At 35.4% G+C, this 144,179-nt stretch overlaps 1 protein-coding gene across 1 annotated transcript; it reads left to right on the top strand.

Annotated features, from left to right (window-relative positions):
• Positions 1–42,125: 42,125 nt before the first annotated feature.
• PRR20E (proline rich 20E) lies at positions 42,126–44,964 on the top strand. The gene is made up of 2 exons (XM_025364098.1): positions 42,126–42,176; positions 44,344–44,964. Exons 1-2 carry the CDS (start codon positions 42,126–42,128, stop codon positions 44,962–44,964), a joined length of 672 nt encoding a protein of 223 aa, XP_025219883.1.
• The last annotated feature ends 99,215 nt before the right edge of the window (positions 44,965–144,179 follow it).

A 144,179-nucleotide genomic window follows, 5' to 3' on the forward strand; every position in this document is an offset into this window, starting at 1 on the left:
GCTCAATCCTTTCCTCACCTGGTGCTCTGGTTCCTTCTGATAAGGTTAGGCCCAGGTATTTTACTTAAGTTTGACAGAGTTGAGCTTTAGATTTTGAGACTCTCTACTCCCTTTCAGCTAAGCAATTGAGGAGAACTTCAGTGCCATCCTAAGACTTCCTTAATTGGGGCACAGAGGACAGTGTAATTTACACACTGTAAAGTTTCACCTTGAGAGTGAAGAAAACTAGAAAGACTTTTAGACAGAGCCTGTTTCAGCAACTTTCTTTAGATATCAGGGACTACCTGAGTAATGAACCTGTTTTTCTATGGAATTGGAGACAGGGAGTTGCATTTTATTAAAGCTTCTCTCAGTCTTTCCAAAAAGGCAGGGAGATTTTCATTTGGTTTCTGGTTCAACAAAAACAGTTTAGAGTAATTAAGAGGTTTGGTTCTGATTCTTTACAATCTTTTTAAAATGCACATCAGAAAGTGATTTATTTTCCACTCGTTTATGGGATCGCCAGGGTTCCAATTACAGTTTTTAAAGGTGCACTGTTTCTCTTTCTATTGGGAATGGGGATCCTGTCTCTCTTTTACCCTTTTTTATCTTTAGATTTTTTTCTTTCAATGATTTTAGATGGCTATAGGAGATACGATGTTTGTCTCCTAATGTTTCTGCTGCCTGTAAGGCTGCCTTGCTTTTCTGTAACAGTTACGGTTTTGCTTAAAAGTAACATAGTATCTCTCCATATTAGATCAAACACTTGGGTTAAATTTTGGAAAGCCTCAGTTATATCTATTAGGGTTATCAAAGAATTGGTCTATGTTTTCCTTTACTTGCCTAAGGTCTTGTAATGAGAAGGGAACATGTACTATAGTCGTGTCCCTTCCATCTGGCATTTCTTTTAGAGGTTGGAGTAAGCTGGGACAGTAGGGAGCTTTGGAGATGGTGTACCTGGAGGAGCTGATGGCACAGTTGGAGAGGGCCCCTGATAAGGGAAACTGGAAGGACTGAGACACTTAGAAGGTGCCTCCAATGGTTCCTCCAAAACTTGCTCCTCTGATTTAGGGGGACTAATCTCCACAGACCTGCCTGATATGATTGCTAAGAGGGCTAAGTTGATTGTGCAACGTTTGCAAAGGTCTGAGTTGTCTCGCAGGGCAAAGAAAGACTGTGCATGTGGAACCTCAGACTATTTGCCCTTACATCTACAGAAATGATCTATTTGTTGGATAAGATTAAAGTCCCTACTGCTGGTCAGGTCTATTCATTTCTGAGACAGTAAGAAGGCCATGACCTTGTGCAAAAGAAAATGAGTTTTGGAGTGAAAAGGGTTCAAAATGCACTCCAGATGACTGCAGACCAAAGATGGTTTGCTACCTATTCTAGGAAAGAGACAAGAAAGAGGCATCCCTAAGTCTCCTTGTTCCTTTAGGTGTGACCTAGGGTGCAGAAGAAAACAGTGGGAGTGTCCCCGCCACCAACTGTTCTCCCTCCTTGGTCTCTGGGTCTTGGCACCATAATGGCCACCCCATGGTTGCAGATGTGACCCTCAAACATGGTACCAGAGGAACTAATCAATGGAGTTAGTCACTCTTACCCATGTGACTTTAGTCCTCTGCCTGGTGATTACCCTTTGACCTCCTAGATTTGTGTGGCCTGCGTGGCTCCTTGAAGGATGGGTCTTGGGACAGATTATGTAACAATTGCATTTGAGCAATGCCCCTTAATGGAAAGAGTATACTGGACTGAGCTTTATACTCTATTATGAACTGGACTAGATAATTTATTCTTAGTTGGTGATTCTGGTTAACTTCCAGACATAAAATCCCCTTTCTATTTAGATGCCATTCTAGTTGTAAGTAGAATAGGTGCCTCAAGAGAACATAAGGGTCAAATGATTGCCTTCCTGCTAATAGAGAGAGTACTGAGACTAAAATTTGGTTTTGGAAGACATTTTTCTCCTCACTGCTGAAAGCAGAGTTATCCTGCTCACAGAAGGGTCATAAAGTTAGGTTTCTAGCAGAGGGATGTTAAAGGGAGAACTGGAAAACTAGAGATTTTTGACAAAGGGCAGATAAGGCTCCCCATTGAGAAGATTCACATATCAGTAGGTGGTGCTGTAAGCTTGGAATACCAGGCAGTAACTTTGCCTCCATACAAATGGAGAGAGAAATCTGACATGGGGCAGGCCATCCCTACAGCATGCCTCTTTGCAGAAGAAAGTTAATTTACTTCATAAAGGGACTATCCAGTCTGATTGGGCAGTTCTGGCTCCTCACATGGGAAAAGAAACAGCCTGTGTGGAGAGAGGGGCATTCACTGGAGGGAGATGTAATGTCCTACCCAACCCCAGAAAGTGCTAACATTAGGAGTTAGTTTTTGAGATCTGGATTATGAAATCCCCCTATCTGTAGAAAGTCACAAAAACAGCATTCCATGTTGCTAAGGTGGTTGCTAAGCCTGCCTAATTGAATTATTTCCCTGGGCTGTTAAAACTCCTGTAGCACTGCATACAGAGAGGGGATGGGAGACATAGTGACAATGTAAAGGAAGGGAGGAGAATCACATTTGCGATACAAAAGCTTGGTGATCCTGTGGTTGACACCCAGTCAGGCAGTCAGAGGCTTGGGTCAGTCCAGGAACCTTTGAATAACACCAGGGTGTAGCCCTGGACAGAAATCCTCAGTTGCTCCAGGATCTCTTCCAACCCCATGCGATGGCAAAGTTCTCCATGAAAGGAAACTGGTTTGGAAAGAGCCAACATTCCCAGCACCTTGAGGGAACTCGGGGATTGACTAAGTCCTCCCCAGCAAGCTTCACATCTGAATTTTTATGACCAGTGGCTAGCCTTTGTGGCTCATTAATCAGCTGATAGATGCCCCATTTTTTTTTTTTTTTTTTTTGGTTGATGTTGTTTTTTATAGTTCTTGGAAACAATAAAAATTGAGATCAAAAAGCCTCTGAAATGCAAGTAGAGAGTCCACTCCTTTACTCACCCCTCCAATGAATTCACCTTCAAGTCCTGGAAGAGCCTCCAAAATGAAGTAGCCTCATTGTTTGGGGAAAATATCAAAGTTCTTGGTCTTAAGGCCAAGGAAATCGAGTCTCTCTCTCTCTCTCTCTCTCTCTCTCTCTCTCTCTCTCTCTCTCTCTCACACACACACACACACACACACACAGAGTGAAATTGGAGCAGAAGTTTAATAACAATCAAGCAGGTTGCAAGGTGGTAGTAAAAATGTCAGGGTTTTTATAAATGAGCTAGTGAGGAAGGGGAGTCTTATCTTCCTAGGGCTTGAAGATTTAGTTGGGATCAGGTGAGCTGCCTGCATACAGCAGAGTTTTTATTAGCCTTTACCCAATTCCCTGATCATCTAAGCAGACTTTTAGGATGTGTTGCTCTGTGTTGCTTTGTTTTGCTTATCAGGGAGGGAGTTTCTGTGTCTGTTTTCAGACATCTTCTTGCAGCTGCAGGCATCACCATCCCCAATCCCCACTCCCCACATCTGCTTCTAGTTTCCCTATCTTACTGTGCCTAAAGGAAAATAAATGTACTTATTAAGGCCCACAGTTTTTACTGGAACCCATTGTATGAGTGAGACATTTGATGACTACACAAGAAACTCACCGCCACCCACATCCTTCTGTGCCCAAGTTGTTTATCTGTATTTTACAATGTAATATTCTTATCTGTTCATGTGCAGCCTGAGTTTTCCCAAGATTGTTTTATTTTCTGCCTGTTGCTGTGACTTTTCAGGCTGGCTGTTTCTGCAAGTCTGTATTTTTCCAGTGATTTTTCCTTTCCTTCTACCTCACATATATGTTAAAACACACACACACACACACACACACACACACATATATATATATATATATATCTCCAATCTAACTGCAATGAATAAAAATAAAAATTAATTCCATGCACAAAACAAGAAAAAGTCATGAGGTTACCCCATATTGAGTCTGGATCTAGGCAGTGGGGCTCAATTATTATGTCCTGTACTGTACACATTAGAACTTTGCTTCTTTTAGGACAGATACTTGAAAGGTACCGGTAGTAGTTCTCAGAATTGGTGAAATAATGTTATTTAAATTAAAAGAACATTTATCATTTATTTTTCTACCTAATATCTTCTGAGTTTCATATTTTTTTTCTCTCTTGGGTTTTATTTTTCTATTGTCCTCTTTCATTTGGATCTCGATTATAGTTACTGCTGTGGGTTAAATTGTGTCACCATAAAATTCTATGTTGAAGTTTTAAGCCCTGGTACCTCAGAATGTGACACTATTTGGAAATAAGTTCTTTACAGAGGAAATTAATTTAAAACTAGGTACTAGGGTAGACCCTAATTCAACAGTGCTTTTTAAGGTGGGAAATTTATTCATAGAGCTGAATAAATTTCAGCATGGAGAGAAGATAATATGAAGACACACAGGAAGAAGACGATATGTTACTGAAGTGATGTTTCTACAGACAGAAAAAAAAAAAATCAAGAATTGTTGGCAAATATCAGAAGTTATGAGGCAAGGAAGAATGTTCTCCTAGAATTTTCATAGCATGGCTCTGACAACACCCTTATTTTGGAGTTGTAGCCCCCAGAACTGTGATATAATACATTTCTGTTGTTGTAAGCCACCCAATTTTTGAGACTTTGTTATGGCGGTGCTAGGAAACAGGTATAATTACTAAGCTCTTTATTACACCTCATATGCTTTAAAAGAAAGATACTTTAACATTAGGTTTTTTAATGGTGATTCCTAAAGAACAGAGGTTTGAAACCTTCAGGAGCCAAATAAGTGTAGACTGTTTTACATGGCAGTATTTGGAAATGTATTAATTTATATCAGATCAAAAACATTTTGTAAATTTGGCTCAGTGCCCACACGTCAAATATTTTTATGTTTGCACTCCAATATTTCCCATTCTCTTTTTCCCTACTTCTATCCCTCAATTCAAGAGTTTCTATTTGAGCTTACCTGTGTTGTAGTACAAGAGAAAATGATGATGACGGTCATTATCCAACTAATAAACTAAAATGATCATAGCCATTATCCAACTGACTTTTCATATTTCCCAATAATTGTTGGAAAAAATCCAAAAAATAATTTTTGGCATGAGAATGCAATATGTGGTTTCTCTTCAGTGATTTTGGCTTGCTGCAATACAAAGAATTTAAAGATTTCCCTCTGGTAATACTACTGAGATTACATTATTGCATGACAGTAGGGATTTCGCAGATGCAAGTAAGGTCCTCAATCAATTAACTTTAAAATGGCAATATTACGAAGACGGACCTTACTTAATCACATGAGTCTTTTAAAAGTAGAGACCATTTTTTTCTGATTGTTAGAATAAGTGGAAGTCACAGAGTTGCAAAAATTGAGAGAGTCAATCAATGTGTGGGAGGTATTCCATTACTGAGCAGGGTCCCACAGTGCACTGACCTAAAGCAGCCTGTAGTTGTTGAGAGTGATCTCTTGCCAACAACCATGAAAAATAGAGGCCTTAGTCTTAGCTCCACAGGAGTTAAAAATTATGTAAACAACTTGAATGAGTTTAGAATCATACCATTTCCCAAAATAGCTTCCATATAAGAATGCAGCCTGACTTACCTTGACTTCTGCATTGTGAGACCATAAGCAGAAAATCAAGTCAAACCCATCTGCATTTCTGGTCTACAGAACTATGAGAGGATAACGATTGCTGTTTTATGGCACTTTATTTGTGGAAATCTGTTGGACAACAGTAGAAAACTAATATACTTATTTATTATTTCATTGAATAAAATTAAATTTCACTTTTTTTTTGGATTGCAAAAATTTATTAAAATTGGAGATACTGTTTTAATCTTCTTGTGCCATGAGACTCCATCAGGCTGTCTACAAAGACCATTGGGAGGCTGAGGATCACTTGAGCCCAGAAATCTGAGGCTGTAGTAAGCCTCAAAGGGCCACTGGACTCCAGCTTGGGTGAGGCAAGACCCTGTCTCAAAAAATAAGACAGACTTTTAGCCACATTTCCAGACTTCAATTAAAATGCTACATGGGAATGCAGAATATCAAATTTCACTTTTAAAATAATTTCTATATGAGTTCGAGATAAGGATTTGTGGGAGAATACACACATGTTCATATATTATTAAAACATTAGATACATACGATAGGAGATTCTAGATGTTATATAATTTTTAACATTTCCTACAGATTGACTACAGTCTCCTGATGTCAAACACATTTTGCCTCTCTCATTTCCACAGTTTATAGAAAGGTAGCTAAGTGAATGTTAAGAATTTACTTGTGATAATGTAAATTTTATTGAGGGCAAAATATGTAAAATATTAATATATACATGTATATAAGTGTCCTTGCCAATGATTGTTTAAGCTTAGGCTAAAATAAAAATTTCTATTTGTATTCAAGTGGCAGCATGCATTGGTAAAGTAATACTGGATTGGAAATTAAGATACAAATAATTAGAATTAACTCTGCAACTAATTTGATTTCTGAAATTAAGGCAAATCATTTAAATGTTTTGGGCTTTTTTTTTTCCGCAGGTAAAATAAAAGCAAATTTAGTTCTATGACTATAATATTAAGGAGTGTAAACAGCTGATCAATCCAAAGAATAGTCAGTTTATAAGAAAAAAGTAAGTTGACATGCAATATGGTTCAGGCAAATACCGATTGGGTTTGTTATATTATGCTAACTGTCATAAAAACTACTTCCCAACATGTATACAAGTTCAAACACAGTAAATATTTTTCTTCATCTACCAGTAAAAGTAAAATGGTTACAAATGTAAAAGTAAAATGTTACAGAATCACATCCCTGTTACTTTGGATGAGGAGATTCAGAAAACTAGGCTACCTCTGTTTTGTAACTCCCTCAACTTCAACATGTGATTGCCAAGATGACATTATTTGTTATCCTCATTGTTTGTGAACTAAGAAAATAGCGAAGTGCAACGGGTAGTTTTTATGGGCCAGGGATGTGCATGGCACATAGCATTTCTGTTTAGTTTTTGTTAGCTAGAACTTAAACACTTGACCACATTTAATAAAAAAGACAGTGAAAATGTAGTCTTAGTTTATAAACAGGAAAAAGAGGAAATTGGATTGTAATGAACAGTAGGCAAGTTGAATCAGGCCACCTATCTATTCACTGAATATCTCCTTTTTTCCTTCTTCTTATCTAAAATACATCTTCATGTTTCTTTCAGAAGGGAGGAAACTCAGTCTCTCATCCAGTTACTGAATCCAAGTAAAAATTTAGAACCACTTGTCAATATGATGTCTTCTTCATCAAGTCACGATACAGCTCCTTTGACTAAAGCAATGACCCTTAGACTAAATCAAAGTTTACTTCCCTTACATTAAATATACATCAAATATACAATGGGGATGAAGAAACAAGAAAACAAGGAAAACTACCAATCAAAAAACAAAAATGGCAAAACCAAAAATAACATCTATTAATTATAAAACTGTTCTAGCAGGCATTGCAAAGGCAGTTACTTTGGCAGTGGAGGAAGATCTTTGTGCAGAATATGATTTTTTTTTCTCTGTAAAAAGACCACGTTCATTGTGTTCTGGGGCCCATAGATCTACCCTCTTGGATGTACTTCCTTATTAATAATCACCCATCAACATGTCTGAAGTGAGAAGTTGGGAGTGTTCTCTCCTTGCAAAAGGGAAGATATTTGTAGCTATTTCCTCACTGCATAAATTAAGTGGTCCAATGATTGATGATCTTACAGTCTTTTCAGTAATACAAATCTGTTCTACGTTGTTACAATCATTACCAAGTACTGGTAAACAGAGTACTTTTCTGGATCGTGTTTACGTCTGCTTTATTCTATTTTTTTTGTTGTTTAGAATTTTGGTAAAATATATATTCTAAATATTTAAATTGTGAAATTAAATAAGTTTTGATATAGGTATACATCCATTATATTATTACAACAATTAATATCATAAATATATTACGATTCCTTCCAAGTTTCTTTGTACTTCTTTATAATCCTCCCTCTTTCTTTCATCTTCACTCCAGCCACATTGCCAAGGAGTCACTGATGTGTTTCTCAAAATAGATTAGTTTTTATTTTATATAATTTTAAACAAATATAGTTATACTGTGCAGACATTTTTGTTTGATTTGTTTCATTCACCGCAATTATTTTGAGATTCATTCAAATGATTGCATATATCCATAGCAGTTCATTCTTTTTTTTATTGCTTAGTAGTATGTCATTGTATATATACAGCAAAAATTGCTTTTCTATTATCCTGTTGGTGGTTATTTAGATGGTTTTCAATTATTTCTTTTTACCAAAAGCTGCTTTAAATAGAGTATGTAGACATTGGTTGTGGACATATGTTTTTATTTCTTTTTTTAACTTTTATTTTATACTGATGGAAGAACCCATCATCACAGTTTGTTTAAAGTTTGTGGTCACATAGTAGGTGTACATATTTATGGGGTATATGAGATATTTTGATACAGGTATACAATGTGTAATAATTACATCAGGTTAAATGAGATAGTCATTCCCTCAAGCATTTATCCTCTGTGTTACAAACAATCCAATTATACTCTTTTAGTATACTTTGAAATGCAAAGATAAATTATTATTAACTGTAATGATTAATAACTTTAATTATTTTGAAATGCAAAGATAAATTATTATTAACTGTAGTCATCTGTTGTGCTATGAAATACTAGATATTATTCATTCTAACTAAATGTATTTTTGTACCCATTAACCATCCCTATTTCTCCAACACCTCACTACACTTCCCAGCCTCTAGTAACCATGATTCTACTCTCTATCTCCATGAGTTCAATTGTTTTAATTTTTAGATCCAACAAATTAGTGAGAACATGTGAAGTTTGTTTTTCCATGTCTGGTTTATTTCACTTATTATGATGACTTCCAGTTCCATCCATGTTGTTGCAAATGACAGGATCTCCATCTTTTGTGTGTGTGGGGGGGTAAATAGTACTCCAGAGTGTATATGTACCACATTTTATTTATCCATTTTTCTGTTGAAGGACACTTTAGGTTGCTTCCAAATCATGACTACTGTAATTCGTGGTGCCATAAATATGGGAGTGCAGACACACTTCAGTATATTGATTTACTGTCTTTGGGGTATATATTTAACAATGGGGTTTCTGGATTATATGAGATTTCTATTTTTAGGATTTTGAGAAAATTTCATACTGTCCTCCCAGTAGTTGTACTAATTTACATTCCCAACAAATGTGTACAAGAGTTCCCTTTCCTTCACATTATTTCCAGCATTCATTTTTTGCCTGTTTTTTTTTTTGAGGGGGAAAAAAGCTATTTAAATTTGGGTGAGATGATATCTCATTGTAATTTTGATTTCCATTTCTCTAATGATCAATGATACACCCATTTGACATACTTGTTTGGCATTTGTATGTCTTCCTTAGAGAAATGTCTTTTGCCCCTGTTTTAAGCGGATTATTACTTTTTTTTTCCTTTGTGTTGTTTGAGCTCCTTATATATTCTGGTTATTAATTCCTTGCTGTTAGACAGATAGTTTGAAAGTATATTGTCTCCCATTCTGTGGGTTGTTTCTACACTTTGTTTATTCCCTTTGCTGCAAAGAAGCATTTTAACTTGATGTTATCCCATTTGTCCATTTTTGCCTTAGTTGCCTGTGTTTGTAGGGTATTACTAAAGAGGTGGTGTTGGCAATTCAAGATGTATTTCCTACTCACTTCAGTGCTTCCTTAGTAATATGAAGTTAAAACCAGGTACTTTGGTCATCTGACTTTTAGTTCTTATGAAGGTAATTTTTGTGTAGGTAGTTGTCAAATTTAGTGTTCCTGTGGGGAGGAAGATAGGTTCAGGCTGCTATTTGGTCATCTTGCTCCACCCCCAATACTGCTTTCATTTCTCTTGTGTAAAATATGAAGAAGGTAATGGTTACAATATATGGTATGTGTGTGTTTAAAAATATTTAAGAATCCTACAGTTTATTTTCCAAAGGTGTTGCATCATTTTGCATCACTTTTTAGAAGTAGATGAAAGTTCTAGTTGCTCTCCATTCTTTACAACAATTAGCAGAGTTGGTCTTTTTGATATTAACCATTCTAATAATGGCATTATGATATTTCATTTTTGTTTAAATTTGTATTTCTCTAATGACAAATGATGTCAAATATGCTCTATTCAATTGTCATTCTTAGTCCTTTTTTTGAAGTGTCAGTGCAAATATTTTGCCCAATTTTGTAGGTTTTTCCATTTTCTTATTGCATTTTGATTTTTAAATAAAATCGTTTTTTTATTTGAGATCTGAATTTCAAATATTTTCATCCATTTTTTTCTATCTGAACTTGTTCTCAAAATGTCCTTTGAAAAACTGAAATTTTAACTTGAAGAAGTTAAAATTATCATTTTCCCCCCATTTTGCAGCATGCATCTTTGGTGTTACATATAAAAATACTACACCTCACCTAGTAAAACAAAGTCAGTTTTGTATGTATTTTCTTCTAGAAGTTGAACACTTGTAATGAAATTATTCTAACTGCTTAAATGCCCATTTTTATTAATTGTATCATTTGTATCATTTCCGGTTTTGTTTCTACTGATTGATTATCTCCTCATAAGGAGTTATATTTTCTTGATTTTCTGCATATCTTACAATCTCTGGTTGGATAAGAGAGATTGTGAATTTCACATTGTTGGGTCCTTGATATTTTCAAATTTTTCTAATTTTTCCAGAGTTTTGTTATGGGACATTGTTAATTTACATGAAAATTGTTTAATACTGGTTAGACTTGTTTTCATTACTTTACAACAGAGCAACTATTAGTCTATGGCAAAATTTATCTCACTATTGAACCAATATTTTTCTGAATACTCTCCCTGAGCCTTGTGAATTACAAGATTTTCCTTTCCGGCTGAAAAAAATAGAAACTATCCCTGGAATTCTGTGGGCACTAGTGGTTGCTGACCTGAAACCTTTGTTTTCCATAGTTGTAGTTTGTTTCTTAACATTTTTATACCCTGATAAAGACTTAGCAGAAGCAGCTGAAGACTCGACTGGGACTTTTTACATTTCTTCAATTCTCTCTCTCTCTCTCTCTCTCTCTCTCTCTATCTCTGTCTCTCTAACAGCTCTTGTCTCTCCAGTACTCTCTTCTGTGAATTCTAGCTCTCCAGTCCTGTCCAATCTTCCATCAGATCTTTTCTTCAACATAGGACTCCAACTGGATTCTGCTACTCGGCACTGAAGCTTGGAATACATCCCCAGACAGTAAAAAGGAAAGAAATAGAATATTCCTCATCTGTTTCTCCTTTTAAAAATAAATCTGAGGTGCTTGATATCCAATATGCAAAAAACATGGTTCTATGTACTTTGTTTATTTCATTTGATTGTTCTATGGAGAAGCTAAATCCAGTACTGGTTACCCCACCTTGGTCAGAAGCGTAAATCTGCTCTTTTTCTTCTTTGACTCTTTCTCTCAACTTGGCAGTATGTACCTTTATTCTATTTAAAACTATTTGTATACCTTCCAAGCTTTCAAAAGTTAAGAGTCTACTAAATGTTTTTTTCAGGGTGCAACAGGAGGTTTCTACTTTCTAGTCTGAATGTTTCCTTGCTTTCCACCATCCACCCGCTAAACTGATATCATCTATTATAGAATATTTTACATTAGCACATTACTTCTTGTACAAATTTCTGTATTAATGAAAATGGGCACTTCGATAAAAATTATATAAAGTCTGATTGAATATTACAAGGTGGCCATTCCTTTTTGGCATGTGCGTTTGTGAAGTGATTTAGAGATACATATTTCTTCAGTTATCAGGCTCTGCTATATTCAGTACATGATTTCCTTCCATGTCTCATCGTCCCAGGTAGCTGGAATGGAAAAATAGATCAGCAGAGCACACATGGCAAGTTTATAAGCATTCAACCTGAACGTACAATATGTGGTTGCTACTTGCTACTCATATTTTATTCTCTTGAACTTACATGTAAATATAAAAATGTCTGGAAGTTATCTTTGTCTATATTTGTGTGACTACTCCATATTCTATATACTCTACTTATAGAGTATATTTAGAGAGTATATAGAATATATAGAATATGTAGAATATAGAGAGTATTTATAGAGTATTCACACAAATATAGACAAAAATAATAATTTTGATCATTTTACTTTCTGATCTGAAGGTCTAACTTTGTGTTTGTAACATATGTGTTTTTGTAACATTATTTTCCAACTTTCTTTTCCAAAACAAAGATTTCTTCATCATATTTATCCTACAAATGGGATTGTATTTTCTAAGCATTCTAGGATATAAGTGTATTCACTAGGTTTCTACAGAGAAGTACAAAATATAGGAGTTAGCTAGACAGGTGGATCTAGATAGAGGATAGATAGATAGATAGATAGATATTTAATGTAAGGAATTGGCTCACACAATTATGAAGGCTGATAAATCCAAAGAACTCCAGTTGGTCAGCTAGAGATCAGGAGAATTAATGGTGTAGTTTTAGTCCAAAGGTCTGAGAACCATGAGAGCTGATAGTGCACTGCCAATCAGGGTGACTGAGTCAGACCAAGGAATAGTCGACATTTATGTTCAAGTGTAGAGGCAGTGAAAAACTGATGTTCCAGCCAAAGGCAGTTAGGCAGGAATACTCAGCTTTTTTATTCTGATTGAATAAGACCCATACACATCAGAAAGGAAGGACCCTATTTTCCTCAGTCTACTAAATCAAATATTGGTCTTATTCAGAAGCACTCTCACAAAAACACCCAGTATAGTGTTTGACCAAATATCTGGTAAACTCACAGCCCCAGTCAAATTGACACATAATGTTAATTACCAGAAGATGTATTATTCCATTATGGTTATGCCGTAAGTTAGTATTTTGTATTCATTAGTAAAATCGAGTTGAACCACCTTCCAGTGAAGTTATACACATTTACTTTTGTTGGGAAAATTATAAAGTGAAATGTGAAGATAAAAACAGTGATCGATATGGCACAAAGCATGTACTATGAATCAATATTTAAAAAAAATATTTTGGCTCAAATTATTGCCAATATTATTATAAACATGTGTAATGTAAATTTGTCCATGCATATGGCTTTTTTTATTCTTTAAAACTGTCACTTATAAGAGTAAGAGTCTTGGAAGAGTCTCTCAGGAAATAAATCTCTCAAAAAAATAGCAAATTATTTATGTCACAACTGTCATGATTCATAAATTCAAGTATTCTCTACTGTATTTCCTGCCCCATTTTCAGAATCAGCCATGTAAAATGATACTTAGCTGTTTGTGAGTGCTGGAGGGTGAGGGAGGGGAAAATAAACTATTGTTTTGTAATTCTACATTGATATTAAACTGAAAAACTGCAACTAAGACACCTAAAATAGATTTAGTAAAGCAATAAATAAATTTTGGATGTCCCTTTCAAAGGATTCAAAATATAACTTACCTAAGAAAAAAATCACAAACATGCATTCCTTCAGAGAAAAAAATACAATATATTATTTTATATAAAGTGTATCAATGGAAAGGTTATTTATACCTACTATTCTCATGGACAGAACATTTGAGTTAAAAACAAAATCAATTTAAAATAATGTTATTTATTTTTGTATTTTTAATTCATTTGATTCACCATTCTGTAACCAGAATATATCACAAGTAAGAGTCACCAGAGAGGAAAACCAAGTAGAAATGCAAGAACATAAACAATATTTCTCAATATATGTTTGATAATCTATTAGCAGGAGTAGAAAGAAGAAAGGATCCAAAACATTAGCTACAATGTTCATGATCAACAATTTTTTTTTACTGGTAGTACAGGGCTATATAAAAATATTTTATATTCTGGTATTGTTTACTACTATTTCTTTCTTTTTTTCATAAATGAAATTAGTTTTTCCTTCTGTTGCTAAATCATGTGAAAATGCCAGTGAAGATTTTCATCGTATTTGGAATACAATTTATAATGATTTCATTTAAAATATAGTTCCAATGTTATAAATAATATTTACTTAGGAAGAGACAGAGGAAATATCCTTTAAGTAATAGGCAGCTTCTCCAAATCAGTTGAAAGTATGTTGCCTGTGAGGATGCCAAATATAGGTTAGAAAAATGTGTGTCATATATATTTTGTAATCCAGAGATAGATAAATCAAATACATTTTCAATATACACACAAAAAATGATAGTCATAATGGTAGAAACCAAAAAGGCCAGGCATTGTTTTCTAACTGAGCATCTTCTCCTTTAGGAACCTCATGCAGGACATTCAAGATTGAGGGGCATCAGGAATTGATTGACGTAGTGATAGATAAAGGTTGTTTAGGGCAGGAAGGCTGGGTATACAATGCCCTAGCCCCAGTAAGTATATCAATCAACTCAATTACCCTAGGCTTATTTTGTGTTTCCCCTGAATTTCTGGACTATTATCTCTTCTTCTGGAAACCCGACAACTTCAATTTAGACTATATTAGGATAGAAGAAAAAAGTCAGCACAGATACATTTTCTTTATTCAAATAGAAAAAAAAAAATGACAAAGGGCAAGACAAAGTGTTATCCCGATGTCAAGTATTTTCCAAAGTAAAATTTCTTCATAAAAAGTAGGAGGTATTTTTTAGCAGAACTGGATCCCTTGTTACTTTTTAAGTTCTATACTCATTCTACTCACATATTAAAACCAGGAGATCGAGATTCTTAAACAATGCCATGTAAATTTAGAAATAATGTTACTGGTTATCAGTCAGTAGCATTTAAATTTTAACTTCGTGAAAATGGCAAAATATTTTTAATGATATGAATATCATAAAATTGATCATGAATCTGTTTCAAAGCTGTAAAATATTTACATTAATAAATAAAGAGGTTAGCATTTTAATGCACATAATTAAAAAGGAACCCTCTTTAGGCCCAGAATTCAGTCTAAAATTCCATACCACTGAGATGCTTCTCTATTTAAAATAAACTCAAGAGTTTGCAAATTATATTCAGGAAATATTCAGGCATTGTATAAATACATAGGGAATAAGAAAGGAAAGTTTCTTCTTCCTGATTTCTTTGAAGAACAAACACAACTTGTTGCAGTCATAATGACATCTTTGTTCTCCCAAGTAATTGAATTTTTTGACGAATTACGCATAAAGTATAACATTATTTTAATATGCTTGCAAATTGAGTAATTTGTCAAATTTTGTATGACACAATGCACTTCTTGTAAAATGTAGGCTTTAAAATGTGTAGTTCAAAGTAATAAATGATGATAGTATTTTTTGTGTATATGAAAGGAAAGAAAGTTTAAAATATTAAACAACATGGAACTTATTCCTGTTGAGACAAGTTGGACTTCCAAAGTGCACACACACACACACATACACACACACGCACACACAAACACACACATAGGAAAAAGAGTAACAAGAAAACTTTGTGCTGTCTTTTACTTTTTTCTTTATTTTGTGTAAAGGATATGAAATATCAAACCATGAAGTCAATAATCTCTCAGGGTTTGTAGAATTCACTATGAATGTATACCTTTATACACTTTTTAATATATTTAGTTTACATTATCAACTCAGAGAAGTAGGTAGAATTTCTGTTCAATTCCTTTAGTGAGCTACAAAAATTCCTATAATATGGATACTTAGTATATAGTACCTGATAAGGAAGATAATGTTCCAATTTAAGATAGGACATAATGCATTCCATTCAGGATTTTCTATTTGCTTTCCTTCTTAATAAAAAGCAGTATTCCCTCACATGCTTTATGTGTATGTACTCAACATACAGAGAGACTGTAGCATATTCTGAATGATAATACAGAAAATCAAAATTATCTGCATAGGATGCAGAATGTTATCAAAGTTAGAAAAATCACTGCCGAGCTGCACTCTGCTCCATATGCTCTATACAGAAACAAAGCATTTATTTTCTTAGAAGCAGCCAAAAATGCCACAGAATTCAAGCAAGAAAACACAATGTCTTTCAGGTACTTTAGAACGGTTCTTTTTCTGCACGTCAGCAGCTCCTGTAGCAAAGAAAGAAGAGAAAGAGTGCATAGCATCCTTCAAATTACATTGAAGTAAAAAAGTAAAATGTTTCAAGGTTGAATTTAGGTATGTCTGATTTTTAGGTGGTAACATTTCCTGTATCTTTTCATGATAGGCTAAATCAAGGTCACAAGAAAATTGGAGTAGATCTTACAGAAGAGTTGTATAATTTCGTCCCTAGATTATTATCTATGGTCAATACTTGAATGATATACCATGCGGCGTAGGCAAAACAAATAGACACTTGTACCAATTACTCAGTATTACATGGATCCTTGGAATAACTTAGTTTACATGGATTTGCATACTTCAATATTTTCACAGAGGACAGTCTGAAAGTGTTTGGACTTTAATTTTTTAGATAAAGTACTTCAACAGTTTTACGTATTTTTCTTTGATACATAAAATTATAAAGTCTTAGAAGATAATTACTAGATTAATATTTTCTAAGTGAAAAGTTTATAGATGTTTAAATGCCATTTCAAATGAAGTGAAATTTACTTTTGTGTTTTAAAAATGTAAGTTAATTTTAATTCAAAATGTATGTGTTCAAAATTCGCAGATAATAAATTATTGATGTACTTTTTATTGCACACAAACGGCAATTTCTTAAAAGTGATAGCACTCTACAAAAGCCTAATAGTTGGTCTTTTATGTTAGATTTAATTAGCAGACTTTCAACTCAGTGATATATAGCCACCAAATCTGTTTTCTCGCTGAATCTCCATGGGCCTCCTGGGTTCTACAGATGTACAGATTGATCTGGAGCCTTCAGGGAGAATTGCATAACAGATTGCCTCATTTCTGGTTAAAAAATACCGTGAAAACTACTGAAGTTTATGTCTTTTGACCTCATTATTGCTTCTGTTGCATTGTTAATATTCTTGATATAAACTCTAAAGCATTACACCTAAAAGAGTTATTGAAATTACTCCAATAACAGGCAGAATCTAGCTTGAAAGTGGGTCTAATAGCCCCAAAACCAAAGAGAGAAAGAAACAAATTCCTTAGTTATGTTTTTCTCACTTTCTTACTATTCATTGTCAGGTAAGAGTTAATGGTAGCTACTGACATCTATTTCTAGCTACTAAAATAATGTCTATCATCAAAGAAAAGTAATTGAATAAACTAGAGACAAAAACTGTTCATTTGAAAATTTTTATTACATAATAGTATATTTGACTTATGTAAACATACAAAGGTTATTACATATACACAAATATATATATATTCACTTTGAAAAAAGGACTAATAAAATTGTGTATTGTTACATTATCATTGAAAATACCTATGTGACTCTTTTTTTATCTATTTATCCTGTCTAACCTTCTGTCCTATAAGTTTTGATTGAATTTCATGATGTTTAACAGTAAAAAATAAGGCCCATTTGTCTCAAAAAAATCTTACAGAAACTGGCTTTCAAAGTCAAGTCTTTTTTTTTTAATTTAGTTTTTAGTTTTAGTTTTTATTAGTTGTTTAGTTTTAGTTTTTAGTTTTATTTAGTTTTATTTTTAAATGAATAGGTTCAAGGGACCCAACAAATTATAATTTACTCAGCTTCTTACACCTTACTGCAAGAGAATAGGAGATACTCTGTGCTATATAAGTGAGGAAAAGAGATGCAGAGCACAGAGGCTGAGGTTAGGGATGGAAGTGGTGAAATGCAAAGTAATTTTTTCTGTTTACACTGCTTTGGCTCAGACTGTCTGGAATTTTAAGCAGTATCAAGTTGTACAAAAATTATCATGGGCAGATAAAATATATGTTAAGTTCTAAAATGACCAACTAATCTGACTGATTTATTCTGGAACCAAGACAGAATTAACAAAAGCTTTTACGATTACTTTACATTTTTCTTAGAATGCATTTTTGAGACATAAAATTTCTTATGAATTACAATTCAAACTGGACATCTTAAGAGTACTTAAAAAAAAAAATCATCATAGAAATGATTTTGGTGACCTGCTGCAGTGGCTCATGCCTGTAATCCCAGAACTTTGCGGGGCCAAGGCGGGAGGATTGCTTTAGTCAGGAATTGGAGACCAGCCTGGGCAACATAGTGAGACCCTCGAAATCTATAACAAGTTAAAATAAAATTAGCTATCCATGATGATATGTGTCCATAGCCCTAGCTACTCAGGAGGCTGAGATCAGTTGAGTACGGTAGTTTGAGGTCACATACTTTATCTCCCCACCACATTCCACCCTGGGAGACAGAGTGAGTCTTTGTCTCTATTAAGAAAAAAAAAAAATGAAATGGTTTTTAAATAATTAAAGGGACATCCTAAGTTCGCCAATATTTGTTATTACTGAAAAGCACACTGTAGAAAACTCCTGTTTTAGTTAAACCTGCTATTTATTCAAATAAATACAACACAGTTTTAAGTTGCGGGATTCTCACAATCTCATTCTCTTGCTTGTACTGGTCCCTTGGTTTGCATGTCTCTTCTTTCTTTTTTAATTAAAATTTACGTTTTCTTCATAGCTCAAATCAATTTCTAATTTTCTTTTAATAGCTTATTCAACCAAAGTTAGACTTTATTCTTCGAGTAACTGCCTTGTTACATTCCTTTTTTTTTTTTTTTTTTTTTTTTGTAGTATAGGACTTATTTTCACATTCAGATTGTAAAACACTGCAGATAATGTCTGTTTTTTAAATTTCTCATTTATCTGGACCTAACATAATTCATGATTCAGCATGTATTAATGTTTGCTGTAGATAATATTAAGTTAGGATGAATCTTTGATTAAACATAAATAACTGCTTTAATTTATTACTAATTATGCTTATTATGGAATTATTAGGCATATTTTGTATGAGGGAAGGGAAAGTGAAAGAGAAAGATATTCAGAGAAAAAGAGAGGAACAGAGAAGACTATTTTTGAAAGTGTAAAAAACTTTTGAAACCAATCTTTTTTAAAAATAATCATCAAAATGAAATGTTCATTTTTTCGTGAAGATGAGATAATCTTATTTAATAATTTAAGCATTATTAACAATTATAAAATGTTTTAAAGATATTTTAAATTTTTCCTGTTATTAAATCTATCTCTCTCTCTTTTCCTGGCTGCGTAAACAAGAACAAATGTTCACCTGTTTTTACATGCACAGATATAATTGAATCGACCTGGGAGCTTTCTATGCACTATTCTCATTTAGCAATGTCTGTTTTAGGTATACTTTGATATCGCAGGTTGAAGACAGGGCTGAAAGTTAGCCAGAAGAAAGTATGAAAGCCACAGGCTTATGTATAACAAACATGAATAAAAACAAAAGATGCTATTGTGGGGATAGTGGAAATAAAGTCAGAGATAAAAGGGAGTTATGGAACGTCCAGGATTAACTTGTTAGTCATGGTATGTAAGAACTTTAGATTTTAGTTTAAGTTGGTAAGAAAACACTGGAGAAATTTTTTTAGCAGAGGAGACTCATGGTTTAATATTTATTTTAAAATAAATGTTGCATATATGTGTGGAGGAGTAGACTAAAGATGTCTTAAAAAGTACTAGAAGAAGTAAACTGCTATACATCTTAATTCATATCTCAGTAATATAAAATTATAAAAATAAAAATAAAGAATTGTCCTTATGATGTCAAACACAAGGTTGTGAAACTATCTATGTTGATTAAAATTAAAATGTCTTTCAAAACTATCTATGTTGGTTAAAATTAAAATGTCTTTCATTCTTAGTAGCTTTCTTCTCTTTTATGCACATATGTATGTAACATTTAGTTGCTTTACTTTTTCTTTTGTTCCTTTTGCCATCTCCATGTCTCTTGGAGTGAAAGACTTCCTGAAAATTTATTCTGCTCTTCATTCAGATTCCTATATTCACACCAGCAGCCTTTCTCAGGCCATGTTTTAATTTATAGACAGTTCTTGTTTTTCTTCCATGAGCCAAATAAATACATTTTCTTTACAATGTATACAATCTATAATAATAATGAGAAGTGCATGGTAAAGGGGAAGGAGAGTGGAGACAATGGGGAAGGCGGTGGAAAGTGGGAATAGAAAACCCAACCCAGCAGTCCCAACTGTAGTCTTTTCAATTTTGCTCCAGTGATTGTTCCACCCACCCTTCTCTATCTTTGGACTCAGAGTCAGGAGCACCACCTGAGTTTTCTCAGAGAGGTGTCATATTTTAAATACTTTAAATTATAACACGTACTCTTTTATTCATATATTTAGTTTCCTTTATTCTACCTAGAATATCTATGGTGAATTTGAATCTGTGTCCCTGCTTTTTCTATTCCATGGAGTTATGGTTTTTTTCAAAGAAGTGTAGTTTTTCTAATTTCAAAAATAACACAAAAGAGACAGGGAACTAATGTGAGTGTTCAGTCCACTGATGCAAGCAGAACACTAGTTCTCATTTGCACCCTGTTTTTAAGTGTGCCTCTATGCAAATAGACTTCTAGAAACAGAATGTGTGGCAGTGGTTGTGAACACAGTTTGTGACATACAGTAGTAACATATAAGAGACAGAGAAGCATTGGAAGGAAAACAAAACAATGATAGACGTATTTCATCATTTTTTAAGGTTGGAATGATCAGATAAAAAGGTTGCTACTGTAATTAATAATTTTGTATGGTTTAATGTCTTTGAATGGCATTTTTCCAGCTTTATTGACAAAAATTTTATATATTTAAGGTATACAACATGATGTTTTGGTACATATATACTTTGTGAAATGAATACAGCAATAAAATATTAACATATTATCACTCACATAGTTATCCCTTTTTTCCTTAATGAAAAGATTTAAGATCTACTCTTAGGAAATTTTAAGTATACAATACACTGTTATTAACTACAACCAAATGCTTTAATGCATCTATTGAGATGATCACAGATTTTCATCATTTATTCTGTTAATGTGGTATATCACATTTATTGATTTGCATATGTTGAACCATCCTTGCATGCCTTGAATAAACCCAGATTTATTGTGGTATATAATCTCTACAATGGGCTATTAAATTTGATTTGTTAGTATTGTCTTAAAATATTTTGTATCTGTATTCATTAGAGATTTGGGCTGCTAATTAAATCTTCTAGTATCTTTCTCTGGTATTGATATCAGGATAGTGCTGGTGTTACAAAATAAGTTTGGAAAAATTCTCTTCTCTCAGTCTTTTGAATTACCATTTACATGGAATATCTTTTTTTTTCTTCAATTTTTTCACTTTTAGTCTATGTGTGGCGTTAAAGATAAAATGAGTCCCTTGTAAAACGCTATTATTAGATCCTGTTTTAAAAAATCCATTCTGCCACTGTTTTTTGATTGGAGAATTTAAATTTACAATAATTTAATTTTAAATTTAATAATTATTTCAAATTTAAATCCATTTAAATTTAAAATAATTATTCATAGGTAAGAACTTGCTATTGTCTTTTTGTTAATTGTTTTGGAACTATTTTGTGGTGTCTTTGTTTCTTTCTCTCCTGCTTTTCTTTTGTGATTTGATTATAATTTGTAGGTATATGCTTTGAATCCTTTCTCTTTATCTTTTATGTACCTACTACATACTTTGTCTTTGTGGTTACCATGAAGACCACGTTAAAAATCTAATAGTTATGGACCAGGCATGGTGGTTCATGGCTGTAATGCCAGCACTTTGGTAGACCAAGGCAGGTGGATCACCTGAGGTCAAGAGATCGAGACCAGCCTGGCCAAAAAATTAGCTGGACATGGTGGTGGGCACCTGTAATCCCAGCTACTCTGGAGGCTGAGGCAGGAAAATCACTTGAATCTGGGAGGCTGAGGTTGCAGCATGTCGAGGTCACGCCATTGCACTCCAGCTTGGGCAACAAGAGTGTCAAACTCCATCTCAAAACAAACAAACAAACAAAAACAAAATTAACCAGGCACAGTGACACATACCTGTAGTCCCAGCTACTCAGGAGGCTGAGGCAGGAGAATGGCTTGAACCAGGAGGCATAGGTTGCAGTGAGTGAGCCAAGATCGCACCACTGCACTCCAGCCTGGCAACAGAGCAAGACTCTGGAACAAACAAAGGAATTGTGGGAGGAGGGTCACTCCTATTTCATATTTTGCCATGTGAGAACACAGAAAGAAAGCCCTCATCAGATGCTGGCCCCTTAATTTTGAACTTCTCAGTCTCAGGAAATGTAAGGAATAAATATCTGTTCTTTACAAATTATATAATTTTATATATCCTGTGATATCAGCGTTAAATTAACTAAGACACTAACTAAAGCATTTATTAAAGTAGTAAATATTTAAATAATCATATACATAAAAGAAAAATAAAATTTAATGTTCTCAGACAAACAAAAATATCATTATAAAGCAAACTAACTATATTTAAGATTGCCATTTAAGAGACATTTTTCAAACTTAATTGTTCAATAACTAAAAGAACCTTTAAAAAATTACTTGATAATTATACTGTTAAGTTTCTTTAGCTTTATTAAGTATTTTTTCTTCTAAAAGAAGATATTTGTCAAATATTAAGGAAAGTAGCCACAATTCCAATAACTGCCCTTTTTGCTTCTATTTTAGTAAACATACAATTTAAGTAGAATAGAACACAATTTCATTGAGATAGACCTAAATACATGAAAATTAAATATAGCTGGGTTGATAATTATAATAGCAGAATTTTTTGTGTAATAAACACCAACAGACTCACAAAATACTATAGTTATGAAAGTTTAGTTATCAAAATTTTTGTATTTTGATATACGTGTGTGTGTGTCTTTAAAACAAAATACATATATTTAAAGCATATCCATATGTGTGTGATCATGTGTGTGTTTGTGCATACACATATACATATATATATACACATTAAACCTCACAACACACATAATGCTGTGAAATTTAATGATCTTTTAAAATGAAAGCATATTTTACATGGATTCCTGTATTGTTACTCATCAGAATATCCATTTTTACTCATTTGGATATGTCCTATATTAAATTAATTTTTAAGAACTGGGGATTAAACTACTAAATTGTTTTTATATAGCCAAAAAGAAATGCAGAAATACGCTGCATAGACTCCTTGATTTACAATACTGTTTACAAATAGAATGTTCCTTTGGAAGAAAGGAATCTGAATAGGGCACTCTGTAATAGATTTTCATTTGGGTGAGTTACAAAATGCCCTAGACCTTAGCAATACATCTTAATGACATAAAGAAAACTTCACATGTGTATTATTGTTATGCACACAATAATAATTCGTTAATAATTGTGTATGAACATCTATAATGCTGATATTTTATGCAACCATGCAAATGTATGCAGTGCTGTCAGAATAACAAAGCTAAATTATACAGGCAGACTACTTAACTACAATGATTAATAAGCAATTTCAGACATTTACGTTGTTTTTAAGTAAATGTTATGCAAATATGCTAGAATCAAGAAGTAAAAGCTAAGCAAACATACTAAACCTTCAAATAGCTGCTAACATAAATGTTAATCTGACACAAATACACTTGTGTTATTTATTTTACTTGTCAGACACTTTGTGACCTATGTTAAACAGAAATCACCAGTGTGCTAGGACATTACAGACAGAATAAATCTACATATTTTAGCTGCCATTATTTAAAAATTAAGAATAAAATGGAATATAATGAAATAAACCATATATTGAAATTATATCTTTCTTCTGAAACTTATTTCTACAGCTCTGAGTTATGTTTGATGTACATTAAATTGTATAATGTAAAAATCTATTGTTTGATATGTTTTAGCATCAATATACATCCATTAATTCAACATCAAAATAGTAAAGAACATATACATCACTCTCAAATTATTCTGCCCTTTGCAATTAATCTGTTCCGCCTCTCCATATACCTTCCACACCCACATTTCCTAAGAAATTGCTGTCTAATGCCACCATAGCTTAATTTGTATTATATAGAATTACAAATCAATGGAATCATACAGGTTGTACTTTATTCTGTTATTTTTCACTCTGCATAATTATTTTGAGATATAAGCATGTTGTTGCGTGCATAAATATTTTATTCCTTTTTTCTTACTGAATAATATGTCATTGTACATACTATTCAAAATTTCTCTCTCTATTCATCTGTTAACAGATATTTGTGCTACTGCAGATTTACAAGCACACATGGTGTAAATAAATTTATAAGTTCTTTGTATGGCCATATGTTTTATTTCCTTCAGGTAAATACCTAGGACTGAAAAAGTATGTTATTGGGTTTCAAATATTTGGTGTTTTTATAGATTTGCAGGGGTTGATTTCTAATTGAATGTCATTGTGATGAAAGAACATACTTTAATAATAATAATTATTATTATTATTTGAGATAGAGTTTCACTCTTCTTGCCCAGCCTGGAGTGCAATGGTGTGATCTCAGCTCACCACAACTTCTGCCTCCCGGGCTCAAGTGATTCTCCTGTCTCAGCCTCCCGAGTAGCTGGGATTACAGGCATGTGCCAGCACACCCAGTTAATTTTATATTTTTAGTAGAGATGGGGTTTCTCCATGTTGGTTAGGTTGGTCTCAAACTCCTGACCTCAGGTGATCCACCCGCATTGGCCTCCAAAGTGCTGGGATTTTAGGTGTGAGCCACTACGCCTGGCCAAGAATTACTTTTTAGGATGTACAAAGTTTTGTTTTGTGGCCCATAATGTGGTCTGTTTTGTAAAATATTCCAAGTACACTTGCCAATAAGGTGTATTTTGATAGTGTTGAGTGGAGTGTTCTATAAATGTCAATTAGATCAAGATGGCTAATAGGACTATTTTGGTACTGCATATCACTACCGATTTCCTATATACTTCTTCTATCTATTAGTAAGAAACTGATGTAAAATTGCCTCTATAATTGAGAATTTATTTACATATGCAGTTCTATTGGTTTTTGCTTCATGTATTTTTAATTTACATTTTTAGAGACAAATCCAATTATCATGCCCTCTTGATTGACATATTTATCATTATTAAATGATCATATTTATCTACATTAATACTCTTTCCTCTGAAATCTATGTTGTCTTATTCTAATATTTTAGCTGCCATTTTTTAAAAATTAAGAATAAAATGTATTTTTAAAAATTATTGTTCATATAACATATCTTATTCCATTACTTTTATTCTATTTTATCTGTATATTTAATGTTTCTTATTTGGTAGCACATAGTTGTATATTGCTTTGTTTCTTATCCACTTGTTAATTTCTGTCATTTAATGGGATCTTTGAATAATTTATATTTAGAATGTTTATTGATATGATTTATTTTAAATTTATAACTTGCTTTTTGTGTTTTTCTCATTTATTCCTTGTTCCTCTTTTCTAATTGGTTTTGGATTAACTGAGAATGTTCAAATATTCTAATATATCTTATTTGTTAACCTATTTGTCATAACTACTTGCTTTTTAAATTTCCTGGTTGCTTTTGAGTTTATAATATACTCATTTACTTTATGATCATCTTGATTCTATATTAAACTCCTTCATGTATAATATAAAATCCTTACAATATTATTTTTGTTTCTCCCCTTCTGGCCTTTGTGTTACTGTGGTTATATATTTTAATTCCACATATTTTGGTCTTCCATACATCATATTATTTATTTTAATTTAAACAGTTGTTTTAAAATACATTTAATTATTTTAAAATTCATTTATATGGTTATTACTTATGGTGGTCTTCATTTATTTTGTAAACACACATTTATATCTGATATTATTTTTCATTCAGCTTTAAGAGATTCTCTTAACAATTTTTAACTGTAATTCTGATGTTAATAAAATGTTTCAGCTTTTGCATGTCTCAATAAATATTTCATCTTTGAATTTGAACAATGCTTTCATTGAGTATGGAATTTTGTATTGGCAGACTTTTCTCTGTTAATTTAAAGGTGTTCTTCTGCAGTCTTTTTGTTTGCATTGTTTCCAATGAACAAATTAATTTATTTAATGTTGTTCCTCTGCATACAACATATCTTTCATCTCTGACTTTTTTAAAACTTTCACTTTGTCACTGATTTTGAGAAATTTGATTATGATGAGCTTTGATGTACTTAATATTTGTTTGTGAAGTATGATGGAGGATTATTACACTTCTTGAATCCATTGGGTATACTATTATCATCATATTTAAAAATACTTTTAGGCATTAATTTTTAAGTTTTCTGCTTCAATGCCTCCTTTTCTGTAGAGATTCAATTAACACATGTGTTAGATCATTTGAAGTTGCTCTAATGGCTCACTGATGATGTGATTTTAAAAAATCTTATTTCTTTTTCTGTTTTATTTCAGATAGCTCATGTTGCTATTTTCATGTTTACTAATCCTAGTAATTTATTCTTCAATTTCATTGTTTATGAAATCAAGTATTTTTTTTAAATCTCAGATATTGTTGTTTTCATTTCAGTAGATTAACTTTGGATCCCTTTCACATTTATTTCTCAACTTAACATATTTCAGTTGTAATAATTGTTTCTATTCCTCTGTTCACTAATTCTAAAAGCTAAATATTCTTGGTGAGTTTTGAATGATTGATCTTCACCTCAGAAGTCTTCCAAGCTCTATCTCGATTTCCTCCTGTCTGTCTGACAGTCTGAAAATTCATTCAATGGAGTAACATGGGGGAAATTGTAGAGCTTACTTATTTATTTTCTATTTATCATTTATTATTCTTTTTCTGATATCTAATTTCTTGAAAACTATTGTTTTTTACATTTTTCATAATCTTTTTAGTTGCTTGATGCAGGAAGATTGAGCTGGTTTCAGTTACTCCACTGTGGCAAAAAAGAAAAGGCATGCCTTTTATGCCAAGTCTTTTATAAATTATTGAATTGAAGAGTCAAGAACAAAATAATTTTATGTAAAAATATTCAACAATATAGTTTTTATTGTTTAAAAATGTATTGATATTTACTATTGGCAACAATTTAACCATTCCTGTTGTTTAACAATGCCAAGGTATTTTTAGAAATGTGAAGATAAATGTTAATCATACTTAATTTGGCTACTTTACATTATAAAAAATCAGAAGGATGAGTAGATATAACATTACTCCAAATACCATTCCACCAATAATATAGTGGCTTAAAACATATAAACAATTCTGTTAAGAGCTAGAGGAAATTTTGCCTAAAATTTAATAAACATCTTTTCCAGGGATATTGAAGTAATTCTAAGGCAGCTACAACTTTAGGGATGAAGATCCTGAAGGAAAGAGAATTGGAGAGAAACAAGACCAACACTGAACTTTTTAGTCTTAGAGCATTTTAAAGCCAAGATTGTTAAAAAATTGAGCAAAACCTGATTGTGAAACTGAACATTTATATTCATCAGACTCACAGTCTTAAGAAACAAAAGTCGCTATAAAAAAATCCAACAAAGAGATGTTTGTGCTAACATCCAAGTTGTTTAGTTGAAATTTCTGCACAATTATACTTAGAATTGGGAGCTGAACCAAGATTGACACTCATCCTTGGGTCAACTAAGTTTCTTACTGGATTTAGGTGATTTTCCCCTAATTTGGCTCTCTGGTATAGAGTTAGGTAAATTCTCATTAAGGGCAGATAACACTATCCTAAAGCTCGATAGTTTTTTACATCAAATAGTTAACATCTAATCAGAAATCTAACAGCCCTTCCAAGAGAGAATACCACAAAAGGAAAAAAGGAGAGAATAGAAATAGTCAGAAATGACATCTATAGTGGAGTTTTCATATATATAATTTAAAATGATGTGATTAATACATTCCAGATGGAGATGACAAGATAGAGAATCTCATCAGAGAGCTGAAATCTATAACTAAGAATCAAATGGCCAATCTATATTTGAAATCAATAATAGTATAATTGGAAACAGCATGAAAAGAGAATTAGTGAGTGAGAAGATAGGTGAATAGAAAATATACAATCTGAAAGACAGAATTTGAGAAACGAAAGTACAGAAAAGGGTATAAGAGATGTGTGGGACATGGTGAAAGGTCTAACTTATGTGTATTTAAACTAGTAGGAGAGGAAGAGTGCAAAAATGGAACATATGCAAACTTTGAAGAGAAAATGGTTAGGAATTTCCCCCATATTTTGAAAGACTTTAAACCACATATTTAAGTAGTTCCACACATAAAAAGAAGGATGAGTAGAACGAAAATCACACCTAGGCACATCAAAACAAAACTACCGAACTCCAAAGATAAAATAAAAATATTGAGAACAGTAGAACAGATGATAGAAGGAAGTCATTATTTTTTAAAAAGCAATAATAAGACAAATTTTTTTTCTTCCCAGAAATGATGTTTCCAGGGAGAAGAAACATAACAGCACACAAATGCATACATGTCATTTTCATATTATTGAGAGAAAATATACTGGGATTTATAATTCTATAACTAGGCAAATATTTTAAACTCTTGAAGTTAAATAAAATATTTCCAGATCATTGGAAGAGAAAGTAGGAAAAAAATCAGAAAGAATTCATCTCAAGAAGAATCATAATATAATGTATTATGGATAGAATGTTTTATCCAGTGCAAATATTCCCAGATAAAACGAGTTAAAGAGTAAATTAAAGGGAAAATATGTAAGTGTATCTAAATAAATATGAGGTACAAAGATAATACTAATGCTCTTTTATGGGACTAAAATATGTAGATAACTTAAAGTCATAACAAAAAAAAACCTCAGAGTACACACAAAAAAAAGTTTATGGAACTTCTGTTCTTATAAGACCCTTGTATTGAATAGAAATGTGGAAAAACTGCTAATAAGTTAGAATTTACACTGTTGCATTAAAATGAACTAATAAAAAGGAGAAGAATGAACAAAAAGAAGCTATGGTAAGGGAAAGTTTGTTATAAAAATGCTTAATCCAAATGTGTTCTAAAGGGGAGCTACAAAATACAGAACAGGGGAGAAAAACAGAAAACACATGCTTAAACTAAAGCTATAAGCCGAAATATTAACAATTACATAAAATGTTCATAGCATTAATTATAAATATTGTCTGGACCAAAATTTAAAGAGACCCCTAGCACATACAACTTATAATAGATACACACATAGAGAACTAGATAAGAAGTTTTAAAGTAAAATCATAGCCGAAGACATATCATCAAAAAGAATCTAACAAAAATAAGTTAATTTAGCTCTATTACCAATATAGCAAGTATAATTTAAGGCAAGAATGGCATACAGGAAAAAATATGCATATATGAAATGATTAAAAGTTTAACCCTACTATCTTATAAAACAATAATAAATCTGCATGTAACTAGCACTATGGTTCCTAAATGTATAAACGGAAACTTGACAGATATTAGAGGAGAAATAAAATTCATAATACCAGCACTCCCAGTCACAGATTAAAAAAAAAAAAAAACTATAAAGTTTAAAAAGATAAAATATTTGAAAAACCCAATTAAGAAAACTTGCATAAATGCCATAAATAAAACTATGCAAAAAATGAGAGAATAGACATTTTTTGCAATACCTCATGGAAAATTTAACAAAACTCATGAAAAGTAGATATAAGGAAAAGTCTCCACAAATTCCAAAAGGACAACATAATAGGAAACATTTCTCTTGACCTCAGTAACATGAGATAACTTTAAAAGTATGTCTATATAATTAGAAAATGCTAAAAAGTTGGCCTAATTACAAATGGAGAATTTATTATAAAACATTTTCAACTATTATAAAAATGAAATTTAACATATTAAAAAGTGTGGAAGGAAGCTAAATCTGTGCTTAAAGAAAAATCCGTAGATTCTAATGAAGGTATTATAAAAGCTGAAAGATAAATACACTTCTCAATATTTAACAATATAGAGTTAGAGAACAGAGAGAGTTAGAGAACAAAGAAAATCAAGGGCAAAAAGTAAACCAAGGAAATGAAAATTCCTATGAGACAAAAAGTATAAAATATTATTCAGACTGGTTAAATATCTAAATATGTGACTTTTAAAAGTTACAGATTTGAGGAAAGCATTTTCAACTGCTCTCATTAGCAAAGGATTTCTACCTAGAATATATTAGGTCAAATTCATTAAATTGTTGATATTTACGCATTTTGAAAAGAAAATACTTTCCTAGACCTCAACCTACTAACATGGCTCTCCTAAAGTCAATATAAACACAAAAACAATAAAAATAGGCAGAATACATGTATAGGAACTTCACAAAAAGCTATATAAAATGATTAAGAAACATACGGAGTGTGTATAACTTTTAGTCATCTGAAAGATACAGGATGCGGAGTAACTAAAGGTCTGAACATTGCTGTTGGGAGTTTAAATTGGGAATGTCACATCGGAAACCCCCACTGAATGTCCTAAAGTTGAACATATACTTAGTGGTTTTGAATCAGAATGCAACATTCTGTGTGAGTGTGTTTGTGTGTGTGTGTGTGTGTGTGTGTGTAAAGACATTCTTAAGAATGTTCTTTCATAGCACCGCAAGACTGGAAGCAATTCAAAGCTTTTGAAAATATATATGGATAAGTAATATATGGTATATTTTAGAACAAAATAATATAAAGCAATGACAATGAACAGACAACTCCTACATAAGACAGCATAAGTAAACTGCTATATATTAAACAAAATAACTCACCCTAAAAATGATATCATGCATAATCTTATTATTATACATTTAAAAACAAGCACAATTAATGAATAGTGCCTTAAATCACATTAAGAGTTAACTTTAAGAAGTAAGAAGTAGAGTGACTGGGAGAAAATATAGAGGAATATTGAGTCCCAGGAATATCTTATTTCTTTAAACTTGTTGATGTTCCAACGTATATTGAATTTGAAATAAATTCATTGAGAATATATTTATAATTTTTCACTTTTTATATGTAAGTTTTATTTAGCATAAAAACTTACTTTAAAAATACTTTTCTCTCTTTTGTGTTTCCTTTTATTATTGACATCAACGTATAGTTCCCTGTCTTCCTATTTCTCTTGCCTTCAATGAAAAGAATGACTTACCGCTATAGCAAACAAATTTAAATGAGTATTAATAGAATAAACCATCAAAACATTTTTCACTGAAAGGAAACAAAGCCTCCATAAAATGCATTTAGATTTGCCTCTGTTATTACATTCTTCTAAAGTGAACATAACAATTGATGGATAAGTGGAAAAGAGAGGAAGAAGGGGAGAAATCAGAAAGGGAGAGATGAAGAAAGGAGGGAATGAAAAACAGCAACTGATATTTAAAAAGTGGAAAAATTAATAGAATTAAGAAAAAAAAACTAAAAAATAGTAAAACCAAAAACTTTTCATTTCTTTTTTTTCACTAATACAAATAATATTTAAAATTGTGATAGTCACATACATGGCTATAATCTCTGTGTTGATTCTTTTTCAATTTTACATGCTGCCATTTGACAATGGCTTTCTTTATCAAATAAATCTTTTTCCTATCTCGTACTCCATTGATAGAAACTGTAGCATTTTTTTCATTTTCCAGGTAAATCTCTCAGCCTACATTTCAAATTAAAATTTTTACTTCTGATAGAGTTTATTGCTTACAGAGTTTTTTATTTTATTTTATTTTATTTTATTTATTTTATTTATTTATTTTTTTGAGACACAGTTTTGTTCTTGTCCCCCAGGCTGGAGTGCAATGGAGCGATTTCTGCTCACTGCAACCTCCACCTCCCAGGTCAAGTGATTCTACTGCCTCAACCTCCAGAGTAGCTGGAACTACAGGAGCCCGCCACTATGCCCGGCTAATTTTTGTCTTTTTAGTAAAGACATAATGTTTTTAGTAAAGACAAAATGTTGGTCAGGCTGGTCTCAAACTCCTGAACCCAGGTGATTCACCTGCCTCCAACTCCCAAAGTGCTGGGATTAGAGGCATGAGTCACCGTGCCCAGCTGCTTACAAAGTTTTAATGACACTTTACTGAAAACTTCTTGTATCAACATGGTTAATATATAGGCTTGTTTCCCCTTCCATTTTAAAGCTGCACATTTTTGAAACTTTTTAGCAGTGTATTATCTTTGGCAATGAGTTGACTATTTCTATGAAGAATTTATATTTATCTAAAAGATTTTCAAAATCCCTAATTTATCTGTATTACTAATTAAATATATTCAAAAAGACATTTTTAGATTTTTTTGAAATATTCATGAGATTTATTGGTATGGATTTGAAAGTATAAAAGGTATATATTTACTACTAGTATATAATACTTAGTAGTCATTATATTCCAATAATGATAATCACCATGATTTTAGTAGAAAAAAATCAATTTAAAAATGAAAGTCATTATAATTACAATTTAGGACAAAACCATTGCATAAAATGTGTTAAATCTTATTCATTCTAAGTCATATTTCATTTACGTTAAGAACCATATTTTGCACATGGTGCTATTTTAAATAGTGGGATGCGTCTGACAATTGTTGTTGCTTTACAATCACTGTAAGACTATTAACAGTTATAACAGAGCTGTCATTACCTGCCATGTATGACCTTGGTCTTAGCTATTCATATTGTAATTACTTCAATTGAATCTTGTATATTGTCGAAACTACACATGTCAAGTTTGATAACATTTAAAATGAATTTTAAAATGTCCAACTCTGTTTTAGCATTGAAACACAAAATGTGATTGTGTATGCAGAGACGCAGAAGCAGAACCCCAGGGCATAAATATGACATTAGTGAAGCAAATATTTACTGGTGAAGGAATGGCTGCAATTTTAAATTTTCTTGAAAACAAAAAGCAATGCCTTTATGGGACATGAAAAAAGAAGACACTTTCAAGTAGAAAAGTTATCCTGTTTTATTACCCTAAAACATGAAAGTGTATTTTCAGACACTGGCCATGGGAAAAAAATGAAGCAAAGAAAATTGTCAAATTCCCAGTAATATTTGAACAAGAGAAAAAAAAATAGAGGCTACTGTAAACAATTTATATATTGTTTAGGTTATCAGTTTGATATCTAGTATGTTATCTGATAACTTCCCAGAGACTGTACTGAACCAGCTTAACTTTCAGAAACAAGTAATTACTTTGAGGAAAATAAACATAGTCAAATAAAATATACTGATGTAATACAAGCATTACAACTTGAAAAAAAAATGAGTTTCATTGACTGCAAGAAAACTTTGGACACAATAATTAAATACATATCTAAAAATTCTAGATAAACAATATTCTTGATAGCACACAATACTATATTGTGTAGAAACAAAAGATTGTTGATTGTGATCGAAAAAATATAGAAGATTTAGACTATGAATGAAAGGGGAGGTTTAGATATTTCTTACCCAGTTTTTCATGTATATTTATTCTGTTTATATGTGCCCCAAATTGGTATTTTTTTAAACTCTAAGAAATTTAAAATAGTTCATTCAATAAGTATAAAATATCCATCCAAATGCATAAGTGAAAAACTACATACACTAAAACTGCTGGTGAAGCATTTATTTGTGAAATTTCACAGACATAGGAGCAGTAGCAGAAATGTAGGCTCTCCATGACCTATTGCATTTTGGAGGAGAACCTACTAATCTCACCAACCTAGTTAGATATCGGAGAGCAGGAAAGACTCAGACATTACAGCTTTCCAGCTGCATAGCTAAGGAAGCATTACTCTCTCTCCCCCAAAATCAGCTCATGAAATTTTATAATATATGATATGGCATAAACATGGCTCCAGTTTTACACAAAAATTCCAGCACTCTTTGTTGAAGAAATACCAGCTTCTCTCCTGCATGATCGTAAGCCTGGCATCTATGTTTTGTGAATTATAGCAGGAAGACATGGCAATCATATCATTGGCTTTCATGAAAGAAAAGAAAGCATTGGAATATAGCTTAATGTAGCTTAATTATTCCTTTCTTAAATTTTAATAAATTTATAAAAAGATGCATTTTATTATTAAATGTATGTTAGATTTGATAAACGTGGTAATTGAAGCAGTGGTCTGTATTGTTTCTCCACTGAAGAAACTTGAGAGTCACATGACTTCTTTATTCAATATTTATTTATCTTAGTAATAAAAGCATTCTAAACTTGCTCTAAAAATAATATTTAAAGAGGAATATACAGCATCCTTTTTCATTTCATATATCACTGCATGTATAAACAAACTGGTACAGGTTGAGCAGTCCTTAAGTATCTTTTGTTTATCTTTGCTTATGATGTTTCACATAAAGTGGGGATAGGGTGCCCTATTCAATAAATGATGCTGGGATAATTGGCAAGCTACATATAGAAGAATGAAACTGGATCCTCATCTCTCACCTTATATAAAAATCAACTCAAGATGGATCAGAGATTTAAACCTAAGACTTGAAACTGTAAAAATTCTAGAAGATAGCATTGGAAAATCTCTTCTAGACGTTGGCTTAAGCGAATATTTCATAACCAAGAAGTTAAAAGAAAATGATACAGAAAAATAAATAAATAAATGACACCTAATGAAACAAAAAGCTTTTGCACAGCAAATGAAATAATCAGCAGAGTAAACAGGCAACCCACAGAGCAGGAGAAAATCTTCACAAACTATGCATCTAACAAATGACTAATATCCCAAGATGGCGCCACTGCACTCCAGCCTGGGCCACTGAGTGACACTCCGTCTCAAAAACAAACGAACAAAGAAAATCAGAAACAAAAAGAAAGATGATGACATTATGATTATTAGATAACAGTTTTAGAGGAAATCAAATAAAAAAATTAAACATTAGCATTTTTCTCCAGGGGAAAATGCATCTCCCATATAAATAATTAGCCTTTCCCAACTGGAGAAATCTCTAGAGATAAAAGCTAATAATTGTAAATTAAATTATAGGTTTTTTAAAAACATTACTTCTCAACACCTAATGTGATCAATAGCTATTAGCAATAGCAGTCATAAACTGGTATTGGCAATTATTTGGATTTGGAGGTTGAGGGATTGGATAGTCATGTGATGTTAAGGTACATTTGGGTAAGAAAAAGAGAAACAATACATGAAGAAGGAATAAAAGTTTTATCATTTTAATCAATTGGCCAATCTCAACCTCGTTTATATTGAGGTGACCAAATGCAATGCGACATTTAATGCAAATTTAAGCAGTAAATATTATGTATAATGCAATTTTACAAAATAAAGTTTAACTTGAATCTAATAAAGTATTTTGTTTTTACCTACCAATTTACAGAAATTACAAGAATTGGGGCAATTTAAACATCATCAAAACAAGGCAGTTGGATACATTTACACACATCAACAAATAAGAATATTACCAACAAAAAGGAATGTTGAAAATTGAACAAGTATGAATGTGTATAACAACCAAATGTGATTGCTCATAAATTAAATCTTCATGTGAGACAATGAGAAACAAAAATCATTTTGGGGGAAAATTGTTAAATAGGAATCGTTAATGTATTATTGTTAAATTAGTCTTACCCTTGACATAATGTAATTTTCACAATATAAGAGGATATCAATGTTCTAAAGAATCATACTGAAATATTGAGGTGGTGAAAATTATATTTTTGAAATTTTAATATTCGTTATAGATATAAATGTCTATAGTTACATATAGGTACAAATTAGTTTTAATTATTCTATTTATTTTTAATTTTTAATTTTTGTGAGTACATAATAAGCATATATATTTATCTGGTACATAAGATGTTTTGATACAGGCATACAATGCATAATAATCACATCATGGAAAATAAGGTGTTCATCCCCTCAAGCATTTATCCTGTGTTTTGCAAACAATCCAATTCTACTCTTTTGGTTGTTTTAGAATGTATAATTAAATTGTTACTGACTACAGTCGCCTTGCTGTGCTATCAACTACTTGGTATAATGGATTCTATCTAATTTTTTTGTACCCATTAACCATCCCTGCCTCCCCCAAACCACCAGCTACCCTTTTCAGCTTCTGGTAACCATTATTCTACTCTCTATCTCCACGAGTTCAATTGTTTTGATTTTTAGAACCCACAAATAAAGTCGAACATGCAATGTTTGTCTTTCTGTGCCTGGCTTATTTCACTTAATATAATGACTTACAATTCCATTCAGGTTATTGCAAATAACAGGATAACATTATTTTTATGGGTAAATGATACTCCATTGTGTATTGGCACCACATTTTCTTTATCCATTCATCTGTTGATGGGCACTTAAGTTGCTTCCAAATCTTAGCTATTGTGAACAGTGCTGCAGTCAGCATGAGGCGGCATGTATCTCTGATACACGGATTTCCTTTATTTTAGGTACATACTCAGCAGTGGATCATATGATAGCTCTATTTTTAGTTTTCTCAGGAACCTCCAAACTATTCTCCATAGTGGTTGTACCAATCTACACACTCACAAAGAGTGTATAAAAATTTCCTTTTCTCCACAACCCAGCCAGCATTTATTATTGTTTGTCTTTTGAATAAAAGTCATTTTAACTAGAGGGAGATGATGTCTCATTATACTTTTGATTTGCATTTCTCTGATGATCAATGATGTTTAGCATCTTTTCATATGCCTGTTTGCTGTTTGTCTTTTTTTGAGAAATGTCTATTCAAAACTTTAGCCCATTTTTGAGTCAGGTTATTAGCTTTTTCCCCCATATCGTTGTTTAGGTTCCTTATATATCCTGATCATTAATCCCTTTTAGATGGATAGTTTGATAATATTTTCTCCCATTCTGTGGGTAATCTCTTCACTTTGTTAATTGTTTCCATTGTGTTACCATTACTATTGCTTTGGTTGCCTGGACATGTGGGGTATTGCTCAAGAAATTTTTGCCCAGTCTTCCAGAGAATTTCCTGAATGTTTTCTTTTGGTAATTTCATAGTTTCAGGTCTTAGATTTAGGCTTTAATTCATTTTGACCTTATTTTTTCATACAGAGAGAGTTAGAGGTCTAGTTTCAGTCTTCTGCATATAGACATCCAGTTTCCTAGTGCCATTTATTGAAGAGTTTGTCTTTTCCCCAGTGTATATTCCTGACACTTTTGTTGAAAATGAATTCACTATATGTGTGTGGATTTGTTTCTGCATTCTCTATTCTCTTCTATTGGTCTATATGTCTATGTTTATGCCAGTACCATTCAGTTTTGGCTGCTATCACTCTGTAGTATAATTTGAAGATTTGAAGTCAGAAAATGTAATTTCTCCAGGATTTTTTTTTTTTTTTTTTTTTTTTTTTTGCTTAAGATGGCTTTGGTTTTGGTTATTCTGATTTTTTTGAGGTCCTATATAAATTTTAGGATTTCTTTTTCTATCCATGAAAAATGTCATTGGTATTTTGATAGGAATTGTATTGAATCTGTAGATTGCTTTGAGTAGAATGGACATTTTAACAATATTGATTCTTTCAGTCTATGAAGATGGAATATATTTCTATTTATTTTATGTCCTCTTAAATTTATTTCATTGGTGCTTTATAGTTTTCCTTATAGAGACCTCCACACTCTTTAGATAAGTTAATTTATATGTATTTAATTTTATGTGTGGCTACTGTAAATGGGATTTCTTTTTTTTTTTTTTTTTTTTTGAGATGGAGTCTCGCTCTGTCACCTAGGCTGGAGTGCAGTGGCCCGATCTGGGCTCACTGCAAGCTCTGCCTCCTGGGTTCACGCCATTCTCCTGCCTCAGTCTCCCGAGTAGCTGGGAATACCAGTACCTGCCACCACGCCCGGCTCATTTTTTGTATTTTTAGTAGAGATGGGGTTTCAACGTGTTAGCCAGGATGGTCTCAATCTCTTGACCTCGTGATCCACCTGCCTCGGCCTCCCAAAGTGCTGGGATTTCTTTCTTTCTTTTTTTTTTTTTTCAAGTTTTTCATTGTATTTAGAAATGCAACTTAATTATGCATATAGATACGGCATCCCGAAACTTTATTGAATGTATTTATCAATTCTAATAGCTTTTTGGTGGAGTCTTTAGGTTTTTCCAAATATGTGATCACATAATCTGCAAACAAGATAGTGACTTCCAAAAAGTACGGTAGAGAAGGAGGTGGGAAAATCACTTTATGGTAGAGAAACCTAATCAACATTGCCCCAGCCAGGTGACCAGGACTAAGCCATGTTGATGGAGTATACTGTAGGGATGGGATGGGAATGGCACTTCCCTCTGCAATCTTCCTTACAAAAACACATAATTCCAGTCAGATCATAAGGAATATATCAGACGAATTTCAGGAGCGGACATCCTACAATATATCTGACCAGTATTCAAGGTGTCAAGGTCATCAAAAACAAGGCAAGTGTGAGAAACTGTCACAGCCAAGAGGAGCCATGACTAATTGTAATTGTAATGTGGTACCCTGGATGGGGTCTTGGGACAGAAAAGGTATGTTAGGGCAGAACCAAGGAAATCGGGACCAAACATAGACTTTAATTAATAATGATGTATTATATTGATTAATGTATCAACAATTATTATTGCCATAATAATTATGACAAATATACCACACTGTAAGATTCTAGGAACAGGGTAAATTTAGGGCAGATGAGAACTTTCTGTGTTTTCTCCAACTTTTCTGTGAGTCTGGAACTACTCTAAAAAAAAAAAAAACGCTTATTTTTAAAAATCTATTAAGCACATCATTAGTCATTAAGGAAAGGCAGATTAGAGCCTCAATGAGACACCACTCCATAGACACCAAAGTGGCTTAGAGAAAATGAATCAACAACACCAAGAGTTGACAGGGAATGTGGAGCACCTAAAACCCTCATACATTTCAGGAAGGAATGTAAAATCTCACAATCAATTTGGAAAGCAATTTGATAACTTTTTAAAAATCTAAAAACAACTCTTGATATCTGACCCAGAAATTTCACTACTTGTAGATACTTACCCAAGTAAAGTGAAAGCATATGTGTATGCAAAGTCTTGTACATGAGTGTTCTTAGCAGTTTTATTCACAATAGCCGCAAACTGGAAACAACCCAATCTATATGTCTGTCAGCTGGTAGTGACTGGATAAACAAACGGTGGTTTATTTGTGGAATGGAACACCACTCAGCAATGAAAATGAATGAATGACTCACGCATTCTGCAACATAGATGGACCTCAACAACATTATGTCAAGCAAGAGAAATCTGGCAGAAAGAGGACATACTGTATGCTTCCATTTATGTGAAACCCTAGAACAGGCAAAAATAATCTGTAGAGACAAGGAGTAGATCAGTGGTTCCCTGGGGCAGAGGATGGGGGAAGGGAGCTGATAGCAAAGGGACACAAGGGAACTGTTCCAGTGATGAAATTATTCTTATTTTAATTGAGGAAGTGGTTACCCATGTCTACATGTTTATCAAAACTCACCAAATTGTGTGCTTCAAATGGATGCATTTTACCATGTGCAAATTGTACCTTAATAAAGTTGAATTTTTTAAAAATCAAAAGCAACAAAAAAAACAAAAAATATTGAGAATCTAACTGGAATTGCATTATTTATACACCTGAGTGTGTGTGTGTGTGTGTGTGTGTGTGTGTGTGTCCCAGACTGGAATGCAGCCGTGCAATCTCGGTTCACTGCAGTCTTGATACCCCAGGCTCAAGCAAGCCTCTCACCTCAGCTTTCCTAGCGACTGAGACCACAGGCAGGCACCAGCACACATGGGTAATTAATATATATATGTAGTGGAGATGGAGTCTTGCTATGTATCCCGGGCTGGTCTCATACTCTTGTGCTGAAGTGACCCTCTCACCTCCATGTCCCAAAGTTCTGGGATTACAGACATGAGCCACCATGCCTGGCCAGAATTTTTTAAACAGCACTATGGGAGCAGGGTGTGGTGGCTTATGCCTGTAATCCCAGTGATTTGGGTGGCCGAGGTGGGAGAATTGCTTGAGGCCAGGAGTTTGAGATTAGCCCGAGCAACATAGCAAAACCTAAACTCCACAAAAAATAAAAACAAAAACAATAATAATTAGCCCGACATGGTGCCTTGCGCCTGTGGTCACAGCAACTCGGGAGGTTGAGCGGGAAGGATCGCTTGAGCTCAGGAGTTCCAGACAAGCCTGGGCACATACCTAAACCTCATCTCTACAAAAAATACAAAAATTATCTCAGTTTGGTGGCGTGTATCTGTAGTCCAGCTACTCGGAAGGCTGAGACAGGAGAATCACTTGAACCGATTCTCCTATCTCAGTCTCCCAAGTAGCCGCAGTGACCTGCGATCACGCCACTGCACTCCAGGCTGGGCTACAGAGAGAGATCCTGTCTCTCTAAAAAACAAGCATGCAAACCAACCAACTGACGCACTGTGGCTTCCCCTCCAGCGTCCTGTTGCGTTTCCTGCTGTCTTCTTTTGCCTGTGTGTGAACCCAGAATAATAAAAGCCAGTGGTGTGTGTCTCACACGCATCTCCAGCCCCATCACCATCTCTCTGAGCTCGACTCTTTTTACAAAAGGCCACTTGACATCCTCACTTGGCAGCTCAAAAGCTCCTTCAACCCAATGTGCACAAGCTCCGTATCTTCCCATTCAGAGCAGGTTCTTGGTCCACCTCTGTCTGAATGAACAAGCTGCCAAGACTGCACTCTCTTCTCCAAGGGCTGTCCACACTGGATCTCGCTTTCTCTTGTAAATTTCTCTCCCACCAGGGAACTTTCTCCTCCTCTGCCTTCCAAAGTCCTAGGCTAATAGGACACTGCGCCCAACCCCCGAGGGATGCAATAGCCTTCTTCCCTCTCCCAAGTTATTCTGTGCACCCGGGGTTGGCTCTCCTTCACAGCCAGGCTGGTCGTTTTGGAAATGTTAACTCACTGCAGGACACCGTTCCATGGTTTTCTGCTGGCTTGGAACAAGACCAGCTCCTGCGCGGCCCCTGCCTCCACCTGACACCACCTCTGGATCTGGCCCTGGCCTCCCCTCCATTTCCAGAATGGGCCGGGCTCCCTTCCAGTCCGGGTCTCAGCACACTTTCTTCACTCCGCTGCCTCTCTCCCTGCTTCTCCCAACCCGGTTCAGGTTGACTAATTTCAAATTTTATATTCCAGATTTCAGCCCAAATTTCCCCCCTTTGGGTGTTTTCCTTGACCATACACAGATCTAATCTAATCACATCTTCGTATTAGCCAGTTTCAGGGCACCACACCTCCCTTTTGCTGGCACTTAAATGTAATTATGCATTGTTTCTCAATGATTAGATTAATCAATTAACCATTGAAGTCTATAAATGGCGGCATATCAGCAGGGCCCCATTTGACAGGCAGGGGACTGGCCCAATGCACCTTCCAAGCCTAGCCAGGCCCGCCCCAGCCGGCCCCCCTCTGACCACGCCTGTCTCTTACGTGATTGCCTTGCTGCCATATAAGAGGGACCCTGCTGGGCCTCCAGCAGTCCACTTTCTTCTGGGTTCCGAGCCAGAGCCCCCTGCGCACTCCCTCCCTCTCCCTCCCTCCCTCCCGCCCCCCCGCCCACCTGCCCGCCTGCCCGCCTGCCTGCCTGCAGGAGGACGACCTCAGAGCCACAGCCCTGAACCTGTGGACAACTCCAGCTCCTTTGGCCTCTCTTCGTCGAAGAGTCTCCAAATTTTCAGATCTCTGGAGCGAGCTGTAGGAAGATCAGGTGTGTGTGTGGGTGTCCCTGAGGGGTGAATAGAGCTTGGATGGGTGCAGTTGGGGACAGAATCTTCATTCCCTAGAAAGGCCACGGCCACTCCCTTGACTTTTCACCCCTGTCTTCCTAAATCCGTTCTCTGTCCTCACCTTCCTTCCCTCTTCCGTTGAGGAGGAAGCATTCCTCCAGGAGGCCTACTTTAGTCTCCCCTCTCCCAGCTTTCCTGTAGGAACAGGGATAAATTGAACCGCCTGTAGGCCAATCCCTGCTGGCTCCTAGCTTCCCCTCGGAAACACTTTACTGTGTGGAAATCTCCCACAGCCACAGCCCCCCACCCAATCCCCACCTTCACACAGTCCTACTGGGTGGCACCGTGAGCTCAGTGGGTGCCCAGGCAGCCAAGTGATCAGAGGATTGCGGGCATTGGAGGCCCTAGAGGAGGGTGTGTGGTGGGGGTCTGTATGGCTGCCTGGAGCTTAGGAAATGAGGCTCTGTTTTAACTCTACTGATGTGTTTTTCTCCCCACCCCCTCCCACAGATTCCTCATGGAGGAACCAAGGCTTTCAAAGCGACTTCGCTCCATGGCCTCTAATCAAGGTACATCAAACGCCTGCAACTCTCTTTTTAAATTTTTCTGGATTTTGACTTTACTTTTGGTATTGACTTATAGAACTTACAGAGGCAAATGTGGCATGCTATGAAATGCAGCAGCTCCTGCTCCTTCTCAGTCTCCACACCTTTGGGAACACCACCTCCATCTGTGTAGCCAATTCTTTCAGCATTCCCTCTCACTCTTTAAATAACATGCCTACACTACTGCTATTTCTTTTTCCTTTTAGAGTTTACTTATGGCCTTCCCTCTAGGATAGAGGAATATTTAGCTGTAGTTTACACATTGCCACCACCACCACCAATCACCCAAGCACCATGCCACACACAGCCCAGGACACACACCCTCTGTTCCTCCCCACTGCCCAGGAGCGGAGAGAATATTAGGAGGATTACTTTCCACTTCTTGCATAACTTGAATTTCCCAGGACTTAATAGTTGCTTTGGGTTTTTATGGGCTTACTGATCACTAGTTCGTTACCCAGTTCTTCCACAATTGTTTAAATTCAAACTCAATCAAGCATTATCTGTTTCACTTTCTCATACCTGCTTCAACCTGGGCTGTTTGCTGTAAGTCAGCTCCCAGCTTCCACATCATCTGGGAAATTACTTTCCCTTTTTATAATTGTATCCCATTACCCAAATCTGGTGTCTTTTTTTTTTTCTTTTTTTTTCTTTTTCTTTTTTTTTTTCCCTTGTTTTACTGTTTCTCTGCAGTGGAGCAAGTCCTCACACTACATCTTCATCTATGATAAATCCGTACTTCCAACTTGTTCTTTTCTGTAGGAATTGGAATTTTACAGCTATTGCCACATTGTTCTCCAAAACATTTGCCTTCATACACTGAGTATCCTAAAACTTTTAATCTTGTCTAGTTTGACAGATGCATAACAATAAAGCATCCATTGAAAGGAAAGTATATAAGATCTTGCTTGTCTGAAACATCTTCATTCTACCCTTTCAGATTCTTAAGTGAAACTTTGGTTGGATATGAAATTTTAGGTGGGAAATCCATTTCCCTTGAAATTTCGAGGACATTTTCTGTTATTTTCTAGATTTAACTGCTGCTTTTGAGACGTCTGATTTTTGAGACATGTTGAATCCTAGCCCTTTCCATGTGATCTTTCCTTTCTTTCTCTTTCTCCCTCTCTTTGGAATCTTTTAGAATATTTTCTTTGTCATCAGCACTCTGAAATTTTATAGTGATATGTCTCACTGACAGTATGCCTCTTATTTTCTTATAGTGTATCCTTCTTTCCACCATTTTTGATTTTTACTTTCTTTTCTGGGAGATCTTCTCAACTTCATTCTCAAATTTCCATAGAGATTTTTGTTTCTTCTTTTATAATTGCAATTTCAAAAAACCCTATTGTCTGTGAGTATTCATTTTTAAAAGTATCCTATAATTGATTTATGGGTAAAATACCTTCTATCTCTCTAGGAATATTAGCTATAGATATTTTTAGAAAATCTCATTTCTGGCATAAACTGTTTTCTCCAAGTTGGCTTATGTCATCTCCTCCAGCAAGACTTTTTGATCATCTCCTTCCCAATACATGTTAAGATGCCTGCTTGATCTAGATACTAATCTAAACATTTCACTTTTAGTAACTCAGTTCCTGTAAGGACCTAGGGGTCGGCATGTTATTATACCAGTTTATGAAAAGGGGAACTGATGCCCAGGTAAATTAAGCTGCCTGGGAATACAGTCCAGGCATTCTGGATCCAGACCCACCTCCCTTGTGACACCCTTCACCTCCTAACTGGTCGCTCATTAGCATCTTTCATTTTTTGGTGTTCTGTTTGTCTCTCCTACTGAAGTTGAACCTCAGTGAGGGCAGGAAGCATGCCATTTTTATTCCAATTCGATCTCTCTAGGGAACTGTAGACTCATTTATTCATTAGCAAAATGGAGATCATAATATTCGACTGACAAGGTTGTTGCAAGGACTTGCAATGGAAAGCTCATGGAAAGCGCTGTAGGCCCCTGGGCAGACAGAACTCCTGAGGGCTCACCTTGCAGGCCTCTGCTGACCCTCATTCTGTTCGCCGGGGTTCCCATGAGCCCTCCCTCAACCCCTCACCTTGTCTCCCTTCCCCGAAGGCTTCCTGGGCAGCCCATATTCAATCTCCTTACACTCTGCTTCTCTTTTTGCCTCAGGTGGGCGTCCTACAGAGCCAGGCTGCTCTATTGTAGACCGTGAAGACTCCGTGGAAGCAGATGGACCCGCAGAGCCAGCCCAACCTGCAAAACAGATTGCTTACGTGAAACCCTTGAGACGGGAGCCCCCAGCTCGCACAGAGTCGGCTCCTCCTGCAGAGAGAGGCCAGAGGCGGGGAGGAAGCCGGCGGGTAGGGCGAGGGCGAGGCCGTGGCAGAGGGAGTGGGCCCCGCAGGGACGCTGGCCAGGGACAGGGGGCAGAACACTTGCTGGGACCAGACATGGACATCCAACTGCACCACCATGGAGAGCCAGGCCACCAGGGGGAACCGGAAATCAGGCAGACCTCAGCCTTCTCTTTTCCTGAAACAGCTCCTGTCCCTGGAACTGTGCAGGAAGGCCCTGACCCTGATGTGGCCCATCCTGAGGTGGGGCGTCAGGAGCCGCCCCCTGCTTCTGAGCCTGAGACTATCAACGGGCAGCCCATGTTGACCCTCTATCCCTGCATTGGGTTTAGGGCTCTGCGTGGCTCAGCTATTTTACAGGTCATTCAAACCCCCAACGGCACTTATGTGCAAGGGATCCCAGTGTTCGTCGCCAACATTGCATGCTGACGTCTATCTGTCACCCACATTGTTCCCAGCCTCCCATTCTTCCACCTGGACTTTCCCCCCAGCCCCAAACTCCAGCCCCATTTCTGCTCCACTCCTCCCTTCCCATCCCAACCGAAGATCTCACCTTGTGTTGTCAGGATGGAACCTCCACACCCTCCTCCCAAGATCCTGACAGTAGTCCATCTGCTTCCAATGCCCCTCTTGTCCCTGCTTTGTACCTTCTGTCAAAGTTACACATGCATGGAGTTCCTCAATGCTTGGTAAAACAGGCCAGCAGCTCCCCTAATCTTACTGTGCTTATATTAAATGCCAGTTAGAGATACTTGGGATGAAAAACAAGGTTGTTGGAATCCAAAGTTATGTTGATGGTTTGAATCACAGAATAGATAGGACTGAGGAACAAATCAGTAAAAATTGGATGTTTAGGCAAGAGAGAGATGGACAGTGAGACAGAACAGTCGTCCTGAGGACCAGAGGTCATCTAACATGGAGCTCTCCCGGGAGAGCCAGAACATTTGTATGGCAGCAAAATACAAGGAAATCATGGCTAATGATTTCCCCCAATGGAAGAAATATATGAATCCTGAGCAGGATACAAGAAGAACACCCATTGAGAGTATGAGGTATGGTGAAGATAACATTGCAAAAGCTGCCTGAGAGCTGAGACCTACAAGGAAAGGAGAATCAGGGTGATGTTAGAGTTTGCCTGGCAGCATGGATGACTATGGAAAGCAATGGTGCAATATCCTCACAGCTTCAAGAGGAAAATCACTCTGAATCTAGTGTTCTATGAGCAATCAAAGAAATTGTTAGGGAGAGAAGGCGCCAGGCGGTGTCAGCTCAAGGGCAAGGCCACGTGAAGGGAGAAATGGTGTACAGAAAAAGGAGGAAAAGGCAGAATCCTACTCAGACTGGACCTGAAGCCTGAGTTTCCCCTGAACTTAGAGTACACAACTTATAATGTGCAAGCTTCTAAACCCCCTTTCTGTATAAGGCCATTTGAATGGAACTGTTATGCACAGTGAAAGTACAAGTCATGTTTTTCAGCCGGGAAAAAACCAAACCAGACAACATGAAGAAGTGGGATGCAACAAGAGTCAGTAAGCAAGGGAATTAGGAAACTCTATTATTAAGTCTAGATAACTATGATTCTGGAAGAAACATGGGTGACCTAGAATTAAAATTTCAGAAGACTTTAACATAGACAGGTGGGGCATGGGAAAATTCAGAAGGAGCTAGAAGTTACTGAAATTCTTTTTTAGCACCTGGAAATGATATAGTGGCTGAATTTATATTCAGCAATGAAATTCTAGACTCTGACACATTTTTAAGTCTCAATGTAGGTACCCATTGGGAACCACTAAATGGATTGGAATAGAATGTAAAATTTCAAACAGATTGAGGAAAAAGGGGATCAAAGAACATTTGATGAATCAAACAAAAGGTGTGTGGTGGTGGGAGAGGCAGGGGGAGTTAATAGAAACAAGGAGAGTGCATGACTCACTGAAAATGCTAAATAAGGAATCAGTAAATTGATGGCAGTGTCCTTGGCTTCCTCCTGGTTTTAATCGGAGTATTTTAAATGTTTCACCATTAACCAAGATGTTTGCTGTGAGTTTCTCATAGATATTTAAGTTGAGTTAGTTCTTATCTTTTCAGAGTTTGATAAAACCTGTATTGTGAATTGGATTTTCTATTTTATTAAGTAAGTTTTTATTAGCTGATTTTCACTCATTTGTAAATGTCCAACTAAAATAAAGATAACTTTTTACATCAAAGATTTTTTTCTTGTATATTCACTCCTTTTAAATAAAACCTTCTGTTAGAGTTATTTTATGCTACAGTTCTTTTACTAAAATTTCATAAATTCCAAATATAAAATGTGTTTACTAAAACCAGAAAATTAAAGTAGAGAAATAATGTCTCATGCCTCTGTTCTCCATTCCTATTGTATCTTTCTCCATAGTCACACACGTCTATACAAACAAACATGTACATTAAGAGCATCATTTGTGCCTTGATTTTACAAACACCTGGCATGCCATCTGCCAAGGGTCATGTTGAAGTGGCTATAGGGTCCACACAGGTAATGCAGGTGTGATTAGGACCAGCACCTCAGTGGAGCTCATGCCTCTCCAGAAAAGGCACAGGCGACTTCGTATTGAAGCACTGCATGGATCACAATGAGCACTGTGCAGTGGGAGCTACTCCTTGGCTTGTCATTGGGGTCTGTCGTCCCCAAGCCGAAGCACCCTAGCAGTCATCATACACACATGTGCCACTATCTTCTTGCTGTATATCTGTCTGAAAAAGGCACAGGCTTTAGGTTGTGCAGGTGATGGTCTGCTGACAGACTGCTTCCAGGATGTTTCTGCCACAAAAATACTTCATTAAACATTTGTACATGGAGTAAGACAGGGTCTCATTCAGTCACCCAGGCTGGAGTGCAGGAGTGCAATCACAGCTCACTGCAGCCTGTACCTCCTGAGCTCCAAGACCCTTTGGCACCAAGACCTTTTGGTAATTTGTCTTGGTTTGTTTGTTTGTTTGTTTGTTTAGAAACAGATTATCACTCTTTCACCCAGGCTGGAGTGCAGTGGCTTCAACTCACTGAAACCTTCGCTCCCCGGGTTGAATGTAATTTTCGTGTCTCAGTCTTCCAAGTAGCTGGGACCAGAGTCCTGTGCCACCATGCCTGGCTAATTTTGTGATTTTAGTAGAAACTAATAACTCCCAACCAGTTTAAAGACATTAGGTTGTACCTTTTTCCTCTAATGCATCTTTTCATACAATGCAGCCTCAGCCAAACCCTTCTTTCAAAATAGTTTTCCCACCAGAATTTCTGTGGAATTGGTATTATTTCTTCAATGAATGTTTGGTAGAATTAACCAGTAAAACCATGCCTGTGGCAGCGTTCTCTTTTGGAAGATTGCTTAATACTATACTACTTCATATATAGTGTAAGGACTACAATGTTATGCTTCCAGTTCCTCTCCCCTTGGGGCTTTGGTTGTTATAGATTTTATTTTTCATGTTCTGAAACCCACTATATTTTACTTACTATTTTTGTTTTAGACAATTATCTTACACACTAACGTTGGGAGGATTGAATGCATGAAGATGTGAAAAGTACTGAAAACAACGCTTAGCACAGGGCAGTGTCCAAGAGATGTCACCTATTGTTAGCTGATACATGTTTCTGATCTATCCTTATCAACTAATTCACCTATTCCCTTGCCAATACCATAAAATTTTGATAGCTGGGAAAGGCTCAACCCACTATTCTTCTTTTTTAATGGCTTTTTTCCTCTAAAACTTAATTCTCCATAAAAAATTTAAAACATTTCACCACTTTCAAGACAGAAAAAAATAAAGCAGCATTCATTTTAACAAATGATGTTAGAACAAATTGGATAATTAAAAATATAAATGTCAACCTTTACTTTGCAATCCACACAAAAATTAACAAAAATGGTTTGTTAACCTATAGGTGAAAGCAAAAACTATAAAACTTCTAGAAGAAAATATCACAAAACTCTTCATGACTTTGGAGTAGGCAAAGATTCCTTAGATGGGACACAAAAAAACATGAATTGTACAAGAAAGCATTGATGCATTTCATGCAACAGGCACTGAGATTTACCACCAGACCCTTCTTCAGAAATAAAAGATTTGTGATCTCAGTTGTGAGAATTGCCACCACTAGACAGCCCTCAGCCCTTGCAGATGGACGCTAAGGGACTACCTTGGCTGAAGACACTCCCCATCCTTACCCACAGGCACACCCATCTGCCAGGAAGCTTGCATCCAGCGATGTTCATTGGGGACATTAAAACCTGGTCCTATTGCCACTACTCAGAACAGCTCTAATAGGTCAGTTTACTGTCAGAACATCCCATGGGGTCCGCTGAGGCAGACCATTGAGACTGTGCGGTCCTGTTTCTTTCCCTCCCACATCCCTAACAGATGCACCTCATATACCTTCTGCACTCTAATTTTTAACTCAGTGTTGGTTTCCAGGGAATTCCAGCTTGAGACCTTGGGCTTTATTAAAATTAAAATCTGTTCTTTGAAAGACTCTGTTAAGAAAATGAAAAGGCAAGCCATAAACAGGGAAAATATATGCACAATACATATATTAATCAAAGACCTGTATCTATAATGCACAAAGAACTCTTACAACTCAATAATAGAAAGTCAACCCAATAAGAGCCAGGCGCGGTGTCTCATGTCTATAATCTCAGTACTTTGGGAGGCCACAGTGGGCAGATTGCCTGAAGTCAGGAGTAGGAGACAAGCCTGATCAACATGGCAAAATCCTGTCTCTAATAAAAATACAAAAATTAGCTAGGCATGGTGGTGGGCCCCTATAGTCCCAGCTACTCAGGAGGCTGAGGCAGGAGAATCATTTGAACTCAGGAGGCGGACGTTGCAGTGAGCCAAGATTGTGCCACTCTCTCCTTGACTGTAATGTTTCCACTGAAAAGTCTGCTTCCAGTCCTATTGGAGCTCCATTGCATGTTATTCGTTTCTTTTCTCTTACTTCCTTGAGGATTCTTTGTTTATCCTTCAATTTTAGGAGTTTGATTATTAAATTCCTCGAGGTACTCTTCTTTGGGTTAAATCTGCTTGGTGGTCTATAACCTTCTTTTAACTAGATATAGCTATCTTTCTATAGGTTTGGGAAATTTTGTGTTATTATCCTTTTGAATAAACTTTCTACCCCTATCTCTTTCTCTACCTCCTCTTTAAGGCCAACAAGTCTGAGATTTACTCTTTTCAGGTTATTTTTCTATATCCTGTAAGTGTGCTTCTTTCTTATTTCTTTTTCTTTTGTCTCCTCTGACAGTATTTTCAAATAGCCTGTCTTCAAGCTCACAATTTTTATTCCTGCCTCATAAATTCTGCTATTAAAAGATTCCGATGTGTCCCTCATTATGACCATTACATTTTCAAATACAAAATTTCTGCTTTATTCTTTTTATAATAGTTATTTCAAACTCTTTGTTAAATTTATCTGGTAGAGTTCTGAGTTCCTTCTCTCTGTTATCTTGAATTTCTTTGCATTTCCTCAAAACAATTATTTTGACTTTTCTGTCTGAAAGGTCACATATCTGTTTCTCTGGGATTGTTCCCTGGTGACATATTTAGTTCAGTTGGTGATGTAATGTTTTCCTTGATGGTCTTGATACTTGTAGATATTCTTCTGTATCTCGACATTGAAAAGTTAGCTATTTATTGTAGATTTTACAGTATGGGCTTGTTTGCACCAGTCCTTTGAGGAAGGCTTTCCAGATATTGAAAAGGACTTAAGAGCTGTAATCTGAGCTGTATCTGTTACATGGGGCACCCTGAGCCCAGGGTAATGCTGTGGTCCCTGAAGACTCATATAGTTACCACCGTGACGGCCTTGGATAAGATCCAGAATTTCTCTATTACCAGGCAGAGACTCTTGCCCTCTTCACTTAATATCTCCCTCTAAAATGAAGTCTCTCTATTCTGAACCACCTGAGGCTGGGAGTAGCTTGATACAAGCACTCTTGTGGTCTCTTTCCTCTCCTCAAGCAAAAGGAAGGGGTCTCCTCTAGGACTGTGCTGGGTCAGACCTGAAGCCAGTACAGCATTGAGTCTCACCCAAGGTCCCCTGTAGCTACTCTCCAGCTACTGCTCATGTTTGCTCAGGGTCCTGGGGCTCCATTATCAGCAGTTAGAAAAGACAGCCAGGCCTGCGTCCTTCCTTCAGGGCAATGAGTTCCACCAGGCCCTAGGCAGGTCTAGAGGTGCTGTCCAGAAGCCAGAGATGATCATAGTAAAAAATCTTAGGCATCAGCTTGGTGTTTTATTGTACTGCAGCTTATCTGGCACTCAAACTAAAAAACATATTTCTTCCCACTCTTCCCTCCTCTTTCCAAAGGCAGAGGAGTCTCAGGGTATGGCCACCATGACAATGAGTTGTCCTGCCAGACTACCACTAATGTTCCACTGAAGTCCTGGAACCGAGGGCCCCAAGAGCCAACTTAGTGCTCCACATCCCTGTGGCTGAGCTAGTACCTGACGTCCAAAACAAAGTCCACTTTACTTGTCCCTCCTGTTTTCTTAAATGGAAGTAGTCTTGCCCCCTAGCAACCACAGATAATAATGTGTAGAGTCTCATCTGAAGCCAGTAAGTCTCAGAGTCTCACTACCTGGGTATCAACTGCTGGCTATTCAGCGCCCAACACCTGTTCAGTTAGCAGGTGGTGAATCTGGCCAGGATTGGTTCTTTCCCTTCAAGGCAGTGGGTTAACTTCTGGCCCATGGTATATCTAAAATTGTTGACCAGGAGATAAGGCCTAGAAAAGAGGCTTCACAACTCTAACTGGTGCCCTGTCTGGCTGTAGTTGAGCTAGTATCCAAGTGCAAGACAAAGTCCTCCCCAGTCTTTCCTCTCCTCTTCTCAAGCAACAGGAAGGGGTCTCTTTTGAAGCCATAAGCTGGACAGCCTGGGGTTAGAGAAGAGGTGATGCCAGAGCTCTCTTAGCCACCCAGTCTGATGTCTCAATTGGTCACATGCTCCCAGTCCACTGGCTCTGGGTCCAGTTCAGCACTAGGACTCACCTAGGAGTTGCAATCCATGTAGCCTAGACTGCAATTCAAGTTTATTTATGGCCCCAGAGCACTTTAACTTCTGGTGGCAAGGCTTGCAGGAACTCAAGTTCCAGCCACTGGGATCAGGAATTCCCCTCCTGCTGAGGCTGGTTTAAATATTCCCTTCATGTGTGGGCATCCCCTGAGTTTGGTCCAGGTTCACTATCTGCTATAACAGGGCAGCACTGAGTTCCAAGACTCCCAGTTGCCGCTCACCCCGTCTCCCCAGCACACAGAATTGCTCTCTGCACCACATCATCACAGCTGGGGCATGTGGGAGGACTGACATTTGTGATTCAAGGCTATTTTTGCACCTCTTCAGTGCCTCTTTCAGTAATACAAAGTAAAAACCAGGTGGTGTTAGTGCTCACCTGATTTTTATTCTTATTTGTGTGCAGATTGTTAACTTAGTGCTCTTGTCAGAGGGATGACCGGTAGAGTCTTCTATTCTGCCATCTTGCTCTGCCCTTAAATTAGTTTTACTATACATCCTTCAGTTGGATCATTTATATTTGAAGAAATCTAAAATACACATACACACACACTCGCACACACACGTGCATATATATACACACACACACACTCGCACACACACGTGCATATATATATATACACACACACACACACACACACACATGGTAGTTATGTTTAGTTAAGATTAAAAGACTTGAATCAGAGATATTTCAGCTGTTATTACTTCTGACCATCAGTATAAGAGTTTCTTAATTTGCATAGTATATATTATACATTTTTAGTCCATTGAAATGGTATTCAAGTTGTGGTTTGTAGGGAAATATTGTTCAAGCACCCTCACCTTCCTTCAATAAAGTTTAAGATCCTGTACAAATCAGAAGGTGACCCTTCAGAATGATGCCCCAGGCCTGTATGTACCCCCATCCTGTCCTGTGTTTTGTCAATAAGAATAGTCTCACATAGTTAAGTTAAAATATAAACTAAAATCGGCCTCCAGTATATTCTTACAATAATCTGAAGTAAACCTTTCGTTCAAGGTGCTTTTCAGAATGGTAAAATGACACAGCTGAGGCTTTTTCGAAATTATAGGCCGTTTAAGTTGCACGCTTACTTGCTAATGTGTTTGTGTGTGTCAAATATCATTCTAGACTTGCTTCCTGTTAGTAGCAGATTTGAGTAGAGGGGGAAATAGAAGACCTTTATCCTCACTTGACTATAATTATTAAATTTTATTTATATATGACAAAAGAAAGTGATAATAGATCTTATTACAAAAATTGTTTTAGCTCAGTTTACAGTATTCTTAAACTACAAATGTCATTTATTTCCTTTGCTATTTCTCCCTTCATCTCTAAATATCCTGCATTTTCAACACTTTGTGCCTAGTAAACATCCTGCAGCTTTACCTTAGTATTATAGCAACAGATTTTATTTTTAGTTAGAAAAAAAATGTATTTAAATGATCCAGTGATGGCTTATTTTATTTGTCAAAACAAAGATTTACTTCCCTAATTGTTTCAGATATATATATACCTGATAAAAATCTAGAAATAAACAGGCTAGTGAAAATGCTAATTCTATGAAATTAGAATCCATGAAATTTATTTCAATTTCTTATTTGAAAATGATCAGCACCTGAGAAAACCATGCTGCACAAAGTAGGACTATATTATTTACTGTTAAATGTAATTAAAAAACATGTAAAGTAGACGTCTTCATTACCTGTGGCTATTGTAGTAAGTAAAGTATATTAAATGGAAATTAAATCAATAGATGAAAAAAAAAAAACAACCACAGATATCTACGGGACATATATATCTAAAATATAGGCTATTAACCTTTATGGTGGAAAAAAAATACTAACCCTTAAGCAAGAGCCAATTATATATCAGTATTCTGTTTTAGAAAAAGTTTATTCCATCTTTTAACTTAAATATGAAGGATGCGGCTAAATCCATTCCACAGTTCAAATTCTGTGCTTTAAATAAGCAAAGTACTTGTAAGTCAATGTCATGAGCACATTTGGAATGTCTTGCCAGTGTGGTAAAGTCTACTCAGTTTGTAGAAGTCTAATCCTGATATTAATTTCATTATCCCCTGGAAAACGAATCTTACTTCTGGGAATCACATATCATTTTCAGCCAAAGTTGAGTGGCTAATAGGGTTGTGTATCATTTTTTCAGACTGAATAAATTTTTTCTTCTTAATTAATCATCTTAATGAATGCCCAGGTCTCTTCACCTTCAGTTCTGAATATGAATCAATTTCAAACACAAGCTTAATGAGAAAGAGACCAAGTAAAATTTTGCCTTGGAAAAAAAGTAATGTGCAAAGGGTCAAAATACTCAATCAGCACTGTCCTCATTAGAATCATTTGAAAAAATGAAGACTAAATACGTTTTAGAGTAAAAGAAGTATATTATTTCATCCATATAGTCTGCTGTGCTTTGTGAATTCTAATTATTAACATTATTAATAGTTTGTTTATTCATGTATAGAGAAAACTATTGCTATTTCTCTTAGATTGCTTTCTGATGTGTGACAATTAAAAGAACACTGATATTTGTGGTAAGATTTATAGCCATATTTCTATTTGTATTTCTTTGAAAATCCAACAAATTAATTACCTTTGTGCCCAAATTAATCAAATTCATCTACCACATGATGTGATCAAGAGACACGCCTACTCATCTTTCTTACTCTAATCCAAAAATTAGAACAATAGCTACTGGAAATGATTAACAATTTAAATAATACTACCTAAATATTGGCTTTTAATTCACATTACTGATGATGCAATATAATTTCACTCTTCTTGAAGGCAAGTACATAAGAGTCCATTTGCCACGCTGAAAGATTTTGGTGATGAAGATAAGGTTTCAATTGATTACAGCTTTTACAAATGATCATGTGATTCATTAATGACAATCTTAAAACATAACTCACAATTGTTTGACTTTTCATATATTTAATTGTAAATCACAAATACTAGCTTAAACTTGATGTGTTTTTAATTTGGCAACAAACTTAAAATAAGTATAAGTGAACCTATTAAACACTGTCACTATTGGGCACCCACTGAGGCCAAATACTCTTCAAGGGTCATACTTCATCTAAACAACAGTTATTCAAATTGTTTTTATAATCATATTTTATAATCACTGTATCTATTCGGTGTTCTAAATATTTAACTCAAAAATTTTCACTTAAATTTGACAGTGATATTATAATGAAAGTAAAAATATAACCCCCAATTTGGAAATGGGAGCACCAAAATCTAGAAAACTTACGATTTGTCCACATTTATATGACTAAGAAATTGTCAAGCTGCAACCTTAACTGGGCTCTAGGTTCTATAACTTGTGTTTATAACGCTGCTGCTACTGATTATGGTGTAATAATCAATTGGATGAATGTAACAACCATGAGAAAATGATGTCAATGATATTAAAAATAATAACACAAAAAGAAAAACCAAACACTGCATGTTCTCACTCCTAAGTGGGAGTTGAACAGTGAGAAAACATGGACACAGGGAGGTGAACATCACACACTGGGGCCTGTCGTGGGGTGGAGTCTGGGGGAGGGATAGCATTAGGAGAAATGCCTAATGTAAATGATTGGTTGATGGGTGCAGCAAACCAACATGGCACATGTACACATATGTAACAAACCTGCACGTTAGGAAGGTTGTTAACAGGGTTTACATAGGTTAATTCATGTAATCCTTACAACCTCCCATTGAGGCAATTTTGCAGATAATTGGAAAACTAAATCTTGGGAAATTTAGTTAATAAATTTGCTCATGCTTTCATAGCAAGTATGTGAAATAAATTTGAATTCCTATCTAGGTTTCTTTGATACAAAGTTCATGCTCTTTCCACTATGCTATATAGTTTTCCTAAGAGCACATTTAACAAAGCACAATATCTCTAATGATATATTTGTAGAATCTCTGAATGAAATTTGAATGCTGATCATTTTTAGCCAACTATAGAAATACAGAAATTACTCTGCCAGTAAACAACATGTAACCAATTCAAGTGATACCAACGAGTTTTTAGAAATTATACACAAAAGCCTTTTCATAAAATGGTTGATTTTTCCCAATACACACATCTGGCTATCTCATAGCCTTTTTAAATAGAGAAATATAATTTTCAGAAATGTGGGTTTACAAAGCATGGTGGTCATGAACTCTTCTCCATATTTCAAAACTGGGCATCCAGACACAGAGTTCCTCTGGGCTGCTGGCCCAGTGAATCATGTCACAAATATAGTAATGGTTGAATATACTGAGTGCCAAACTAAACTCCTAATGTTCTATTTCAATCCAGCAGATTCTATTGTGGCTGATTTTGGAAGAAGGGCAAGTTGGCTTACTGCCATATTTTTCACTCAACCCTGTACTGAAGGCAAGGAGCCAGAATTTGAGAGAAATCTGTGGAGATTTTAATTTTTGCTCCTATATAATTACATATTATATTAATTGAACTCCACTTATAGTTGGAAAACTATTCAAAAAGGGATCCTGCTGCTTCTTATGTGCAGACAGGATGGAAATGATTTTACATTTGGAATAATTACTTTATGACCAGTTGAATTAATAGTCTGCAGGATATATGAGTGAGGAGGCAATTGATTCCCCAAATTTAAGTAGCAGAAAACAAGGCTAAAGGCAGTAACAGTCAATTCATCTCAAAATATTTTATAATAAGGCCAGAAATTCCAAATACTAATAGTAGTTAAAAGATTACTACCTACAGTCGTCAGATCTAAATCTAAGGATAGCGTTTAAGCTCAAATAGATTCATTGGTGGTCACTGGCGTAGTTAAATAGAAGAGAAACTTGATGACAAAATGCAAATACTTGCATTGCAAGCATGGGCATAATTCATTCTGAATCAGTATATATAGTTGTCATTCTCATATACAAGATGTATTTGGTGGACAGTCACGTCTCCCAGTACCTGGTTTACTATTGACTCCAATTTAGGTAATCACAGTGCATCAAAAATAATTGGAACCACCACACAAGCAAAAGTTTAATTATTATCATATCTTGTCAATTGTTTTTAATCTACCTCAATTTTTATTTCAAACAACATAATAGAAAGTTATCTTTTTCAACTTTTACAAATGTAATGATGTCTTAAACAAAGTAGCCAATATTTTTCTAATAACCAAAGCTCAATTTGCCTGATAAGAATTAGTTTATTTCAGAAGTGATTTTAAAGATGATGAAAAAATGATGGAAAGGAAAAATAAAATTTACTGTCAGTTAGATGATTCTAGCACTGAAGAAAATATTACTAGGATTCTGCATCCTTAATAGTTATATAGTTCATGAAGGTAATTGATGTCCTCAGACAATTCCAGAAATTCACTTGAATCTAGCTCTGAGTTATTTTGTTGGATTTAATAATTTAGAAAATAGAAGTAGAAGAAAATATTTTATCAAAGAGATTTGAATTTAGGGATGTGAATTATGACGATGTGAAGTAATGCATATGTTGGTTGGCTCAATTTGGCCATAACACAATGTATACATGTTTCATGAAAAATGTACATGATAAATGTATGCAATTTTTGCCAATTAAAGGCATTACATATATATTTATATATATACAAACATACACACACACTATATATATACCGATATATGCACACACACACACAGCTATATTTATATCTATATATGAGCATATATATACTCACATAGATTAACATATGTAAGGTATATATATAAAGGTATTATATAATAATATAATTACATACGATATAATTTATAATTATATAATATTAAGTAATATATACATAGATATTACATGCCTTATAAGGTATACCTTATAATACTTTTATACCTTATGTGTCTTTATATAATAACTTTATATATCTCTTATATATACTTCACATGTACCCTCATATGCTATAAATATATTACATAATATATACATACCTTATACATTATATAATAAATATTAAGAATATAATATATTAATATGTAATTATAATACCGTAATAATATGGTATTATATACCTAATATAAGGTATATATAAATGTATTACATAATACATAATTATAGGTATGTACAGGAAAAAAGCAATTGATATAAAAGGACTTACATAATAGTTTCTACATATAGGGAAGACCCCTGTGTTGAACACATATTATAGTAAGTATAGGTATATACACTTAAATATATATGTGTGTGCATATACATATATATACACACACACGCACCTCATATATAACTCATATATATATATTTTTTTCATATTTAATTAGGGTGGTTTAATATAAATTGAATATTAGGATCTGAGGTGCTTCTGTTACTGACTGCTATTTTATGTAATTTAGTCTATCTGCCTATTTACCTACTTGTTTATCATTTTTCTATTTATTTATATAATTAGTTAGTTCTCAAACTTCAGGCACACCAATAAAATTTAGGCAGTTTGTTATTATTTTTGTACGAAAAATTCTAATTATTTTGAATTTGAAAGAAAATCGGGACTTAACTATCTAATTAAACCTCAAGTTTTACAAGGACTGTTTTTCAAACATATTTTGTTATAATTTGATGTAGGGTTGATAGCTGACAGGAAGAAAAAAGAGATCAAAGTGTTCCAAAATTCTAAGTAGGTTCAGGACTGATTTGCAGCAAAAGTTGCAAAAGTGTGTTGTTTTTAATCAACAATGAAGATATTACGATGCTGATTTTTTTTAAGTAATAAAAACTACTAAAGTAGTTGTATTTTAACCCTTTCAGGTGAGTTTCCCTGACAGGGAGTAAGACTATCCTATTTGAAATAATGATTTCTGAATATGGTGTCATCTGAGGAATGGTGACTTTTAATTAGCACATAGAAGGAGATTTACAGAGAAATTTTGAGTTGGCAAAAGTGTTTACTAAGAAGAGAGGGTTGTTTCCAAATGGCGTTTTAAAGAAGACTAAACAAGTATGTGAAAATACATGTATTACAAAAGCATCAAACTTAGCAACAGAGGTATCAAAATTCTTAAACGTCAACTCAGGAAGAAGTAGGCAAATATGCTACTTATAAACAAGAAGTTTTGAGGATTTGAGACTAGCAATTTATGCTGGAGAGAAATAATAGCAACAGACAATGAGAAATGATAAATCACTAGAGAAATTGTTCATATTTAACATCCCAATTATGAAAGGTGTGATTATGATGCTTCTCTCATATCAGAATATACCAGAAGAAGCATGACCAAAGAAATAGATCCTTTCTGCTATGAATCTAGTATCAGTGTACTAAAATTTTAAAAATTCTCACCTCTATCTTGAGATTAGTAGAAAAATTAGAATTGCAGGAGTCAAAATTCTGTTTTTAAAATAAATAAAAATATTTTCCTACTAGCAAATAATACATTTTAGAATAATTTCAAGAAATGACAAAAATAGGCTGGACGCGGTGGCTCAAGCCTGTAATCCCAGCACTTTGGGAAGCCGAGACGGGCGGATCACGAGGTCGGGAGATCGAGACCATCCTGGCTAACAGGTGAAACCCCATCTCTACTAAAAATACAAAAAATTAGCCGGGCGAGGTGGCGGGCGCCTGTAGTCCCAGCTACTCGGGAGGCTGAGGCAGGAGAATGGCCTGAACCCGGGAGGCGGAGCTTGCAGTGAGTGGAGATCATGCCACCGCACTCCAGCCTGGGCAACAGAGAGAGACTCCGTCTCAAAAAGAAAAAAAAAAAAAAAAGAAAAGAAAAAAGAAATGACAAAAATATTGAAATTCTCAAACTAAACACCAAATATGTCCATGGCCAGCACCCTGAACAAACCAGTGAAGATAAGGAAGAGATTATAACAATTAAATTTTATTGTTCATTTTACTTTGTCAATCCTTAGAATTTAATAACTCCAATAATTAAATGCTAACAGGAATGTTAGTATAGAAATCTTATATGTTAGTATGTTTATTTAAAATAATGAATGCATGTTTAAATATAAATTACTAAACATGCTATAGAATTGTATATTCATTTAAAATTATATGCCTGATATAACATAATAGTGCATTGACTTTTAGCCATGTCATCACTCTTTTTCTCTTGGAGTCTTTTATTTCCTGTAGTTTGGTTCTGTTAATTGGCAGTTTACCAACTGTCTACATTGTATTCTTTCATGAGCTCTATAAACATTTCTATTTGGAGATAGCATCATATGATATTCACTTACAAATGTGATAAAATAAATGGCTACATTGTGCAATGCATCCAGCCTACATGGGGTTTAGTAGTTTTAAAGCCAAAGTTATTTGTGTTCCACATTCTGTGAAAAGGGATGTTTCAAAATCTGAGAAGAGAGCCTACTTTAAGAAAAAATAAAATTCTTAAATGATGGTGCTAGTTTTTATGGATCCTTGAAAGGAATAATATGACATGCTTGTAAATGTTACTGAGGCAAACATGAAGCAGTCTGTGCCTGAAGAATAAAATTAAGGCATATGTTCTTTCCATCCCATCAAACCCAGGATTCTAAGGAATATATAAATCTTATGTGCAATATATAACTGTTTTTCATCCAAGCAAAGCAAGTCCTTGATTCTGCCTAGTCTAGATGTACTTTGTATCTATTTAATTTTTAGTTGGTTGGCAGGAGGAGTAGGGAAGAGGATTGTAAGGATCAGCATATAAAAACTTTTGCCTCCTGCATGTTTATTTCTTTATATAACTGATAGCTTTTAATGGAAGATTCTTGTGTTTTAGCAATCTTATGTGATTATCAATGTCATGTACGTTTCATTTGAATTTTATTAAAGTATCTGTAAGAAAAATGAAACAACTCATCATGTTTTTCCATTCTAACTATATTAATACATATAGACAATCTATAATATTTGAAGTAACTTGACTTATTATGTGACTATCAACATTATAAATTCATAGCATCTCAGTTTTGGCATAGTTTGAAGATTCTTTACATGCTTTCTTGGACTAGTGGCTTTACATTCTATACTGAAGAAACAGCTAAGATACCATGTACATATACATCTCTCCTTTCTAGCTTATAAATTTAGCTACACCTACTGTTATCTCATCCACACCACAACCTCAACACAGACAGGGGAAAAGCAGTGCAATAAACATTTTCATTTCTGTAATTGTATAAAAATAAATCTTTTTTATATGAAGAGTAGGAAACAGTATAGTGATGTCAATTAAGGAACAAAATTTTGCCATTTATTTTTAACTCAGAGAATTTCTATTATTTGGGAGGAATTCTTGATGATCCAAAATCTTTGGCTGCTCATTTTGTTATACATATGTGTTATTTAATATATGGCTGTAACATGCATGTGTGTACATGATGTATAGATATGTGCGTGTCTTCATTTACTTTTTTATTATTATTATACTTTCAGTTCTAGGGTACATGTGCATAACATGCAGGTTTGTTACATATGTATACATGTGCCACGTTGGTGTGCTGCACCCATTAACTCATCATTTACATTAGGTATATCTCCTAATGCTATCCCTCTCCTCTTCCCCCACTGCACAACAGGCCCCGGTGTGTGATGCTGTCCACCCTATGTCCAAGTATTCTCATTGTTCAATTCCCACCTGTGAGTCTTCATTTCTTATTTGGTTTACAGTATTACCACCAAAACAACAATTTAAAAAATGCTGAAGCTTCTATACTGTCTGCTTCTGAACTACTATTCACAGTTGATATCCACAAATTCTTAATAGGTTTCTTCATTATGCATAATGAAAAAATACTGATTTTTTTAAAACAAAATTTTTCCTTAGTTATTTCCACACTTTCTTGATTATTGATTTAATATTTTAATGACTTTTTATTATGAAAGGGGTCATCTCCATCTTTAAATCATTTTAACAGTGCTAATATATTGCATTTGCTATTTGATACTTGCAGTATCTCAATAGAACAATCTTCCTTTTCGTGAGAACAGTCACTACAAAATTTCCTACAAACTTCTTACAAAAATAATTTTGAGAACAAACTGTTGTCTTTCTGATTTGATGAGAGCTATGGGTTGGATGTGGTATGTCCCTGCCAAAACTCAAGTAGAACCGTAATTACCTATGCAGCAGTGCTGGGAGGTGGGGTCCAGAGCCAGGTGTTTGAGTCATGGGGCCAGATCCTTCATGAACAGATTAATGCCCTATGGTGGAATTAAAGTCTCGCTCATTCAGGAGTGAGTGCTTGCTGGCTCAGGGCTAGATTAGTTACAATGAGGGTGGGTTGTTATAAAAGCGAGCCAATTTTCCTAGATTTATGCTTGCTTCCTCTCTCACCATGTGATCTCTGTGCACATGTTCTCTTGGTTTTCTGGTTTTATAGACACAATGGAGTATTATTTAGCCACACAAAAGAGAACAAATTTGACCATGTTTTCACCCAGCACTAAGTTCTCACCAGCAGCTGGTCAGATCGAGTACTATGCTCTTGAACTTCCCCACCTGCAGGATTTTGAGCTAAAAAAAAAAATTCTTTATAAATTAACCTCTGATATTCTATTACAGCAATGCAAAATGGGCTAAGACAATGAGAATCTATCTTTTTATTAAACAAAGAAAGAAAAAACAACTTGCTATTTAATGTATGACTTTAGCTAAAATTGTATAGAATACTTTGAAAATTGATATTATAACTTAAATAAAATAAAATTCAATAACAAGTGTTGTGGCCTACCATATATAGATAAGGTTCCTAATTTTAATAATATCGAGATGAAAATGAAATAAAATGGTTTTGTTCATTAGTACACCCTGATTTAATAGGGTAAATACATGCAAACAAAAGTAACACAATATGTGGTGAATGTAATATCAGTTCCAATTTTTCCTGGAGTAGTTAGGAAAGAAAAGTCAAGATAAAGTGATCAATTGTTGAAAATCAAGAGAGTAGGCTGGGTGTGGTGGCTCATGCTTGTAATCCCAGCACTTTGAGAGGTTGAGGCAGGAAGATCACTTGAGGTCAGGAGTTCAAAAACAGCCTGGCCAACATAGTTAAACCCCGTCTCTACTACAAATATAAACAATTAGCTGGGTGTGGTGGCAGATGCCTGTAATCCCAGCTACTCAGGAGGCTGAGGCATGAGAATCACTTGAATCCAGGAGGCAGAGATTGCAGTGAGCTGAAATCACAATCGTATCACTGCACTCCAGTCTGAGCAACAAGAGCAAAACTCCATCTCAAAAAAAAAAGAAAGGAAGAAAGAAAAAAAGAATAGAAAATCTAGAGAGTATTGTTCCTTTGTAATGTCCAATTTCTATTATATAGAATATTTACTAAAATATTATGGGGAAATGTGAACAACACATTATCCATATAGTGTGATGAACTGGACCCAGTAAAGGTAATTAAAGTTTCTTTGAATTATATAGTATACACATATGTGAGTTAATATAGCTCTGGATAAAAACATGAGGACAGTAGTCTTTAATGTCTCTTTCTAATTAAAATTAAAACAAACTGATTCATCACATTTGAGAGTCACATACCAAATTGCTGATCTATTGCCATTATTCTAACAAAGATGCCAATAGTTACAATTGTGGCCTGTGATTCTGTATAAGATCTATCTGGAGTTTTGCAGGAACCAGACTGGATTAAACTGTGATTTTACAGGAACTAATGCCCTTGCATTCCATGAGTCTTTGAAAGTGGGACTAATTTTGCCATTTCTGCCAGGATTGATTGCGTTTTGGATTTACATTCTTAGCTGTGCTGGGTGAGAGTTTTGGAGGTTTTCCCTGCCTTTTCTTTCATTACAGCTTTTACTAAACAATCAGGGATCAATGTAAGATTTATATATTACACATATACTCTAAGTATGTACTTAGGGAACAAGCAAATGGTTTGGGGCAAGGGTGCTCCCCATCCATTGGACCCATTAGGAAAGGAAACTGGTTCAGGGCTCCATTTATCATTCTGTCTCCATGTGGTCCTACTATTAAGGTAGGTACATGACGTTATTTGTGGTTTCCTGCAATTAATGTCAGCCAAGAACAACATCCACCAAATATATTTTTCTGCCCTTTCCTCCTGTTTTCAGTATGCGGTAATCTGATAAATGACCATATGCACCTCTAGGGAAGGATGGGGTCAATGAATGCTATATGTAGACCTCCAGAGTTTACAACCTTCCATTCCCTGGTAAACTGCCGGATCTAAGAACTGGCTCAAATTTGGATATCGCACAAGGAAATTTGTACTCTTTATTGAAGAATCTAATATTTGATCATGTCTTGAACTTTCTTGGCTATGTAAATAAAATAACTTTCTCATTGACCATCGATCTATGCCTTTTAGGAAAACTGTGTTCAATTAGCCATTGTTACAGATCCTTCTGTATCAATGTTCCTATCAACCATTTCTAGTTTGCAGATTAATAAGAGAATTGCATCCAACAGGTTGACAACAGTTAAGTGCCATTTTTACCACCTCTGTAAATCCATAATCCCATTATACCAATTGGCATTTAAGCCACCAAGTTCTAGTGGCACCTGTTGTCTACCACCTGGTCTGCTGAGCAGAGCCACCACTGAGTTTCTCAGAGACGTCACTGATCCTACCTCACTATTCTATTAGTTATCCATTTATGAAGGTAGTTTCCTTTGGGTCCTCCTGAAAAATGTAGTTGGCTGAGTTGTCTTTCCCAAGGAGTAAGGATATTGTAGTGTATATTCACCAATGTTTAGTAATTAGTAATTATGGGTTGAAAGTGACTTTTAGACGTTTAACTCCCTCTCACTTTGACTTTTCCTGAACATGAACTATGCACATTAATAAAACTACTGAAGTCCTTGGGCAGAAATTCAGTTGTTTTCACTGAGAAGCTTTGCCATGTACAGAAATATGAATGCTGACATAATATGGTTAAGACACCAACAAAGATAGCTATAACTTTTCAGATTTTTTACCAGTATTCTCCATTACATAGTTATCTATTGTGCTTGTATAATATGCTTTAAACATCTATCTGTATGCCATAGGATGGTAATTTAATCACTTCTAAGTGATTCATAGTACTTCATATCAAATACACATAACATGTTATATATTGATATTTTAATGCTAGACGACAAGATTCTTTCCATCTATCTGACAAAACAATAAATGATGAAAGACCATTGTAACTCAAGACCTATTGCACATTTGCATGAGTTTTCCTCAAAAATAAATATATCCAATAGTAGAATATTGAATAATAGGAAATTATTATCTGACTTCAATAATTCCTATCAGATTTTTCTTAAGAATGCTTGCATCGATTTTTACTTCTACAAGTAGTACACAGTTACTCATATTTGCTACTACTGAATTTTGATTTTTTTTAAATTTTGTGTTATTTTATTGCTTTTAAATTTGCCCATATCTAATTACCATGTGCATTACCTTTAATCATTTGCATTAAAGTTTTAATTTGAGAAATTGCCATTCATATCCTTTGTATGTGTTCATTATTTTCCCGACATTTTTTGTTGTCTTGCATTATTTCCTTGCATTTTCTATTTATTCCTTTTATATGTTGAAAATGCAAATGTAGCATTTTATTACACATTGCTTATAAAGTCCAGAATATAGTCCTAAATAACCTGCCATACAAAGAATAAGAAAATGTAACAAAATCTCAAGAGAAAAAAAAAATCAACAGAAATTAATCCTTGATATTATACAGATAATGGGTTTTCAGACAAATATTATAAAATGAATATTATTATAACTATGATCTGTGAAATTAAGATAAGCTCATTTGGAATGAATAGAAAAAAAGGCTTTCAAAAATAACATAAATTAAAAGTATCCATATGGAAATTATACAATGGAAAAGGAGACAATTTAAAATTAAAAAATAAACTAAATGGGCATAATAGTAGAATGGAAACCATAGAAGACAACTCAGTTAAAGACAAAACAATGGAAATTGCCAATCTGAAGAACAGATAATATTTTAAAAGAAAAATATCTTAGAACTCCAGGGACTTGAGTTTCTGATATCCAAGAGAATAACATATGTCACTGAAACATCAAATGTAGAGGAGAATAAAATTTGGACAGAGAAAAATACTTGAAGAAATAACTTCTAGATTTGGCAACACTCATAAATTTAAAGATTTACAGAAAACGCTCATATAACTTCCAAAAGGATAATCTAAAAGAAAACCGCGACAAGACAAATCATTATAAAATGACTGAACACAAAAGATAAAGAAAACAATTTGAATGCATATAGAGTAAAACATAGAGCAAAACAGTGTCTACCAGGGGAAAATGGTTCAAATGACACCAAATTTCACAACAGAAATCACATAAGGCAAAGACATTTGGAAAGTATACATAAAACTCTGAAAGGAAAGAACTGTCAAATCCAAGTTTAATATCTTTAAAGATATTATTTAGGTGAAAGAAAGGGATTCTCAAATGTCAGAAAACAATTAGAAAATTTTGCCAATAAAATTGTTCTCTAGGAAACACTACAGGCTAAAGGTAAATGATACTTGAGGGAAACGTGCAACTTCTAAAATGGAGAAGGAGTAGCAGAAATAGTGAATAGCTATGTAAGTATAAAAGACTATTATTTTCCTCTTAAGTCTTAAAAAATATATCCAGGATTGAACAATTATATGTATTATATACACATACATATAAATATTATGTGTGTATATATATATGTATATATATCCCCCAAAATATAGAATTGTCACATAACTTAGAAATTCTGTTTATGTATGTAAAACCCTGGAAAATTTAAAATTTTATCCTGCTTATAGAAATGTACATTCTATTTATATAGTAGGCAAACTACATTTTATATTTATATTGACCTATACTTGAACTTTCATTCCAGTGATCTATCCAAATAGTGTAAAAAAATTTTTTTGAATGGCAAACAAGGTTTTTTTTAAGATGCTTTATATATACACTTTATGGAGACAGTAAAGTTTTATCAGTTTCTGGATATGAGATATAAATGAGCAATTTTAAATTGTGAGTCTGATTGTAAATTGGGGAGATTTCAGTGGCTTCTGTTTTAATTATATTAATAAATAACACAAGTTCCCCCCTTTTTTTTTTTTTTTGCTTCTAAACCAGTCTCTCTTTTACATGTACACAACAAGGAATAGAACGTTGCCTGCACATTTGTTGGAGGATATTCTTTTCACTCAACGATGGTTGGACTCTTCGTAAAAAGACCGAAATGTTTGCGAGCAAGAGAGACACAGAGAGAAGGAGACACAGAGAGAGAGAGAGAGAGAGAGAGAGAGAAAGAAAGAGAGAGAGAGAGACTTCAATCCTTTCCAATTTAACTGGCTTTATGCAATTAATTATTATTTTTTGTGCTTTACATCTAGTTTTAAGCATAAACCTAGGATATTTACCTTTAAATGCCTACCTGTTTCAAGTTATTATCAGAACAGGGAGATCTTTGTTCAGGCAGATTGTTTTGCAGGACAAAAAACTATAGTCCACTGGTGTGATTTGTTAGAAAATAATTTCATGATTTTAACAACACTGACAGAAAACAAAACATTAAAAACTCAATTGGCAGTTTGCAACATTTCACTTTTGGTAAATTTGGCAGCAGCTGCCTGTTTGGGATATCAAAGCAATGCCAGTCAAAAGGCAACTTATAAAGAGAAAAAAACACAGTAACAAATGGTAAATGAAGAAAATAAAACAAGTAATAAGTAACTGAGGTATACTACTCTCCATTTCTTCTCATGCTTCCATCACAGATTTTAGTCCTGTGAAATCAGTCCATTTGAAAGTCATTCACTTTCAATAAACTCAGTTGGCCATGATATTCGTGAGAATAGTGAATATAGATCAAATACATTATACTGAATTTTCTCTATATGGAGTAAGCTGGCTTTTTTTTCTGCAATAAAGTTAACCTGCTCTCAGGTACCAAATGCACTTTTATATTCATTTTCATAAACAGCTTAAAGAACATTTGGATACTATACATATTTCTATAACGTCATAATAATTAGATTCAATGTGTTATCAGAGTGTGAATTGTTGAAGTTAATGGCATTTTAATGTTCTTTATATTCTCAGTGCGAGTCCCAATTATAGAAATTTTCCACCCTGGGACTACTAAGAACCCCCAGTTTCTTTGAATGTCCCTCTAGACTCTGTCAACAGGATGCAGAGCTTTTACAAATTGTGACCCTTCAAATGTCACCCTTTCTGCTCACATGGCGAGAACATTATTGTGTCCATCAGTTGTGACCATACAGGCTTATATTGTTTTAGAAAATGATCAACATTTCCTAGAACATCAAGCTGGTTGTTTTTCTCTTCCGTTCCTTTCTTTCTTTGTATTCAGTATCAAAGGAAAAGTGGAAAGAGTAATAGCAGTAACTGAATTAGGCAGAGATATAGCTTATTCATAATTACTTTCCCTTTTAATTTAACTTCCAAGTGTTTCCCAAGCATATATATTTTAAAAGCACTATTAATGCTAGTGGAGAAGGGAAGTTATTAGGATAATTAAAAGATCATAAATGTTTTCAAAGATATACTGGAAGGGAAGCAGGAAATTTAAAATACATCAATAATGGATTATATTATTTTTCTCAGCAACTAATCCATTCTCTTCCCTGATAGAAGATCAACATCCCCTCCCAATGTCAAATGTAGGCAGAGTATCCCTCCTTACCTCATTTTCTGGCATTGTCACGTGGCTTTCTGGAACCAATGTGAGCAGTAGTGACAAGGTGCTAGTTCTGAGCTGAGACTTTTAAAGGAATCTCATGTTTTTGACCCTTCTTGCCCTTTTCGTGTGTCCTGAAGGGCAACAAGTTCCAAATAAGGGCTCAAACTTCAACATCAATTTCAGAAAAACAAGTGTGGAGTAAATTCAATAGCTGAATGTCAATTGCTGATGAGTAGTATAATCTGAAAATAAACCTTTTGTGTAAATCACTGAGATTTGAGACTTATTTGTTAATGAAACAAAACTGAGTAATACTGTAGTATTATAATACATCACTGAATGTTCAGTTCTATTTAAAAGCTTGGACAACCTGAAATTATGCCTATACATTTTTGTTTGTTATTGTTGTTTTTGGTCAATATTTCAAAAGATCTTTAAGGGTCATGAGTATATGTACGGAGATAAAATAAAATAAAATAATCCTTTAGACACTAAAGGCCATTTGAAAAACTGAAATAACCAAAAAATTATATCTGGTAAATTTTTTAATGATATATACTTGATTACAATTTGGTCTTTACTGTACAGATTAATAAAGAGTTTAAATTACCTATTTGTTTTATCAACTTGAATATATTATTATTTATTTCACAACTGGGTTATGTTACTTTGGGGAATTTGCTTTTTTTTGATATTACTTTAATTTTCCTCCAATTCTTTATATGACTAATTATCTTCATTATAAATTACATAATGAACACATATAAGCAACATTGATAGACAGAGCTTTTGAGAGATAGAGCTTTTAATGAGATAGCAAACAAAATATCATCTGTCATGTTTCCTGAAAAAGAAGTCAATTCTAAAATTAGAATTTTCTGACTGATTTAAGAAGAAATGCAATAAATCTCTTAACACATCAATTAAAGTTTTACTCTTTTCTCATGTTGTTGAGAGTTTGAGAGTTTGTCTTCACTATGGAGTTTCTCCTAACCTTCAAAGTTGAGTCCTAGAAAAAAAAAAGAAAGAAAGAAAAGAAAACATACAAACATGTCTTGGAGAGCTTAAAAAACACTTCCTTTTTTAAAAAAATTGGTTTTTGCTTTCTGAATCATGGCATTGGCCAACTCAGCATTTTGATATTTAATGAAAGGCCTTTATAAGGCAATTATTGCCTTTAACTTGCCTTTCATATTAATTTTACTATAACTTTATGCTTCTCCAGGATCTCATAATGTAAATCAGTATAGTGAATATTGCTAGCATTAAAATCAAGCATATTTTTGTAGTACATTTTCACATTCTTATCAGAAACAATGCTAGTTAGTTGCATTTTTAAATCTTGTTAAACAGTTACAATCCTTTAAAGGCATTTACCTGAGTAAATATATCTAATAGCTAATGATTATTCAAGCAAATATATCTCAATAACAGTATCTGTAATTCTATTTATTTGTTCATTTATTTTATCTCTTCTGTGTTTTTGTAACGAAGCCTATATTTCATAAAAATCCCAAGACTTTGTTTTACTTATTTTCTTTCTCTTTGTTCTTTTCTTTCTCCATGCATGTTTACCTGCATGTAGTAGTTTCAGTAGGGAGTAGTCACTAGTAATTATTAACTTCACATCCCAGCCTCCAAGGGCTGCCCAAAGGGTTAATAAACTTGTTGGTCTTTCAAAGAATAACGAACTTTAGACCATGCAGACCTTGAAGGCATCTAGAAGTTGGATTAGGCCAAGGGACGCAAACAGCTTTGATTATAAGGTTATCTCACTCCACAGATACCTACCTTACTCATGAAAGCCACCAAATATGTTCAAAGACAGGTAGAATTTGAGAGATTTCTGTCTCCTGCCCTCTTGTTTTGGCCAAATTGAATAAACCTCTCTCTGCTCCTAGGTGCTGAGGCATCAGTTTTTGTTTTACTGTGTATCAGGAACATTAACCTAAATTTGGGGATTCCACAACATTTTGAACCAAATACATACGTTTCCCAAAATTGTTTATTACTTCATAATTTTTCTATTCAGACAGTGATAATTGCTAAAAACTAAGGTGCCCCCAAGTGCAACATTGTTTCTAGGTCGTAAACACAATGTGAAGCAGAATAGTATCTGTTTTGCTCAATACTTTACCCCTAGTCCCTAGAAACTGCTTAGTCCATAGTCATTAAAGGGTCATCAGTGGAAGGACAACAAGAAAGAAAAGAAAGAAAGAAAGAAAGAAAGAAAGAAAGAAAGAAAGAAAGAAAGAAAGAAAGAAAGAAAGAAAGAAAGAAAGAAAGAAAGAAGGAAGGAAGGAAGGAAGGAAGGAAGGAAGGAAGGAAGGAAGGAAGGAAGGAAGGAAGGAAAGAAAGAAAGAAAGAAAGAAAGAAAGAAAGAAAGAAAGAAAGAAAGAAAGAGAGAGAGAGAGAGAGAGAGAAAGAAAGAAAGAAAGGAAGGAAGGAAGGAAGGAAGGAAGGAAGGAAGGAAGGAAGGAAGGAAGGAAGGAAGGAAGGAAGGAAGAGAGAGAGAGAGAGAGAGGGAGGAAGGGAGGGAGGGGAAGAAGAAGAAGGAGGAAAGAAGGGAGGCAGAAAGGTGAGGATGAACCAGGTTAGATATTGGGTTGTCAGTCAATTAATACAATCATGTCTAATACTTCTAAAAACACAGAGACAGAAAATTCACAAGTATCAACATTAGGTACTATTGCTTATTTTCTCTCTTACCTGCATGAAATTCAGAACTTTTAAAAATGTTTGGGATCTTAATTCAGATGCAAAATACGCAGATTTAGCAATTATATATGAAATACCGTATAGTCTTCCATGCCATCTTCATTACCCCATCCACCTTATCCATCATATCCTCCACCTCCCACCTCTGTGTGTGCCCTTCCATTCCCTGCATTAAGAACTTACTATCTGTGGAGGGGTATCCACAGGATAGAGGATTCCTTCAAAGCAGGAAGCAGTGAAGTTTGCATCAGGAATACTTCTCCCCAGTGGTACAAAAACTGGAAGGATTGTGGGATGGGTGGAGTAGGGGTGAGGGAAATTTTATTTTATTTTTTTTTTTTTCCTTTTTTAAAAATTATACTTTAAGTTCTGGGATACATGTGCAGAATGTGCCAGTTTGTTACATAGTTATACACGTGCCATGGTGGTTTGCTGCACCCATTAACCCGTCATCTACATTAGATGTTTTTCCTAATGCTATCCCTCCCCTAACCCCCCATCCCCCAACAGGCCCCACTGTGTGATGTTCCCCTCCCTGTGTCCATGTGTTCTCATTGTTCAACTCCCACTTACGAGTGAGAACAGGAGGTGTTTGGTTTTCTGTTCCTGTGTTAGTTTGCTGATAATGACGGTTTTCAGCTTCATCTATGTCCCTGCAAAAAACATGAACTCATCCTTTTTATGGATGCATAGTATTCCATGGTGTATATGTGCCACATTTTCTTTTATAATTGAGTTGTTTGGAATTGCCAGAACATGATACTATCAAACATATGGGATTTTAGAATCTCTACTGCTCCCAATTCTATTTGCTACACATGCTATATTTATTATATTATATAATAAATTTATATATTTTTATTGATTTAAAAGGAAAAAGAAATAGCTTACATATGTTATTCTACTTTTTCATTATATCCCAGTTACCTGCCCATGACATCCCTCAATTGCTACTTCCCCAAGGAAGATATTGAAGATCATCAGGTTTTATTTAGACACTCCTACTGCAATAAGCCCACCTATTGTGTTTAGTAGCTCTAGTAGGGCACCCATGATTTTTGTGCTACTTATTGACTTGCTAAAATAATGGACATTTTGAGAAGTTTGGATCATAAATCTTCATCTTTTCCACTACTAATATGTTCATTTTCCTCAGATTTGCTCAAAATATACTTTTCTTAAATCCTTGTACCCACAATTAATCCTGATTTAAATAAGGTGATCATAAAAATTGGGGATTTATTTATTAATATTGTAAATTTAATACATATTTAATATTATAAAAATATATACATATTTCTATATAAAATCATAGCTTAATGTGCAAACTAATACTTCCCTGTCAGTAATTATACCTGTGATTTCCTAATACTCAAATAATAATAATAATTTCTCTAAGACATGATACAAAAGAAAATGATTATACATACAAGGCAGATGAACATATGCTGAGATCATTGTATTCTCCTGCAGAGCTATATTTTGTCATTTGCTTGAATTAAAAAGAAGATATGAACTAGTTCTTCTATTTCACTTTCTGGTAAGCTTTTAGCATTTTCTACTTAATTCAGAAGGAATGGTCAAAAAAGTTGCAGTTTAAAGTATCTGTTATCAAGGTGTTATGTAAATGACTGGGATATTTACAACTAAATAAGAATAGATACGCTTTTTTTTCTGATTTTGATGATTCAGAATCAGGAAAAAATGCAAACCTCTGATATATTACAAGCTTTAGATTTAGAAACTCATTTGATCATATTTTTAAAATAAAAACAAAAACAATAAGAGGACATAAAAGCAACTGGAATCTACCAAAACCTTAAGAATATAGCATTAGCTATTCTGGTAATTTAATAACAACTGAAAAAGCAGTTGTGCTTATTTTATGATTGATCTAAATCTGGTAGGTCAGTTATTAAATATATATATATATATAACATGCAGTAAAATTACCTACTGTAGGATGAATTTCAGAAAGAGAAAGAGAATCCTAAAGAATCTTAAAGTCAGTAGAATCAGAAAATGATAGTGTACTAGGTTGAATAGTGTCCACTCAAGATTCACGCCAACCTCAAAATTATAATGTGATCTTATTTGTAAATGGGTCTTTGCAAATATAATTGGTTAAGATGCGGTCACACAGGATAGGGTGGTCCCTATATCCAATACTGGTGTCACCATTAGAAAGCCAGGCACACACACACACACACACACTGGGAAGAAGACCAAGGGAGAGAGGAGGCAGAGATTCCAGTTATTCAGCTGCAAACCAAGCAACACAAATGAGTGAAGTCTTTCTTCTATTGATTTTTATAGTCTGAAGACTTACATTTAAGTCTTTAACCTATCTTGGGTTAATTTTTGCTTACGGTGATAGGCAGGTTTCTTTGTATATGGTGATAGGCAATTTCATTCTTCTACATATGGCTAGCCAGTTATCCCAGCACCATGTATTGAATAGGAATTTATTTCCCTATTGACAGAATACATTTTCTTTGTTTCAAGACACCTCATTTGTGGCAATTTGTTATGGAATCCCTAAAAAAAAGAAACAGAAATGGTCATAAGGACGTCTTCTACTGGACCAAAATGAACTGAAACTGAAGTGATATCTGAAAAGTGAAAGTTAAAAATAATGAATGAATTTACATTATTATTTTTGGTACTATAACAGTATTTTCTTTTTCAATCCTATTATTCTCTAGATAGAGGCAAGAAGATATAGATTTAGAGAACTCATATATTCTATATGGGTATATGAGATATATGCAAACATGTGTGATATATATACATTTAGCTATATAAAAATTTATGCATCAGAGTGTATGTGTGTTCAATTTCACCCTAAAGTATGAAAAGGAATAGTCTGAGTCTTCTGATAAAAATGGCAAATTTATTGACTGTATTTATTAATGTTTCTTTTCACAATCTTACTAATGTAGCATCAAGAATTTTTTAATTAGTTAAAATTTTCATCAGACAATAATAAATCTGAGAGCCAATTAAAAATTTAAATATGATTTCAGAAGATGGAAATCAATAATTTTTGGTAACTGACTCAAAAAAGCAAAGAAATGTAAAATCGACTTGCCTATAAGGCCAAGATAAAGAGTCTTGAATATCATTCTCAGTAAGACTATTATTGCTGTAGATATGTGAATAAAACCTTTGAATTTTTAGGTACTGTTTTCCCAAAGGTTTAAGTGTGAAATGCAGCTGAAAAGAAGAGGACTGGGTAGAAATCATTTAGAGACAATGACGGAATCCCAAATCCTACTTCTAGTTCAGATGGATAGGCAATTTAATTCCCCTGAAGCCTCCCCTAGGCAAAGAGTAAATGATTATTATTGAGATGAGGGTGGGCTATAAAAGGTTTGGACTAGAAATATAAGGAAGAGCTCAAGGAGGAAGGGATTGGAGGGATAAGATGTCAATAAAAACAAGGAGATTCATTGAAAGTTTCCATACTGAATAATTAGTAACACTGGCCCCTTCCCCTGCTAACATCTCAGAATTCTCATAATTATAAGCAGATTGGAGGCATTTTATCTGAATTAAATTATTTAAAAACCTGCTTTAAAAAAACCAATACGCACTGACTTCTGAGTCTCTTTAAAGCAAACAATTCCGTTCTTGACCTTCTCCCTATCCTGAAATCTGAAAGAAGTCAAGCTCAGAACCACATTTAGAGTTTTTGAAGTATGAACAAAGGTCCAAGAATCAGAAGGCCCTTGAGAATAAATTCAAATAAAAATCAGTGACATAATTAAAGAAACAGAAATGCAATTATACCAATCTAGCTGTCAACTACATTTAATAGTATTAACAATGAGAGCACTAAATAGTAATTTAAAAAACTGATACTCTTTTTCAATGATGATAGAAGTGGAAACGTAGGTTGAAAACTAGTAAAAGAAATAATTTCTTATTTTCCATAGTTGGAATTCAATAAACAATGTCTAAATTGAAAACTCCAGGCACAAAAGTACAAACGTTATTTGACAATATGCCACTAATTCTTAAGCAAATAGATACAGGAATAAGAATAAAATATACGCTTAGGGACCATCTGAGAATATTTGTTTTATTCAAATGTTGCAATATTATTTCAATAAGTGTACTCAAATTGCATTCATAAATTAAACTGTATTTTTATAAGAACAGAGAATTGAAGTATAAAGGAGGAAAATAATGGATAAGAAATAAAACACATAAAATTGTTTTGCCTTTGAAACTAATAGTGGTGTAAAGTTTAAAGATTTACTCCTAATCAGCAGAAATCTTCATAATTTAAAAGGTTCCTGGCAATAGCTGTTGTTATATTTATACATATTTATATAATATTTAGTCACCTATTTCAGACTGCAAATTTTAGATAAAATGACCAAATATATCATATAATTAAAGCTAATGTTGCTTTAAAGTGATTTAGATTCAGTAACTATAGTAATGTTCAAAATAAAATTTATAAACAATTAAAAGCATTTTCAACTTTACACGCTTCACTTGCCTCAGAATTTCTGATGACTTAATTGAAGCTCAGAATATTAAACCCCAAATGAAATTGCTCGTGATTTTATTGCACACACTAATTAAACTCCTACCTGAAAATACTTTGAAAAGCATTATCAGGCCAGGCACAGTGGCTCACTCCTGTGACCCCAGCGCTTCGGGAGGCCGAGGCGGGCAAAACGAAGTCAGGAGTTTGAGACCAGCCTGGTCAATATGGTAAAACTCTGTCTCTACTAAAAACACAAAAAATTAGCCTGGTATGGTGGCAGACACCTGTAATCTCAGCTACTTGGGAGGCTGAGGCAGGAGAATCGCTTGAACCCGGGAGGCAGAGGTTGTAGTGAGCTGAGACAGTGCCACTGTGCAACAGAGTGAGACTTTGTCTCAAAGAAAAAAATAAAAGAAAAGAAAAGCATTATTAATATTTGCAGCCCCTTGTGATAAAAGTTTTAAACTTTAATATATTCAATAAATGTATGTATGTATATAACAAAAATTTAAATATTGTAGTAGAAACTGCAATCTTTATATTACAAAAGAGAATACATGAACACATTTTGAGAAGTTACTTGTATATCAGAATTGTTTGCTGACCAATTTCCTCCTGAATATTATTACATAATTAAGTTTGCAATCCAACAAGAAAAAAAAAAAAAGTCTTTTGAAGTCTAGGATTAAATGAGTAAAGAAAGGCGGGAGAATACAGAAGATGTAGAATGGAATAAAAGATCTGACGTCACAAGTGTTTATTTACTCAAAGAATTGCAGAAAAAGCCAAGGCTATAGAAAGAAATCAAACAATCTAATGAGGTAGTTCAAAAAGATATATTTCTCAGTTTATAGCATTTGTACAATTAGAAAAGTTGGAAGAAAAGAGAAATGGCAAAATAATATCTACATAAAAATATGTGGATAATACAACCAGTTCACAACTTTAAAATGAAGCTAAGAAATGAACGCCTTTGAGATTGAATTTTCATTAGAACATGAAGGGTAGTATTGTCCTCCTGGGCAGCTGTGTAAGAAAGTTCTATAGAAAGTCAAAGGACAAAATACAGAATAGAGATAAACTTTACAGTTTCAAGATGTAGATAATTTGATTTATGTCAGATTCTCATTATCTTCACATTACTCGGTGCATGGGGATGGCAGAAAAATGCCCCTTTTAAACTTGAGAAATATTTTTCTATAATTACTTTTCCTAATTCAAAAGGTGACACTACTTTCTGATTTTATTAAGTAGGCATAAATTTACAAAATGACTGAATATGTTTAACATGTTCTGTGGCATGACCTGACCAAATTCCAAGTTCATTTAGAAGTACTTGTGTAGATTTTGTCTGTTGAAAATGTAATAATATATACAAAGATTTAGAGAATATGTTTATAATATATTAGAGAATGAGAAAATGCATCAGAAAACACCAAAAAAGTCATTATAATACAATATCTTCTGTGAATATAGTTTATATAGATTGCAATTTCCTGTTCATAAATATGACATATGAAAATAAACTACAAGTCACAAATATAACAAAATAAGCAAGTAAGAAAGGAAGCAAACATAAATGTTTGATTTGTGCATACCACAGATTTTACACAATTTCATTATCATATAAATAGCTCACATATATAATCTTCCATGCATTAATTTTGATAAACGCAACAGTAAAAATTAAGATTAATAGAGTTTTCCTTGAAAGGTTTGCTACAAGTTATATCTACAGCACTTTTCAGCATGGTTATGTTGTGCTCTGAGAAAGTTTGTGTCTATTAGTGATTTACGATATCTGCTTACTGGTGTTTTTATAGACTTCTAAACTGTAAAATTGCTTTTTTATATTCTTAAATTTTGATGCTTAGATTTAGATTTTGGCAAGTTATGAATCTTTACAAATGTGCTGATCTGGAAGAATAAAAGTGTATTGAACGTTAAAAGATATTAATTATAAACACTTAAATACTCATAAGTACTACACTAAAGCCTACAGCTGCCTGGTTATGCTTTCTTTGTTATCATTAATGCCATTACTCAAACTATTTTTACATTACTAAATTAGTCATTTATTAATTAGGTGAACATTTACCAAACAACTTCCATGATCTGGCCATTGAGTCAGGAAGACAAATATATAAAAAGATAATGCATTTCCAAATTTAGAATATTTACTACCTACTTGCAAAAACTTGTGTAAGCAAACATTTGTAACAGATTATTATATGTACCATAGCAAAAGTCAGTTAGTAGTAGTATGGGAGCATATTAGTAGAATGACTACTAACACAGCCTGGAAACCAGGGAGGACTCTAAGTCTCTTGATAGATGAGTTAATGTCAAATTTACTTGGGTGTGGATGGGGGTTTTAGAAAAGAGAAACCATATGCACAAGTTCAGACGCTGCAAGAGAATATGGTATGTTTCTGAAACTTGAAATAGCTGAGTGTAGAGTACTGAGTGTTAGGGTAAGTTTAACTGGAAATGTGGCTTAGACGTCTCATGAAGATAAGATTATAAATATTTGTAAGTTCTGGCTATATATTAAATATTTAGGACAAAAGAGAGATATTGAGAAGTTTTAAACAGATAATAAAGCTTTATTATAGATGCAATTAGAAGATCAATTTGAGAAAATATATTCTGGAGTTACTAAAACCAGACATTATTATTTAAGCTCAATATTGGGAATCTATACAAGAAAACTGTTTTGGGAAAGAGAATGGGTAAATTCAATCAATAATTAAGTTCAGCACTAAAAGCAAACCAATTAGATGTGAAGAAACTATATTATTTTCTTAACCGTATTAGATGATAGTATTCTACCATAAATTTCTAACTGGATTTCCTTATAAATGGCTTCTAACAAAACATTAACAATTGAACTCATTATCTTCCCAAATAAAATAACTGCATTTTGACTTTCCCCCTTCTACCTGTCTTCATCCTTTTCCATGCCACCACCTTAGTAGATGGCTTGAATTTATTTAAATTAAAACTTTAAGGAGTTTTTCTATAAAAATTGCAATTCAATTTTCACACTCAGGATGTTTAACACATTTCTTTACACAATATTATTTTCCAGTATGGAATTAATATTCAAACTTTCCAAGCAGTCCTAGTAATGCCCAACCAGTTTAAACCCATTTAGGTTGTACCATTTTCCTCTAATTCACCATTCCATACAATGCAGTCTCAACCAAAATCCTTCTTTCAAAATTGTTTTTTTTTTTTTTTTTTTGAGACGGAGTCTCGCTCTGTCGCCCAGGCTGGAGTGCAGTGGCGCGATCTCGGCTCACTGCAAGCTCCGCCTCCCGGGTTCACGCCATTCTCCTGCCTCAGCCTCCCGAGTAGCTGGGACTACAGGCGCCCACAACCGCGCCCGGCTAATTTTTTTTTGTATTTTTAGTAGAGACGGGGTTTCACCGTGGTCTCGATCTCCTGACCTTGTGATCCGCCCGCCTCGGCCTCCCAAAGTGCTGGGATTACAGGCGTGAGCCACCGCGCCCGGCCTCAAAATTGTTGTCCCACCAGAACTTCTGTAGAATTGGTATTATTTCTTCAATGAATGTTTGGTAGAATTAACCAGTAAAGCCATGCCTGTGGCAGGGTTCTCTTTTGGAAGTTTGTGTAATATTATACTACTTCATGTGTAGAGTTAGGACTGCAATGATATGCTTTCAATTCCTGTCTCCTTGGGACTTTGATTGTTATAGATTTCATTTTTCACATGTTCTAAAACCCACTATATATTACCTATTATTTTTGCTTTTGACAATCAATTATCTTACACATTAATGTTGGGTGGATTGAATGCATGAATATGTGGAAAGTACTGGGAACAATGTCTGGCACATGGCAGTGTCCAATAGATGTTAGTTATTGTTAGCTGTTATATGTTTCTGATCTATTCTCATCAACTAATTCACCTATTCCTTTGCCAATACCATACCATTTTGATAGCTAGGAAAGGCTCAACTCACTATTCTTCTTTTTTATGGCTTTTGTCCTCCAAAACTTACTTCTCCATATAAAATTTAAAACATTTCACCACTTTCAAGAAAGGAAAAAAAAAGCAGCATTTATTTTAACAAATGATATTGGGACAAATTGGATATCCATAATTAAAAATATTAATCTCAAACTTTACTTCACAATCTACACAAAAATTAACAAAAATGGTTTGTTAACCTATAGGTAAAAGCAAAAACTGTAAAACTTCTAGAAGAAAATGTTGCAAAACTCTTCATGACTTTGGAGCTTATGAAACCCCAATAAGGATGAGAATATGCAAATAAACATGGAGCATCCTGTGGTGCCAGGGAGCAAGAAGCAGCTGCAAACCAAACCAAACAAAAAGCCACAGTGATGGGGGGTGACAAAAGGACACAGAGGCTAACTAAAGGAGCTCCAAGTGGACAAAGCTGGAAACTTTGAGTAACAAAGTAATTAACTAAATAATTAATAATTAAATATTTAAGTAAAATAGGTAATGAAATAATTAGCTAAATTTTTAAATAGTTCATCCCCTGAAGTATTGGATTATAAACCAAAGTATACAATAGATGTCCATAAGTCCATACTGATATAAATAAATGATTTAATAAATAAACACATGGGGAAGAACAGGCAAATCCTCCACACAGGAGAACTCCAAATAATTGAGGTAGCTATTCCCCTGCAAGGAGATAAAGTATAACTTCCCTTTTTTAAAGTATAGACTATAGGTAGTGACTTGCAAAAAGTACAGTAGAGAAGGAGGTGGGAAAATCACTTTATGGTGGAGAAACCTAATCAACACTGCCCCAGCCAGGTGACCAGGATTAATACCAGCAGTGATAAGCCATGTTGATGGTGTGTGCTCTAGACAGGATGGGATGGGAATGGCACTTTCCCTCTGTAATCGTCCTTACAAAAACATATAATTCCAGTCAGATCATAAGAAATACATCAGAAGAATTTTAGGAGAGGGCATCCTACAATATATCTGAACAGTATTCAAAGTGTCAAGGTCATCAAAAACAAGGCAAGTGTGAGAAACTGTTGCAGCCAAGAGGAGCCATGGCTAATTGTAATTGTAATGTGGTACCCTGGATGGGGTCTTGGGACAGAAAAGACATGTTAGGGCAAAACCAAGGAAATCAGGACCAAACATAGACTTTAATTAATAATGATGTATTATATTGATTAATGTATCAACAATTATTATTGCCATAATAATTATGACAAATGTACCACACTGTAAGATTCTAGGAACAGGGTAAATTTAGGGCAGATGAGAGCTTTCTGTGTTTTCTCCAACTTTTCTGTGAGTCTGGAACTACTCTAAAATAAAAACACTGATTTTTAAAAATCTATTAAGCACATCATTAGTCATCAAGCAAAGGCAAGTTAGAGCCTCAATGAGACACCACACCATAGACACCAGAGTGCCTTAGAGAAAATGAATCAACACCACCAAGAGTTGACAGGGAATGTGGAGCACCTAAAACCCTCATACATTTCAGGAAGGAATGTAAAATCCCACAATCAATTTGGAAAGCAATTTGATAATTTTTTAAAAATCTAAAAAAAGCTCTTGATATTTGACCCAAAAATTTCACTTGTAGATATTTACCCAAGTAAAATGAAAGCATATGTGTATGCAAAGTCTTGTACATGAGTGTTCTTAGCAGTTTTATTCACAATAGCCGCAAACTGGAAACAGCCCAATCTATGTGTCTGTCAGCTGGTAGTGACTGGATAAACAAACGGTGGTTTATTTGTGGAATGGAACACCACTCAGCAATGAAAATGAATGAATGACTCACGCATTCTGTAACATAGATAGACCTCAACAACATTTTATCAAGCAAGAGAAACCCAGCAGAAAAGAGGACATACTGTATGCTTCCATTTATGTGAAATTCTAGAACAGGCAAAAATAATCTATAGAGATAAGAAGCGGATCAGTGGTTTCCTGGGGCAGAGAATGGGAGAATGGGGCTGATGGCAAAGGGACACAAGGGAACTGTCCCAGTGATGAAATTATTCTTATGTTTATTGAGGAGACGGTTACCCATGTCTGCATGTCTACATGTTTATCAAACTCACCATATTGTGTGCTTCAAATGGATGCATTTTACTATGTGTAAATTGTACCTTAATAAAGATGAATTTTTTAAAGAACAAAAGCAACAACAAAAGTAAAAAATATTGAGAATCTAACTGGAATGGTATTATTTATACACCATTTTTTGTTGTTGTTTTTTGTTTTTGTTTTTTTGTTTTGTTTTGTTTTGTTTTTTTGAGACAAGGTGTCACTCTGTCCCAGACTGGAATGCAGCCATACAATCTCGGTTCACTGCAGTCTTGATCTACCAGGCTCAAGCAAGTCTCCCATCTCAGCTTTCCTAGCGACTGGGACCACAGGCAGGCACCACCCCACAAGGGTAATTTTTTTGTTGTTTGTTTGTTTGTTTTTGTAGAGATGGGGTCTTGCTATGTAGCCCGGACTGGTCTCAAACTGAAGTGATCCTCTCACCTCCATCTCCCAAAGTATTGAGATTACAGACATGAGCCACCATGCCTGGCCAGAATTTTTTAAACAACACGATGGGAGTAGAGTGTGGTGGCTTATGCCTGTAATCCCAATGATTTGGGAGGACAAGGCGGGAGAATTGCTTGAGGCCAGGAGTTTGAGATTAGCCCCAGCAACATAGCGAAACCTAAACTCCACAAAAAAATAAAAGCAAAAATAATGATAACTAGCCGGGCATGGTGGCTTGAGCCTATGGTCCCAGCTACTGGTAAGGTTGAGCGGGAAGGATCACTTGAGCCCAGGAGTTACAGACAAGCCTGGGCACGTAGTGAAACCTCATCTCTACAAAAAATACAAAAATTAGCCCAGTGTGGTGGCACGCATCTGTACTACAGCGACTTGGGAGGTTGAGACAGGAGAATCGCTTGAACCGAGTAGTTGCAGTGAGCCATGATTGCACCACTGCACTCCAGCCTGGGCTACAGAGCGAGAATCCCTCTGTCTAAAGAACAAGCATGCAAACCAACGAACTAAACCACTGTGGGTTCCCCTCCGGTGTCCTGGTGTGTTTCCTGCTGTCTTCCTCCTCCCGTGTGTGCACTCACAGCAATAAACGCCAGTGGTGTGTGTCTCACACGCATCTCCAGCCCCATCGCCATCTCTCTGAGCTCGACTCTTTTTACAAAAGGCCACTTGACATCTTCACTTGGCAGCTCAAAAGCTCCTTCAACCCAGTGTGCGCAAGCCAAACTCTGTATCTTCCCATTGAGAGCATGTTATTTAAGATCTTGCTTGTCTGAAACATCTTGCTTGATTCTACCCTCCCTGATTCTTTTTTTTTTTTTTTTTGGAGACGGAGTCTCGCTCTGTCGCGCAGGCTGGAGTGCAGTGGCTCACTGCAAGTTCCGCCTCCAGGGTTTACGACATTCTCCTGCCTCAGTCTCCCGAGTAGCTGGGACTACAGGCACCCGCCACCTCGCCCGGCTAGTTTTTTTGTGTGAGTATTTTTAGTAGAAACGGGGTTTCACCGTGTTAGCCAGGATGGTCTCCATCTCCTGACCTCGTGATCCGCCCGTCTCAGCCTCCCAGAGTGCTGGGATTACAGGCTTGAGCCACCGCGCCCGGCCCCTCCCTGATTCTTCAGTGAAACTTTGGTTGGATATGAAATTTTAGGTGGGAAATCCATTTCCCTTGAAATTTTGAAGACATTTTCTGTTATTTTCTAGATTTAACTGCTGCTTTTGAGACGTCTGATTTTTGCGACATGTTGAATCCTAGCCCTTTGCATGTGACTTTTCCTTTCTTTCTCTTTCTCCCTCTCTCTGGACTCTTTTAGAATCTTCTCTTTGTCACCAGCACTCTGAAATTTTACAGTGATAGTGCTATTGAACTCCAGCCTGGGTGACAAGAGCAAAACTTTGACTCAAATAAAAAAAACAAAACAAACAAACAAAAAAAGGTGAACTCAATAAAAAAAGTAAAAGCTTAGAACAGAAACTTCACAAAAGTATATGGGTGTGGTCAGTGGGCACATGAAACTCCAATAAGGATGACAATATGCAAATAAACATGGAGCATCCTGTGGTGCCAAGGAGCAAGGAGCAGCCCGAAATGAAACTAAACCAAAAGCCACAGTGATGGGGGGTGACAAAAGGACACAGAGGTCAACTAAAGGAGCTCCCAATGGCCAAAGCTGGAAACTTTGAGTAACAAAATAATTAACTAAATATTTAATAATTAAATAGTTAAGTAAAATATTTAACAAAATAATTAGTTAAATTATTAAATAATTCATCCCCTGAAGTATTGGATTATAAACCAAAGTATACAATAGATGTCCATAAGTCCATGCTGATATAAATAAATGATTAAATAAATAAACACATGGGGAAGATTAGGAAAATCCTCCACATGGGAGAACTCCAAATAATTTAGGTAGCTATTCCCCTGCAACGAGATAAAGCATAACTTCCCTTTCTAAAAGTATAGACTATTGGTAGGACTTCCAAAAAGTACAGTAGAGAAGGAGGTGGGAAAATCACTTTACGGTGGAGAAACCTAATCAACACTACCCCAACCAGGTGACAGGGACTAATAGCAGCAGTGAGAAGCCATGTTGACGGTGTGTGTTCTAGACAGGATGGGATGGGAATGGCACTTTCCCTCTGCAATCTTCCTTACAAAAACGTAGAATTCCAGTAAGATCATAAGGAATACATCAGACAAATTTCAGGAGAGGACATCCTACAATATATCAGACCAGTATTCAAAGTGTCAAGGTCATCAAAAACAAGGCAAGTGTGAGAAACTGTTGCAGCCAAGAGGAGCCATCACTAATTGTAAATTGGTACCCTAGATGGGGTCGTGGGACAGAACAGGTATGTTAAGTCAAACTCAAGGAAATCAGGACCAAACATAGACTTTAGTCCCTAATGATGTATTATATTGATTAATGTATCAGCAATTATTATTGCCATAATAATTATGACAGATGTACCACACCATAAGATTCTAGGAACAGGGTAAATTTAGGGCAGATGAGGACTTTCTATGTTTTCTCCAACTTTTCTGTGAGTCTGAAANAGAGCTGAGACCTACAAGGAAAGCAGAATTTAGGGTGACGATAGACTGCCTGGCAGCATGGATGACTATGGAAAGCAATGGTGCAATATCCTCACAGCTTCGAGAGGAAAATCTCTCTGAATCTAGTGTTCTATGAGCAATCAAAGAAATTGTTAGGGAGAGAAGGCGCCAGGCGGTGTCAGCTCAAGGGCCAGGCCACTTGAAGGGAGAAATGGCATACAGAATAAGGCAGAATCCTACTCAGACTGGACCTGAAGTCTGAGCCTCCCCTGAACTGAGAGTACACAACTTATAATGGACAAGCTTCTAAACCCCCTTTCTGTAATAGATGATTTGAATGGACCTGTTATGTACAGTGAAAGTACACGTCATGTGTTTTAGCCAGGAAAAAGCCAAACCAGACATCCTGGAAGAAGTGGGATGCAACAAGAGTCAGTAAGCAAGTAAATTAGGAAACTGTATTATTAAGTCTAGATAACTATGATTCTGGAAGAAACATGGATGACCTGGAAGTAAAATTCCAGAAGACTTTGACATAGACATGTGGGGCATGAGAAAATTCAGAAGGAGCTAGAAGTTACTGAAGTTCTTATCTAGAGCCTGGAAATGATATAGTGGCTGAATATAAGAGCAATGAAACTCTAGACTCTGACACATTTTTAAGTCTCAATGTGGGTAACCACTGGGAACCACTACATGAATTGGAATAGAATCTAAAATTCCAAACAGATTGAGGAAAAACGGGATCAAAGAACATTTGATGAATCAAACAGAAGGTGTGTGTGGGGGGGAGAGGGGTTGATAGAAACAAGGAGAGTGCATGACTCACTGAAAATGCTAAATAAGGAATCAGTAAATTGATGGCAGTGTCCTTGGCTTCCTCCTGGTTTTAATGGGAATATTTTAAATGTTTCACCATTAACCAAAATGTTTGCTGTAAGTTTCTCATAGATGTTTAAGTTGAGGTAGTTCCCATCTTTTCAGGGTTTGATAAATGGTGTATTATGAATTGGATTTTGTATTTCATTAAGTATGCTTTTATTAGCTGATTTTCACTCATTTGTAAATATCCAAGTAAAATAAAGATAAATTTTTACATCAAAGATTTTTTTCTTGTGTATTCAATCCTTTTAAATAAACCCTTCTGTTAGACTTATTTTATACTTTAGTTCTTTTACTAAAAGTTTGCAAATTACAAATATAAAATGTGTTTACTAAAACTACAAAAAAGGTGGAAATATAATGTCTACTGTCTCTGTTCTGCATTCCTATTGTATCTTCCCCAGAATCACACAGGTCTATACAAACAAAAGTGTACATTAAGAGCATCATGTGTGCCTTGATTTTACAAACACTTGGCATGCCATCTGCCAGGGGTCATGCTGAAGTGACTGAAGGGTCCAGGCAGGTAATGCAGGTGTGGTCAGGACCAGCAGCTCTGTGGAGCCCATGCCTCTCCAAAAAAGGCATAGGCGACTCCGTATTGAAGCATGGCATGGATCACAATGAGCACTGTGCAGTGGGAGCTGCTTCTTGGTGTCTGTCATCCATAAGCCAGAAAAGACCCTCACATGCATCCTACACACATGTGCCACTCTTCTTGCTGTATATCTGTCTGAAAGATGCACAAGCTTTAGGTTGTACAGGTGATGGTCTGCTGATAGGCTGCTTCCAGGATGTTTCTACCACCAAAATGCTTCATTAAACATTTGTACATGGAGTAAGACAGGATCTCATTCAGTTACCCAGGCTGGAGTGCAGCGGTGCAATCATAGGTCGCTGCAGCCTGTACCTCTTGAGCTCAGGTGGTCTTCCCCCATCATCCTGCTAAGTAGCTGGGACTACAGGCAGACACCAAGACCCCTTGGTAATTTCTCTTGGTTTATATATGTATGTATTTATTTTGAAACAGAGTTTTAATCTTTCACCCAGGCTGGAGTGCACCGGCTTCAGCTCACTGAAACCTCTGCTCCCCAGGTTGAAGTGATTCTTGTTCCTCAGCCTCCCAAGTAGCTGGGACCAGAGTCCTGTGCCACCATGCCTGACTAATTTTGTATTTTTAGTAGAGATGGAGTTTCACCATGTTGGCCAACTGGTCTCAAACTCCTGACCTCAACTGATCTGCCCACCTCAGCCTCCTAAAGTGCTGGAATTACAGGCATGAGTCAACATGCCCAGTCAATTGAGGTTTTGTTATGTTGTGCAGGCTGGTCTTGAACTTGTGAGCTCAAACCATCTGCCCACATTGGCCTCCTGAAGTGCTGGGATTATAGGTGTGAACCACCACACCTGGCCTTTTTTGTAAGAAAACTTTGTGAAATAAATTCTCAAAGTGAGATTCCTACACCAATTGGTATGGCCATATTTTATTTTATTTATTTACTCTTAATTTAATATTTAAGTTAAATTAGGATCCAGCGTGTGTTGTTCCCCTCTATGTGTCCATGTGTGTTCACTGTTTAACTCCCACTTGTCAGTGACAGCATTGTGGTATTTGGTTTTCTGTTTCCATGTTAGTTTGTTAAGGATAGGGGCCTCCAGCTCCATCTGTGTTCCTGCAAAGCACATGATCTTGTTCTTGTCATGTCTATGTAGTATTTCACGCTGTATACATTGATGGGTATTTCAGTTGATTTCATGTCTTTGCCATTGTGAACAGTGCTGCAATGAACATACTCATGCATGTGTCTTTATAATTGATTTATATCCCTTTGGGTATATACCCAATCATGGGATTGTTGGGTGGAGCCATATTTTATTTTAATAGATACTAAGAAATTGTATTCAGATTAGGTGGCATCAACACCAATTCCAACAAGCAGTGATAAGGGCACCTCTTTTCCCCACTGTCTCCCCAGCAGTAAATGTTGGGATGCTGTAATTTTTTTCCAGTCTCTTGGATAAAAATGTTATCTCATTGTTGCTCTAATTTGAGTTTTCTCCTACTAATGAAGTTCGGTATCTTTTTGTGGATTTATTGGACACTATTATAATCTTTTTCTGTTAATTGTTAATATATCATTTTTGCACAGTTTTTCTGTTGGAATGCATATCTTCTGTTTATCAATTTGTAGGAACTCATGTGAAAAGTGCATAAGTTCTGTAGGTGTTTTCCTCATTCCAGCCTTTCTCTTTTGGCTTGGCGTGGGCTGTGTGTGGCCTGCCTGTGTGCCCAGCCTCAGTTCATACCAGATTCCTTCCTTTGGCCCTGCCCTCTAGGTTGGTTTTCGGATTCCTGGCCTGGGCTCTGCTCCTTCCACGTGACAGCCAGAGGGCCACGTCTGCCATACAGGTGGCCCACCTTGCACAGAAGTGTGGAAAATGATTTTCTAGTCATTTCAAGATCACCCTCAGTCATTTCATGATTTGATCATAGTTTATGATACACTTGGCCAATTCACGACTTCACGGCTAGCTCAGTGCTCCTGTGCTCCTTTTTCTTTGGGGGGTGGGGGGTCATCCACATTCTTAGAAGGGCTTGCCAAGATGCATGCATCAGGAGGCTCTTCCTGTCCTAGGAAGACATTGGCCGTCTAGATCCCCTGCTGAGAGATCTTTCTCCTTCTATTCATGTCACACTGTGTCCTCTGATCTTCTTCCAGATGACTCGAGTCTTTCCAGAAGTACTTAGATGACCCTCCTGCCATCAGGTGCATGGGGACCCCCTGTCTGCTTCAGGCCCCTTTTCCAACATGCCCCCCAAATCCATTTACCTCCACTCTTTACTCACAGATGTTAGGATTCTAGCTCACGATCCATTGTTCTGCTTTTCTTTGCTCTGTCATTTCCCTCCCAGTTCTACCCACTCTGGGCTGGAGGGGAAAGTCCCACGCCCCTCTCAAGAGCCTCTGTCCACATCCAACAATCCAACTCTTTCCCTGACTCCCTTCCTCCCTCTAGCTCACAGGGTCTCACCGTGTCCTGCAAGTGGGGGACTACTGCCCAGATGGTCAAAGATCTTTTTATGCCTATTCTCTGTAGTAAAACTTTCTCCCCAGAATGTGCTTTGGGACTTTGGATTCTGATAATCAAAAACTAGGATTTTAAGACTCAATTTTTTTTTCAACTATTTGATTTCAAGAATATATTTTGAAAGTGTTTTTAAAAACTACATACCCAAGCAGCACAGAATTATTTCATTATTTTTGAATTTAAAGTGGTGTCATAGCCTTGCCCCACTGTTGGACTGCGAGTGTAGAATGCTATTAATGGCTCCAGAGCACTGGGAGAATGAAGAGGGGGTAACAAGTGGGATCACATTTTGTGGCTCATGACAGAAAACAAAGGTAAAACTGGCTGAAAAAACCTAAGTTTATTTCTCTCTCACATGGAAGAAGCTCTCTGATTTGTAGTCTAGGTCTTATATGCAGCTTTAGGGTCTTTCATCTTGGTACTACATTTTAAGATGTGGCTTCCAGACTCACAGTCACCTCACAGTCCAAAATAGCTGTTGGAGCTGCAGACATCATGCCCTAGTTCTGAGAAGCAGGAAGTAGAGGAAGAAAAGACAAAAAACATAGGAGTAAACTCTGAGTCATCACCCTTAGAACAGCCCTCCTGGAAGTCTAGCTTTTATACTCTTTCCCTTCTAGCTTAGCGGCCCAAACTGTTACATGGTCATGATATAAGAGTTAAGAAAAAATTAAAACTTTATTTAGGCGGAATTGAGGGTAAGTTTTCCTTTTAATGAATGGTTTCCTCAGTAAGGTTTCCTTTTAATGAAAAGCAGGCCCCAAATTGTGTTTTCTAACAAAGAGCAGCCTGTAAAATCGAGCTGCAGACATAGCAAGCTGGAAGCTTGCACAGGTGAATGCCGGCAGTGGTGCCAATAGAAAAAGGCTACCTGGGACTAGGCACGTTCAAAAATGCAGCTCTATCTTCTCTTCTCTTTGCCAACCATGTGTACAGTAAGAAGCAGAAAACATGGATTTGGCCAAGTGGAAAACCTATTTACATAATAAGATTAGGGTGGGGTGGCCAGTCTTCCCCTCACACTATATAAATGTCACACCGTGTCCAAACAATCTGTGGGCCCTACGTAAATCAGACACTTCCTCCTCAAGCCTGCATATAAAATCTGGTGCAGTCTGCCGCAGGCCAGCTTTTCCCTTTCAGATGTCCCTCTCTCTTGCAAGACAGAGAGCTGTTCCCCTTTCTCTTTCTTTTGTCGATTGTAACTCCACTCTTAAACTCACTCCTTGTGTGTGTGTCCGTGTCCTTAATCTTCTTGGCGTGAGATGACAAATCCTGGGTATTTACACCAGACAACGATGTTGCTTTCAGTCATACCTGCTGCAAGGGAGAAAAGGAAACAAAAACTACTAGCTGCCCCATTGTTGTTCCAAGTATTATAAGGGTCTGTCTTAAGGAAGAAGTGCAGAGTGGATACAAGGTAGCAAACAGCAATCCCCAATATGACAGCAAATTAGATTACAGGGAAAATAAATATCTGTTAATACTTTAAACAAATATTCCACCACAAATCATTTTTGTCAGGCACCCAACTGTTAGTGATATTTTGAATAGAAGTGGGTTTGTTGAACATTTAATTTAAGGAAAATATATTTTTACAATGCTTACCCAAAACTAAGGTATCCAAAGAAACATGTCTCCATTTATTCATTTGTGGAGAAAGGAGGGGCATATCCATTTTGGGGAGAGGGTTAGTTCCTCAATGACTTTCTCAGTTTTATTGGAATTGAGCACATTATTATGAGTCTGTTTGGATGTATGTTTAGTCCTGAGTCAATTCTGTCCCCAATGCTGCTTCCAGGCTGCTACCCCTCTGCCATCTTGTTGAGTGGATCTCAACTTTGCATATCCATGGGAATCAGCTGGGAAGCTCAGAGGTGGAGAATGGCCAATTTATTTCAAACCACTTCAGAGGGGTGGATTTTATCAGTTTAGGGTGTGGCCTGGGTAGCAAGGTGTTCAAAATCTCTCTAGATGACTTGCACTCATGACCAAGGTTGACAATCACAGCTCTGGTTTCAAAACTCCACTCCCCTGTACCAAGAGAAAGAAGTCCCGTCATAGAAACAGGCCGCTGGGGACCAGGGAAGCAGTGTCAGTTCATGCTCCTCAAATCCAGGGAATGGATGCCCTGGGCACTAGGACATTTTTTTGCCCCACCCCTGCCCCCGAGGAGCAATAATCATTGTGACAGAGCTGAGTTCATTGGAATAAAAGACCATGATGCTGTCAATCCTCACCCTGCTATGACTATCTTTAAACTTGACTACTACTTCTTACAGCTTTCTTTCAGAAAGAGAATCTGTCCACTGACATAAACATCTAATGTGCTTGATAGTCGTGTGTGGTTTTTTTTTTTTTTTTTTTGAGACAGAGTCTTGCTCTGTCACCCAGACTGGAGTCCAGTGGCACAATCTCGGCTCACTGCAAGCTCTGCCTCCTGGGTTCACGCCATGCCTCAGCCTCAACCTCCTGAGTAGCTAGGGCTACAGGCGCCCACCACCATGCCTGGCTTTTTTTTTTTTTTTGTATTTTTAGTAGAGACAGGGTTTCCCCATGTTAGCCAGGAAAGTCTCGATCTCCTGACCTCATAATCTGCCTACCTCGGCCTCCCAAGTGCTGGGATTACAGGCATGAGCCACTGTGCCTGGCCGATGGTTATGTTTTAAATTATAAATTAATAAACATGTTTTGGTTTAGAAAAAAAAAAATTCTTCAAGGCTCATGTCGCTCTGCCCTGCCATTAGCCAATTTGTTCCGTGTTTTTCTCACCATCTTCCTCCTCACTCCACATCTTGCCACCACATTGGGTGACCTGTTATCTCCACCTGGTCTCTGCCAGACCCAGATCACTCAATCCAGCACATAGAAAACTCTGCCTCCTGACAATGATGGAGGGATGAACTTACTTCAGGAAAGTTCAACGGGTCCCTATAAGACCTCATGTGACTTGACTTCTCAGCAACCTTGAACACACTGTCCATTTCTGCCGTCTTGAGTTTTTCCTCCCATGGAGTCTGAAGTTCACCCTCCTCTGTTTCCCTTTTATTTTTGAAGCTGCTCTTTCACATCTACGTTGGAGTTTTCCCTTAAATATTGGTGTGTGTTGGGATTCCATCTTGGGCCCCTTCCTTTGCTTGTAATTACTCACACCATCTCTTGGTAGCCACATCGACACACTAGCTTCCCTCACTCCCTATAGATGGAACCAAGCACTGTCTCTGCAGTGACATCTCACAGATCACTCTCATTTATAACTGCACTCAAAATATCACACCCTTGCACATGCTGCAAATTTCACCTACCCTTGGCCTTCCACAGGCGCCTCAACCACGGTGAACTTCTGGGTCTTTATCTTTCTGTCTGGTCTGTATCGCCTCCCCTGTCATCCACAGCAGTGAACAGTTACATGGTTCACCCAGAAGCCCAGGGAAAAACCTGGATTCTCCTCTTCTCCCTATCTTCCAAGCCCAACAGTCAATCTCTAGGTTCTCACACTTTTACCCTCTAGATTCCCAACTAGTGCACACCTGTTTTCTTGGCCTTATAGCGGCTCCCCCAAAAGGCCACTGTCAACTCCCCTTCTTAAGGAGGTGTTTCTGCTTACCAATGACCACCCCCAGCCTTTGCCACTTGCGGTCCACATTTTTACCTTTCAACTAGAGTTGGTCACCCCATTTGCTGCTAAAATTCTTCACCACTTCCCCTTGCTTCGGGATCTGAATCACCTCTGTTCCCACCACTTGCTGGTCTCATCCCTTGTCACATCCCATCCTGCTATCCATCCTCCACTGCCTCTGTGGCTGATGGCAAATTCTTGTCCTGTGTGCAGGAAGAATAAGGTATACAGACAAGTGGAGGGTGAGCAAGATGAAGAGGAGCTTTTCTGCATGTTAGAACAGCTCAGAGGAGATCTACAGTGAGTAGATCCTCTCTGTAGGCAGGCCATTCCATTGAGTGTTAAGGTCCAGAAGAGAGGACGTCTGGAGTGGGTAACTCCTCTCTGCTGGCAGGTCATCCCAGTGAGTGTTCAGCTCTCAGCAGAGGGAGGCCCTGGAGAGGATAGTTTCTCTCAGCAACTGGTTATCCCAATGTCTGCTGCTCTCAGCAGAGAGGAGGCCCTGGAGAGGGTGGTTCCTCTCTCCAGGCAGGTTGTTCAAATGTCTGCAGCATTCAGCAGAGAGGAGGATCTGGAGAGGGTAGCTCCTCTCTGTCCCTGGCCATACCATCATCTGCTCAGCTCTGGCTGAGCCCAGGGATTTTATGAGCCTTAGAGAGAAGAAAGTGTGTGCCAATTGTTCCATGGGCGGCCATGGGTGGGCCTGAAAAAGGCACCACACATTCCCCCTCTGGTCCATAGGACTGGCAGCCTGGACCCCAGCCTTCAGTCTCTCCCTGGCTTGAAGGTGGGGCCTCACTGGGGACCCTCTCTCTTCCATCCAGAAATCTCTCTGCCTCCTGCTGCCATTCATGGCTCCCAGATTCAGCCCTGACTTTGCTCTGAGATCGAAGTAGATGCCAATAGCAGGGAGAAGCCAGTCAGCAGGAGAAGGCACTTCTGAGCTTGTGAGGGCAGGGGGCACCTTTCCAGGCACCCAAGAGTGCAAGAATGCCTGAGTCTGAAGCCAAGGTTTGGGCAGCTGCAACTGCACCTGGGGTGGGTTGGGGCTCCTGCCTACTCCACGGAGTGGGAGTCCTGGGTTTGCAGCTATGGTTTGGGTGGCTGCAGCTCTGCCCAGGAGGGTGGGGCTTCTGTCTGCTTCTGGCCTCCCAAGAGCACAGGGAGGCTGGGATCTGCAGCCATAACTTGGGTGACTACAGCCCTGCCCAGGAGGGCAGTGATCCTGCCCACACCATAGAGTTGGAGGCACAGATCTTCACCTGAATTTGGGTGGCTGCTGTGGCACCCAGGGAGCTCCTGCCCCAACTCAGAGGGATGGGGCTTCCACTTGTCCCCAGCCCCCACCAACTGCATGGAGCATGCAACCCCAGCCACACTTTCCTGCTACAGCCAGCATGATAGCAATGGCAGGTTATCTGGAGTGTCTGCTGCCAACCCCCACCTCTGAGGTGGTACATCTAACTGCTGTTAGGATAGGGCTGATGAACACTCTTTACTGCTTCATGCTGACAGGGGGTATTGTTTGGGGGAAAATGACAGTTAGATCTCTCTCAGAGGCATATCCAAGGGTCCCAGGTAAAAAGGGAGCCAATCATTCAAGGCTCCAGTGTTGCATGATTGCTTGAAGTTTCATGGTTTCTAGGCAAGAAGAAACACATTTTACAAGGAGGTTAAAGTTTGCAATGGGCTACAGCTGTTTCACTCTGGTGGAAGAAATTGAATCTTGGATGCAGGCAATTAAACTTTAAGAGAGAGATAGATGTTTAGGCGAGTATTTAATACCTTGGGAAGGGGTCTTTGACAAAGATGCCTTATGGTGAGGAACAGAACAAAGGTGAGAATAGGAAGCATAGGATATCAATGGAGTGTTAATTATTAGTATTTATCTTTTTAAAATTTTAGCTTGGTGTCACTGATTTTTTCATGTCTATACTTCAGGTGCTCTCATGAGCTAATGGAACCAATTTTTTCAGTTCCCCAGGCCTTAACTAGGGTATAATGAATCCAAGAATTTATTCCAGTGACCTTCACTGCCGTAGGAGTAGGAAGAAGTATGGTGTAAAATCTCTCCTATTCCTGGCCTAGAGAAAGAGAAAGTGAAGGAAGTGTCATTACCAGTACTAAGTCTGCTGGGTTCAATAGAGTGACGAAGTTCATGGGATTGAGAGTCCAAAATTTGTTTCAGTTCTTGTTGGAAACAGACCAAAGAAATGATCTGTTTAATTAAATCAAAAGTATCTTAGTATAGCAAGAAATCACTGGTGAGAAAAGGCCATCCATACATCATTTCAAAAGGACTTAAACCCAGTTTCATAGGGTTGTTGCTAACACATGTAAAGCTATGAGGAGAAGAGTAATCCAGGAGAGATTAGTCTCTTGAGACACTTTTCTAAGGTGCCTTTTAATGATAACATTTGTCTTTTTTAAATTTTTTTTTTAATTTTTTTTTTACTTTCCCTGAGGATTATGGTCTCCAAGCACATTGAAGATGGTATTGTATGCCTAGTGCCCTTGAGAAACCCTGGGTGACAGTTGCCTTGAACAAGGGGCCATTATCACTGCGATCACTCTGGGGGTACTTAAGAAGTCCAAAGTTAGGAATTATCTCAATAATTAGTACTTTTGTCACCTCAGAGGCTTTCTCTCTCCAGCATGAAATTGCTTCTACCCAGTTAGTGAAGGTATCTACCCATACTAGGAGGTACTGGATGCCCCTTGTTTTGGCATATGAGTGAAATCCATTTGCCGTTCTTCCTCATTAACCCCTCATTTTGTGTGTGTGTGTTCCAGGGGAAAAGAAGCCGTCGATTGAGGGATTATTTTTAAGGCAAGTCTTACAAGAATTAATGGCCTGTTTGACCATTTTTAGCAAATTTTTGCCTGAGAACAACCTTTGAGCCATATAATAGATTTTATCTTTACCTAGTTGGAAGGCATGGTGAAGGATTTTAAGAACTTTCCATTGGCTGGAAGCTGGTAAATGAAGTTTGCCATCCTCTGATTGCAGTCATGCTGAGGACTGAAGGGTATATCCCCAAGAGGTAGCCCATTTATCTCCACAGAAGAATACTGAGGTTTTATTTCTTTTAAGCCCTCTGAGATCTGAGGGGGCTCTACTGGTTCAGAAGTCTGGGGCCCTCTCATTACAGACTTAGCTGTTTGGTCTGCCAATATATTTTCCTCAGCTATTGTATGTGGCCTTAATAACATGTTAATGACACTTCCCATGGAAGGAAGACTGACGATAATAATTTGTTGATTTCCCAATGATATTAACGGGAGACCCACTGGCTGTGAAGAAGTCCTTCTCTTTCCAGATAGTGGCATGGGCATGGAGGACTTGGTAAAGGCATGAGTAAACAAGAGGTCTCCCCAACTACGACTAAGAGGTTGGGGTTAAAGTTTTTCCTGAGACTCTCCTCATGGTCATGCTAAGAGAGGAGGGAAAGCCTGGATCAGAGAGGAGAGCTGTATGGCCTAATCCAATGTCCAGGAGGAGGTCTACTTTCCTCCCTTTGACTTCCAGAATCACCCGGGGCTTCTGGATGGTAAAGGTAGTCTGGACCACTGGAGCTGGGGAGAGGAGCCCCAGGACCCATCAATCCTGCCAGACCATTTGAGAGACTGGCTCTAGACCCAGTGATCTCTGTTTCTGGGTACAGTACACCCTCCAGTGGTCCCCATTATAAATTGGACAGGGTCAAAGTGGCTTTCTCCTGCTGTTCAGACAGTCCTTCATAAAGTGCTCTGGCTTGCTACATTTGTAGTAGCTAACCCCTGCAGGGGTTATTAGAGCCTCTGCCTTTTGCTTGTATCTTCTTTCTTTTTTTTGAACTTCCTCCTAGTTCCTATATTAAAGACCAAGGTGGCTACTTTCAGGAAGTTCTCCAAAGTACTATTTGGTTCTATAACCTGTTTCTGTAGCTTCCCCTGATATCAGGAGCTACCTGTGTGATAAACTTATCTTTTAGGATTAGCTGTCCCTTGACTGAATCAGCAGATAGAGAGGTATGTTTTACCAAGGCCCCTCTTAGCCTCTCAAGGAAAACAATGGGATTCTCATCTAATCCCTGGCCTATTATGGATGGCTTGAAGTAATTGAAAGACTTAATCCTGGTCCTCCATAAGATCTCCAGTGTACATACCTGAAAGTGTTTCTTCCTCCATTCTCCCATTTCATCATTGGGGTCTCATTTAGGGTCCACCAATGATACTGATATTCTTCCAGTCAGATAAGTTTCATCCCCTTTCCTTGCCCTTTATGAGATGCAAAAAGTCATCCCCAAAATTATCTGCTGTTTTTAGAGTGGCCTTTCAGCAGGGTTTCGGGTTTGATTCACAAGCAACATGACATCATTTCAGGAGAGTTCAAAGACTTGAGTTAAATTCAGGAAAGCCTCTATATACACCTGTCAGGATTATCTGCAAACTTGCCAAGATCCCCCTTAATTTTCCTTAAGACCTGTAGAGAAAAGGGGACTTGGACCTTAATGGGACCATATTACCAGACATCTGTTGGAGGGGCAGGAGTGACACTTAGACCTGCCTAAAATACAGGTTTTTAGGATGAGGCAAACTTGGAAGAAAACCTGGATAGAGAGAAGTTAGAGGCAGTTGATTCCTTAACTGGAGGTACCTCTGGGGTTTGCTTCCCTAATTCCCTGAGATTGCCCCTTGCAGCCTCTCCTGAGGTGGACATTAGGAGGACTGAATCAATTCTACAATGTTGGCAAAACTCTGGACTACCCTGCAAGACAAAGAAGGGTTGCACAAATGAGGCCTTAGGCCACTTGCCCTCCCATTTCCAGAAAAGGTACAGCTACAGAATGGTATTTAAAAAAATGCTTCCTTCCTGAGGTTAAGCTTCTCCTTCCTGCATAACACAATTCGGCCACACCTTTGTGCAAAGGAATATGAGGCACTTTTTCTTCAGAGTCTGAGGGTCAAAGTAGTCACAGTGATTCAGGATATACTCTAGAGGAGTGCAGGCTGAAGAATGTTGGTTACCCATCTGGAAAAGAGGACAGAGGAGGAAAAAGTTTTCTTCCTCTCTCTTTCTAGTCTGAGGGTCAAAGGGGGCCCAGTGATTCAGGATGCACTCAAGAGGAGTCAGGTTGAAGATGGTTGGTTACCCACCTGGAAAGAAGGAAAAAGGCATCCTTTTGTTATTTTATCTTTCCAGTGAATACCTGGGGTACATAAGGAAGATAAAAAAATGGCATCCTTTTTTTCTTCCAACCTTATATTCCTGAGTCCTGGTGATCTGTGCTGGTGCCAACCATGGGTGCAAGTGTGGCCTTCACCCATGAAGCAGGAAGCCATAGCTGGCAGGAATATTCACACTTACCTGAGCTGTGCCTAAGCCTTCCACTGTCAATAACCTTTAAGTTATCTAGACGGTATCTAAGCCATGAATGTGAGCATGACCTCCCTCCATGAAGCAGAAGAGTCTAATCAGCAGGAATTAGTCATGCTCACCTGTGCTGTCCTCCTAGACTTATGCTGTCTTTTGCCTTTGTATCTCTCAGATCTAGTTTTCCTTTCTAGGGCCTCAAACTGAAGCTTGGGAAAAAAAGGTGTCTGAGGAAGGCGTATGAACCTATTGAATTAGTCCCAGGTGGCCCTCATCAAATTGCAGCCAGGAACGAGCAGGGCAGCCCTTCCGTTGCTTCCCTTTCACAAGCAGGCAAAGCTGTGGGACCAGGTCCTCCTCAACCAAGGGAGAGAAAGGGAGTCCCTGGAATGGGGGATCTGGCCTAACAATGTGCCTCCCAAAAGGACAACTTAAGTGCAGGGGAGGGGAAGGTGCTTAGGGAAAAAGGCCTCTTTCCCTATGCATGTGGGTTCCTCCAACAGGGGAAGGAAAACTCAATTGTTATATTCTCCTTGATTCTAAGAGTAGACAGACACCACATTGTTCTCATTTGCACTCCTGATGACTAAGCCAAATGCTCATTCTACCCAATAATATTTCTGTAGTTTACAACATTATATACATTTAACATTGTATATAAATAAGAGATAGGAACCATGATAGACATGAAAATAAGAAAGAAAGAACAATAGGAAAGACTGGAGGTCCTAGTACTGACACCCTAATGGTCAGTCAGGGACTAAAGTTTGTCCAGGGACCTTTGGAAAACTATGAGGTGTAGCCTCGGCCAGATACCCTCAGCTTCCCCCGGACCTTCTTCTGGCTCCATGTGACAGCTAGACCTTCATGAAGGGAAACTGGGTTGGAACAAAGCCAACATACCCAACATCCAAGAGTGATGGGGGTTTGCCATTATCCTCCCCAGCAAGCCTGTCCTGTGTATCCTAAGTCAGGGAGCTGCTCCCTCTCTTCCTCTTTTCCTCTTTCTCTTTCTCCCTCTCCTCTTCTATCCTATCTTTTAATCTAATATTCCTCTACCTAAACATTCAGTATCAAAATTCTTCAAGTATTTATTTTAGGCTCAGTAAAATTAAACAGTCCAGATAGTAATTATTTTAGGCTTTGCAGGCCATATGGTTTCTGAGGAAACTACTCAATTTAGTCTTTATAACAAAAATAGCGGTATATATTATAGAAATTAATGGCATGGCTGTGTTCCAATAAAACTGCATTTACAAAAACAGACAGCACCCAGATTTGGCCAGCAAGTTGTAGTTTGCCAATCCCCATTTTAGGCTCTCTCTCTCTCTCTCTCTTTCTCCTCTCTTTCTCTCTCATTTGTAAGTTATGATATCTTTCCCATATGTTAAAATACATATGAACTCTGACCACCACTTAACAATATACATTGAGTCCAAAACTCTTCTGAGCTCTAGTCCTGTTTCCAATCAAACATTTGGTATTTTTCCACACAGATGTATCAATGGACCTCAGACAAAATATATCACAACTGCAATGTATGATTTTTTTTTTAAATCAATTTTCTCTTCTTTCAACTTCCCAATATAAATATGTGGTGATATCATCCAGCTGTTATTGAAAATAAAGTACAGGCTCCTTTGGCTCTTCTCTCTTCATGAAGCACCTCTGAATTACCAAGGTATATTGATTTAACATTAAAATGTATCTCAAATTCGTCCAATTTTCTCCATTGCAATTGTGATTTCTCTAATTTAATCTACAATTATATCTTGCCTGTAATGCCTCCTATTTGTCTCTTCACTCTTAATACACTACCTATTATTCTATTCTCCTGAAGTTAAGTTATACTCACAAAGTGGAAGGAAGTAAATTCAAATCATCTTCCTTCTTAAAATTATTTGATCTTAGTACAAAATACAAACAAATTTCCACCTGTCACCTACAAGTTCTGTCATGATCTGGAAATTTTGTAGTCTCTTCCTGTGTCAGTCTTATGCCACTCATTAATTCACATCCGTGTTATCTTACTAGCTTACTTTCAGGTGATTTAATCCATTAAACTTTTTTTCTTACTTCTGAGATGAAAACATATAATGCTTCTTCAAACTGCAATATCCTTCACTGATCTTTTCTGATAACTTTCTATTTATCCTTCAGATCTCACATTATATACAGATTTCTCAATCATGCATTCCAAGAGCCTCAATCCAAAGTTCGTATCCCTGTTGTAATTTTCATATTGTTTATATTTTCCTTAGATAAATTGCAACAGTTTGTTATTATTTTTCATTTGATATGTGTTTAATTTCTTTCTCTTCTTACAGTGTAAGCTGTAGCAAAATAATTCTCATTTTTATGTCTATCATCATTGTATGCCAAGTGCTTTTAAAAGTGTAAAATATAATAGGTTTTTAATAGTATTTAAAAAATATTTGTCTGTACAAATAATTTAAACATTAACCAGGTGTGGTGGTGCACACCTGTAGTCCTAGCTACTCCGAGGGCTAAAGTGGGAGGATCACTTGAGCCTACGAGGTTGAGGCTGCAGTGAGCCCTGATCATGACACTATACTCCAGCCTGGGTGACAGAGCAAGACCCTACCTCAAAAATAAAAATAATGATAATAATTGATATTTAAGCAATAATCCAAGATAGGAAAATAGCTTAGCAATTTATAATATGTGGCTTTAAATAACTAAATTTTTTTTTTTTTTTTTTTTGAGATGGAGTCTCGCTCTGTTGTCCAGGCTGGAGTGCAGTGGCCGGATCTCGGCTCACTGCAAGCTCCGCCTCCCAGGTTCACGCCATTCTCCTGCCTCAGCCTCCCTAGTAGCTGGGACTACAGGCGCCCGCCACCGCGCCCGGCTAGTTTTTTTTGTATTTTTTAGTAGAGACGGAGTTTCACCGTGTTAGCCAGGATGGTCTCGATCTCCTGACCTCGTGATCCGCCTGTCTCGGCCTTCCAAAGGGCTGGGATTACAGGCTTGAGCCACCGCGCCCGGCCAACTAAAATTATTTTATTCTTATATAATAAATTTAAGGACAGTAACATAAAGAAAAAAAACACCAAATAGGTGGCCAAATATTCTGTGCAATTGTAATAAATTACTACACAAATCTCCGTGTAATGGGGAAAAAGAATCTGCCCAAATTATCTTTTAAATGAAGGAAAATCTGATAAAGACATGGTGTGATTTCACCACAAAAAATTCTAATTTTTTCCTATTGCTTCACCTCTTTCCCAGTGTTTGCTTATTATTTTACTTAACAATTTCTCTTGTTTTGCTATTGCTGTTTCTATATATCAAATTTTGTGTGAAGTTAGATCACTAGAATCCCACCCCTTAATTTCCATCCTCTATTGACTCATTTATAATTCAATGAGCATTACTGGACATTAACTCAACATTTTTAGGGTTAAAATCCCTTAAAATTGAATAAATGTGAAAAGTGATCCTTTACAAATGAAAGCTGCTATGGTGCAAAAGGAAAGTCTGAGTCTATTTACACAATAGCACTTCACAGGCCATATCTCTGCTTTTACTTTCTGCTAGTCTCTAGTATTTTAAAATGCATATCATGTAAGCACTCCTCTAAGAAGAAATAGGAATACATTTTTAATAAATTCTTAGCCAGATTTCCAGTTTCAGTGACAAAGACTTTGCTACAAAAGTGTCACTGACAAATTATATTTAAATAAATAAACTAAAATCTATTATTAAATGACTTACCTCCTTTTCTGGAACGCAGAGTTCATGTTTAAGTTTCTCAGGAATTAAATAGCCATGCATTTTTAATAAAGCATGGATTAATATACCAATCATCTGAGAGTTATTGACACATCTATATCTGTACAATAGTGTCTTATTAAACTATTTCTGCTCTTTTCTTAATAGGGTTTATACATTCGCTATTAATAATAGATGAACATTTTTAATTCATTTCTACTGTTGAATCCTATTTGTGCTTCTGTAGGAACAATGTTAAAACTGATTTTATAAAACTTATTTCTCATGACGCATGTGTATAAGAGTTACTGTTCTTTAAAAAAAATTTCTGTGTGACTACAATTCCCAAATTATTTTAAGTAAATTATTCATTTGTTAACTGCCAGACATAACTACCTTTTCTTGCACTGTTCTCCTTGAAAGTGGCCTTAGAAATGATATACTTATCATTATCCAAGGAATGTGTACTATCTGCTAATCTCTTAGAAGGAGATATTACTCACCTTGCATACTGGTTTTCACTGAAATGCTAATAAATTTAGCCTACAGGTCTGAGGTAATCTTTATTTTACATAAATAAGCAGGAACATTTACAGTTTTCTAATAGTGGTCAGGCAATTTAAATCTTCAATATCCACTCTGCTTTTTAATTCACAATCACAGTGACAACAAAGGAATAACCCAGAATCAGTTTGTCTATGATATTAGGATAAAATGACCCTGAGTGACATATGAGTTCTGTCATATCACAGTCTCAAAAATAAGAAATATATTTCATTCTCAAACAGCATTCTACTTATAAAATGCAAATTTAAAAGTTACTTCTTTGATTTCAATGTCCAATTAAATAGACCTCAAATTTTTTGCATTTATCCTATTGATATCAAAACATATTTCCCCAGCAATGTTTGTCAGGTTGTTGCTTTCATAAACCAAAAACGGTATAAACAATTGTGGATTGTGATATTGTTAGAAAAATTTATTATTGCTAAGACAAGACATAAAATAAAAACAAGTGCCAAATAAAACAAAATAAAAACAAACTCTTAGTATCTGCCGTTCACTACACAGATGTTTGCCGAGCACCCGTTTCATGCTGTGCAGCACTTTGCTAGGAAGAGCAGAGAGAAAATAAGTGCAATCATCACCTTCCTGCTCTTAGGGACTCTAAAGTGGGAGAAATAGAAAGAAACAAATATTCAAAGCAACAAATGTATATTACAAACGATATGCTCTATGCTCTGTGATACTCTCTTAAAATACCATGTAATGGATTTTAGGTTTCTGATCCAGGGAAGGGCTCTGAAGAAATGGCATTTAAGTTGAAGACTTGAGGATAAAGGGTCAGTCAAGTATACTAGAGGAAAAGAATATGCCAAGAAGAAGATATAATATGTGCACAGGGAGCAGATACATACTATTAAAATTATTTTATTTTTATTGCTATTATTGCTATTTTTAAAATTTACATTCTTCTCAGATGCATTTCATTCTATTATTCAAGAAACGTTACACTTGGCCTGGAAGGTCAAAAGCAAACATGGCAGACAAGTATGGGTGCTATAGCTAACCTAATCTATGTGCTTCAACATGGAAGAATCTTCAGCGGATTGACATACTAAAACAAATTACGGATTGAGTTGGTCAGGAGAAATGCGGCGAGTCATAAGTAGTGCCTGTAATGTGGCTGAACAGAAGTAAAGAGCAGTTCACCTCCTCAGGGGTCTTTCCAGATACACTTGAAAGCTAGGATTGAAGTGCTTCAGCAGGACAGTGACATGGACTGATTTATGTTTTTAAATAAATAAACTTTGTTTTTCAGAAGGACTCTGACTACATGTAGAGAAAGACTATCTTGAGAAGAAAAAACAACAAAAACCACATAAATACAGACAAAGCAGTTTAAAAATGTAGTTTTCTAGGTATTCAACGATAGGTGTCTGTGATAAAGGATGGCAATGAAAAGTGTAGCATAAAAAGGACTTAAAAGAAGTTTAGCAGGTAGTAGCACTGACATGAATTAGTAATTTATTCAGTGGAGATAAGGCTAAATTAAATTGCATCAATATCTCATTTAAATATTTTATCTAATATATAAATGCATATTTACAACAACATGACAACAGTATATAGCTATAGATTCTGAAACTATGCTTATTTTTAAGTTCATATTTTAAAAATTTACTCACAATGACTATGTATCAAAACATGAAATGTATTAAAATATGGGAAATTTTGTTGAAAGCGTCACCTATTCTGTTCTTCATATTTTCCTACTCAGTAACCCAAAACAGCAATTTGCAGAATTTCTAAGGTAATAATTCTAAATAAGATGTCCCTTATTTTCTCCTTTATGAATGAAACCCAAAACTTCATCTTTATTAATTGACTCATTGTCTATTTGTGCCAATGTCCCTGTCAGGAGAATTCGTGATAAATTATATTATTTTTGAGGTCTTGTCTGTCTTTTTTTTTCATAGCATATATTTCCCACTTGAGGTACCCATGTGATTGATTAACTATATGGGCGGTAGCACGACACATATGAAAAAGTTAATGTCAAGGGAAGAACATGGATTCTGTGAATCCCTGATATCCAGACTGTAGCTACCAGAGAGATTTAATTGGCTGGCCTCAACCCTACTGCCCTGGTTCTTGGAAATGGAATGCACCCCTGAATACCATCATGGATATATAACTACAAATATAGTACAACTTCTGATTGACACAGAATATAATCTATGTTTCTTATTGGATTTACATCTGAGTCTTGGTTTTTCTGTTCATTTTCCACATGGAAGTAGTCTTCAGCTCTGAACTCCAAGGCCACACCCCTGGAGTGGATGCTAATTCTAAGAGTTTATCTCCACTTGTATTGTGCCTCAGCTGGTGCTAATCCTGTTACCACTCAAAAGAAAACTCTGGAACTAGGATTTTGGCATCTGCTATACACAGAGAAGCTTTTTTTTTTTTTTTTTTTTTTCTAGGACTCCTTGACTATATTACTGTATTCCCAATTTTGAAGTTAGGTGACTTGCATATTGATAATATCCATGATTAATCTTAAGTTCTCCATGTCTTTTGTTCTTTGAGAGCTTGTTTTATGAAGGAATTGAAGTTGGATCTAGGGAGATATGATACATATCTAATTCCAGATCTTAAGGGCATGTATTTAAATTCACACATAGCATTCAGTCTCTGAAAAAGTATCATTTTATATCTAAGTTTTACATTACATAGACCTATAAATCAGAGCACATCTAACTGTATCTTAAACTGCATTAGGCCAAACACTTTCTTTGCCTGATTGGAAAACTGTGCACATAATATAATTCCAAGATGGTATAAATATTTTCTTAAAGACAGTTTTTCTGAATTGGCAGGTTGTTTGAAAGGTGTTGTTCTCATATGTTTTCACACATTCTCTATAAAAGATCTACCCCAAAGTGGGGAAAAAGTCATGCTATCTATAAAACATTTAAAAATGTGTGTAGTCAATAATTTTACTTTTGTGTTTCTGGACTGCCTAATATAAAATATTGGCATATTGAAGTTTTAAAATACCTGCTTGCCATCATTTTTTTTTTTTTCAGTTTTTAAACATGTTTAACTGTATTCTTTTGTGCTTTTTTTTTTCCCCCTTTTCCAGCTGAGAGAAAAGGGCTCATTAATTCTGAATCAATCTAAGGTCACAAATTTATTAAGTGGTGATAATAGGTGTAGGGCTTCTGATTTATGGTGCCTTTTGCAAGTTCTATGCAGCCTACTTAGTTTCTGCAGTCCTCTCTGACATATTCATTTGCTTATGGTCTCCTATCACTTTCTATTCTACACATGTCACTCAGAGAACTCCATTAACACTAGTGTAGTTCTTAATTACCTCTTTGTTAGTATGAGTGGTTTGCTTTACAGATTCTTTCTTAATCAGATAAAACATTTCTAGGTACAATTTAAAGAGATTTTGTTTAACCAGATCCCTGAGCTAATGAATATCATGTTTAAGGTTATTTAAAGGTCTTTTAAATATTTGATGGTGGTATGGAATAAGTTAAACATTTGCTGAAGTTTTGTTTTTATTTAAAAAAAATTAATAGCTTTCTGTTTAATTAGTTTAACCTCATTTATGCAGTAAACAAATTACTTCACACTATAAATTCAAAATGATTTTCTGAATGAACTAAAGCTTCCATAAATAAGAATATCTAAGGCAAATTTTTACAGTAGGAAGTGTTACTGGTAACTAAGGATCAAAAGTCTAAAAGGACAATTTCTTGTATGTCAACACCAAAAAATTCCCAAAGTGTATGTTTGGATTTATTTTTCTGTCCTATTTCTATTTTATCTTAAGAGGAAATTCTAACTAATAGTAACCAGAAAAGAAAAACAAACAAACAAACAAACAAATCTGCCATCAAACTTAAAAATGTGAAAGTAATGTACACGTGTGTGCATCAGTCTTTTTTATTCTTGCTCTTATTGCGTTGTCTTTTCATTTGTGGCAGAAATCTTGTAGATCCTTAAACAAAGCCATACTTTTTCATATAAAAATTAATAAATTAAATTTTCTCAAAAATAAATTTCTATTACTGTATTTTCAGGCTATAAAGTAATAGGCTTCTGAGGCATTATAAGAAGTGTTTTCAGTGACTTCAATGTCACAGATTTCTTTACTTCTCCATGTTGGAATATAAAATCTGAAATAACTTTATAATAAGATGAAGTTGAGAAAGAGAATGTAGTGATTGAAGACTGGTCCTTTCAGTTTTCTTTAAAGTTATTTTTTCATTAATATACATCTATTACACTTTTTAATCACAATAAAGTTCTGTCTCTACATTACAAATACTATTAATTCAATTCTCATATAGCTGCCGTGTGCATAGTGCCACCTGTTCTGCAACAGCAGAGCTCCAACCGCTGGCTTTTCTCTGTTTTGTGTTATTAATCAAGCACATGTGTAGAAGTTTTTTATTTATTTATTTATTTATTTATTTTTATTATACTTTAAGTTCTAGGGTACATGAGAACAATGTGCAGGTTTGTTACATATGTATGCATGTGCCATGTTGGTGTGCTGCACCCATTAACTCGTCATTTACATTAGGTATATCTCCTAATGCTATCCCTTCCTCCCTCCCCTCCCAACAATAGAACCCGGTGTGTGATGATCCCCTTCCTGTGTCCAAGTGATCTCATTGTTCAATTCCCACCTATAAGTGAGAACATGCGGTATTTGGTTTTCTGTTCTTGTGATAGTTTGCTGAGAATGATGGTTTCCAGCTGCATCCATGCCCCTACAAAGGACACAAATTCATCCTCCTTTATGGCTGCATAGTGTTCCATGGTGTATATGTGCCACATTTTCTTAATCCACTCTGTCACTGATGGACATTTAGGTTGATTACAAGTCTTTGCTTTTGTGAATAGTGCCACAGTAAACATCCATTTGCATGTGTCTTTATAGCAGCATGACTTATAATCCTTTGGGTATATCCCTAGTAATGGGATGGCTGGGTCGAATGGTATTTCTAGTTCCAGATCCTTGAGGAATTGCCACACTGTTTTCCACAATGGTTGAACTAGTTTTAATCCCACCAACAGTGTAAAATGTTCTTATCCCTCCACATGCTCTCCAGCACCTGTTGTTTCCTGATTTTTTAATGATTGCCATTCTAACTGGTGTGAGATGGTATCTCTTTGTGGTTTTGATTTGCATTTCTCTGATGGCGAGTGGTGATGAGCATTTTTTCATGTCTGTTGGCTGTATGAATGTCTTCTTTTGAAAAGTGTCTGTTCATATCCTTTGCCCACTTTTTGATGGGGTTGTTTGTTTTTTTCTTGTAAATTTGGTTGAGTTCTTTATAGGTTCTGGATATTAGCCCTTTGTCAGATGAGTAGATTGCAAAAATTTTCTCCCATTCTGTAGGTTGCCTGTTCACTCTGATGGTAGTTTCTTTTGCTGTGCGGAAGCTCTTTAGTTTTATTAGATCCCATTTGTCAATTTTGGCTTTTGTTGCCATTGCTTTTGGTGTTTTAGATATGAAGTCCTTGCCCATGCCTATGTCCTGAATGGTATTACCTAGGTTTTCTTCTAGGGTTTTTATGGTATTAGGTCTAACATTTAAGTCTCTAATCCATCTTGAATTAATTTTCATGTAAGGAGTAAGGAAAGGATCCAGTTTCAGCTTTCTACTTATGGCTAGCCAATTTTCCCAGCACTGTTTATTAAATAGTTAATCCTTTCCCCATTTCTTGTTTTTGTCAGGTTTATCAAAGCTCAGATGACTGTAGATATGTGTTATTATTTCTGAGGGCTCTGTTCTATTCCATTGGTCTATATCTCTGTTTTGATACCAGTACCATGCTGTTTTGGTTACTGTAGCCTTGTAGTATAGTTTGAAGTCAGGTAGTGTGATGCCTCCAGCTTTGTTCTTTTGGCTTAGGATTGTCTTGGCAATGCAGGCTCATTTTGGTTCCATATGAACTTTAAGGCAGTTTTTTCCAATTCTGTGAAGAAACTCATTGATAGCTTGAAGGGAATGGCATTGAATCTATAAATTACCTTGGGCAGTATGACCATTTCCACGATGTTGATTCTTCCTATCCATGAGCATGGTATGTTCTTCCATTTGTTTGTGTCCTCTTTTATTTCACTGAACAGTGGTTTGTAGTTCTCCTTGAAGATGTCCTTTACATCCCTTGTAAGTTAGATTCCTAGGTATTTTATTCTCTTTGAAGCAATTGTGAATGGGAATTCATCATGATTTGGCTCTCTGTTTGTCTGTTACTGATGTATAAGAATGCTTGTGATTTTTGCACATTAATTTTGTATCCTGAGACTTTGCTGAAGTTGCTTATCAACTTAAGGAGATTTTGGGCTGAGACAATGGGGTTTTCTAAATATATAATCATGTCATCTGCAAACAGGGACAATTTGAATTCTTCTTTTCTTAACTGAATACCCTTTATTTCTTTCTCTTGCCTGATTGTCCTAGCCAGAACTGCCAATACTATGTTGAATAGGAGGGTGAGAGAGGGCATCCCTGTCTTGTGCCAGTTTTCAAAGGGAATGCTTCCAGATTTTGCTCATTCAGTATGATATTGGCTGTGGGTTTGTCATAAATAGCTCTTATTATGTTGAGATACATTCCATCAATACCAAATTTATTGAGAGTTTTTAGCATGAAGGGCTGTTGAATTTTATCAGAGGCCTTTTCTGCATCTATTGAGATAATCATGTGGTTTTTGTCTTTGGTTCTGTTTATATGCTGGGTTACATTTATTGATTTGTGTTTGTTGAACCAGCCTTGCATCCCAGGGATGAAGCCCACTTGATCATAGTGGATAAGCTTTTTGATGTGTTGCTGGATTCGGTTTGCCAGTATTTTATTGAAAATTTTTGCATTGATGTTCTTCAGGGATATTGGTCTAAAATTCTCTTTTTTGTTGTTGTATCTCTGTCAGGCTTTGGTATCAGGATGATGTTGGCCTCATAAAGTGAGTTAGGGAGGATTCCCTCTTTTTCTATTGATTGGAATAGTTTCAGAAGGAATGGTACCAACTTCTCCTTGTATCTCTGGTAGAAATTCGGCTGTGAATCTGTCTGGTCCTGGACTTTTTTTGGTTGGTAGGCTATTAATTATTGTCTCAATTTCTAAGTCTGTTATTGGTCTATTCAGGGATTCAACTTCTTCCTGGTTTAGTCTTGGGAGAGTGTAAGTGTCCAGGAAATTATCCATTTCTTCTAGATTTTCTAGTTTATTTGCATAGAGGTGTTTATAGTATTCTCTGATGGTACTTTGTATTTCTGTCAGGTCGGTGGTGATATCCCCTGTATCATTTTTTATTGCATCTATTTGATTCTTCTCTTTTTTCTTCTTTATTTTTTTATTTTTTTTTTTTTTAATTAGTCTTGCTAGCAGTCTATCAATTTTGTTGATCTTTCCAAAAAAACAGCTCCTGGATTGATTGATTTTTTGGAAGGTTTTTTATGTCTCTGTCTCCTGCAGTTCTGCTCTGATCTCAGTTATTTCCTGCCTTCTGCTAACTTCTGAATGTATTCAGGAGTTATTCACTAATGTTAGGGTGTCAATTTTAGATCTTTCCTGCTTTCTCTTGTGGGCATTTAGTCCTATAAATTTCCCTCTCCACACTGCTTTAAATGTGTCCCAAAGATTCTGGTATGTTGTATCTTTGTTCCCATTGGTTTCAAAGAACATCTTTATTTCTGCCTTCATTTCGTTATGTACCCAGTAGTCATCCAGGAGCAGGTTGTTCAGTTTCCATGTAGCTGAGTGGTTTTGATTGAGTTTCTTAGTTCTGAGTTCCAGTTTGATTGCACTGTGGTCTGAGAGACAGTTTGTTATCATTTATATTCTTTTACATTTGCTGAGGAGTGCTTTACTTCCAACTGTGTGGTCAATTTTGGAATAAGTGCAATGTGGTGCTGAGAAGAATGTATACTCTGTTGCTTTGGGGTGGAGAGTTCTGTAGATGTCTATTAGGTCCGCTTGGTGAGAGCTGAGTTCAATTCCTGGATGTCCTTGTTAACTTTCTGTCTCGTTGATCTGTCTAATGTTGACAGTGGAGTGTTAAAGTCTCCTATTATTATTGTATGGGAGTCTAAGTCTCTTTGTAAGTCTCTAAGGACTTGCTTTATGAATCTGGGTGCTCCTGTATTGGGTGCATATATATTTAGGATAGTTAGCTCTTCCTGATGAATTGATCCCTTTACCATTATGTACTGGCCTTCTTTGTCTCTTCTGATCTTTGTTGGTTTAAAGTCTGTTTTATCAAAGACTAGGATTTAAATCTCTGCCTTTGTTTGTTTTCCATTTGCTTGATAGATCTTCCTCCATCCCTTTATTTTGAGCCTATGTGTGTCTCTGAATGTGAGATGGGTCTCCTGAATACAGCAAACTGATGGATCTTGATTCTTTAACCAATTTGCCAGTCTTTGTCTTTTAGTCGGACCATTTAGTTCATTTACATTTAAGGTTAATATTGTTATGTGTGAACTTGATCCTATCATTATGATATTAGCTGGTTATTTTGCTCCCTAGTTGATGCAGTTTCTTCCTAGCATCGATGGACTTTACATTTTGACATGTTTTTGCAATGGCTGGTACCTATTGTTCCTTTCCATGTTTAGTGTTTCCTTCAGGATCCCTTGTAGGGCAGGCCTCATGGTGACAAAATCTCTAAGCATTTGCTTGTCTGTAAAGGATTTTATTTCTCCTTCACTTATGAAACATAGTTTGGCTGGATATGAAATTCTGGGTTGAAAATTCTTTTCTTTAAGAATGATGAATATTGGCCCCCACTCTCTTCTGGCTTGGAGAGTTTCTGCCAAGAGATCTGCTGCTAGTCTGATGGGCTTCCCTTTGTGTGTAACCCAACCTTTCTCTCTGACTGCTCTTAACATTTTTTCCTTCCTTTCAACTTTGGTGAATCTGACAATTATGTCTTGGAGTTGCTCTTCTCGAGGAGTATCTTTGTGGCCTTCTCTGTATTTCCTGAATTTGAATGTTGGCCTGCTTACTAGGTTGGGGAAGTTCTCCTGGATGATATCCTGAAGAGTGTTTTCCAACGTGGTTCCATTTTCCCCATCACTTTCAGGCACACCAATCAGACATAGATTTGGTCTTTTCATATAATCCCATTTCTTTTTACTCTTTTTTCTCTACACTTCTTGCTTCATTTCATTCATTTGGTCTTCAATCACGGATATTCTTTCTTACAGTTGATTGAGTCGGTTACTGTAGCTTGTGCGTTCATCACATAGGTCTCGTGATATGGTTTTCATCTCTATCAGTTCTTTTAAGGTCTTCTCTGCATTGATCATTTTAGTTATCCATTAATCCATTCTTTTTTCAAGGTTTTTAGTTTCTTTGCACTGGGTACATAGTTCCTCCTTTAGCTCTGAGAAGTTTGATTGACTGAAGCCTTCTCCTCTCAACTCGTCAAAGTCATTCTCCATCCAGCTTTGTTCCATTGCTGGTGATAAGCTGCATTCCTTTGGATGGGGAGATGCGCTCTGATTTTTTGAATTTCTGGCTTTTCTGCACTGCTTTTTCCCCATCTTTGTGGTTTTATCGCCTTTGGTCTTTGATGATGGTGACATACTGATGGAGTTTTGGTGTGTGTCCTTTCTGTTTGTTAGTTTTCCTTCTAACAGTCAGGATCCTCAGTTGTAGGTCTTTTGGAATTTACTTGAGGTCCACTCCAGACCCTGTTTGCCTGGGTATCAGCAGTAGAGGCTGCAGAAGATAGAATATTGCTGAACAGCGAGTATGGCTGTCTGATTCTTTCTCTGGAAGCTTCGTCTCAAGGGTGTACCCCGTCATGTGAGGTGTGAGGTGTTCGTCTGCACCTAGTAGGGGATGTCTCCCAGTTAGCCTACTCAGGGGTCAGGGACCCACTTTAGCAGGCAGTCTGTCTGCTCTGAGATCTCAGCCTCCATGCCAGGAGATCCACTGCTCTCTTCAAAGCTGTCAGACAGGGGCATTTACCTCTGCCGAGGTTTCTGCTGCTTTTTGTTTAGCTATACCCTGTCCCCAGAGAAGGAGTCTATAGAGGCAGGCCGGCCTCCTTGAGCTGTGGTGGGCTCCACCCAATTGGAGCTTCCCAGCAGCTTTGTTTACCTACTTACACCTCAGCAAGGGCAGGCGCCCCTCCCTCAGCCTTGCTGTCACCTTGCAGTTAGATCTCAGACTGCTATGCTAGCAGTGAGGGAGACTCCGTGGGCATGAGACCCTCTGGGCCAGGTGTGGGATATAATCTCCTGGTGTGCTGTTTGCTAAGACCCTTGGTAAAGCGCAGAATTAGGGTGGGAGTTACCCAATTTCCCAGGTGTTGTGTGTCTCAATTTCCTTTGGCTAGGAAAAGGAATTCCCTTCCCCCTTGCACTTCCCAGGTGAGGTGATGCCTCACCCTGCTTCAGCTCTCACTTGTCGGGCTGTACCCATGGACCAGCACCAACTGTCTGACACACCCCAGTGAGATGAACCTCGTATCTCAGTTGAAAATGCAAAAATCACCTGTCTTCTGTGTCACTCACTCTGGGAACTGGAGGCTGGAGCTATTCCTATTTGGCCATCCTGGGCACGCCCCTGTGTAGAAGTTTTATATTTGCAGTTTGTACTGCACTCACGTGAATCCTCATTCTTTGTAAATTTAGGATGAAGAAAGGATGGAGAATAGAACCAGAGGTATCAGTTGACTTTACATATAACCTGATTAGGTGGCTTCCTATATGGTGTGATCTGGAATTTGTTTGTAAGCTAGCATATCCTCAAATATGCTCCATTAATTCAAAATGGTGACTGAAATGACTACCAGTACAGCAGAAATGCACTTTTTATCTCTATACACTTCAGTTTTCCCAACTGTAAATTGAGGCAAAAAATATCTAATTCAAATGATGGAAAGAGTAAAATATAAGTTAACTATCATAATGAGTATAAAATATAGGGAGATATTGTGGTTTTTATTATACTTACATAAAAAAATCTATAAAATGACAAATAAGCAATAACATTCATGACAGCAAAACTGACATGTAACTACAGTTAACCTTTTGGTATTCTTATATCTAGTCTCAATTCTGTGTGTGTATATGTCTGATGATGGATTTATGATTAATGTAAGCAAACAGTTTTTAGCTTGTTTGTTAACCATTTCATCCATAGGGAATCACTTGGTGTCTAGCACATAATTCAGTAAATATTTCTTGAGTAAATTATATAACTTATTTCTCTATATGTTTTATTATTGATGAATTATTTGTTTACATTTGCTTTTACCCTTTACCATACCAAAGAGGTCAAATTCTGTGGTCTCACCAATTAGTTAGGGGTAACTTTAAAATTATGACTGTGGGTAGCCTCAGGAAGCATACCACCTCCTCAACTATGTTTTTATAAACTGGAAGAGTGAGACTGTTTATATTTTCACAAAATGTGTATGTGGAGACATTCTAGGCTTTTAGTGGATAGGGACAAGAGTGTATGGTGTCCTGTTATGCAAGGAAATGCTACATATATTACATAATTATTTTGCACTTTCCATGAGTTTTGTATGTTCAACTTCTATTCATATAACAAAAAAGTTTGTAATCTGAATTTTAAAAAAGTGCTTTATAAATATATAATTATATCAACATGAATTTTGTACATTTTCTTATAAATGTAATTTCAAAATCCAAGAATGTTGTGAATTAGGGAAAAAAATTGTGTTTAATTTTATTCAGTATTCTATCAAAAGTGATTCTCTGTACAAATCAAGCCTCTGATTGTAATGGTTTTTATGATACTGGATCACTAATATTAAAAAATAAACTATCCTCACTTGTGATTCCATCTGGGAGTGCAAGTATTCATTATATCATTTAGCTTGGTCATGCTGCAACACATTAAAATTCATATTTATTTTCTTATAAAGTATTTATTTTAGTAGTTTGTATAATTAGGGAATTATATTTATGTTAAAAATCATGTGTGTAGATAGGTTGTGTCATCTTTAAATTCATTTCAAAAGAGGGTTGTAAGTTGCATTGTGTTTCCTCAAAAGATATGTTGAAGTTCCCATCCCTAGTACCTGTGAATGTTTCCTAGATGTAATCAAGTTAGGAATAAGTCATACTAAATAAGAGTGCAAACTAAATCCAATAACTTATGTCATAAAAGGAAAGGAAAGAGAAATTCAGATACCGAGGCAGAAAGATACCCTGATACCCAGGAAAGAAGGCCATGTGAAGACATAGATAGGAATTGAAAGTATGCCGCCACAAACCCCAGTGAGTACCAGTGACCTTCTAAAGATAGGATAAAGAAGGAAAGGAATATTTGGTAAAACTTCAGAGAAAACATGATCTTGCAAATACCTAGACTTCTAGCCTTAAGAATCAGAAGAGAATAAAGTTTTCTTGTTTTAAGCCACCCAGTTTGTGGTATGTTATTGTGGCAACTCTAGGAAACTAACACAAAGAGTAAGAGGTATTTCAAAGTATGTTTAAAATAAAATAGTAAATATTGGCTTAACAGCAATTAAAACTAACAGATTTTTAGGGTCTGTTTATTTTTATTTTTTATTTTTATAAATACTTAGCAGTTGTGTATATTTATCCCATAAATAAACCCATAACTTTATGTCTATAAGTTCCATTGTTTTTATTTTTAGCTCTAACACATGAGTGAGAACATGCAATGTTCATCTTTCTGTGCCTGGCTTATTTCATTCAATATAATGACCTGTAGTTTCATCAATATTGTTGCAAATAACAGGATATCTTTCTTTTTATGGCCGAATAGCACTCTTTTGGGTGTACATCTAAAATTTTCTTTATTCATTCATCTCTTGAGGGACACTTAGGTTGCTTCCAAATCTTAGTAATTGTGAACAGAGCTGCAACAAATATGAAAGTTCAGATACCTCTTCGATATACTGATTTTCTTTTTTGGGGTATATACCTAACATTGGTATTGCCTGATCATATCATAGTTCTATTTTTACATTTTTTAGGAACCTTCCTACTATGTTCCATAGGGGCGGTACTAATTTACATTCCCACCAACAGAGTGCAAGGATTTCCTCTTCTCCACACTCTCACCAGCATTTTTTATTCCCTGTTTTTTGATATATACCATTTTAACTGGGGTGAGATAAAATCTCCATATAGTTTTGATTTGCATTTTCTGATGATCAGTGATGCTGCATGCCTTTTCATATACCGGATGCCATTTGTATATATTCTTTTGAAAAATGTCTATTCAGATATTTTGCCCATTTTTAATTAAATTATCACATTTCTTCCTATTGAGTTTTTTTGAGCTCCTTATATAACAATATGGTACTTTCCCTTTTCAGATGAATAATTTGCCAATATTTTCTCCCATCCCATTCTATTGGTTGTCTCTCCACTTTACTGATTTTTTCATTTGCTGTGAAGATGTTTTTTAACTTAATGTGATCCCATTCGTCCATTTTTGCTTTGATTGCCTGTGCCGCTGAGGTATTACTTAATGAATCTTTGCCCAGACCAATATCTTGGAGAGTTTCCAACTGTTTTCTTGTGGTAATTTCATATTAGAGGTCTTGGGTATCAGTCTTTAATCCCTTTTAACTTTTTCATATGGCAAGAGACAAGGGTCTAATTTCATTCTTCTACACACAGGTATCCAGTTTTCCTAGCACCATTTATTGAAGAAACTGTAGCTTCCTAAATGTATATTCTTGGCACTTTTGTAAAAAATGAGTTTGCTGTAGATGTGTGGCTTTGCTTCTGGGTTCTGTATTCTGTCCCATTGGTCTATGTTTCTGTTTTTATGCCAGTATCATGCTGTTTTGGTTACAATATCTCTATATTATAATTTGAAGTTAGGTACTGTGATTCCTCTAGTTTTGTACTGTTTATTTAGTATGGCTTTGGCTATTCTGGGTATTTTGTGGTTACATACTAATTTTAGGATTCTGTTTTCTATTTCTATGAACAACATTATTGGCATTTTGGTAGGGATTACTTTCAATCTATAGATTTTTGTGAGTAGTATAGACATCTTAACAATACTGATTTTTCCAATCCATGAACATGGGATATCTTTCATTTTTTGTGTCCTCTTCAATTTTTGCATAAATATTTTATGTTTTTCATAATACAGATCTTTCACTTTTTGGTTAATTCCTAGGTATTTTATTTCATTTGCATTGATTACCTTCTTGATTTCTTTTTCAGATGGTTCACTGTTGGCATATAGAAATGTTACATATTTGTGTATGTTGAGTTCATATCATGCAACTTTATTGAATTTATCAGTTTTAATCATTTTCTTGCAGACTCTTTAAGTTTTTCCAGATATAAGATTATATCATCTGCAAACAAAGATAATGTGAAATTTCCCTTTCCAATTGGGATGCCCTTTATTTCTTTCTCTTTTCCAATTGCTCTAGTGAGAACATCCAGTATTATATGGAATAATAATGGTGGAAGTGGGCATTATTATCTTGTTCCAAATCTTAGAGGAAAGGCTATCAGTTTTTCTCCATTTAATATGATACTATATATATGGCTTTTATTGTGTTGAGTAATGTTCCTTTTATACCAAGGTTTTTGGGTGTTTTAATTATTTAAAAAAGTTTAATTTTCTCAAATGTTTTTTCGGCATCAGTTGAAATGAACATATGCTTTTTGTTCTTGATTCTGTTGATATGATGTATCACATTGAATGATATGTGTATGTTGAACCATCCTTGCATCCCTGGGAAAACCCCACCTGGTCATGATAAATAATCTTTTTAATGTGTTGTTAAATTTGGTTTACTAGTAACATGTTGAGTGTTTTGGATCAATGTTCATCAGGAATATTGGCCTACAGTTTGTTCTCTTTTCTCGATGTCCCTTTCTCTGGTTTTGGTATCAGGGTAATACTAATCTTATAGAATGAATATGGAAGCATTTCCTTCTCCTATATATTTGGAACACTTTGAGTAAGATTTTCTTTGGTTCTTCTTTAAATATTTGTCAAAATTTAGCAGTAAAGCCATCGAGTCCCATCGAGCAGTAAAGCTCTCCTTTGCTGGGAGAATTTTTATTAGAGCTTTGATCTCATTACTTGTTACTGGTCCATTCAGGTTTTGAATTTCTTCATGCAACAATGTTGCTAGGTTGTATATGTCTGGAAATTTATTCATATCATCTAGGTTTTCAAATTTATTGGCATTTAATTGCCTATAGTTACCTCTAATTATCCTTTGAATTTCTTTGGTATCAGTTGTAATGTTTCCTTTTCCATCTCTAATTTTATTTATTTGAGTCTGCTTTTTTTTCTTACTTAGCCCAGCTAAATGTTGGTGAATTTTGCCTATCTTTTCAAAAAACAAAGTTCTCATTTTAATTTTTTTGTTTTGCGTTTCAATTTCATTTATTTCTGTTCTGATTTTTATTATTTATTTTCTTCTACTAATTTTACATTTGATTTTTTTTTTACTTGTCAGTTTTTAAGATGCATCATTGGGTTGTTTATTTGCAGTTTTTCTACTTTTTTGATGTATGTGCTCATTGCTGTAAACTTTCCTCTTACTACTGCTTTCGGTGTATCCTGTAGATTTTGGTATGTCATGTTTCCACTTTCATTTGTTTCAAGATATTTTTAATTTCCTTCTTAATCTCCTTACTGATCTACCAGTCATTCAGGAACATGAAGTTTAATTTCCAAGTATTAGTATAGTTTCCAAAATTCCTGTTATAATTGATTTCAAGATTTTTCCATTGTGGTCATAGAAGATGCTTGATATTTGTTTCAATTTTTTAGAAGTTTAAAGACTTATTTTGTAGCATTAAAAGGATATGATCTATTCTTAGGAATAATACATGTGCTGAGGAGAAGGATGTGTATTCTGCAGCCATTCGATGAAATATTCTGTAAATATCTATTAGGTCAATATGGTCTATAGTGCAGATTAAGTCTAATATTTATTTTTTGATTGTGTATCTAGATGAGTTGTCTGATGTGAAAGTAGGGAGTTGAAGTCTCCTGCTATTACTGTATTGGGGTCTATATCTCTCTTTAGCTCTAATACTATTTGCTTTATATATCTGGGTGCCCCAGTGTTGGGTGCATGTATATTTAAAATTGTTCTATCCTCTTGCTGAATTAACTCTTTAATCATTATAGACCTGCTTTGTCTCTTTTAATAGTTTTTAACTTGAAGAATATTTCACCTGATACGATTGTAGGTACTCTTGCTATTTTTGGTTTATATTTGCAGGGAATATCTTTTTTCATCCATTTATTTTCAGTCTCTGTGTGTCTTTCTAGGTGATATATACTTCTAGTAGGCAATAAATTGCTGAGCCTTTTTTCTTTATCCATTCAGCCACTCTATGGTTTTTGATTGGATAATTTAGTCAGTTTACATTTGATGTTATTATTAATGGCTAAAGACTTCCACCATTTTGTTGTTTTCTGGTTGTTTTGTGGTTTTTTTCCTTTCTTCTTTTCTTCCTCTCTTCCTTTTTGTTAAAGTGATTTTCTGTGGTGGTATGTTTTAATTTCTTGTTCTTTGTTTTCTGTGTATCTTTTGTAGGTTTTTTTTTTTATTCATTTCAGTTACTATGAGACTTGCAAATAGCATCCTATATCCATTATTTTAAATTAATGACAATCTAACAGTGGTTGCAAAAGCCAACAAGCAGACAAGCAAGCAAAGAGCAAATTAATACAAACGTTGTACTTTAACTTCATCTCCCCACTTTTTAACTTTTTGTTGTTTCTTTTAAATTTTATTATATTGTCTTTGTCTTGAAAAGTTCTTTGTCTTTGAAGAACTTATTTAGCTTTCCTTATTGTATATGTCTGGTGTCGATGGAATCCTTAGTTATTGTTTGTCTGGGAAAGCCTTTATTTCACCTTCATAGTTGAAGGATATTTTCACTGGATATACTATTCTTTGAAAAAGGCTGTTTCCTTCAGCACGTTAAATATGTCATGCCATTCTTTCCTAGCCTAAAATATTTCCACTGAGCAATCTGCTCCTAGCTGTATTAGAGCTTCTTTGTATGTCATTTGCTTCTTTTCTCTTGCTTATTTGAGGAATCTTTCTTTACCCTTAATCTTTGTGCCTTTGATTATTAAATGCCTTGAGGTAACCTTATTTGGGTTAAATCTGCCTCATGTTCTATAAACTTCTTATACTTAAAAATTCATATTTTTCTATAGGTTTGTACAATTCTCTGTATTTATCTCTTTGACTAGACTTTCTAACTTGATCTCTCTACCTCCTCTTTAAGGTTAACTCTTAGATTTTCTCTTTTGAAGCTATTTTTCAGTCCTTGAAGGTGTACTTCAGTCTTTTCCATTATTTTTCTGTTGTATCCTCTTCCTGTGTATTTTCAAATAGCCTGTCTTCAAGCTCACCAATTCTCTCTTTTACTTGATGAATTCTTTTGTTGAGAGACTCTGATGCCTTCTTCAGTATGTCAATTGAATTTTTTAGTTACAGAAGCTCTGCTTGATATTTTAAAAAGCATTTCAATATCTTTATTAAATTTATTCGATGGTATTCTGAATTCTTTGTGTTATTGAAATGCCCTCATTGTCTGGAGTGACACCTGAGAATGTGTTGTGCCACACCTGCAGTCAGTACGACACTGGGTCTCACCCAAGGCCTACAATGAGTACTGCCTGGCTCCTGTTGATGTTTATTCAAGGCCCAAGGGCTGTTTAGTTAGCAGGTGATGAATCTTGCCAAAATGAAGTCCTTCCCTTCAAGATAGCAGGTTTCCTTCTGTCCCAGAATGTGTCTAGAAATATTGTCTGGGAGCTAGGATCTGGAATGGGGACCTCAGGACTCTCCCTAGCACCCTATTCTTCTGTGGCTGAGTTGGTATCAAAGTTGCAAGACAAAAGTCCACTTTACCTGTTTTCTCTCCTCAAGCAGAAGGAAGGAGTCCCTCCTGGAGCTGCTAGCTGTTCCGCCTGGGGTTGGGTGGAGGTTACAAATGCACTCTTTTGGCCAACCCAGAAGGTGTCTCACTAGGCAACATGCACCCCAAATCCACTCACTCTGAGCCCAGCAAAGCACCGGGATTTGCTCAGAAAGTAGTTCTTATGGCTTAGCCTGCCCTTCAAGTTAATTTAGGGCACCAGAGTGTTTTAACCTGTGTTCAATGTGTAGCCAGAGCTCAGGTTCTGATCCTGGGATGGACGATTCCTCTCTGGCTAGAGCTTATCTACATGCTCCCTCTGTAGGCATTAGCTGACTTCTGTCTTGTATTGTTTTCCACTGTGACAGGGAACCACTGAGTTCCAACCCAAAGTACCCCAGTGGCTTCACTGTCTCCCTCCCCCAAGCACAGATTCTCATTCCATATCTTGTGGCTACTGCTGGAGGTTGGGGGAAGGGTGGTGTCAGAGATTCCAGACTGTCTTCCCTACCTTTTTTAGTGTTTTTTTTCCTTGTTATAATGTTAAAACGAAGCAGTGTGATTGCTCACCTGATTTTTCCTGATTTTTGTTTCTTGTTAAGCTGCTTTCTTGTGTGGCTACTTATTCAATTTGGTTTTCCTGCAAGGGGAACCATTGGCCATCTTACTCTTCTCCCTCCTCTTTAGACTGTTCTTCATTGATGTTCATGGTCTTTCAGGATAGTCTTGTAATTTGCCATTTCCAATCTTTCATGTATTATAACTATACTTCCTTCAACTTACCTGAACACATGCACACCTTTCTTTGTGTTTACAATTTTGCTGGAAATTACAATTCTCTCATTTCTATCCGATTAAATAATAACTATTATGTACAGCCCATTTCAAAGGCAAAATCCTCCCTCCTGTACCCACTCCAATCGGATGTACTATGGATGTGCTACCTTGTTTCAACTTTTAAAAACAACAGGCAAACAGTTATACTCTGCTTTATAACATGGTGGAATGTATACAAATACTTTCTTCCATAATTTTTGAGAGCAGTAACTGTGTCTCGCCAATCTTCATATTCTCCATTGCACTGACCACAGCATTTTGAATATAATTTGTAATCAATTAAATGCATGAACAAACAAGTAAAATTTTATGGTTCAGGGAAAGTATTATTATTGTTGTTATTATTATTATTTAAAAAAGGCTCTGAGATAGAGTCTACTTTTCTGGGATAGTACCAAATAAAAATGAAACCAAGAATTTACAGCAATCTGAAAATACTGAGAAAGACCACTAAAAAAAGAAGGCTAAGAGCTCGTTTAAAAATATAAGAAATTTTAAAATGACCCATATAACTGACTATAGCAAAAGCATGTGCTTTCTGAAGTAAGCAAGGCACAAAGTAAAATAGACATCCTTTTAATAGCTCTCATATCTATGCAGAGATGGCCAAGGTCTGGTAGTGATTTTCATGATGATGGGTCTGGGAAGCTTATTTTTTAACCAGTTTTATTACCTGCCCCCAGCAAAAGGCATTTGTTTATATTCTTTCCCCTTTTATTGACTTTAGACTTGAAGAGAAGTATTACTGCTTCAGAATTAGGCTATCTCAATAAGCAAGGCAATTTTATTACAGATATCAGATGCAACAAATATTTGGTGAATCTTAATAACCGTATTCTTATACCTACACAATAAATTACTAGTAAAAACTGCTTTAGCTGTGACATTTTCACTATTTGCATTAACATGAACTCTTACATAGGCATATGTTCCAATTTTGAAAAGAAAAGCTTTCACAAACATTATGACATTTGATTGAATTGAGTAACTTAAAAAAACTTTCCTTATTAAAATATCTTATAAAGTTGGATTTATCTTCAAAAGCAATATAAAACAAGTCTATAATTACATCTAGCACTTTTTCCTCAAGACGACATAAACTGTTTCTTATAACAATGTTTCAGAAGTTTTCATTGCCCCTCTCTTTGTCTCTCTGTCCCACACAATTAATGAGTTAAAACTTCAAACTTCAAGTAAGACTTTAATTATCTAATTCTCATGGTTCCTCAGTACACTATTCAAATTCTTTGAACAGATAAACAAAGTATTTCATAGTCAAACTTGAGTAGATTGTTATAAAACAATATTTAAAGGTCACTCAAGAATTCCTATTCTTAAAGTTATTTGTATTTTGGAAGAAGATGCCCTGAGTGTCTATAAAGCAAAAGTATAAATAGAAATAAAGTAAATAGCAGAAATCATGCAAATTTTAAGCATTATGGAAACTAATTGGGTAGACATCCCCATGAGGGTTTCTCAATAAACCACGCTGCCTGGGGCATGTCATACTATGTTCCATTTAACTGATTTGACTTCTAGCTCAGATGTTTTAATTTTGTTGCTGGATCCTTTACCCTTTCTTTAAGTGCTTAAGGGAATAAAAAATAATTGAAAATCATATATAATATTATAAAATAGTTAATATTATACAACTTTTATTTAAACTGTCTTAATAACTTCATGTGCAGTAAGTCATTTAATACAGTTGTTCTCAACTAGAAGTGATGTTACCTCCCAGGGGACATTTGTGATGGAAACACTTTTTGTTTGTCAGTATTGGAGTTGGCTACTGATAAAATGGGTAGAAACCAAGCATCCTGCAATGAACAGAAAGGACTACTAAGGATCCTAAGCATCCTGCAATGAATAGAAAGGACTAACTCTTGCAAAAAAAATTATACACACACACACACACACACACACACACATATATATATGATTCAAAATGTCAATAGTGTGAGAAACCATATTCATTTTACAAACCCTGTGAGATAAGTAGCTATTACTACGAGTTTAGTGATTCTTTTTCTTTTAATGAGGAAATCATAGTGTTAACAACTTTCCAAGGTTACTTGGAAAATAAATAATTGAGCTGGAACTTGAACCTAGGCAAATTTAAGTAGTTTGGCAGAGCATACAGATCACAGGAGCTATGTGCTTGCACCAGTGTCGTAATAGGCAACTTCTGAAACGGCTCCCAATAATCCCCACTCCCTTGCATTCATATGAATGCGTGATACCCTCCATCTGTGTATTAAATAGGGCTACTAATTTCTGTCTTAAGAATGGCTTGGAGCAACATTCTTAGAATGCTGAGATATCATTACCAGTATTAGGTTGTAAAATACTGTGATATAGCTTTGGCTGGTATGCACTTCCTTTGGATTTTTCAGCTTACTTTTTTTTTTGATAAAGCAAGTTACTAGGTTGTAAGCTGCCCTACAGAATGAATGCTTCATTTAGCAAGAACCTATGTCCAACAACCCTGGAGAAAGTGAATCCAGCCACCAGTCATGTGAGAGAGCTTGGAAACTGACAGTTTCCAGGTCAAGTCTTCATATAAAACTGCAAATCTAACTGGTTTCTTGATTGTATCTTATGAAATATCCAAAGTAGAGGACGCACTTAAGCCATCACCTGATAGCTGACTTACAGAAACTGTGAGATAACAAGTCGTACTATTTTAAACCACAAAATTTTGACATAATTTTTATGCAGCAATAGATTACCAAAACAGATAAATAATTTGGAATTCATTTTAAATGTGCCTTTGAAAAATATTCACAAGATGCTGACATCTTCTTTGGAGACAGAAAATCATCCTGTTTCATCATTATAAGCTATATCTATCCACTCCTTTTACCCACTTTGAGCAAAATAATTGGTGTAAACGAATTAATGAAGTAAAATCGTTTAATAAGGTCTTTACTATTATCTCACTGGTGATGTAAATGTCATGGCTACTACAACATTAATACACATAATGTCATTTAAATGTAGTAGGTCAATCATAATGATTGATTGTAGAGCAAAGAAAAGTTTTATCGGTATTTTGTTACTGTCATGGTGCTGACGTCAGTTAAATAATGGCTAATACATATTATAATTGATTCAATTTCAACAATATGTGATGTGGTTTTAAAGCTAAAAAAAACTAGTTAATTAAAAAAATTGGCAGAAGATGGTGAGTAACTTAGCCACAGACTTTTCAAAATTGCATTTTATAACAATGTTGTGATCAGCATGGTAAATATACACAATTCACTAGCTTGATTTACTTCTGTCATCATGTAACACTTTAGCTTTCTGTTATATTCATACTGTACAAAAATCAAACTATAAAGACAAGCTTTCCTAATACAACTTACAGATATCATATACAATTTAATTAAAGCACTATTTAAAAATGCTTCTCATGAATCAGTAAAATGAAGCACAAACATTACTATGTTTTGAGCTTTCCTAACAATGTCTCGTACATAACAAGGCCCAGTTTATATTTACTGTCACATTAAAACTGTAAAAGTTTATAAAAATATCAAAATGTTTTAATCACAATAGAAATACATAATAATTTTAAAAACATCAACAATGAAAATACATTAAAAAGAAAAGTATAAATTCAGCATTAGATAGCAGAGTACGGTGACTATACTTCACAAAAATAGATTGTATTCGGGTGGTGGACATCCTAAATACCCTAACTTGATGGCTACACATAATACACATGTAACAAAATTTCTCATGTGTCTCATAAACTACATATATAAAAGGAAAAGTATAATTCAATACTACCAAAATAACATCATTCCTTCCAGCTATGTCTTTGTGCATATTAGTGAATTTTTTTGTGAAATAATTAAACAAATATGTATTAAGTACGTACTATGTTTCAAACATAAGATTAAATACTGAGGACATACTATTGAAAAAAATGAATAAAGTCATAATTCCTCTGATAATGGACCCATATAGAAGAGTAGGGAAGAGAGAAAAATCAGTAAATGTTTAGTAACACATTGCAATAAGTGCTTTAAATACATAAAAGAAATTTCTACGAGACAGGGAGACTATTCATTTTAGGGAAGAGGCTGTCAAGAAAGCCCCTCCCATCATTATGTATTCTACATATAACAGATGAAATTATGAACTCCTCCCTTACTGTCAAAACTGTATGCCACCAATGATACTGAAGCTGTGAATATACAAGACTATGAAGTCTAACTTTTGACTATACATAATTCCTACAAGAGACGTAGAGCCAGCAGAGCTATGATTACTTGAAGTAGGCAATTGAATAGTCCTCCCTATAGAAATATCAATTTGTATAGTAATTTCATCAAATGTTTTACATTCATGAGCCGTATCATAACTAGGTCTGAAAACAGACACAATTCCAGGACGTTTAAACAAAACAAACTTAACATTTACATGACCAGGCCTTTACTACAGCTAATACACAGAAATCTGCGGGTCTAACCATAGCTTCATACCCATTGTTCTTGAACTAGTATCCCTAAAACACTTCAAAAACTTGTCAGCATTCATATTATAATATCGATATGAAGCTGACTAGCATTAACCTTTTAATTTAAAGACTGAGAGCCAAAAACCTCTCCCCAGTGAAATGCCTTAACTGAACACCTCTACTCATCTGCATATTACTGTTTTATCTGTAATTATATCACTGTTCATCCTACTTCCAGTAAAAGAAGAACTTAAAATATACTCACCAGGCAAATCCAATGCTAAAAACCTTTGAATCACAGAAACAGGAGACCCCTTGAGAATTAAAATGAAGATCTATTCATCTCTTTCATTATCCCAACAATAATAGGACTACCCGTAGTTATTCTAATTACCTTAGAATGCATTTTATTCCCAAACATTTTCTTCCCGTCACTTAGTCTCCTGATTTATAATCAACTAATTTCTACACAACCTAAAAAGTTACTTGCTAGGAAGTAACTTTTTAAACTGATTCCTGAATGATGACTAAGTGATACCAAAAGGCAGACAGAGAATTGTTCCAACAAGCAAATGCAAAAAAAAAAAAAAAAAAAAAAAAGTGCAGGTTTCAAAGTGTAAGAAGGAAACCATAATCTTGCTAGAATCTTGTACCTAAATCTACTAGCTATTATAAGGCTGATGGAATCGTATTAAGAAAAAATGACGTCCTAGATTATTTGAACAGTTAACCCATAAAATTGAAGGAAGGTAAGGATTCCTTGTCCCAGCACTCACTTTATGCTCTTGAGCTTGGAATCTAGTCCTAATAAAATTGGTGCATGGCCTTATTATACTCTTTCATTTCTTTGTTAATTATGAAAACACATTCCTACAGTTTTCTAAGGTGCTACCAATTTAAACATTGAATGACTGGCCCTTGACCTCTACGCTCCACAGGGTTCCACAACTATTTGTCTCAGAGTAATGTGATTATGTTAATAAAAAGCTGTTAGTCACAGGAATTACATAAAAAGTACCACTCAAAGTCCTCCCATATCTGTTTTTTTTTATTTATTTTTTATTTTTTATTTTTTTTAATTTATTTATTATTATTATACTTTAAGTTGTAGGGTACATGTGCATAATGTGCAGGTAAGGATTTTAAGATGCAGCATGATCCCGGTTGCCTGCAAGCACGTTAAAACATTGATACGCTTACAAATACACATCCCTCTTCCTATGTTATTTCATTTTAGAAAATGCCCCGTCTTTACTGAAGATAAAGAATCTTTCAAATGGCATTTCTATTAGGATATTGTCAACTGTGGGATTTCATTACATTTTAAAAAGTTATTATTCATTTGGTACCCATTTTCTTTAGTAGGTGACAGGTGGGCACAACTATGTTCTCATAGAATTTGGGGGCAATGAAAAGATAACTAAAATAAGTATTTGTAGTAAGTTGTTACAGGTATTAGTATAGGGGAAATAGTGGATTCAACAGAAGCAAAAAAATAAAAATAATAATGAAAAAGAACTAACTTACTCTCGGGGCCAGAAATGTCTCAGAAGAAGCGCTATTTAAAGGAGAAACTTGGAAGATAAATAAGAATTGCTCAGAATAAAAGGAAAATATGGAGAACAACATGTAGTGGGGGGGAATGAATGTTGAGAGGCTGGCTTTTGGACACAATCCTGCATGTGCAAAAGCCTATAAACAAATGATAGCTGGTGACTTTGTTGGGCAAAATAGGTCGGTACATCTGAGGTTCAGAGTTTATGGGCACTGAATGTGTGAATGCAAGAGACAATGCTGGAAAGAAGGCAGACCTCCATAATTCAGGGCTGCATACATCAGGCATCTTTATTCTTAGGGCTTGAGAATCTAATGAATGAATTAAAGCAGAGTAGACATGGTTTAAGGGAAAATTCTACTACACTGTGCAAATTTGATAAGCCATTTAATATTTTGTTGCACTAGTTCAGGCAGTAGATAATCTGATCATTGTCTTTATCAGAAAGATGACTATAGATGAATTTGTGAGATGTTTCAGAAATAAATTGTCAGTACTCAGTGTCTTAATAGTGTCACCAAAGGCAAAAGAGAAATCACAAGTGCTTTCCAGGTTATTAGTTTTGGAAATAGTTTTGAAAATATAATTACTTATTGTGAGAGGAGGACTTCAGTTTAGAACTAAATATAATGCATTAAATTTTGGCCATGAATGTTGATGTGCCTGGGAGACAAACAGAAATGACCAATGAACAACAAGCTATAATGTTCTACAATTTTCATAATACTTTTAAGAGTGTGGAGGAATGTCTCAGTCTTCTGAAAATTGTAATGTATTTCCTTCTATAATCTTTCTGTGATGCTGATCCATGCCATACAAAGGGACAGATCACTTTGGCCTAAAAAATTGTTTCACAACTGGTCTTAAAAGTAAAAAGTGAGATAATATTGAGGACTTAAGGAAAAGCTTGAGATGCTAAATTATAATTAGGTGGGGTAGACAATTAATTTCTGGAAGAACCTAGAATTGTGGTACTCTTTGAATGCTTTAGTAGTGACTACATTCACCTGCTTTATTGTTTTTATTATTTTATTTTATTTTTCTGTGTGTGGAAAGCCTCAATGAGGCCTGTGTTTCTCCAAAAATCTCTTGCTTTAAAAAGAATAACACATTATACATTTCGGATTTTAGTAAGATCCTCCCAGCTACTTCTGCATTCTCAGAAAGAGTTAGGAGGAAATAATTGTAGAAGGATAAATTGGGGAGGACAGAAACGAAACAAGACGTAAGGGAGGAGAGTCTCTCTTATTTGAGGGCACATCTGTCAACTTCAAAGTGATCAAGACAGCTCTTCAGAGTTTATTTACAGCTTCAATTTTCAATCCTGGCCTGCAGAAGGACTTACTTGTAGAAGTTTTAAAACATACCTGTTCTAAGTTCACCCAATAAGTATAAAATCAATACCTGTGGGTTTAGGTGCCAAGTGCAGTTGCCTGTTAGAAAGCTCTACTAGTTATATCAAGACCAATTCTTTATTAAGAGAAGCCAGTTTATAATCTAGGTAGAAGCTGGCTTTATAATCCTTTAAAAAGGGAGCATTCTGAAATTATTAGAATATACTTGACACCTTTTTATTTTTAAAAAATTTATAACTTTTTAAGTGTGAAATATAATATGAAAAATTGTACTTAAAATTATTGCTTTATTATTTGCTAACAACCAAAGGTTTTCTTTTGAGACCACAATTCCAGAAATCACAATAGTAATATATTTGAACATAATGCTGATTCCTTGAATAAATTTTTTTAAAAAATAAAACCTATTAAAAGTGATTATTTTCTATCTTGGAGTGATGCTATAGGACACTTAATTGTAGTATGTAGCTTGTCTCCAAATAACTTTGACTTAGTATTAAAATAAAGTATTTTTTTCTATATCAATAGCTTACACACCTGGTACTTTGGAATTCTATGGAATTAGACATTATTAGGTGTCCACTGAACTTCTGGTTAGCAATTTTCCTTTCCAGCCTACAATGACAGAAATTGCTCAGGACTTCAAAATGGATCTGCGCTCCCAGAGAACAGCTGCTTTGCAGGCGGGGCAAGGAAGGCCATCTGCTTGACCTTTTTGAAGACATCAAGCTGCATAACATCCATGCTGAATGTGAAACGATTATGCCAAAAGACATCCGGCTAGCATGCCGCATACCTCGAGAGTATGCTTAAGAATCCACTATGATGGGAAACGTTTCATTCTCAAATAATAATAATAATAATAATAATAATAATAATAATTCTTCCTGTTATTGAATTTAAAATAGGGCCAAAAGTGTACCTACTAACGGGGTCAAAGGTACCTAAGCGTCTGATTGTGAGTGGATAAACAGAGGACAGAAATAAGACATTGACAGTTTTCTCGTTTTCTTTATTTTATTTTATTTTGAGACAGCGGTTTCCCTATATTGCCCCCCTCTGGATTGGAACTTCTGGGCTCAAACGATCTGCCTGCTTCAACATCCTGAGTGTGGCTAGAACTACAGGCACTAGTCACCACTCCTGGCTCTATGTTTGAATTCTTAATATACTTAATATACTTACTTAATATACTTAATATACATTCAAGGACCTAAAACATTAACGCAAGTCAAAATGTTTCATTGAATAAGCTTCAGCACTTCAACTTTATAACAATTATAAATAAACCTATTAAAGTTTTTTTGAGGGAGAAATTGTATTTGTTTGAAAGATGAAAGTGTTTAATCTTCAGAAAGAAAAGCCTAGGGGATATGTACTAGATATTCAAAAACATTTTAAGAATTTTCAAGTGGAAAATTTATACATTTTGTATATGATATTGATGGATAAAAATAATTAGAGTCAATATCAAGAAGTTACTAAGATATATTTTCAGTCATGAAAGAAACAACTTCTAATTCATCAAAATAGGCCAAAGGTGCATATAATAATTTGGAGATGTCTCTTAAAGGTATTTAAGTATATGCTAGATAACCAATATTAGGAAATAGTTTTTTAAGTAATTAGCCATTATTAGTCCAGCGACATTTAATACCCACTGATGGCTTTATTATATAAGAGGTGATGCATACGCCATATTTTTCAATTCAGATGTTATATTGATGCCATTGGAGATTAAATAAAAACATCGTATTTAGGTGAAAAATTCTACATAATATTAAATGTTAAACAACTTCTAAACTAGTCATTTGGCAGATAGTACTAACTTGATTTCTGTAAAAAGACAAAGAGAGTCATTGTAAACAAGTCAGAAAAAAACTTTTTCAGAATGAGCAAGGGATTTAGAATATTATATATAAATATTATATATATATATTTGAATGTACTAAAAAACTGAAGTTGCTTTGTAATAGGTATTGTTTGTGCTTTAAGAATGTACTCTTTCTCTAAAGGAAAGTGACCTCAAAACATTCATGAATCGTCTTTCAGACAGGAAACACAAGGATTTACCAATATCAGTGAAGGTGACACTCTGTAAGAGTTTTCTTTCTTTTTGTCTTCATATTCCGCCAGGTCCTTAGATAAATTTAAAAATATCATTTATACTTAAAGAATATATCTTAATTTAAATTTAAGTGTAAAAAACTTTACAATTTAACATAAAATCTTGATAATACTCTGTAGTTTATCTTTACAGGGAAGATTTTATAAAACAAAAGCCATAGCACTAAAAAATGACGTTGTGATTTACAACTATAAAAAATAAATTTGCTGCCAGGAAAAACAGAATATGAAACAAGGCTGGAAATTCATCAATACATTTTTTTTTTTAACCTGGACACAGTTGGTCGAACAGATGTGGTGAGATTTATGTTTAGGAAGTGAAAAGTATCCTGGATCCACACAAAAGGGCTATTTGTTCAGTGGATTGTCCTGTGGGATGTCCATGGTGAGGCAGCAACACTTGTAACCCTGCTCTATTCCCTAGAGTCAAGAAAGCACAAGAACATTATTCATTCATGTTTCCTTATAAGACATGATCTGGCATTAAAATTAAGAGTAAGTACTATAAAAAACAATATAATAAGCAATAGTTTTAATTTAATAAGATGAATTAATTATGATATAACTCAAATTTTAATTATATATTATAAGAAAATCCAATGAAAAGGTAACTGAGTTTGAATTTAATCAACACAAACAAAATGTTGTTTTTAATATTTTTATAAATATTTTCAAATATTCAAATATAATTATCTTAAATAATCCATACTGTTCACAATTCATATAGTTCATATTAATGCCAACATTAACAGTTTTAAGCAATTTGTAGGAAAATAATCAACCAAACTACATATTCAAAGTCACCTTCTGCCATGTTTCCATTTACTATGACATTTTACATTCATCAATTATTGATGAATGAGGTATATACATGAAGGAATTGAAATCAGCTTGTTGAAGAGATGTCTGCACGCCTATGTTCACTGCAGAATTAGTCACAATAGCCAAAATATGGAAAAAACCTAATGTGTATATATACATATTCCAATGTATATGAAACCGTGGTGTATATATACACAATATTCAGCCTTAAAAAACAGAAAATTCTGTCATTTGAAACAACATAGGTCAACCTATAGGATATTAGGTTAAGTGAAATTGCTTAAAACTGTTAATGTTGGCATTTATATGAGCTATATGAATTGTGAACTATATGGATTATTTAAGATAATTAAATAATAAGAGAGACAAATACTATACGATTTCCTTATATGTGTAAGTGAAAAAAGTCAAAGTCATACAAGTGGAGAGTAGAATGATGGTTACCAGAGGTTGTGGGCAGGATGTGGACAGGGAAAGGGGAGAAACTGGTCAACGGGTGGAAGTTTCAGTGAGACTGAAGGAGTAAGTTCTGGTGTTGTGTTGCACAGCATGGTCATGAGAGTTGATGATAATCTACTTTATATTTCAAAATAGCTAAAAGGAAGAATTTTGAATCTTCTCATCGCAAAGAAATGATAAATATCTGCAGTGATGGATATATTAATTGGTCTGATTTGATTATTCCACAATGTATAAATGTATTGAAGCCATTATATCATATCCATTAAATATATACAATCATTATTTATCAGTTAAAAAATAAAGCTAAAATAGAGAAAAATAATAATTTATGGAAACCTAAATAATCTGCAACTTAGAGTAGCTCCTTTATTTGGTCAAATATGAATCTTGTGTACAAGAAAAGGAAAAATGAATAAATAAAAACCTGGTCACATGACATAAAATGCAGTATTTGCAAATGGCTCACACTCCAAATGACCAATAGCACACACATTCCATTAAAGCAAGTTGCACAGTAAAGCCTTATATCAGTGGGACAGGACAGAACCCAGAAGAGAAAGAAAAAAACATATTTTGACTAATAAAACAATCTAAAACAACACGTGTAGATAAAGATATAGCTATATTTTAACACCCATGTTGATATCTTAGTTAAGCCAATCCTCACCCTCAATTGTAGATGAGTTTGTTAGAATTTGGTATGGAATTGTAATAGATTCTGATTTAATAAACTGGTTAGCTCTCCATAATGTTTAATGGCTAATAGACTTAAATGATATACTGTTTATTGGCAATGAAAAATACAGGAAAGGTCCTGAAAATCCTAATTAAAAATTGCACTGAATTATAAGTGTTTATGAATCTCAAATGCTGATTTGAGAAAACATATATAAATATTATTATGAACCCTGGAACAAAAACACACAATTTTAAGTGTAATCTGAATTAAATTTTAAAAATATCAGTGTCTTTGATGAACATTGATTGCATTGGTTTTTACCAGTAATCATTTCAGAGCAATAGCAATGACTTAAATCACATATTAATTGATCATTAATTTATCTTAAGCTTCTCTTAACCTACCATTCAGGATTGTGGTATATTTTAATTCTTAAGGTAAATATGTGTTAAAACTGAAAAGGTTCTAGTGAAAAGAAAGCAGATAAAAATTACATGCAGAACACCAAAGGAATTAGAAAATAAAAGTTAAAGAAAAGGAGGGAAAGCAAAACATGAAAAATACTTTGGTAGATATAATATGAATTTTAAGAGCTGTCAAAGACAGAACAAAAGGAAAATAATATGACACACAACTGATACCTGCGTGAGAAGTAAATACTACAGAAAAACTAGTGGAGATAATTCATATATCTGCCAGCATATCCATCTTTGGTCAGGAAGAGCTGATTTGTTACCTAGATTGTGAGTGATGAGAATCAGGAAAACCTAAAAAGGTTTTTTTTTGTTTGTTTGTTTTTTTTTTTTTTTAGTATATACAACATATGTGAAGTCTTTTGTAACTAAAATGAGATAATATGTTCTAGTTGAGCAATAAAATAGGAAGAATTTTTTAAAAGGTATTCAGATTTTATATTCTTCGTGTGGTGCAAGGTGGAGCGGGTAGACAAGAAGTTCAAAGTGCAAAAGTCCAATATGGTAGAATATGCAAGAAAGTAGTAGTACAAGGAACACGCAGAAGAAAGGCAAGCATGGTTTGAACAAATGAATTAGTGAAAAATAAGAAAGGATTTACTTCCTATAGTCTTATTTTTGTTTATTTTAGTACTGAAGGTATTTAACTTTGACTGCCTATGCTGAGCTACAGAAGTTCTATGTTCTCAACTCAGGTCATTCATTTTGATTATTATATTCAAAGTAAATGGATTTATATGTGAACTTCAAAGAAATAGTAAGTAGGTAACCAAGAGTCTGATGAAATCACTTAAAGTTTAGAGAAAATAACTTTTGGGTGAAAAGTGTTTTACATAGATAATGAGATCAGGTAGGATTATTTTTTATTATTGTTCTATTTTCATTGCATGTTTTACCTTTATGTTAAGTTTTACCTAACAGTATGGATATTGTTTTTAAAGTACCAAGTAATAAAAAGTAATAAAAATAATGTTATTTAGGAAATTTAAACATGAGATGTGAGGTGGTATTAGAATTTTTACACAGAGTTGAAATTATGCCCAAATGTTACTCCCTACTACGTGTAAACACAATATTGTATTATGAGAAAACAAAAATAATTTTAGATTATACAGTGAAGATAATATTTCTGTTGTATATATATTACATTTCTTCAAATTTTACTTGATTTTTATGTTCTATTTTTCTTTAACACTGTGACAGGTTGAATTACATGTGTAAATTTAGTATATTTATATATGCACACACTTTTGAAGTTGTTTACAGTTTTAGCTTGTCTATAATAAATGAAACACCACATATTATGTCTATGCAAGTTGCCTATAATTCAAGTTGCCTATATTCAAGTTACCTATATTCAAGCTGCTGCATTTTCAGGAAGTGCTAAGACAGCAAAATATAAACTGCAATAATGGCACCCTCCTTATATATATTGCAATCTTTGCACATCACCGACCTTATGAGTCGGTGTTAGAATACAAACTGTACGGCCAGGCACGGTGACTCAGGCCCGTAGTCCCAGCTCTTTGGGAGGCTCAGGCAGGCGGATCACGAGGTGAAGAGACCGACACCATCCTAGCTAACATGGTGAAACGCCATCTCTACCAAAAAAAAAAAAAAAAAAAAAATTGCCGAGTGTGGCGGCGGGCGCTGGTAGTCCCAACTACTCGGGAGGCTATGGCAGGAGAATGGCTTGAACCCGGGAGGCAGAGTGAGCCGAGATCGCGACACTGCACTCCAGTCTAGCGACACAGCGAGACTCCCTCAAAAAAAAAAAAAAAAAAAAAAAAAAAAAAAACAACTACTGATATAAAGGCACCCATATGGAATGACACTTAAATAAAATCGTATTAACCTTACCCTTCTGTTTGAGGCTGAATCGCATCTACCCAAAATTTATATGCTGAGGTGGTAACCTCCAGTGCCTCAGAGTGTGGCCATATTTGGAGATGATGTCTTTGAAGGGGTGCTTAAGTTACAATGAAGTCTTTAGGGTGGGTCCCAGTCCAATGCCACTGGTGTCCTTATAGAAACAGGAAATTTGAACACACAGAGACAGCAGACACACGTGCAGAAACAGAGATGACCATGTGAAGAGACAGTGAGACCATAGCCATCTGCAAGCCAAGTAAGGAAAAACAGAAAACACCAACAACCCTGCCAACACCTGGATCTCAGATTTTCAGACTCCAGAATTATGATAAACACGTTGTTTAATCCACATAATCTTCAGTATTTTGTCATGTCAGCCCTAGAAAATCAATACACTGCCTGTTTAAACTGTGAATATACATCATGAGTAACCCACTGCTTTGAGCCTTTTGATTTCTATGATTTATTTCTTGTTATAAATAACACTTATCAGCATTTTACCTTCACTGAAATAACCAGTTGGGAAACAAAAAACATTAAGAGGTTATTTTCTGTGTACGAGTGTCAGGAAGCTTTAAGAGCCTTTATATAGATGCCTCTATAGCTGAGGGAATTTATTAGGGACATAGCAATCAGCCTGTTTATCCTTTATCATCTCAGACTGTCAAAATTAGTTCATTTTTCCTCAAAGTTATGCCAACCCCAGTCCTTGACAAAAGAACTATCCCTTCAATCCAACCTAAAATATTTTTTTCTAAACATTTCTCAATCCAATCCAATGCTCCATCTTTTACTGCTTTCTTCATACCTTTCACTATTTTGTTATTATTATAGCAAACTTTTCTATATGTCTAGATCTATAGTATTTTAAATTACATCTTCTTTCTTTGCTTTTATGGAAAACAGCTGTCAATTGGGCAATACTTCTCCTATAACCCCATCAGTCTGAAACTATTTCTGCTGTTTCATATACCAGTATTTGGAGGGTAAAGTGGTATACCACAGTTGCCACGTCTGGATCATTAGTGTCCTAAAAGACATGACCACAAGCAACCACAGAAACCATCAGAGCAAAATTTCTTTTTCTCCTCTCCATATTTTATCGTTTACAGTTACATCAAAATCTAATGGCTAAATTTTTATCAGTAAAAACTCGCATTTATACTGGCCTTCTTTTAGTTTCTTGAACTAGCCAAGCTTTTTAAATTCTGAACTCATACCTATTTCCTAAAATGCTATTAGTCATCTTTCTATGCATAAATTTCTCAGTACTAGGTCCAGCTCTGGAAATACAGATTCTATATTATGTCTTTTCTTGGTCTAAATATGTCTTTCAGAAAGAGAAAGAAAGATCCGAAGAAGGAGGAATAGAATGAAATGGAACAAATAAGGGCAAAAGAAGATTAGAATAAATGTGAAGCCTCTACAATTTTTACCATATAGAGCAGGAAAGGAACATAATCTAAACCATATTTTTCCATCATACGCTTAATAAACACACCTCTGCATGTTATTTTGAAGTTCTATGTCTTTACTCTCCATTTTTTAAAGAAGTAAACCACTTTGGCCATGCACCAGATAAAATGCATTTAAAAAACTTTACTGAACTATGGCCTCAGGAAAAAAAAATATGTTAGCTACTGAAGTACATAATTTTGAAAAATTGCAAAATGTGCATAATGGACACAGAATAAAGTGATGTCACCAAAAATTGGTGTCTGCTACTTTTTAGTCAGAAGACAAAGTTTAAGGGGAAGAATATATCTGAAATTCATTGAAGTAACAGGGCAAGGATAACATCATGAACCATTTCCAAAGAATTAAAAGACCAATTTTCATTTTTTGTTATGAAAATATTGGCATGTTATGCTTCATAATTAGGTCACATGTGAGGCTATACCAGGAGTCAAAGATAATTCAGGAAGCTGATTAGAAAATGTGCCTTTCAGCCATCTTGCTTTCAGCTTATCTGAACCTGACACTCGCAGCCGTTTGCCACGCATATTGAGGCAGTGAAATGACTTTTATTAAAACGCGGTTAGTGTTGTCAGTTTGTTTCCAAAACTTGGTCTTGGCTAAAAGAAACATTCCTTCCAAATATCCACCACCCAATTCCACAGGGTTTGTATTTGCTCTGTTTGAGTATTCAGTTGCCAGTTTTCAATTGTAAAATTCTTACGGAAGAGTTTTTTTTTTGTTTTTCTTTTCTACAGAAGGCAATGAAAATATCACACAAATAGAATTCTAGTAAAATCTGCAGAAATCCTGCTAAATTGCAGCCTTATTTTCTAGATTAAATAAAATATCTTCTAAAAGTTTTTAAGTGTTTAAACAGTTTTTAGTCATAAATACTGCTGTTTAGGATGGCAAATCCAATTCACGACTGCACTCCCACAGTGTCTTTGTTTTTCTAGAAATTCCCTTATTCTTTCCACTTTTTCCTCTAACTTGAACATATATGTGATCTTTTCTGGTTTGCAAACATTTTGAAGGATGTAATTTCCTCATTCGTATAATAATTACATAGAATTAATAGAAAATGGAATCTGTTTTTCAGTAAAGTTAAGAGGAATGTAGGGCATGCATTGGTCTTTCCTTATCCACTAACGCAATCCTATTATATTCAAATATAGTATATTTTTTATACTATATTGGAATATAATATATTCAAATTCAAATTCCTATTATATTCAAATTGAGTAACTAATTCATAAAATATAATTTCTTATCCACTACCTCCTATTGAATTAGCAAATAATGGTTCCTAAAAGATATCTAATAAATTAGTGTGCTTTCAAGCAAAGTTGGAAAATGAATGTTAATATTTTGTATATATGATTTCTTAGTAATCACTGCTGTCATTCAGAAATTCTTTGTGTTACTTGTCAATCAGCCAGAAAACTGAAAAAAAATGCCGTGATGTTGAAGCAAGATGTGAATAAAAATTGCTTTGCAGTTTGACCAAAATAATAAAGCAAATCATAAGCAGTCATTGAAAAGCATATTCATGGGCTGGGCACCGTGGCTTATGACTGTAATCCTAGCATTTTGAAAGGCTGAAGTGGGTAGATCACTTGAGATTAGGAGTTCAAGACCAGTCTGGCCAACATGGTGAAACCCCAGTCTCTACTAAAAATACAAAAATTAGTCAGGCATGATGGCCCACACCTGTAATCTCAGCTACTCCGGGGGCTGAGGGGGGAGAATCACTTGAACCCAGGAACAGAGCTTACAGTGAGCTGAGATCTTGCCACTGCTCTCTAGGCTGGGCGACAGAGGCAGACTGTCTCAGAAAAAAGCAAAACAAAACAAAACAAAAGTACATTAATAGTTCATTGTAAGTGATTGTTATTTACAAGTACACATCTTGCCGAAGCTATAAGCCACTATCTTCGCTTCTCACCTCTACATAGGCTACTTATGTAGATACTTTGGTTTACCTGTCCAACAATCTGCCAACTTTCTTGGTACTACGTTATCACTGCCATAACAGTCTATCCAGAGTTCACTTCCAGGATTTATCTTCTAACACTAGGCTTCAAAATTCTGTTATAGTGTTTGATGAGAAAGAAAACAGAAAGGGAGAATGTATTATCTTTCAGAGGGAATGCCTTTTATGCCACTGTTAGGATGGAATTTTTAACTTATGGCTGTATTCCACATCATAAAATATAATAATATTTAAAATAAAAAGACAACATGAAGTCAGAAAAATATAAAATCTCAAAAATCATTAATTGGCACCAAATAAAAGTACTAAGATGCGATATACATACACATACATGTTCACACACATTTATTTGGTTAAAGCTTGTAAAGCAAAGGAAAATAAGGAAGAACGTAAATAAAAGGTACAGGCAACAAATGTAGCTGAAGGGAATGAGACAGAAAGGTTAATAGCTTCCTATAAATTAGTAGGGAAACAAAATTAATGATGAGTTTTTAGCAGCCAATATACTGAACTAACATTTTAAACTTGTCTTGAAAAGAGAAAATAATAGGAGAAAGAAATTTAGACATCTGAAGAGTAATGGAAACTAGACTAATTGTAGTTATAAAAATCTTATATGAAAATAAAGTATACCTTGAATTAAACATGTAAAATGATCGAGTCCAGTTTTAATTTATAATATAGCAAAAATCATGATAAACACCTAAGTATGTCTTTAAAAATCATATAGCACAGAGAAAAGGTTGCCTCTTCCAGAGAAGCTAAGAAAACATACCCAGGAAATTATTGCCAGTCTAAATCTAATCTAAATCTAATCTAGTCTAAATCTAAGCTAAATCTAATCTCAACAATATAAAACTTTTATTTAAGAAAAAACACACAAGATTTGCCTACCTGGCAATAATGCTTTGGAGGTTTCTTTGTAGGCAAATACTAATTGTTATAAAAAAAACATTCACCAAGGAGGACCAAAACAAAACTTTATCCAAAGGACTAATATCCAGAATCTGCAAGGAAGTCATATGACTCAACAAGAAAAACAAAACAACCTTAAAAAGTACACAAAGGACATAAGCAGACATTTCTCAGAAAAAGACATACAAGCAGCCAACAAACATATAAAAAAGGATCAACATCACTAATCATCAGATAAATAAAAATTAAAACTACAATGTGATGTCATCTTACAACAGTCAGAATGGCTATTATTAAAAGGTGAAAAAACAACAGATGTTTGTGAGGCTGTGGGGAAAAGGGAATGCCTATACACTGCTGATGGGAATGTAAATTTGTACAACCTCTATGGAAGTCATTATGGAGATTTTTCAAGGACTAAAAATAAAACTATTATTTGACCCAGCAATCCCACTAATGGATACCTACCCAAAGGGAAAAATTACTATATAAAAATTAAGCCTGCACTCATATGTTTATTACAGCACTATGAACAATAGCAAAGTCATGGAATCAACTTAAGTGTCTATGAATGAATGATTGGATAAAGAAAATGTGGCATATATACCTCATGAAATACTCTGTAGCCAAAAAAATGAATGAAATCAGGTCTTCTGCAGCAACATGGATGGAACTAGAGGCCATTATCCTAAGTGAAATAACTCAGAAATGGAAAATCAAATACCACATGCTCTCACTTATAAGTAAAAGTTAAACAATGGGTACACGTGGACATAAAGGTAGAAATAGTAGACACTAGTGATCCAAAAAGCGTGAGGGGTGAGGGATGAAAAATTATCTATTGAGTACAATGTTCGCTATTTGGGTGATGGAGACATTAGAAGCCCAAACCTCACCATTATGGAATATATCCATGTAACAAACTGGCACATGTAGCCCCTGAAGCTATAATTTTTTAAGAGTCTATAAATTTCAAAGAATCAAAATATACAGATCATGTTCACCAAAAGTATATTATTATAAATCAACTATTAATCAGATGTTTAGATTTTAGAAAATCTTCAAAAAACTAAAAATTAGACAAAACATGTTTGTAATCCAAGAGGCAAAGAAAACAATCAAAATAAAAATTTTAAAATGCATTTTAACTTAATAATAATAACACAAAATGCAATATTTGTGGGTATAGCAATGGCAATTCTTAAAGGTAACTACATACTTCAATTTCTAAAATAGTAAAGAAACAAATTTAAAACAAAAATCTGGCAGTCACAAAACTTGGTAAGAATGTGAAGCCATCTGAATTTCCTTACTGATGATGGAAGAAAATGGCACAAACTTATGTTTTAACTGTTGGAAAAAATATTTTGAAGTTAAAAATTCACTTATGCAATAACAGCAATTTTGCTTCTAAATATTTATCAAAAAAAGAAAGGGAACAAAGAAGGGTGGAAGAGAGGAAGTGAGGAAGGAAGAAAGAAGAAAGGAGAGGAGGAAAAAATATAGAAAGAAAAAGAGGAAGTGAGGAGGAAGGAAGAAAATAAAAAAGAAAAAAAGAAGGAAGGATGAAGGGAGGAAGGAAGGGAGAGAGGGAGTAAGGGAGGGAGAGAAGGAAGGAAGGAAAGCAGGGAGGAAGAAAATGGAGGAGTCACACAGTCTTATACTAAGATGTTCAGTTACTTCAATTATATTTTCAAAACTAGAAACAGTCCATATTTCTTTCAACAGGAAGATAAACAAACTGACCTCGTCATACAATGAGATACTACTCAGTAATAACATGAATGGACTATTGATATGATAATACGGATAATCTCAAGAATATTAAACTGAATGGAAGATGTCAGGCACATAAGAGTACATACTGCTTAATTTCCTTTTACGAAGTACTAGAATAGGGAAACACTCTATATTGACAGGCATCAGAAAAATACTTGCATCAGCGAAAATGGAAATTGATTGGCATGAGGCAAGAGAAGGATTTCTCGGGTAGAGAAAGTCTATATATTGATACATGTGTGGATTACATAGGTTTATGTTTTTCAAAGTAGAAACAAATATACACTTAGGACGTATGCATTTTACTATGTTTCAATGCAGAAACAGTCATGCAAAAATGAAGATACCATTTATAGCGACAGCAGAAAATATAAAGAATTTAAAACTTACTTAAAATATTTATATCCTCTGCCGGGAGCGATGACTCACGCCTATAATCCCAACACTTTGGGAGGCCTAGACCGGCAGATCACTTGAGGTCAGGAGTTTGAGACCAGCTTGGCCAACATGAGGAATCCCAGTATCTACTAAAACATACAAAAATTAGCCAGACCTAGTGGCATGCACCTGTAATCCCAGCTACTTGGGAGGAGGCTGAGGCAAGATAATCACTTGAACCCTGGAGGCAGAGTTTGAAGTAAGCCAAAAGTCAAGATCGCACCACTGCACACTCCACACTGCATATATATACATATATATACACACACACATGTATATATAAAATTAAAAACATATTGTTTTATATATTATATATATATAAAAATATTAAGGAACATGAAATAAGGTCTGAATATTTACAATAACGCGGCTAAATGACAAATTATGCTAATAAACTCCATGAGATATTAATCAAATTTCCATCTAGATTTTTAAAGAGTTTGGTAAACTTATGTAAAAAACTGTATGGAAAGTTAACAGATCTCTAATAACTAAGTGTGCTTATTAAAAACAAAAAATGAAACAAAATAACAGGTAAAACAGTGAGGAGAGTTTCCCCTACCAAGTAGTAAAAATCTACAGATATTTATTAGCTTGGGACTGATGTAAGAACTGGGAAAAAAAAAAAAAAAAAGTTACATTGGAATTGAATATAAAGGGGCAAAAAAATCTACATATCTATTTATTCCTCAATCTATCTCGCTTCTTCAAATTTAATGAGAAAAGTATGAAAAGTTTAGAAGATGGAGAGTTAAGGACACCGAGTTAGGACAAAGAAAAACTATTGCTGTCCCTTAAGTGTTAAGAATATCTACTTCATAAAACCCAGAAGTATAAACGATGAGGTAAAAAGTGGAAATTTTTTATTATTTCAAATTTAATGATCATTTTTAATAGAGAAAAACATGGACAAATTAACAATAATTGCCATTTGACAGATATTTGCAAAGATAAATTCTGCTAAAATTATTTAGATTAGTATTTTATATGGATACATGAGAACACCATAGTAAAATTTTGGCAAAGTTTTATTTTGGATTAGCAATCTCAAGAAAAACAAAACTAGTTAATTTAGAATGTTTTCTCTTTATGTTCATTTCTTACATAAGAAGATTAGATCCAAATAGCCACCAAAAAGTAAAGGTGTACCTATTATTATAAATAAAATGAAGAATGTGATAGATAGCTATCATTTCTTTTTATCTCCTTATCTGTAATATAACCATTATGAAAGTTATATAGTTAAGATTATATTCATTAGATATTATCTAAATCTTACAGTTTCCTGTATTTTTTTCTGTGCATCTTTTTTTTCTAAAATACCTGGCCCTACATAATATGGGTGTAGAAAAAACCTCATTATTTTAGGAGATCAGTTTCCTGAAAAGAAGTAAAATTAAACAAATCACAATTTTTTCTTTGTAGAAATAATTTAGAAAGACACATAATGAAACAAGAGCTTCATGCTTAGTACGGTGCCTGGCATATAAAAGATGTATTCAAGAACTCACAAATCTGATAACCTGATCACCAAATTTAAAGTAATCTTTTTTGTTTCTTTCAAACACCACACTTCAATCGCCATAGTTATAAGATAAAAGTTATATGAGCTTAAATATCTTAATAATTTAAAAAGGCATAGAGCCCAAATTATATATTTTCCAAGAAGGTGAAAGTCATCTATAGTATGAGAAAAATGTTCTCAGAAAAGTAAATTAGAACTTAATCTATTTTTTACTTTCTTTTTTTTTTTTTTTTTTTTTTTTAAATTTATTTATTATTATTATACTGTAAGTTGTAGGGTACATGTGCATAACGTGCAGGTTTGTTACATATGTATACTTGTGCCTTGTTGGTGTGCTGCACCCATCAACTCGTCATTTACATCAGGTATAACTCCCAATGCAATCCCTCCCCCCGCCCCCCTCCCCATGATAGGCCCCGGTGTGTGATGTTCCCCTTACCGAGTCCAAGTGATCTCATTGTTCAGTTCCCACCTATGAGTGAGAACATGCGGTGTTTGGTTTTCTGTTCTTGTGATAGTTTGCTAAGAATGATGGATTCCAGCTGCATCCATGTCCCTACAAAGGACACAAACTCATCCTTTTTTATGGCTGCATAGTATTCCATGGTGTATATATGCCACATTTTCTTAATCCAATCTGTCACTGATGGACATTTGGGTTGATTCCAAGTCTTTGCTATTGTGAATAGTGCTGCAATAAACATACGTGTGCATGTGTCTTTATAGCAGCATAATTTATAATCCTTTGGGTATATACCCAGTAATGGGATGGCTGGGTCATATGGTACATCTAGTTCTAGATCCTTGAGGAATCGCCATACTGTTTTCCATAATGGTTGAACTAGTTGACAATCCCACCAACAGTGTAAAAGTGTTCCTAATTCTCCACATCCTCTCCAGCACCTGTTGTTTCCTGACTTTTGAATGATCGCCATTCTAACTGGTGTGAGACGGTATCTCATTGTGGTTTTGAAATGCTGTTGGCCACTTTGATTCTACATCTTGGCTATTGTAAATGGTGTTGTAATAAACATAGAAGTATAGATACCTCTTTGATATGTTGTTTTCATTTTTTCTGGATTTGTACCCAGGAATGGGATTGCTGGATTATATGGTAGTTCTCTTTCTAATTTCTTTTTTAAGAGACAGGGTCTCACCCTGTTGCCCAGGCTAAAGTGCAGTAATATGATCATAGCTCACTGTAACCTCAAACTCCTGGGCTCAAGTGATCTTCCCACCTCAGGCTCCCAAGAATTACAGTTGAGAATACAAGCACACACTATACCTCGCTAATTATTATTATCGTTATCATTATTATTTTTGTAGAGACAAGGTCTTGTTTTTTATTTATTCTTCCAAATTTTTTAATTTTTTTGTAGAGGCAGGGTCTTCTTATATTGCCCAGGCTTGTCTCAAACTCTTGGCCTCAAGTGATCCTCCCGCCTCAGCTTTCCAAAGTGCTGGGATGACAGGAGGGAGCCACCATGCCCTGTCCTGTTTCTAATTTGTTGAGGAATTTTCATGTTTTTCAAAATTGCTCTATTAATTTCCAATTCCACCAAAAATGTGTAACTGTTCCCTTCTCTACACATCCTTGCCAGCACTTGTATTCTTTTGTCTTTTTGATAGCAGCCATTCTAACTGGAGTGAGATGTTTTGTCATTTTCGTTTTGGTTTTGATTTTCCTGATGATTAGTAATGTTAAGCAGTTTAAAAATACACCTGGCAGCCATTTGCATGTTTTCTTTTGAGAAA

The sequence above is a fragment of the Theropithecus gelada genome, chromosome 17 (assembly GCF_003255815.1).
Source record: "Theropithecus gelada isolate Dixy chromosome 17, Tgel_1.0, whole genome shotgun sequence".
Taxonomy (NCBI): Eukaryota; Metazoa; Chordata; class Mammalia; order Primates; family Cercopithecidae; genus Theropithecus; species Theropithecus gelada.

Coding starts and splice junctions, on each gene's coding strand:
- PRR20E (XM_025364098.1), top strand. CDS start 42,126: ATGGAGGAACCAAGGCTTTCAAAGCGACTTCGCTCCATGGCCTCTAAT. Junction 42,177..44,343: donor GCTCCATGGCCTCTAATCAA/GGTACATCAAAC, acceptor GCTTCTCTTTTT/GCCTCAGGTGGGCGTCCTAC.